The 144,179-nt window shown below is 38.4% G+C and overlaps 1 pseudogene; it reads left to right on the top strand.

Annotated features, from left to right (window-relative positions):
* Window positions 1-220: 220 nt before the first annotated feature.
* LOC129536041 (A-kinase-interacting protein 1-like) lies at window positions 221-65,621 on the top strand (annotated as a pseudogene).
* The last annotated feature ends 78,558 nt before the right edge of the window (window positions 65,622-144,179 follow it).

The raw sequence follows: 144,179 nt of genomic DNA on the forward strand, positions 1-144,179 counted from the left end.
GGGAGAAGCTGGTGGTTAAATCTGGGTCTCATTATATTCTGATGGGCAGGGTCCTGTCTAGGGGCATGTCCAGAGGCAGCTGTGGGCTCTTTAGTCTTCAGCAGCCAGTCTGTAGATGGGTCCTGAGTTCTTTGCCTTGAGGCATCCCAGAACTGTATCCTCTCCAGGGCGAGGTTAGGCCTTGTTGCCAAAATAGGGACCTCCAGGAGACCTCAAGCTGATGAATATTCCCCCAGGACCTCCACCACCATGTCCTCATCCCCACAGTGAGCCACAGCCACCTGCTGCTTCCCCAGGAGATCCTCCAAGACCAGCAGGTAGGTCTGGCCCAGGCTCCTGGGAAGTCACTGCTTTTGCCCTGAGACCTCGTGTGCAGGTTCCAAGAGTGGCATCTCTTCTTCCCTCAGCCCTGTGGAGCTTCTGCACTTAGGACCTGCTGGCCTTCAGAGCAAATGCTCTGGGGGTGGGGGTGGGAGGCTCCTCCTCCCACTGTCAGACCCCCATGCTGGGGAGACGGACCTGAGGCTCAGAACTCTCACTCGTGGAAGAACTTCTGCGATAAAATTGTTCTCCAATGTGTGGGTCAGTCGCCTGGCTGGTGAGGGATTGGAGTATATCACGAGTGCACCCCCTCCTGTCTCCTTGGGTTTGTTCCCTATACCTTTAGATATGGAATATCTTTTGGGTAGGTTCAAGTCTTTTGTTATTGATGGTTTTTCAGAATTTGGTTGTGATTTTGGTGAGTTCATGAGAGCAGGTGAGCTCAAGTTCCTTTTACTCGACTGCCTTATTGATAAAATCTGCAACCTTTATTCTTTCTCTTGATACTTTATCCTCTTTCACCATCATGCCTGAAATTTTAGGCTGATTCCAATTCAGCGACAACAGGGCAAACCCTCAGGAAATGGCTCCCTTGCATTTTCTGGAACATCTTATCCTCAGCATTTCTGCTGCTGCATGACATGATGTGTTAATCCTGCTTCCATATTACCTAGCTCTGGGGCTTTATCTTCTGCCTTTTGCAATCAGTCAAGCTAGCTCTTTCTTTCTCAGAGTTCATTGCTTTAAGGTTCTCAGAGATTCCCCATTTGAACTGAATAATCACCTAGAGGCTTCAGGACTCATGAAATCAAATGAGTTTATGTTTCAACTCTAGTGGTTCTGAGTATATCACCTACTTACTTCCTATAAGTTTTAGATTTAAATGGCTTACTGCTTCATTAAACAGCGAGTCCATTTAACATGAAAAACGTTTACTACTAGACTTGAACTAAAAATTAAAAAGAATAAAAGTTTATTTTTATTTAATAGAAACTGATCCTAATTCAAGACTTCATCGAGCTATACCTGCATGATTATACCCGCATAATGTTTGAAATGATTGCCCTATCTCTAGTGTTACTCCACCCTCAGCATTTTATCCTTTGCAAAGGCATCAGTTTCGTCTTTCGTCCTGTTAAAATCTTCCAATGAAAGTGAAGGATTAGAAATAGTTAGGGAGAAACCACCTGTGTGACATTTTAAATAGTATTCAGGTTCACTTAAGGCAATGCCCTTCTTCCCCACCCAATGTAATACTAAAGTTTTTCTTTTGGGAAGCCCTTTCAAGAAAAAATACAGACATTCAATGTCTGCAATTCCATTATAGCAACAATTTGTAGTGCATATAATATTTTCCCAGTCAGTCAGAAATAAATATAATAGGAGAGTGTTATTTGGAGATTAGGGAAATCATGTGTTCCTTTACCTTTTCATAGTCGAGAAAAGAAATTCAAGTACGCAGTACTATTTCCCTTATTGAGTCATAACATCCTTCATTAAGTGTTTCCACATAAGAACCCATAGAGGGCAATGTACAAAGTCTGTAATTCAGGGCTGGATGAAAGTAATTATCAGCTACTATTTCATAGAAAACATCTGGTTTTCTTGGTGCCATTCAGAACAATAAACAGCTCATAAGCCCATTCATTCTCAGTCCCAGTTGATTTAATTTGAACAATTATGCTTAATATTTGTTTTCATTTTCTAAATTACAAAATAATTAGCCTTAATCTTGAGTTTTGATTTATTATTTCTTTTACAGATGAAAATGCTGCAATATTCTGGGTAAATTTTCAAACAAAACTTGCCCTGTGTCTTTCCTATCTGATATAATCTTATGAACATAATTTTTATTCTCATAAGAATAAACTAAAATAGTTGCCAGCTGTTCTTGACAAGTTAAAGCTTGAATGTTGACTAATCAACATACCTGAAAGTAGAAATATTTGATTGCAATTATATTTTAAGACACTTCTCCTGTGACTTTAAATAGGGGAGGCATCTTCTGTGCTTTTTTTTTACCAGCCAGCTGCATATGTAATCTCAAAAACAGAATTCAATAAAAATCTGCTGAGGTTTTTATGTGCAACAAAAATGGAAACAATAGATATTTCATGGGTGCTCACTGTGTATCAAGAACTATGTTAAAATGTTTCTACGCATTATCTATCTAATCTTCATAAACAAAAGAAAGACGTTTTCTCAATTTTGCAAGTAAGGAAACTGAAAGATGTGAATCTTAGGACTGTGTTCAAGTCACACAGCAACTCAGTAATATCCACTCTACTCAAGTCTGTCTGATTCTAGGGTTTGTAATATTACCCAACACACTATGTAATACTGTGTTCCTTTTAGGCCATAGGTACAAAGATGAATGAAAAGTGGTCCTTACCTCAGAGAATTTAGTAGATAATCTAGTTAGAACATTTATATTAATAGCTATAACTCAAGGTAGAAAGAAACTGCCAGCATAGGAGTCCAGATTAAGCGGTATAGCAATTCAGACTAAAGTGGTTGGAGCAATTTTTTGTGGGTGAAAGAATCAAGAATGGCTTCTTATAGGAGAGAAAAGTAGCAGAGTTCAGTGTCCTATTTATAAGCATAAACACACTGGCTTCAAATCTAAACTCTGTTACTTATCAGCTGCATAATCTTGAGCATCTCAGAGGCTCGATTTCTTCATCTGCAATATATAGGTGATAACAATTGCTTTGTAGGGTCATTGTGAAAACTGGAAGAGCCAATATTTATAAAGCAAGGTAGAATCATGCCTGACAATTACCATTTGTCTATATGCTTAAAAAAAAAAAAAACTTTTGAATAGGACCTTTAAAAGCAGGAAGAAAATTGCCTTTTGACATGGAGAAAAGTAAAATGAGGTAAGAATTAGATATATTTGTGTGTGTGTGGACTTACAGCCTTCAAGTCACTACGAAAGTGATTTAAATTTTAAAGATTCTGTGACTCAGAAAGGTAATATTTGCAGCTAAATTCATAGCTCGCATATGACAAAGCCAGTTTAAATTCATAACATTTGGTTCCTTTTTATGACTAAGGAATATTCCATTGTCTATATATATCACATCTTCTTTATCCATTCCTCTGCCCATAGATATTTCGGTTGCTTCCATATACGTTCTGTTGTAAATAGTGCTACAATAAACACTGGGGTACATGCATCCTTTCGAATTATGGTTCTCTCTTGATATATGCCCGGGAGTGGGATTGCTGGATCATATGGTAGCCATAAAAATGAGTGAAATGTATTAATAAACATATATGGAATCTAGAAAGATGGTTCAGATTACCTATTTGCAGAGCAGCAATAGAGATGCAGACATTGCGAACCGACTTGTGTCCACAGGGGGGAAAGGAGAGGGAGGGAGGAATTGAAAGAGTAACACTGAAACATATACATTGTCACAGGTAAAACAAATAGCTAGTTGGAATTTGCTGTATGATGTAGGGAGTTCAAACCTGGTTCTCTGTTACAACGTGGAGGGTTGAGATGGGAGGTAGCAGGGGAGTTCAAGAAGGAGAAGACATATGCATACCTGTGGCTGATTTATGTTGATGTATGGCATAAACGGGCTTCCCACATAGCTCAGTTGGTAAAGCATCTGCCTGCAGTGCAGGAGACCTGGGTTCAATTCCTGGTTTGGGAAGTTCCCCTGGAAAAGAAAATGGCAATCCACTCCAGTATTCTTGCCTGGAGAATTCCATGGACAGAGGATCCTGGTGGGCTATGCTTCATGGAATCTCAATAGTCGGACATGACTTAGCACTCTATGGCATAAACTAACACAAGATTGTAAAGCAATTATCCTCCAATTAAAAATAAAAGAAAAAATAATTTTAAAAAAGGAATGAAATAATGCCATTTGTGGTGACACGGATGGACCTAGACATTGTCATGCAGAGTGAGGTAAGTCAGAAAGATAAATATTATAGAATATTTGTTATAGGTGGAATCTAGAAAACTGGTATAGATGAAGTTACTTGCAAAGCAGCAACAGAGTCGCAGATGTAGAGAACAAATTTGTGGTTACCAAAGGGGGAAGGCAAGGTGGGATGAATTGGGAGATTAGATTTGACATGTATACACTATTATATATAAAATAGATAACTAACAAGAACTTACCGTATAGCACAGGAAACTATTGTGCCATGTGGTGACCTAGGTGGAAAAGGGATCTTAAAATGAACAAATATATGTATACATATAACTTGATTCACTTTGCTGTACAGCAGAAACTTATACAACATAGTAAAGCTTACTCTATTCCAGTATCGATTAAATAATGTTTAACATTCAGATGATTCACAGAACTCACTCTGAAGTTCCCTATCCCTACCACTGCCTTTAGCTAAGACTATTTCTTTACTCTTATTCCTCTAGTCATTAGGACCTGGCATTTCTAACTCCATGATCTCTCCGGAATCTACCTTCTTTTCTCTTTTCCATCTGTCTTTGCTTTATTAAGGATAACCATTCTCTGCTTCCTTTGAATTATTCCCTTAATTCACTCTCACTCCACCCACATAATCCTCCTTCCCTGTTTATTTTTGTTTTAAAGAATAGATTTGAATCTTTCAATTTACAGGTCTTATATTCAAAAGCCTTGTGATACCAGTAGAATGCAATCCACATTTTTAAAAAACAAATGAAGATCTGTGTCTAATCCCTCATGAATGATCCTGGCTTTCTGAAGTGAATCATTCCATGGAATTAGAACTTTCTTGTCAGTCCAATATATCTATCGTGCTCTCTTTCTGCTATCTAGTCAACCTCTCCTCTTGACTGGTTTTATTAACATGATGTGATCCAATGTTCTAGTAGTATCAGAATTCTGGAAAAAAAATAACTAGATACATCTATGAAGAACTCACTGCAAAATGACAAAATGGACAGTGACATAGCCTAAAGGAAACACTACAAACTTAAATACAGGTTTGCTAATAGAAAAATTTGTAAATGTAGAGGACACTTGTTTTCCCTTTTCTGATCTTTTAATTGTACACTACAATAGTTTGGGGGAGTATTTTTGGGAGGGCTGGGCCCCATGGATTATCAAATATTTTGAATTGAATGTAAACATAGAAACAAAGAAACACATACTTACTTCCTGCCTGTAAATGTCTGGAACTGGAGCTGGTGAAGTAATTGAGACAACTTTCTGCCCGGAAGAGAAAGAAAGAGTGCTAATTTCTGAAGCTGTACATCCACCATTCAGTAAACCAGAGATACATAGGATTCCTCACAAGTCATCACAAGTCAATCAGGTGCCAGGGAATGCACTTGGGCTTGAGTCGTATCAAAGGGATCACACTTAAGAAACGCTTTGACATGCCTCCAGGAGATGGAAGCTGAAGAAATGTAGCAAGAAGTCTGCTTTGCATTTGCCCACATCAGAAAACAGTTCACACAGGGCCGGATTAAACAGCACTAATCAAATAAAATTTTTGTTTACTTTCCTCCCATCACTGCTCTGATCCTGGCAGTGCAAACAACAGAAAAGTAAGTGAAGGAAAACCAGATAAATTACATCTTTGTCAGACCAGGTCCCCAGGAAAAAAAGATAGGCCTAACTTGAAGGAAGAGAACAGATGATAACTTGACTGAGTTGGATGTTTAATGTAAGAGAGAATCAGACTTCTTACTTCGTGGGGGTGGTGGTTAAGTTGAGAGATCTTCCTGAGTGAGATGTCCTTAACAGGGAGAGTTAAATCTGACATGTTGTATTTTAAAAGAGAAATATGAAATAATGAATAGTTTGTCCCATCACATTTTGCTCATTCAATAAACCACTTGTTAATAGAACTTTTCCCAGCAGCATCTAAACTTGCCTTAAACTCTACCATTTAAAAGAACCAAAGGAAAATAAATACTCATTAGATCCTACTTTTCTCTGCACAGTGCTTAAACGTTTTTGCAATGCAAATCTTTGCAGAAGTTATTTGTCCCACCCCTGTTCACTCCCTCTAATTATTCCTTGATGATGGGTGCACTGCTTATCACTTCCCCTTTCCTTTTTTTTTTTTTTTCCACTTCCCCTTTCCTGAAGCAAATGTTGATAACCTTTGTTTTCTAACTCCAGTGGATATAATTCAGTCGTTTTGAGAACTCACTAGAATGTGACACCTGTAAACTCTCTCCTTGAAACTGTCTTCTACTGGCTTCCATTATATTGCCCTCTCTTGTTTTTCCTTCAGCTTTGTTGCCAGATATTTTCAGTCTTCTTGTAGGATCATCTTCTACAATTAGATGTTGGAGTTGCTCATAGCTTGGCCCTAGCCCATCTTTTCACGTTATATAGTATATACTCTTCTTCAGTAAACTTACTAATATCTGCAACTTTATTTATGCCAGTGATTTCCCAATTTATTTTAAGGCTATATATTCAACAATTGACCTGATATGTCCATGTAAATATTACAAATGCACTTCCAACTTCCCGTGTTCAGAACAAATCCTATACTTGTTAGCCTCTGTGTCTCTTTCAAGGTTCTGTATTTCTTCAAATGGTAATACTATACGTTCAGTTCTATAAACCACAAATAATTAAGTCTTCTCTGACATCTGCTCCTTGTTGAACCTCCATATTTACTCTTTAATCTACACACTTTCTCTGTCCTCAGTGGAATTTGCTCTGGTTCATATTTTTCCTACATCATGTCAACTCAAGACCCCTGGCTGATCTCCCCACTTCTACACTTACCCTCCTCAGGTCTACGCTCCATGTGTTGTTGATATTCAGTCACTAAGCTGTGTCTGGGCTTCCCTGGTGGCTCAGAGGTTAAAGCGTCTGCCTCCAATGCGGGAGATCTGGGTTCGATCCCTGGGTCGGGAAGATCCCCTGGAGAAGGAAACGGTAACCCACTCCAGTATTCTTGCCTGGAGAATCCCATGGACGGAGAAGCCTGGTAGGCTACAGTCCACGGGGTTGCAAAGAGTCAGACACGACTGAGCGACGGAACGGAATGGAAGCTGTGTCTGACTGTGCAACTCCATGATCTGCAGCTCACTGGGCTTCTCTGTTCTTCACTATCTCCAGAAGTTTGCTCAAACTCATGTCCATTGGGTTGGTGATGCCATCCAACCATCTTATCCTCTGCTGCCTCCTTTTGCCCTCAATCTTTCCCAGCATCAGGGTCTTTTCCAATAAGTTGACTCTTTGCATCAGGTGCCCAAAGTATTGGAGTTTCATCTTCAGCATCAGTTCTTCCAATGAATGTTTAGGATTGATCTCCTTGCTGTCCAAGGGTCTCTCAAGAGTCTTCTACAACACCACAGTTCAAAAGCATCGATTCTTCAGTGTGCAGCTTTCTTTATGGTCCAACTGAATCATCCATACATGGCTACTGAAGAAAACATAGCTTTGACTGTACAGACCGTTGTTGGCAAAGTGGAAACTGTTTCTACTTTTAAATACATTGTCTAAGTTTGTCATAGCTTTCCTTTTAAGGAGCAAGTGTCTTTAAATTTCATGGCTGCAGTCAGAGTCTGCAGTGATTTTGGAGCCCAAGAAAGTCTGCCACTGTTTCCACTTTTCCCCCATCTATTTGCCATTAAGTGATGGGACTGGATGCCAAGATCTTAGTTTTTTGTTTTTTGTTTAATTTTTCATTAGAAAACTGAAATTTACATTGTGTTTATATCACTCACTGAGTACATGGCATTTAAAAACAACACCGTTAAAGAAAGATAATAAAAATACAAAGTCTTAAAACCTACGGGATATGGAAAACATTATCCACTGAGGCCTTAAATGTAGTAAACTTTACATAAAAAGGAAAAGCAATGAGTATACAAGTATACAGCCAGTTTAAGAAGTTAGCAAGATGAGCAGAATAATCATAAAGAAAAGAAAGCACCTAATACATATCAGGTATTAATGCAATAAAAATAAAATTGAGAGGTTCAACAGAGTCAAAGCTGCCTTAAAAAGCTTCTCTAAAAAGGGAAACATCAGGTAACAATAATCAACAAGAAAAATCCTACAAATAAACAATATTCAAAATGGGAATTATTCATAGAAACATTAAGAATATAAATAATAGAAACAACTTTATGCCTATACAATCGAAGATTAATTGTCTCCTATACAGGGTTATTGTTACCGTCTTTCTAAATTCCATTTATATGTGTTAGTGTACTGTATTGGAGTTTTTCTTTCTGACTTATTTCACTCTGTATAATGGGCTCCAGTTTCATCCACCTCATTAGAACTAATTAAAATGTGTTCTTTTTAATTGCTGAGGAATACTCCATTGTGTATATGTACCACAGCTTTCTTATCCATTTGTCTGCTGATGGACATCTAGGTTGCTTCCATGTCCTGGCTATTATAAACAGTGCAGCGATGAACATTGGAGTACATGTGTCTCTTTCAATTCTAGTTTCCTCAGTGTGTACGCCCAGCAGTGGGATTGCTGGGTCATATGGCAGTTCTATTTCCAGTTTTTTAAGGAATCTCCACACTGTTCTTCATAGTAGCTGTACTAGTTTGCATTCCCACCAACAGTGTAAGAGGGTTCCCTTTTCTCCACACCCTCTCCAGCATTTATTGTTTGTAGACTTTTGGAAAGTAGCCATTCTGACTGGCGTGAAATGTTACCTCATTGTGGTTTTGATTTGCATTTCTCTGATTATGAGGGATGTTGAGCATCTTTTCATATGTTTGTTAGCCATCTTTATGTCTTCTTTGGAGAAATGTCTGTTTAGTTTTTTTCCCCATTTTTTGATTGGGTTGTTTATTTTTCTGGAATTGAGCTGCAGGAGTTGCTTGTATATTTTTGAGATTAATCCTTTGTCAGTTGCTTCATTTGCTATTATTTTCTCCCATTCTAAAGGCTGTCTTTTCACCTTGCTTATAGTTTCCTTTGCTGTGCAGAAGCTTTTGATTTCAATTAGGTCCCATTTGTTTATTTTTGCTTTTATTTCCAGTATTCTGGGAGGTGGGTCATGGAGGATCCTGCTGTGATTTATGTCGGAGAGTGTTTTGCCTATGTTCTCCTCTAGGAGTTTTATAGTTTCTGGTCTTACATTTAGATCTTTAATCCATTTTGAGTTTATTTTTGTGTATGGTGTTAAGGATTGTTCTAGTTTCATTCTTTTACAAATGACCAGTTTTCCCAGCAACACTTGTTAAAGAGATTGTCTTTTCTCCATTGAATATTCTTGCCTCCTTTGTCAAAGATAAGGTGTCCATAGGTGTGTGAATTTATCTCTGGGCTTTCTATTTTGTTCCATTGATCTATATTTCTGTCTTTATGCCAGAAATAGTTTTTTGAATGTTGAGTTTTAAGCCAGCATTTTCACTCTCCTCTTTCACCAGCTCCTTATTGCAAAACTCAGGCTTAAATTGAAGTAGGGAAAGCCAATAGGCCATTCAGGTATGACCTAAATCAAATCCCTTTTGATTTTACAGTTATGTTGTTCTTCAGTCACTTAGTTGTGGCCAACTCTCTGGGACCTCATGTACTGTAACACATGTCCTTCACTATCTCCCGGACTTTGCTCAAACTCATGTCCACTGGGTTGGTGATGCCATCCAACCATGTCATACTCTGCTACCCCCTTCTCCTTTTCTCTTCCATCTTTTGAAACATCAGGGACTTTTCCAATGAGTTGGTTCTTCATATCAGGTTCTAAGTATTGGAGTTCTTCCAATGAATATTCAGGACTTATTTCCTTTAGGATAGACTGGTTGGATCTCCTTGCTGTCCAAAGGACTCTCAAGAGTCTTCTCCAACACCACAGTTCAAAAGCATCAATTCTTTGGTACATATCCTTTATGGTCCAACTCTCACATCCATACATGACTATTGGAAAAACCATATCTTTGACTATAAGGACTTTTGTACCTTAATTAGAATTTATTTCATTGCTACAAAATGCTAACAATAATTTGAGTCTTCAGTGGGTCATAATCTTTCCTGGTGTGGTCTCACCTCAACATTGATGACTACTGATGATGGAACAACAGACTGGTTCCAAATAGGAAAAGGAGTATGTCAAGGCTGTATATTGTCACCCTGCTTATTTAACTTATATGCAGAGTACATCATGAGGAATGCTGGGCTGGAAGAAGCACAAGCTGGAATCAAGATTGCTGGGAGAAATATCGATAACCTCAGATATGCAGATGACACCACCCTTATGGCAGAAAGAGAAGAAGAATTAAAAAGCCTCTTGAAGAAAGTGAAAGAGGAGAGTGAAAAGGTTGGCTTGAAGCTCAACATTCAGAAAACAAAAATCATGGCATCTGGTCCCATCACTTCACAGGAAATAGATGGGGAAACAGTGGAAACAGTATTAGATTTTATTTTTCTGGGCTCCAAAATCACTGCAGATGCTGATTGCAGTCATGAAATTAAAAGATGCTTACTCCTTGGAAGGAAAGTTATGACCAACCTAGATAGCATGTTAAAAAGCAGAGACATTACTTTGCCAACCAAGGTCCATCTAGTCAAGGCTATGATTTTTCCCATGGTCATGTATGGATGTGAGAGTTGGACGGTGAAGAAAGCTGATCGCCGAAGAATTGATGCTTTTGAACTGTGGTGCTGGAGAAGACTCTTGAGAGTCCCTTGGACTGCAAGGAGATCCAATCAGCCCATTCTGAAGGAGATCAGTCCTGGGTGTTCATTGGAAGGACTGATGTTAAAGCTGAAACTCCAATACTTCGGCCACGTCATGCAATGAGTTGACTCACTGGAAAAGACTCTGATGCTGGGAGGGATTGGGGGTTAGAGGAGAAGGGTACGACAGAGAATGAGATGGCTGGATGGCATCACCGACTTGGTGGACATGAGTTTGAGTGAACTCCGGGAGTTGGTGATGGACAGGGAGGCCTGGCGTGCTATGATTCATGGGGTCGCAAAGAGTCAGACACGATTGAGCGACTGAACTGACTGTCTGACTGATGATCTGGGTGGTGATTGCTGAAGGATGGGATCAGTACAGTTCAGTTTAGTCACTCAGTCATATCCAACCTTTGCAACCCCATGGACTGCAGCATGCCAGGCTTCCCTGTTCAACACCAACTCCTGGAACCTGCTCAGTGAGACTGCTCATTGAGTCGGTGATGCCATCCAACCGTCTCATCTTCTATCATCCCCTTCTCCTCCTGCCATCAATCTTTCCCAGCATCAGGGTCTTTTCAAATGAGTCAGCTCTTCGCATCAGGTGGCCAAAGAATTGGAGTTTCCGCTTCAGCATAAGTCCTTCCAATGAACATCCAGGACTGATCTGCTTTAGGATGGACTGGTTGGATCTCCTTGCAGTCCAAGGGACTCTCAAGAGTCTTCTCCAACACCACAGTTCAAAAGCATCAATTCTTCAGTGATCAGCTTTCTTTATAGTCCAACTCTCACATCCATACAGGAGTAGTTTACGTCTTAAGAAACCACTTTCCTTTTTCATCCATAATAAGCAATTCCTCATCTGTTCATTTTATCATAAAATTGCAACAATTCAGTCCATCTTCAGGTTCCACTTCTAATCCTAGTTCTTTAGCTGTTTCCATTACATATGCAGTTACTTCCTCTGCTGAAGCCTTGAGCTGCTCAAAGACATCCATGAGAGTTGAAATCAACTTCTCCCAAACTCTTGTTAATGTTGATATTTTGACCTCTTCCCATGAATCATTAAGGTCTTTAATAGTGTCCAAAATGCTGCATCCTTTCCTGAAGGTTTTCAATTAATTTTGCCCAGATCTATCAAAAGAATTACTATCTATGTTTTTTATAGCCTTACAAAATGTATTTCTTGAATAATATTACTTGAAAGTTGAAATTATCCCTTGGCCCGTGCACTGCAGAACGAATGTTGTGCTAACAGCCGTGGAAACAATGCTTATCTCATTGTACATCTCCATCAGAGTTCTTGGATGACCAGGTGTGTTGTCAGTGAGCAGAAATATTTAGAAACTTTTTTTTTCTTCTGAGCAGTGTGTCTCAACAGTGGGCTTAAAATATTCAGCAAATCCTGTCATAAACAGATGGGCTCTTATCCAGGCTTTGTTGTTCCATTTATAGAACACAGAGTAGATTTAGCGTAATTCTCAAGGAACCAAGGACTTCCAGAATGGTAAGTGAGCATTGGCTTCAACTTCAAGTCACCAATTGCATTAGCCCCTAACAAAAGTGTCAATCTGTCCTTTGAAGCTTTAAAGCCAGGCACTTACTTCTCTATTGCTATGAAAATCATACATGGCATCTGTCTTCCAATGTAAGTCTCTTTTGTGTACATTGAAACTATGTTGGTTAGTGTGGCTGTTTTCATTACTTAGCTGAGCTAGATATCCTGGATAACTTGCAGCAGCTTCTACATGGTTATCTGCTGTTTCACCTTGCACTTTTATGTTATGAAACAGGTGTCTTTCCTCAAACCTCATGAACAAAGCTCTGTTAGCTTTATACTTTTTTTTTTTTGCAGCTTCCTTACTTTTCTCAACCTTCATAGAATGGAAGAGTTAAGGCCTTGCTCTGAGTAAGGTTTTGGTTTAATAAAATGGTTTGAAGTGTTTAATCTTCTATCCAGACCACTTAAACTTTCTCCATATAGCAATAAGGTTACTTTGCTTTCTTATCATTTGTATGTTCAGTGGGGGCATTTTAAATTTCCTTTAAGAACTTTTCCTTTGTATTCACAACTTGGCTATTTGGCACAAGAGGTCCAACTTTCAGCCTGTCTCAGCTTTCAACATGCCTTCCTCAATAAGCTTAATAGTTTCTAGCTTTAGAGTTAATGTGAGAGACATGAGGGTATTCATTTCCCATGAATACTTAGAGGCATTGTAAGGCTATTAATTGGCCTAATTTCAGTGTTACTGTGTCTCAGGGAACAGCGAGGACTGAAGAGAGTGAGAGAGATAAGGGAACAGCTGGTTTAAGGATCAGTGAGAGCACTCACATTTACTGATTTTTGCCATCTTATGTGGGCAGCTTGTGACCTCCTAAAACATTTGTAATAGCAAAGATCACTGATCACCATAACAAATATAATAATAATGAAAAAGTTTAAATATTGAAAGACCTGCCAAAATGTGACACAGAGACACAAAATAGCAAATACTGTTAGAAAAATGGTGTTGATACACTTGCTTAATTCAAGGTTTCCATAAAGCTTAAAATAGTCAAAACCTCAATATTTGCAAAGCACAGTAAAACATGATATTCCTGTATATATAATTATAACTAGGTTTTTGGCAACCAGTTTCTTTTCCGTATGGAATTGATCACAGTTCACTAACTTACAGATTATATCTATGTTTACTTGTTTTGTCTTATTTTGCTTTTCACTTTTTTTTCTTGGTCTTCACCTGTATTCTTCGTAAGTGCTTCAAAACTGTTTGTATTTTCATCTTGGTAAGCCACTATCTGTTGTAATACTTCTGTCTTTTGCATTTTCCAGCAGACTTAGCTATTCTAAGCAAATAGCTCAATGTCTAATTGTTTTCATTACACAGGAATTTTCATTCCTTACTTATATTCTTATATTTTAAGTTGTATATTTTAACATTCTTTTTATTCATGACTATTTGTCTCCTTGTTCAGCCTTTGATATTAATTCTGTTCCTCTCTGCTGTGCTGTTGGCCTTCACACAGTCTTTTGAGTTTTTTTTCTGTTTTGTTTGTTTTTTCTCAACTGATTTGCTGATTCACCTTTAGTGATTTCTAGTATATGAACTGCTTATCTAATAGAAGAATTAAAATAAATCCTTTAGTGGTGTGTTATATTCACTTTATTTTAAAACAAGGTTTCCTAACATTTTTGGTGTCATTAACCATTTGGGTATCTGTTGAAGCCCATGGAGCCCTGTTGTCTCAGGTTTATATTAAGTAAAATTAAATAAATGATTTAATTAATTAAATAAATAAAATTAAATGGGGTTATCAAGGAAAATGTTATAGAAAACATTCACCAAAATCTTTAAAATCAGTATACATTAATATATGCACATGTGTTTGTTAACATATTACAAAGGATGGTAAATCTTGGATCTAATAATTTTCAAATTCCAAAGTCATTATGGTCTTAAAGATATTTTAATATATCTACAATAATATAGCTGATATGAGTAAATCTCTGTTGAAGTTGTAGTTACTACTGTAGTTTGGTTTGGAGACAATGCTCACTTTCATCAGAGGTTAGTGAAAATTAAGTATATATTAAAAAAAATTGGTATATATCTTTTGATCCAAGTTTGATGACTCATAAATTATATTCCCGTATCCCATGGAGATCCAAGGACCTTTGGTTAATAATTCCTGCTTTTAAGCATGCTGAATTCATAGTGAGCAGCATTTATTCCATAAGTATTTATTGCATTCAATATTGATTACTCTAAAGATTGAAGCCTATGATTGGCTCTTGAAGAATTTGCAGTTTGATGGATATAAGCATGTAAACAAAGAATAAAATTAGATATAAAGCTAGATTTATATATGTTGTATTAAAAATTTTCTAAGTGTCAAGTGGAAGAATTATGGAGTAGTAGAGACTGTTAAGTGGGCAACTGAATTATGTATTCAGGCTTGCTTTTAATAAGCGAAATTTGGCAGCATTATAGAGACCAGAATTGTTTGGAGATGGATGACAATGGTGTCAATGATGGTGATAAAGATGATGATCTTTGGGTATGCACATGATGCTGCTGCTGCTGCTGCTAAGTCACCTCAGTCGTGTCCGACTCTGTGTGACCCCATAGACGGAAGCCCACCAGGCTCCCCCATCCCTGGGATTCTCCAGGCAAGAACACTGGAGTGGGTTGCCATTTCCTTCTCCAATGTGTGAAAGTGGAAAGTGAAAAGTGAAAGTGAAGTCGCTCAGTCGTGTCCCCGACCCTTAGCGACCCCACGGACTGCAGCCTACCAGGCTCCTCCATCCATGGGATTTTCCAGTCTATAGTACTGGAGTGGCTTGCCATTGCCTTCTCTGATGCACATGATGAGAAGGCTGAAAATGTTGCTAAAGGAAAATAAAGAGCTAAGGAAATTTTAAAAATTTCTAATTGGATTACTGCATGGATAGTCTTGCTATTTGTCAAAAGAAGGCATTAATTCTGACTTTTAAAAAAAAGTTATGCATTCCTTTTTGGAAATGGAAATTGAGGCATTGGGTGGGAATTTCCAGCAGAAAAGTAGTACAACAGAAAGAAATAAGGACTGTGTTTGGGAAATCAATGATATGTAAGTAATTTTAATCACTGGAAAGGATGAGGTTAACACAGAAGACAGAGAGAGACAAAAGAGGCTTGAGGATGGAAGCATGGGAAATAAGTGCATTTAAAGAGGAGCAGAAACCACTTAAATAAGGAATTCTTTCCTTAATTAGGAATAATGAAGGTAGGAAAAGATAGAGGCTGATTCCTTGGAAGATAAAATTTTCCTCTTTGACCCTGCTAAAAAAAAGTCAACTGAGTAAATTTTAGAGATTTTATTGGCTTTATTCGATGATTCATGAATTGGAGCACATTCCAGCAGACAAAGAGAAAGGAACTCTGAGGAGCTGTACAAAGTGAAAGACTTTTATATGCAGAAGGGAGCAGGAACAATGAAGTTACACTATGCAAAAAAGTGGGTTGCTTATTGCAAAGTTACCTTCTTTTGAAGGACGACTAGGAGACTATCAGGCAGATTAACTAACTTGTGCTGATCTGGTGGCTCCACAGTCTATTTTTTGGGAGTGTAGAAACTGTAATTAAGCCTCAGTTTGGTGAGGTGCGGCGTAGCATACTTAACTCCATTTTGAGTCCATTTTCTTATTAAGAGTCCTTTACTGCTCACTGTGGTCTTCCCTGGTGGCTCAGCTGTTAAAGAATCCACCTGCAATGCAAGAGACCCTGATTCCATTCCTGGGTTGGGAAGATCCTCTGGAGAAGGGATAGGCTACCCACTTCAGTATTCTTGGGCTTCCCTTGTGACAGCTGGTAAAGAATCCGCCCGCAATGCTGGAGACCTAGGTTTGATCCCTCAGTTATCTCCGGGAGAAAGGAAAGGCTGCCCACTCCAGTATTGGGGCCTGGAGAATTCCATGGGCTGTATAGTCCATGGGGTTGCAAAGAGTCAGACACGACTGAGCAGTGTTCACTTCACTGCTCACTTTATTATATTATTTCCTCTTGCAATTTCATTTAATGTTTACACTTTTTATTGTAAAAGGAAATTTAATGTTATATATATTTACAATTATTTTCTTCCTGAAGAAATGGATAGAAATTCCACATGTACTTTGTGTTAATTCCATATAACTAGCTCTTAAAAATATAATATGCAAATTTTCTTTGTTCTCTTACATCATTATCTCTGCCTATTTTATTAAATGTATTTTGCCTTCTCTGGTCAGTTTTAGATAGTGCATTAGTGGTCTAAGATTTTTCCTCCAGACACTACTTCATCACAAAATCATGATTCTTTAGTATCCTAATTTGCATTTACCATTAAAAGTAATATTAATGCCATAAACCCTTTATCTCCAGTTGTAGCTTCTTTATATTTCTCTCTTTCATTCTACTTCCCAGTAATCCTTTTTCACTGTGGAAGGCAATTAATTTTCTTGGATGCACACAGAGATTGCAGAGTCTTCTTTGTGTATATTTATTACTGGGAAGTTAAGAAGCATAAATTAGAAAGTTGAGATTTGAAAAACATGTCTTACAGTTTTCCTGTGACATCTTAAGGGTTTTTTAAATGTTTATTCAGACAAAGTATTAATTTACCTTTTTAGATCTATCAATCTCCTTTGAAATATATGTCATATAATTTCTTGATTTCCCTTATTTTATTATTCTTTACATAATTTCAGCTTCTTGTCTAAGCATTTCATTTCCAGAGTGCAGCTGTTTCTATTACAATGTTCATCTTTTTAAAAGGTGGTAGTTACCTACACAGAAAAGTACATAAAACATAAATGTACACAGTTTCAAATTATTAAAAAGTGACCAGCAATTAAACTACTCAGGTCAGGAAAACATGATGAGTTCCCAGAAGTTCCCCACTTGCTACTTTCAACTCTTCTCCTCCCTTTCTTGACTTTTATGTAAACACTTCCTTGTTTTGCTGTATAATTTCTACACCCCCAAAATGCATTCCCAAGCACTATAACTTAGTTTTTGCTATTTTTAAACGTTCAGTTCAGTTCAGTTCAGTTCAGTCGCTCAGTCGTGTCCGACTCTCCGCGACCCCATGAATCACAGCACGCCAGGCCTCCCTGTCCATCACCAACTCCCGGAGTACACTCAAACTCATGTCCACAGAGTCGGTGATGCCATCCAGCCATCTCATTCTCCGTCGTCCCCTTCTCCTCCCGCCCCCAACCTTTCCCAGCATCAGAGTCTTTTCCAGTGAGTCAACTCGTCTCATGAGGTGGCCAAAGTATTGGAGTTTCAGCTTTAGCATCAGTCCCTCCAATGAACATCCAGGATTGATCTCCTTTAGAATGGACTGGTTGGATCTCCTTGCAGTATAAGGGACTCTCAAGAGTCTTCTCCAACACCACAGTTCAAAAGCATCGATTAAATTATACAGTCTGTATTTCTTCTGTGTTTGACATCTCTTACTCAGCATTGTTATAGATTTACCAATAATGTTATAGTTCCATTCACTTTTTTCACTTTACTTGATTCCATTGAATGACTAAATCAAAACATATTTATTTATTTTGCTGTTAATGGACTTTTAGCTTATGCCTATAATGCTGCCACTGACTTTTTTGTTGCTGATTCGCTAATGTACCATATGCCCACAATTTCCATGGCTAAATATATAGGAACAGATTTGCTTGCCTTAGGCTTTGTGTATTTTCAACTTTAGTAGATAATTTTCGGAATTTAAGGTTTTTTCCCAAAGTAGTTGTTTACATTCCTGGAAACATTGCATGAAATCCTGTTGCTCCAGATTCTTTCCAGCTCTTTGTATCATCAGGCATTTTATGTTGTGTTCATTATGGTGTTTACATGATGATACTTCATTATAGGAGCTTCCCTTGTGGCTCAGCTGGTAAAGAATGTGCCTGCAATGCGGGAGACCTGAGTTTGATTCCTGGTTTGGGAAGATCCTGGTCTGAGAAGGGAAACGCTACCCACTCCAGTATTCTGGCCTGGAGAATTAGTCCTATATAGTCCATGGGGTTGCAAAGAGTCGGACTTGACTGAGATACTTTCACTTTCACTTCATTATAGATTTGAGTTACTCTGATTTGTAATGAAGTCGTATCATTTCATGTATATAATGGCCAATACACATTCTCTTGTGAAATTTCAGTAACTCATTTTCCCCATCTTTCCATTGGGTAGTCTTTTTCTTACTAATTTGTAGATATTCTTTATGTTCTGGATACAAGCCTTTGCCAATTACATATGTTTTTAACTGCATTCTCTTTAGTGATTTGTATTTTTATATCCCTAATGGTGCTGTTGATAAATAGACATTCTTAACTTTAATGTAATCCAATTTGTAGATCTTTTCTTGACAATTATTTTTGTGTTCTGTTTCAGAAATATTTCCCTGACTTAATATCATGTTGATACTCTCCTTTATTATGTCTATTGTTATCTTTTCTATTGTTTATTATATATTATTTCCTCTTCTGCATTTAATTCTATAAACATTCAGTTCAGTTCAGTTCAGTCACTCAGTCGTGTGCCATATGAAATAGGGTCCAATATTATTTTTCCAAGTGAATACTCAATTACTTGGGGACTATTTATTGGTGCATTGCTATGCAAAGCTATCTTTGTCATACAAAAATTATCTACACATTGATGAATCTGTTACTAGATCCTGTCATATTGATCTGTTTCTATATCCCTTTTAGACACTTTGAGACATTATTTTTATTGTATCTACAGTTAGCTTATAAATCAATGTTTTCTCACATGTTTACTAGTTTCTGTGCTCTTTGTTTTTTTTCTACATTACGTCTAGTCAAGGTTATGTTTTTTTCCGTGGTCATGTATGGATGTGAGAGTTGGACTGTGAAGAAAGCTGATCGCCAAAGAACTGATGATTTTGAACTGTGGTGTTGGAGAAGACTCTTGAGATTCCCTTGGACTGCAAGGAGATCCAACCAGCCCATTCTGAAGGAGATCAATCCTGGGTGTTCATTGGAAGGACTGATGCTAAAGCTAAAGCTCCAATACTTTGGCCACCTCATGTGAAGAGTTGACTCACTGGAAAAGACTCTGATGCTGGGAGGGATTGGGGACAGAAGGAGAAGGGGACAACAGAGAATGAGATGGCTGGATGGCATCGCCAACTTGATGGACATGGGTTTGGGTGAACTCCAGGGGTTGGTGATGGACAGGGAGGCCTGGCGTGCTGTGATTCATGGGGTCGCAAAGAGTCGGACACAACTGAGTGACTGAACTGAACTGAACTGAAACATATATAGTTATAACTCTTATTAACCCATATCTCATCAGGATTAAATTTTAAGAAATGTGAATATGAGAAATAGGATATTTAGACTATAGCTTTAAGAAAAGTTGTAATAAACGGTATGTTAAATTTGCCTTCTCTGAAAATTTCTATCATCTTTCTCATGCAACTTACACAAACTGACAACTTTATGAATATTTCTGCTGGAAGGTGTAGTTCAATTGGAATTTTTTAAATTATGGAAACTGAATTTTCAGAGTGATTCTTATATTGCATCAACTTTTCATGGAAAGTTATATTTTTATTATTCAAAATAAATAAATCTGAACTCCTGAGTGAGTGACACGTTTCACTTTATAAATGTCTAATCACTTCTACCATGACATTTTAAAGTGTCCTAAATGGATTTTTCCATTGCCTGTGTTCTGTTAATGTCTACTTATTTCCCAGTAATAATTCTCCAATAGTTCATGTGAAGACAGTAAGAGAGCCCTGCATTGGAAATCAATTGAATTGGATTCCTTCTGGAATAATAATCCTATTTCTCTAATCCTGGGACAATTTTAAGTCAGTAATATTTTATGTAATTATATTACAATCCATGCTGTCTGGGATGACCTGAATATATTCATTTTTCAAAATGCAATATAAAGTAATGATTACTCCTTCTTCAGCAAGGAGATCAAACTAGTCAATCCTAAAGGATATCAACCCTGAATATTCACTGAAGCACAGATGCTGAAGCTGAAGCTCCAATACCTGATGCAAAGAGCCAACTCATTGGAAAAGACCCTGATGCTAAGAAAGATCTAGGGCAAGAGTAGGAGGGAACAGTAGAGGACGAGAGTGTTGGATGACATCACCAACTCAATGGACATGAGTTTGAACAAACTCAGGGAGATACTAAAGGACAGGGAAGCCTGGCATGCTGCAGTTCATGGGGTCAGAGAGTCAGACATAACTTTGCAACTGAACAACAATGGTTCTTTGAGAAAACTTAGTACATAAAACACACTTTTATGATAGCATTTGTGAAATATTCTAGCATAGTTCTCTTCACAGAGAAATTACTATTTCACTTAACAAAAATATTAAAGCAAAGTATGCTAAAATAGAAGTACCAATTGCATATTTAAATAGTTTCATGTAATTTCCTGACAAGGTGTGGAGATAAAACCTTATATCAGTAACTAAAAATTACTGTCAAAGGAATATTAATTATAAATTAAAAGTCAATTTAAGTATATAACAATGAGAAAATAACTCAATATACAAACATTTAACTGCAACCATTTGCAGGAAATACTTCACAGTTGTTCATTTGCTAAGTCATGTCTGACTATTTGCGACCCCACGAACTACAGCACACCAGGCTTCCTTGTCCTTCACTATCTTGCTGAATTTGTTCAAACTCATGTCCATTGAGTTGGTGATGCCTCTGTTGTGCTCTTCTCCTCTTGCCTTCAGTCTTTCCCAGCAGGGTCTTTTACGATGAGTTGGCTCTTCACTTCAAGTGGCCAAAGTATTAGAGCTTCAGGTTCAACACCAGTCTTCTAATGAATATTTGGGGTTGATCTCCTTTAGGATTGACTGGTTTGATCTCCTTGCTGTCCAAGGGACTCTCAAGAGTCTTCTCCAACACCACAGTTCAAAAGCATCAATTCTTTGGCACTCAGCTTTTTAAATGGTCCAACTCTCACATCCATACATGACTACTGGAAAAATCATGTGTAGTGTAGTATTAGTTGCTTCCGTTCTGTTCTGTTCAGTCGCTCAGTCGTGTCTGACTCTTTGCGACTCCGTGGACTGTAGCCCTCTAGGCTACTCTGTCCATGGGATTTTCCAGGCAAGAATTCTGGAGTAGGTTGCCATTCCCTTCTCCAGGGGATCTTCCTGACCCAGGGATCAACCCCAGGCCTCCTGCATTACAGACAAACTCCTTACCATCTGAGTCTGTCAGGAAAGCACAGCTTTGACTATATGGACCTTTGTCAGTAAAGTAACGTCTCTGCTTTTAAATACACTGTCTAGGTTTACCATAGCTATTCTTCCAAGGAGCAAGCGTCTTTTAATTTTGTGGTTCTCTGCATTTGACCCAGGGATCGAACCCAAGTCTCTTGCATTGCAGGTGAATTCTTTACCATCTGGGCTACCAGGGAGGCCCTATGTACTCTGGACATATCTGTGTGCAGGACAAGAAGCAACAGTTAGAACTGGACATGGAAAAACAGACTGGTTCAAAATTGGGAAAGGAGTATGTTAAGGCTGTACTCTGCTTATTTAACAGACACATTCCATGTCCAGCTCTAACTGTTGCTTCTTGTCCTACATACAGATTTCTCAGGAGTCAGATAATATGGTCTGATATTCCCCTCTCATCAAGAATATTCCACAGTTTGTTGTGATCAAAGACTTTAGCATAGTCAATGAAGCAGAAGTAGATATTTTTTTGAAATTCCCTTGCTTTTTCTATGATGCAGCGTATGTTGGCAATTTGTCTCTGGTTCCTCTGCCTTTTCTAAATCCAGCTTGTACATCTGGCAGTTCTTGGCTCACATACTGTTGAAGCCTGGCTTGAAGGATTTTGAGCATCATCTTGCTGGCATGTGAAATGAGTGCAATTGTACAGTAATTTGAACATTCTTTGGTATGGCTTTTCTTTGGGATTGGAATGAAAATGGACTTTTTCCCAGTCCTGTGGCCACTGCTGAGTTTTCCAACTTGATGTTTCCATAAACATCAAAGTGTTTATGATAGCCCAATGTTACAATTATTATCCCTTTTTAAAATAAAATGTTATTAACACTGTAATAAGTTTTACTTAATGTTAAAATTTTGCTTTACCAATCCCATTGCATATTACCTACTTTTGATTTTTCTAGTCTTTCTAAACATGTTTTTCCAACATCTACTATTGACTGCTTTAAATTCAGGGCATCTAATGTTAAGCCTGATATACATCGTCTTGTCCTTGAAGATTACATTCCGACAGAGAAATACAAAAATTCACTAGTTAACACAAAAATAAATAACCGATAAGATGAAAAAAGGCAACATGATAGAAATTGCAAGGTTGAATATTAGATGTGGCAGAAGAGATAGTTTAGATTAAATGGCTAGAAAACATTTTCCAAGGAAGGGGTGGCTATGAAATGAACTTAAATAGCAAGGCAGAGTTATCTGAATGGTTTCACTATTCAAAAAGTGGAAGGAAAAGTAATCCAAAGAATGAAAGGAAAAAAATAGCTTGTGGAAAGGTCCTGAATCAGGACTATGCTTAGAATATTAAAAAAGCTGAGAGACTTCCCTGATGATCCAGTGGTTATGACTTTGCCTTCCAATTCAAGGGATGTAGTTTCTATCCCTAGTTAGGGAGCTTAGATTCCACATGCCTTGAGGCCAAATCCAAAACATAAAATAGAAGCAGTGTTGTAACAAATTCAATAAATGGTTCACATCAAAAAAAATAAAAGGTGAAAAATCCCAGGTTTAGTGTGAGCTAGACATATACTGTGGCTGGAATGTAGCTGGCAAAGGTAAAGCAAAGGGTAGGGATGAATGGTGGATCAAGATAACATCAGAGATGGAGGCAGAAACCAGACCATGTAGTGCCCAGGGAAACTATAAGATGTAATACGTCATTCATGTTAAGTTCAATGGGAATTCATTCAAGTATGCCAAGTGGCAGCCAGCTCACCATCATACCCCAATCTCTCTTCATGCAAATAAATAGGCAAATTGAGTAAAAGATGTCTTGCAATATCTTGCAATGTCAATGTTTCTAAAACATCTTTCCAAATTCCCTAGCCAACCTCCCTTTTTCAATTAGATTATTATTGCAAAGGGATGCCAGTATGGAAATCCTGGAACTGTGATTGATGGAAAGTCATATGGAGTTCTCTATAAGAAAAGCTTGCTCCTATTTGAATTAATATATAGAACTATAGGGATGAAAATTGGGAGTTCTAGACATGCTGCATTTGAAATACATGTTAAATATCCTGGAACTAGGAAGACACGTAAGGCCTCCAGGTAAATTTATAAATACAGTGATAGTTTTTAAATGGTGGAGCTAGATGAGATCATCAAGGGAGTGTATTAGTGATGATAAGAATTTTGGGCTCATTCCTGAATCCATTAGTGTTCCTGACTGGAGATTTTAGCTCATCAGCTCTCTTTGACTTAAGCATATAAGAATTAAATGTGATTTGGGGGACTTTCCTGGTGGTCCAGTGGTAAGACTTCACGTTCCAGTGCAGGGGTGCTGTTTTGATCCCTGGTCAGGGAGATAAGATCCCACATACCTTGCAATCCAAAAACCAAAACATCAAACAGAAGCAACATTGTAACAACTTTAACAAAAAACTTTAAAGATGGTCCACATTTAAAAAAAAAAAAAAAAGATCTGAAAATGTGAAAAACCTGGTTCTGAATCTCTCATCCTCCCACGCGTTTGGATTTTTCATGGGTCCAGATAACAGAACCCAGGTCCTAGGTCATGGATCTCAACACTGATATTTGGAGCTCCTTTATTCACAAGTGAATCCCGCCATTTTGTAGATCACCCAGTGCTGGCTTCTGGCTTCCAATGTTAGCAGCTGAATTGCAGCTCTCTTTGTATTTCACACTTTCCACTTTTAGTTTTCTGTTTTGTGAATCACCCAGCCATGACCTTTCAAGTGCCCTCTCCATTGACTGAAGCCCTGACCATCACCTTATATGCAATGACACTGCCTCCCCCAATGAAGTTTCATGTACCAACCATTGATAGGTGCTCCAGAACTGTACTCTACATAACTATAACAGAATCCCTTTACCTCTTCATAAAAACTGATGGATGGTCTACCTGAACTGAAGTTTTCACTTTGTGGTGACATGGTTGATTGTGGCCTCAGCACTGATATGATGGAAAGGACTTATAAACCTACTCTTCATTTTCAATGTTGTGGCAAGAGCCTTTGAGTAAAAAGTATGAAATTATATCTTCTGATGAAACAGACAATGTAAAGTAGACAAAGTAAATAGACAATTAGATTTGGGGTTTATTAAGTAAATTTCATTACGTGGAAACATATGTCTTTTGAACATGCTGAGAAGTTGTCATTCAGTTCAGTTCAGTTCAGTCGCTCAGTCGTGGCTGACTCTGCGACCCCATGCATCGCAGCACTCCAGGCCTCCCTGTCCATCACCAACTCCCGGAGTTTACCCAGACTCATGTCCATCCAATCGGTGATGCCATCCAGCCATCTCATCCTCTGTCGTCCCCTTCCCCTCCTGCCCCCAATCCCTCCCAGCATCAGGGTCTTCAAATGAGTCAACTCTTCGCATGAGGTGGCCAAAGTATTGGAGTTTCCACTTCAGCATCAGTCCTTCCAATGAACACCCAGGACTGATCTTTAGGATGGACTGGTTGGATCTCCTTGCAGTCCAAGGGACTCTCAAGAGTCTTCTCCAACACCACAGTTCAAAAGCATCAATTCTTCGGCGCTCAGCTTTCTGCACAGTCCAACTCTCACAACCATACATGACCACTAAAAAAACCATAGCCTTGACTAGATAGACCTTTGTTGACAAAGTAATATCTCTGCTTTTTAATATGCTATCTAGGTTGGTCATAACTTTCCCTCCAAGGAGTTATCATTAGACCTCTATTATTGTTATTAAGTTCTTTAATTGAATGCTATTATCTCTCTCATCCTGCAACTTTAACTGTCAGTTACCACTCTCAATGAGATAATAGCCTGTGAAAATACCTGCCATTGGTAATAGTTTAAATTTCTAATTTCTTTGGAAAATCATTGAATTGTTGAAAGATTATGTTTTTATCTTCATCATCAAATCTTGTATTTAAAGTGTTAATTATCTATTTGCATGGAGAGTTATGATATAATTTTCAAGCCTTTTACTGGAAACACACATTTATAAAGGTTTCTCTAAGATGTGGGCCCAGAGCCTAAGACTCTGCACCAAATATAATTTGCCCAGACAGACCTATAGCATCAGAGCACCATTTTTCCCTTGTCCTGGTCTCTATCCTTTCAATGCTGCCTCCCTCCCCATGTTTGTATAGGTATTTTGGGACAAGCACATAGCGTTGTAGACTTGAATTAAGTTAAAATCAATTATATTTGTTTTCCTTTCCATGAAATTCTACCTTTTTTGTTTTTTGGCTGTACCACACAGCATGCGGGATCAATTCCCCAGCCAGGAATTGAGTCCATGTGCCCTGTAGTGGAAGTGCAAAGAATAACCACTGGACCACCAGGGAAGTCCTGCTTGAACTGCTATTAAGTCTTATTTCTTCTATGTGATATTTCAGTTGCTTTTTCAGACCTAAGCTCACATGTATCCGTCAAGGTTCTTAGACATTAAAAAACAACAAGAGCAACAACAACAACAACAAAAAAAACAGAACCAATACATTTGTGATTTTGTAAGTAGAAAAAGAATCTATTAAAAGGATTTGGGGTAGCTCATAGTGTCTCTGGTAGGGCCAGAGAACTAGACTTGGAGGCCATGGAGTCAGTACAGTTTCTTGTTTTTGTGAAGTTTGATTGCAGTGCTAGGTACGGTTTTGAAAAGAATACTCAGCTTCTGTATTGAAAGGTAGTTTCTGCTTGTCAACAAAACTCACAAAATAGAGAATTTCCCAAATGGAAATGAAGCTCAGAAGATGAACGAACACAAAGGTTAAAAATATCCACTACTCCACTTTTAAAAAGTTTGAAATGTAGTCTAAAAGTGATATGGAGCCTTTTTTAAAAACGATAAACATATTGATACAATGTTCTTTATTATCTTCTTATGGTTTATTATATAAAATTACCAGTTAATATTAAATATAAAGAAAAATTTGGATCTGTAAATATTAACTTTTTAAATTAGTGAACACAATAAAATTATATCAAATTTAAAAAGGAAAATAATGCATGTTAGGAAATTGCTATTTTCAGACATACTATTTTACTATATTTGAGAATTTGTTAATGTTGAAATAGCATAATATTTTAAGATATTAGATACCCTAACATTAAGACAGGATTACTCAGAGTAGGGTCAATCAATCTTTGCATGATGCTTACCTAAGGTTTGTTAAAATATACATTCTTAAACTCCAGTTGAAACTTAATAATTTATAATCTGGGTTAAGCCACAAGATTATGGAATTTTTAGCAAAGCATATGGGATGTTTAATGCACAGTAAAATTTAAGAACTGCAGTACTGTATGCTAGTTATGTTTTACCTAACATTTTTGAGAATTTCTTTCCTAAATTACTGCTATAGTTAAACCCAGGCATCATAACTGCTGCACTCTTGGAAAGAATAAAATGGCAAATCAGTGCCAATTTTATATATTTTAATGTTTAATTTAATTTTTTGAGTAAGTAGTACATTTCATGGTTCAAAAAAATCAAAGTAATATAAAAAGATATACGGTTATTGTTCATCCTCCCATTCCTGTTTTCAACCTTTTCATCACTTTTACTAGTTTATTGTGTATGCTACTAAGATCTTTTCATGTTTGTGATGTATGTATTATGTGTGTGTTAGTTGCTCAGTCATTTCCAACTCTTTGAGGTCCCATGGACTGTAGCCAGCCAGGATCCTCTGTCCATGGAATTTTCCAGGCAAGAATGCTGCACTGGGTTGTTATTCCCTTCTCCAGGGGATCTTCCCAATCCAGGGATTGAATCCAGGTTTCCCGCGTTGCAGGAATATTTCTTTACCACCTGAGCCACCAGGGAAGCCCAACATATGCATTATCACTCTTCAAATATTCTTAACTCTATTTTCAGTCTAAAGGTTTTTCTCTGTGTTATTAAATTAAATTGCTGATATTTGATATTTCACAATATACTATAGCAATAATTAAAAAGACTATTAAGGAGTAGATGATCCAGTTAAGAAAGTTGAAGTTGCAGAAATTTGAAGTTAAGAAAGTTGAAGTTCCAAAGAAACTGGATGGGACTTCCCTGTGGTCCAGTAGTTAGGGATCTACCTTGCACCACAGGGGACCTGGGCTTAATCCCTGGTCAGGGAGCTAATATCCCCCATGCCACTGAGCAACTAAGCCCACATGCTCTAGAGCCCGCAGATTCCAAGTGCGACAGCTATGACATGACATAGCCAAATGAATTAATATTTTTTAAAAAGCTGGTTAGTTTTGTTTTTCAAAAAACTGAAGTCTTTCTTTTGTGAAGGAGGGAGTATTAAACTATAAGATAAACAAGTAAAAACAGACTTAGACAAGAAATTGAGAACATGTTGGAATATTTTCTATTTTTAATAATAAAATTTACAAATGGTAACGATTTATATTGTCTGTTATACAAAATTAAAATAACTGCTTTTATTTCAATATTCTGTTTGAAACAATGTATATATTAATTTTGATTTTATGATTATTATTAAAATCAATATTCTTTGAATTGTACTTCCTGGTACTATAAGTTTGAATATTTGAAACTATCCTTTTTGTAGATAAATGATTGAGTAATAGCAATTTTGAATGATTCAACCTAATAATATGTGTTGGGTGTGTTTAGTACCTCAGTCGTGTCCAACTCTTTGCAACCCTGTGGACTGTAGCCCACCAGGCTCCTCTGTTCATGGGGATTCTCCAGGCAAGAATACTGGAGTTGGTTGCCGTGCCCTCCTCCTGAGGATCTTCCCAACCAAAGGATTGAATCCAGGTCTCCCACATTGCAGGTGGATTCTTTACTATCTGAGTCACCAGGGTTTTTTTTATTTGGATCTGAGACAAAGTTTCAGTGATAGGGACTGTTAGGCAGAGAACTCCTTGAAAGGCATTTCAGTCACAACATAACCATAGCTCAGTTCAGTTCAGTCGCTCAGTCGTGTCCGACTCTCCGCGACCCCATGAATCACAGCATGCCAGGCCTCCCTGTCCATCACCAACTCCGGGAGTACACTTAAACTCATGTCCACAGAGTCAGTGATGCCATCCAGCCATCTCATTCTCTGTCGTCCCCTTCTCCTCCCGCCCCCAACCTTTCCCAGCATCAGAGTCTTTTCCAGTGAGTCAACTCGTCACATGAGGTGGCCAAAGTATTGCAGTTTCAGCTTTAGCATCAGTCCCTCCAATGAACACCCAGGATTGATCTCCTTTAGAATGGACTGGTTGGATCTCCTTGCAGTATAAGGGACTCTCAAGAGTCTTCTCCAACACCACAGTTCACAAGCATCAATTCTTTGGCGATCAGCTTTCTTCACAGTCCAGCTACTTGTGCTTCAATTAGAAAAACAAAACAAAAGAGAACAGACATAAAGGAACAGTAACAACCCACCCTATTTTTCAGTTCAATGTCTGTCAACTCCTGTCAGACTTCACCATTTTGGGTTTAGGTCAAATGTAGATGAAAGAAAGATAAATTATTGAGGATGGACTGTTTTCATAGATGTTTGTGCTCATGCTGAAGTATATGTGTCTGTGCATTTGAGGCTTTCAAAGTCTCAGGTTTTTTTGTTTGTTTGTTTGTTATACTCCCATTTATCTTTTCTTAAACACTCAGTTATGTCTTCTACTGTTACAGCTTGCAAATGCTCCCAAGTACTTTGCATATCACTTTCTCATTAATGATGCCATTTTTCAGGAGTTCATCAAACATTGCAGGTCTCATCTCAGGTCTCCCACATTGCAGGTGGATTCTTTACCAGCTGAGCCACCAATAGTTCATAACAAAGCTAGAATCAGTATGTGTGGTTCACAAAAACTATTTACAAACTAAATGAAATTGTGTTGATATCGATTTCTCATGTTTTCTAAATTTTCATACTCTTTTGATATTAGACTGACAATTCTCTTATAAAATGTTGCTATAATCCCATATATGTGAGTATATGGCAAAGTGCCCAATTTTGACATGCATGTTTGACTCAAACCACTGTTTCCACTAATTTCAGTTTGAGAGATTTGCGCGTGCTTAAAGATGTTTTCCAATTTTTTTCTCTCTACTTTCAAATGAAGTGCTGCATGAGGAAAACAACATGTTTCCTTTCTTTAGATATAAACTTCTACTTTCTCTAGACTTACACTATCTAATAGATAGCTATTTAAATTTAACTTAAATAAAAATTCACTTCCTCAGCTCCAATAGCCAAATCTCAAGCACCACTCTGGAGCATCATGTATATGTCATTACTTAAAACAGAATACTGTATTTAGTGAACTTCCAGATGTATTTCAGACACTTTCACTTAATTATCCCTTTTTAATGGCTCCATCTCAGAAGATCTTTACACACTATCTTTTCATTCTCAATAATAAAAGTACAAGTTGGCAAAGATGGCTCTTTTGTTAGTCTGGCTCCTAGGGCTTTCTTTCTTTTTGTCTTTTTGATAGTTTGGCTTTGCAATTTAAAGTTTGGCACATATTTACAAGAAAAAGGAGTTATGTTAAAATGGCATTCCATCCCTTCCGTCCCGTCGCTCAGTCGTGTCCGACTCTATGCGACCCCGTGGACTGTAGCCTACCAGGCTTCTCTGTCCATGGGATTCTCCAGGCAAGAATACTGGAGTGGGTTACCATTTCCTTCTCCAGGGGATCTTCCCGACCCAGGGATTGAACCCGGGTCTCCCGCATTGGAGGCAGAAGTTTTAACCTCTGAGCCACCAGGGAAAATTGAGGAAAAATTTTGAAAGTGGTAAACTACCTGTACCATGTCAGTACTGTATGTGCTGTGTGTGCTAAGTCTTTTCAGTTGTGTCTGACTCTTTGCAACCCTATGGACTATAGCCTGCCAGTCTCCTCTGCCCATGGGATTTTCCAGGCAATAATACTGGGGTGGGTTGTCATACCCTCCTCCAGGGATCTTCCCAACCCAGGAATTGAACCTACGTCTCTTACATGTCCTGCATTGGCAGGTGGATTCTTTATCATTAGAGCCATCTGGGAAGCCCAATTCAATTTTAATCCAGGTAAAAAAGACAATGGAAACAGATACAAACTCTTCTTCAAGTCTGGATATGTCTCTCTTTTTTTTTTTTTCCATACTTCTGTAGATAATTATAGACATTCTCACGTTCAATCTTGTGGCAAACATATTTCCTAAATATGATTGTGCTACTTAGAAATTACACAAGTATGTATATCTGAGATCATGAACTCCTTATTGGCAAATACACTTAAATTGAAGAAAGTAGGGGAAACCACTAGACCATTCAGGTATGACCTAAATCAAATCCATTATGATTATACAGTGGAACTGAGAAATAAATTTAAGGGACTATATCTGATAGACAGAGTGGCTGATGAACTATGAACAGGTTCGTGACATTGTACAGAAGACAGGGATCAAGATCATCCCCAAGAAAAAGAAATGCAAAAAAGCAAAATGGCTGTCTGAGAAGGCCTTACAAATAGCTGTGAAAAGAAGAGAAGTGAAAAGCAAAGGAAAAAAGGAAAGATATTCCCATTTGAATGCAGAGTTCCAAAGAATAGCAAGGAGAGATAAGAAAGCCTTCCTCAGTGATCAGTGCAAAAAAATAGAGGAAAACAATAGAATGGGAAAGACTAGAGATCTCTTCAACAAAATTAGAGATACCAAGGGGATATTTCATGCAAAAATAGGCTTAATAAAAGACAATAAATGGTTTGGACCTAACAGAAGAAGAAGATATTAAGAAGAGGTGGCAAGAATACACAGAAGAACTGTACAAAAACCATCTTCACAACCCAGATAATCACGATGCTGTGTTCACTCACCTAGAGCCAGACATTCTGGCTGGAATGTGAAGTCAAGTGGGCCTTAGGAAGCATCACTACAAACAAAGCTAGTGGAGGTGATGAAATTCCAGTTGAGCTATTTAAAATCCTGAAAGATGATGCTGTGAAAGTGCTGCACTCAATATGTCAGTCAATTTGGAAAACTCAGCAGTGGCCACAGGACTGAAAAAGGTCAGTTTTCATTCTAATCCCAAAGAAAGGCTATGCCAAAGAATGTTCAAACTACCACACAATTGCATTCATCTCATACGCTAGTAAAGTAATGCTCAAAATTCTCCAAGTCAGTCTTCAGTAATAGTGGTTTTCCCTACTTTCTTCAATTTAAGTCTGAATTTGGCAATAAGGAGTTCATGATCTGAGCCACAATCAGCTCCCAGTCTTGTTCTTACTGATTGTATAGAACTTCTCCATCTTTGGATGAAAAGAATATAATCAATCTGATTTCATACTACTAAATATTTCTTTGGGTGAAGAGTGCTTTTCCTAAATATGGGAAATGGTGTTTACTCGTGGCTATGAAACTGTGCTGTAATTAGCTTGGCCATCACACAGAAACTTGATTTTCTGTAATGAGAACCTACTATGTTCATACTATCAGTTCAGTTCAGTTCAGTCACTCAGTCATGTCCAAATCTTTGCAACCCCATGAATCACAGCATGCCAGGCCTCCCTGTCCGTCACCAACTCCTGGAACTCACTCAGACTCACCTCCATCGAGTCGGTGATGCCATCCAGCCATCTCATTCTCTGTCATCCCCTTCTCCTCCTGCCCCCAATCCCTCCCAGCATCAGAGTCTTTTCCAATGAGTCAACTCTTCACATGAGGTGGCCAAAGTACTGGAGCTTCAGCTTTAGCATCAGTCCTTTCAATGAACACCCAGGACTGATCTCCTTTAGAATGGACTGGTTGGATCTCCTGGCAGTCCAAGGGACTCTCAAGAGTCATCTCCAACACCACAGTTCAAAAGTATCAATTCTTCAGTGATCAGCTTTCTTCACAGTCCAACTCTCACATCAGTTGTCAGCAAATAAGATTAACTTCTACTGATGAACAGCAATGTCTCACAGGACTATCACTGTCTTATCAAAAGTCAAAGATTCATGCTGCTGCTGCTGCTAAATTGCTTCAGTCATGTCCAATTCTGTGTGACCCCCATAGACAGCAGCCCACCAGGCTCCCCCATCCCTGGGATTCTCCAGGCAAAAACAGTGGAGTGGGTTGCCATTTCCTTCTCCAATGCATGAAAGTGAAATGGAAGCTGCTCAGTCGTGTCCGACTCTTAGAGACCACATGGACTGCAGCCTACCAGGCTCCTCCGTCCATGGGATTTTTCAGGCAAGAGTACTGGAGTGGGGTGCCAGTACCTTCTCTGAAAGATTCATGAGTGAACCAATATAATATTAAATGCATTTGCTATGCAACTTGGTAAACTTGATAATCTTTGATAAAAGATCAGTATTTGGGGGTCTTCTCTGTTAATAAGCGTCATCAAATTTTGATTGAAAAGCATGTATAAGACTATTGAAAAAGTTTGCATTTGAATTGAAATGTGTGCATGCCAGCAGCTGGAACAATGGAAAAAAGTCGTTTCCTCTAGGGTTAAAAATAGAAAATTGCTTACCAGGAAGATATCAACATGGGCAAATGATAGTGAAAGATCTATCTTACTGATTATAAGCACTATTTTAGAAGACTCATTTCTGCACATTCCCTGTAGCATGATCAGTATTCACACTTTTTCATAAACTACACAAGTGTGGCTACAGGAAGGCAAAAGTAATTTGATGGCCTGCTGTTTCAGGTTTGATATGAATGGGGATATGGAAATTTTATAGCAGTAGAGACGATTTGTTGCTTCTATCATAGCTGTCTTGGTCAGTATGAATCTTGATATCAACACTTTCAGCTTCCTTTGTGATGTATAACAAGTTCATTGGAAGATATTCTCTAAAAGGTACAAATCATAAGTCACAGAGATGACAGTCTGACTCCACATTTCACTCTTTTTAAAGGACTATATGTCTCTATTTTAGTATCTCCATGCATAACACCTATATGTGTCTACCAGCTCCATTACCCTCCACCAACTTGAACAATAGGCTTGAATGCTTATAGAACCACCCAGTCAGCCTAACAGTAGGAAAAAATGCCTTATGGTCTTTGGATTTCATCTTAAAATATTCATTTTAAAATAAAAACAATGTTATAATATTCATTAGATGCATGATAATGCTACCACAGTAGCAATAAATAAATAAGGTAGACTTGATTTGTAACTTATGCTAGCATTCATAAGGTAGGGATTGTGGTGGTTGCAACATGATTTATTACATACAATGCAGAAAAAAAGTGACCATAACAACATTCTGACTTGCAACTGCTCTTCCACGTCTAGGGAATATTATGCTTCTGAGGTGCCATTTGTACCTTATGTTGGCACCAAGCACATGAATTATATGTTACAATTTCTGAGCAATAGGTGGGTAATCAGTTTCCAGCTTATTCAAATGAGTTGTCTAATTCTTTGTCTCTTTCTACTGATAAATCCATCTTCTAGTTTTGTGTTTGCATCTGTCTAAAAATGATTTGGAAGGACTGACGCAATATGCCAGAAAATTTGGAAAACTCTTCAGTGGCCACAGGACTGGAAAAGGTCAGTCTTCATTCCAATCCCAAAGAAAGGGAATGCCAAAGAATACTCAAACTACCGCACAATTGCATTCATCTCACACGCTAGTAAAGTCAAGCTCAAAATCTCCAAGCCAGGCTTCAACAATATGTGAACCGTGAACTTCCAGATGTTCAAACAGGTTTTAGAAAAGGCAGAGGCACCAGAGATCAAATTGCCAACATCCGCTGGATCATGGAAAAAGCAAGAGAGTTTCAGAAAAACATCTACATCTGCTTCATTGACTATGCCAAAGCCTTTGACTGTGTCGATCACAATAAGCTGTGGAAGATTCTGAAAGAGATGGGAATACCAGACCACCTGACCTGCCTCTTGAGAAACCTGTATGCATGTCAGGAAGCAACAGTTAGAACTGGACATGGAACAATAGACTGGTTCCAAATAGGAAAAGGAGTATGTCAAGGCTGTATATTGTCACTCTGCTTATTTAACTTATATGCAGAGTACATCATGAGGAACGCTGGGCTGGAAGAAGCACAAGCTGGAATCAAGATTGCCGGGAGAAATATCAATAACCTCAGATATGCAGATTCCACCACCCTTATGGCAGAAAGTGAAGAGGAACTCAAAGGCCTCTTGATGAAAGTGAAAGGGGAGAGTGAAAAGGTTGGCTTGAAGCTCAACATTCAGAAAACAAAGATCATGGCATCTGTTCCCATCACTTCATGGGAAATAGATGGGGAAACAGTGGAAGTAGTGTCAGACTTTATTTTTTTGGGCTCCAAAATCACTGCAGATGCTGATTGCAGCCATGAAATTAAAAGACACTTACTCCTTGGAAGGAAAGTTATGACCAACCTCAGTAGCATATTAAAAAGCAGAGACATTACTTTGCCAACCAAGGTCTGTCTAGTCAAGGCTATGGTTTTTCCTGTGGTCATGTACGGATGTGAGAGTTGGACTGTGAAGAAAGCTGATCGCCGAAGAATTGATGCTTTTGAACTGTGGTGTTGGAGAAGACTCTTGAGAGTCCCTTGGACTGCAAGGAGATCCAACCAGTCCATTCTAAAGGAGATCAATCCTGGGTGTTCATTGGAAGGACTGATGCTAAAGCTGAAACTCCAATACTTTGGCCACCTCATGTGAAGAGTTGACTCAGTGGAAAAGACTCTGATGTTAGGAAGGATTGGGGGTGGGAGGAGACAGGGACGACAGAGAATGAGATGGCTGGATGGCATCACTGACTTGATGGACATGGGTTTGAGTGAACTCCGGGAGTTGGTGATCGACAGGGAGGCCTGGCGTGCTGTGATTCATGAGGTCGCGAAGAGTTGGTCACAACTGAGCGACTGAACTTAACTGATCTGAAGAAGCACTTAGAAGTGCCTCAAGTCGGACATGATTGGATGGCTGAACATCAACACAACAAAGAAACAAAGGCAGGGTCACTGAAGTTGCATCTCCCAACCAGAGTAGGAATGCTCTATCCCTCTCTCTCTCTTTCCCCTTCTTAGAGGATTTCTCTTTGTCCTTCATTTTTTTTTTTACTTTGGGGTTACCCCCACCCTTCAGTCAGTTCAGTTCAGTTCAGTCGCTCAGTCGTGTCCGACTCTCTGCGACCCCATGAATCACAGCACGCCAGGCCTCCCTGTCCATCACCAACTCCCGGAGTTCACTTAAACCCACGTCCACAGAGTCGGTGATGCCATCCAGCCATCTCATTTTCCGTCGTCCCCTTCTCCTCCCACCCCCAACCTTTGCCAGCATCAGAGTCTTTTCCAGTGAGTCAACTCGTCGCATGAGGTGGCCAAAGTATTGCAGTTTCAGCTTTAGCATCAGTCCCTCCAATGAACATCCAGGATTGATCTCCTTTAGAATAGACTGGTTGGATCTCCTTGCAGTATAAGGGACTCTTAAGAGTCTTCTCCAACACCACAGTTCAACAGCATCAATTCTTCGGCGATCAGCTTTCTTCACAGTCCAACTCTCACATCCATACATGACCACGGGAAAAACCATAGCCTTGACTAGACGGACCTTGGTTGGCAAAGTAATGTCTCTGCTTTTTAATATAAAGGTTGGTCATAACTTTCCTTCCAAGGAGCAAGCGTCTTTTAATTTCATGGCTGCAATCAGCATCTGCAGTGATTTTGGAGCCCAAAAAAATAAAGTCTGACACCCTTACCTGCATAGAAAATGCCAACTTCTTGATTTTGCCACCACTCCTTCAAAGGAGGCTGATGTATTAATAACAGGATATGGACTGAGAAAGAAGTATTGTTTTAGTTAAGTGTCCAGAATACCTACTGGTACTTACTGAACACCTGATCAATAAATCGTCTCATTCAATAATGAGCACTGTGTTAGATCTGGAGATATTACAACTAGACTAAGAAAGCTCTACACGTATATCTGTTGATGCCTGGAAATCTGAAACTGATCCTTGGCCAAGAGAGGGATAAGATGTATTAATTAGTGATTCATAATGTGATGTTTAAAGTTCAAACTTCCCTGGAGATGCCTGGTGCAAGCTTGTCTATATTGGGTAGAAACATCTCTATTGACGCTTTGTACCTGCATTAACTAGTTATGCAGACTGGCTCTAATTTTACCTGAGTGGCAAATTACGAAAGACCCTGCTTCTAGCCTGAGTAAACTTTTACCTTAAATCAGGGTACTTGGTACATAACTTGGCAGTTTATAATCTGAAAACAAAGTGAGTTCTATGTCACTGAGAAATAACCTGGGGGCTGGAAGCCCTGGATGATTGCCTACTCTTTCTTCTGTTGTATCACATCCTGTACTTTAACAAAGGCTTATATAAGTATATCTGGAAGTGTTCTGTGTGTTTTTCAGTTATCTGATTCTATGTAATCAATGCAAGCACATTCTGTGGGATTCTTTTAAGAAAAGTCCACAGAACTTCTTTTCCAATCACTGACAGTTGAAATACAGTCCTACACTTGAGGTTATTACAGGTTTGGTTTCAGACCACTGCAACAAAGCAAGTCACACAAACTATTTGGTTTCTCAGTATGTATACATTTATGTTTACATTATGTTGTAGCCTACTGAGTAGTATTATGTCTAAAAAAAAAAAACTACATACTTTAATCCAAAACTACTTTATTACCAAGAAGTGCTAAGAATCATCTCAGCCTTCAGCAAGTCCTAATCTTTTTCCAATTGAAACGTGGAAGATCATTGATCACAGATCATCATAGCAAATATAATAGTAATGAAACAGTTTGAAATATTGCAAGAATTATCAAAATGTGATAGATGAAAGGTTGTTGCTGAACCACAAAAGATGCCAGGATTCTTGGCCTCCAGAGGAGAAGAATTCAATCTGGGGCCAGAGACGAGGCTTGATTGCTCAGAGCTTTTGTGTAATAAAGTTTTATTAAAGTATAAAAGAGATATAGAAAGCTTCTGACATGGACATCAAAAGAGGGCAGAAAGAGTGCTCCCTTGCTAGTGTTAGCAATGGAGTTATATACTTTTTAATTAGTTATTACAATGAATCAAAAGAATGTCTGGAGGTTGTAAAGGCCTTATTATACTGACTCCCATAATTTACATTTTAAGATTACAGGATTAGCCAGAAGGTTTTTTCTGGAAACTGTCCTCAAGCAGGATACATTATTGTTATATAATCCTAAGGAATGTAGAGGAAAACAAAGTTTGTCCTTTCCTCTTCCTTGAGAATTCTGGACCCTTCTCTCCTTGGGGATCCCTGGACTTCTTATCAACCTGCCTAGGAATTGACTCTCTTATTCCCCCCTTTTCTTTTAGGAGAATTATGTTGCCAAGGGAAAGGGGCATATCATTCCATAACTACTTCCTGCTGTTTAGGGGCGTGTTCCCTAAATTGTTGAGGCAACATATTCTCCTTACCCTCATATTGAGGGTCTCTGATCCAGGGGCACCAAGTAATAGTTGGAGTAGGCTGTTGGCACTTGTAGGAGCTTGGACAATCATTTGTAACTTAAAAGCTTTCAGACGGTTAGAAACAAACCCTGTTTTCACAGTTACAGTTGTAAGGCAAAACAGTTACTAAACCCAGTTAAAACCTAATCAAAATTAAAAGTTACATTATGTTCATAGTTCATCAGTCCATCTTAGGATTGTTAGTTGTCATCAGTTTAAGAAGAGGCATCATATATGATTGTTGTCAAAGGTATTTGCAGACTTGGCGAAAGTCTTTTCCTTGAAGTGGAGATGTCCACCACGGGAAGCCTTCCACTGATGAAGAGGGGAGCACTCCGCAGACCCAGCAGTTAGACCAATTGTGGAATGTGGCATAGGAATAAGCCCAGGACATGAAGGCATTATCTTGAGGATCAAATGGCAGACTCAGGACTTTTGGAGTCAGCAGAAGTAGGCTCACATAGATTATCAGGCCCATCTGGTAAGGGCCTTCCCAGAGGGGCTGAGGGATTGGCCCCCATATCTGAATGTTTTTATTAGGACCTCAGTTCCTGGCTCAAATAGGGACTTGCTTGACTCAGAAGTTGGGTCAGGAGTCACCTCCCGGAGTTCCATTAATGCCTGTTGAAAAGCTGTGAGCTGAGTAACATAATTATTTAATTCTAAGGCTTCAGGAAAACTTTTCCATTGAGCTTTTTCAGGAATTAGTAATCATCCATCCTCGGACTGTAACCATCCTTTATTGGAAATCTTTGCTCCTCTTTTCTCATATCTTTCTAATTCTTTCTCAGCATATTGTGGTTTTTCCTGTTCCACAGGACCTGTCCAGATCAAGGGCATCTGTAGTGAAGGGGTTTTGTAAAGTGCTGCTTTTCTGGCTTGACAGTCAGCTAGTTGATTACCTTTGGCTACTTTACTCCCATCCCTGCTATGCCCTTTGCAATGCATAAGAGCTACTTCTTCAGGACAATATATATCAGTTAAAAGTCTCTAGATCTCTCTGAAATTCTTAATTGGTTCTCCTGTTGCAATTTTAAACTGTTTTTCTTTCCATATTGAGGCATGAGCATGTAAAGTCAAATAAGCATACTTAGAATCAGTGTAGATCTTTACTCGCTCCCCTTTGCTTAACTCTAGAGCTCAGGTCAATGGAGAAGGTAATGGCAACCCACTCCAGTACTCTTGCCTGGAAAATCCCATGGACGGCTGAGCCTGATAGGCTGCCGTCTATGGGGTTGCACAGAGTTGGACACGACTGAAGTGACTTAGCAGCAGCAGCAGAGCTGGGGTCAGAGCCATAAGCTCTGCTAACTGAGCACTGATTCCCTGGGGGAGAGATTTTGCTTCTAAAACCTGTTCAGCCATCACCATGGCATAACCTGCTTTACACTTCCCATCTCGAACAAAAGAACTGCCACCCGTAAATATTTCCATGTCAGGATTGTCTAATGGGGTATCCATTAGATCTTCTCAAGCTAAATTGGAAGCAATCATGATCAGGTGTTTCATATTCCGGTTGGTCTACAAGTTACAGTTCTCGCCTCTGACATGAGAGGTCCCAGATTCAGATACCAGATGAGCCTCCAAGATGAAAGATTGTTACTGAACCACAAAAGATGCCAGGATTCTTGGCCTTCAGAGGAGAAGAATTCAATCTGGAGCCAGAGATGAGGCTTGATTGCTCAGAGCTTTTGTGTAATAGAGTTTTATTAAAGTATAAAAGAGATAGCTTCTGACATAGACCTCAGAAGGGGGCAGAAAGTGTGCCCCCTCGCTAGTGGTAGCAATGAACTTATGTACTTTTAAATTAGTTGTTACAATGAATCAAAAGAATGGAGATTGTAAAGACCTTACTAGACCCACTCCCATAATTTACATTTTAAGATTACAGGATTAGCCAGAAGGTTTTTCCCTGAAACTGTCCTCAAACAGGATATATTATTGTTATATAATCCTAAGGAATATAGAGGAGAAAAAGATTTGTCCTTTCCTCCTCCTTGAGAATTCCAGCCCCTCTCTCCTTGGGGATCCCCGGACTTCTTATCAATCTGCCTAGGAATGGACTCTCACTGAGACGCGAAATCAGAAAAAATGTTGCCTATAGACTTACTTGGAACAGGGTTGCCACAAACTTTAAATTTGTGAAAACAAAAAGAACACAAAATACAAAGCAAACAAAACCAATATCTGAGAGAGCAATAAAGTGAAGCCAAAGGATGATGCATTAGTCACTTGTGTATGAACATTGGCATCAGAAGATTTTTTCACTAAAGGTAATATTTTTTCTATATTTACCTCTCACTTTACTTTTTTACTATTTGCAATATGACAATTATATTAATAGCATGGTTTTTCAAATTAAACACAAATAAACAGATATGCATAACAGCATATATATTAAAATAGCATAGAAGGAAATGGCAACCCACTCCAGTGTTCTTGCCTGGAGAATCCCAGGGATGGGGGAGCCTGGTGGGCTTCCATCTATGGGGTCACACAGAGTAGGACACGACTGAAGTGACTTAGCAGCAGCAGCAGCAGCATATATGTATATGGCCAATGTGATATAGTAGTTTCTGGGTCAGAATCCTAGTTCTGACATTTATAGGTTGTGAGATCTTAGTCACCTCATGTTGTCTATCTGCCTCAGTTTCCTCATTTTTAAAATGTGGACAGTTAACAGTCTGTGATTAAGTTAGTGATTAAGTTAGTCCATGCATGTTTTACAATAAGTGCTCAGTTAGTGTTAAACATTATTTTTAGTGTTTTTAATATTATTGATTTTATTATATGTACCTAAAGTATAAAATGGACAAAAATATATTAAAAAGGAATTGGAACTATTCTCCATAAATTAGAGATTTTGCATTCCAGGAGTAACTTTCAGAGCCATATAACTCTCATGTTTTAACATTTGTATTCAACAATTTCAAGTCCATTATCACAATAAGCACAAAAGTAAGCATGTAAATATATTATTTCAATTGCAAATCTCCTTGTTTCTTGATCATGTAAAATTCTCTTTGATAGAGAATGCTGTGAACTATAGTCTCTTGTATAAAGGTTAGTGTTAGTATTAAGTTGTTTTTTGGTTTCAGATTAAAATCATGCTCTGTTAATAACTAGCTATCTTCTACAGCACATCATTTGAGTAAATATGAGTGAATGGTGCTAAAACTACTGCAATGTGATAATCACCAAGCCTGGACTAGTTCAACACCTTAGAGGTTTCGATTTCTTGATAAATCAATCTCTAAGGTTCAGTTCATTCACAGCGTGACACTACTTACCTGTTCAAAGTACATCACTTTTGTCCTCCAGTTTTCATATTGGCTTCCTGTCAGGGTTTGAATTGATTTTAAAGTTTTATTGTTGACATTTAAAGCACTTAATGGCCTGATACCTCCTTATATTAATGATTTGCTTATCCCCATGGGGCAAGAAAAAATTTTGAGATCTTCTTCGGGTAGCTGGATGTCAGTCTTAAATGTCACCTTGAGATTCAGAGTGCAAAGGCGTTTTTGTCCTTTGCTCATGTTCTTTTTGAGATCAGATAAGATGTTAGAAAGAAAATAACATATTTTTTCTAAAGATCAGTGGGGCATCATGGTAAAATATATTAAGAACTTGATTTCTCAAATTAGTGTATATTTTCAAATTCTCAAATAAGATTTGTAACAGATCAAATTCCCCAGAAATGTTACAATAAAAATTAAATATATGAAATGTGGAAATTATTGTAATAATAGTCTTATTTTTTAAGCTTGGGAAACCAATACTGTGTTCCTGAGTGAAATAATATTTTACTTGTTCTAATCTATTACAGTAAAAATTGTAATTTTATTTTTAAAGTTAATCTCTTAAGGTACAGTTTTTCAATATTCTAAGATATTTGTGATAAATTTCACGAATGGAAAACTTTAAAGTCTTTTATGAACCATTATAAATATCCTTTTTGTATTCAACGTTTAATTATGAAGACTAGGTTATGCTATGTGTTTGTGTTAGATAGCTTTAGTTAATTATTAATGCCAAGAACAATCTAGTTTGGGGGGCAGAAGATAACCCTTTTATGTAATTGTAAAGAGTTAGAAGGGAATGGCTCCCCACTCTAGTATTCTTGCCTTGAGAATCCCATGGACAGAGGAGCCTGACAGACTACAGTCCATGGGGTCGCAAAGAGTTGGACATGACTGAGTAACTAAACAACAACAAAAGTGTTAAAGCATGATATAGAAAGTTAACTGTGTATGACTGCAAGTAGTTGTGTAGTGTATAGAAACATATAGAATTAACTAATTCATGGAAGTAAGCAAGCCAACTTTTATGTCCCAGTACAGGCTCTCGAAGAAATCTTTTATCTATCACTAACCTAACTACTTATCTACCTATTAGTTTGTTTTGTATCTCAGTCCAATGCCTTGTCTGTCGCTTGCCACATTGATATTTGATACTTGATAAGTACTATCCATCTAACTCTCTGCACGTAAAGAACATTTTGAAAAGTGACCTGACTTGAAACAATGAAAGTGACCTGACTTCAGGAGGTCTCCTTCCTACTCTGCTCTCTCTCTCACATCCTGTCTTTCTTCTTGTAGCTACAAAATGAGATTCCTTCTTATAGACATGGCAAAAAAAAACAAAACAAAACGAAACCCATGGAAAACTTCAATACAGTGAAAATAAAACAGTATCTTTCCTAGGACGTTTTAGATGAGGTCCTTTGCTGCTAGCTTAAATTAAAACATGTAAGATAAAGACAAACTGTGCATTTAAGGTTAAAAGATGTTCTTAAACTGTCCCCAAATATCATATCAAAAGTCCCCAAATATCATATTTATTATTTGTAATTCAATTGCTGTTTTCTCATATTATGAATGACTTGATCAATAAACAATGAGTTAGCCATATTTTTTATACAGTTCATGGCACAATTTTCTTACTTAGTCTTACAAATAAGTTCTATGATATATGAGGAAAAGTATATCTGACATATTTAATATATCTCACACTTTGGAATCCATTATCACTGAGAAATTTGCTATCAATATCTTCAAGACATAATATGTAAAATACAAATGTTCCATGTTGATGCTAATTTAATGATGATATTGACAGTTTTGTAACTAAATCCCTAAGCTGAGGAAATACTGAAAATTTGATTTTTAAAAGGTTATTCCTTCTTAAAAATGCCACCCATGGGTTCAGCTATACAATTCAATTTTTATAAATATTGTTAACTATAAGATTTCAATAATCAAAAGTATATTATAAATTTAGTGCCATGTGCAACATATTTTGGCCTTTGGCTTTCTGTAATTATTCAATTTAGCTGCCTCAACACTTCCATCTTGTCTGTCCTCCTTGGAGAGCAATTTCTTTTTATATATTCTTAAATTATTTCTATTGTGTTTGCAATCATATTCATTAGATTAATATTTGGGGGCTAAAGCATATAAAATTTTAGCTACCTGATAGTTTTCGACCTATAGATATTTAAAAAAATAACTGTGTACCCAAAACACAGATTTTAAAAAGCCTTTAATCCTTGATGTATGACCAAACTTTAAATAAAAAACTTATTTTCCTATATTAAAATGATGTATATCATTTTATATGATCCATAATAAAGATAAATGTACTTAAAACTATCATATCAATTTATACCACATTATTTATAATTTACAATATAAAATTTATTCTCCATATATGTGCAGTACTCTTCTTCTAAGGTTCATATTTCATCCACTTTTTCCCAGAATCATACAACTTTGTATTTTTTAGAACACAGATAAGAAATTTAAATCTCAGACTTGAGATTTTCTATAGTTTGATTAGTATACTGTAAGATTCTGTCTTAGAAGCAGATTTCACTGTTTCCCATCTTAATTTCAGACCTACAAATAGAGCTTATGTGCTTTCTCTTAATGTAATAAATCCCATTAGTTCCCAAAACTCTTCATCGTAATTTTTTATGAAACTCAAGTTTCTTGGGAATTATCTTGATATGTGGCTTCTCCTCAGAAACTTCTCTGGGCTTCCATTACTATGCCTAGTCAATTTTCAGATCATCCATAACTATCAAGATTAGGAGCAATTGGCTTTTTCTTGGGGTGTCACTGTAGTCATTACATCGGGTCTTATACATCTAGGTGCTAAGAACCTTAAATCTACTTGGTTCTTAAATATACTCTCTAGACAAAAGTAAATAAGAGCTTTTTATAGAAATAAATGTAAAATTTGTTTTACTAAGGATTTGGGTTAAACTGCAGACTTATTTATTGTATACTTTCTAAAGTATACAACTCTATGACCAGTTTATCACTCAGAAACTGTAGGGTTAAGCCCTTAAGCGTAAGAGTTGGAGGGGCTCCTTCTGTTAACAAAAGATATGCTGAATATCAGTAGAATGACATCATTAAACCTGTTTGAAATCTTGCTGCTGCTGCTAAGTCACTTCAGTCATGTCCGACTCTGTGTGACCCCATAGACGGAAGTCCACCAGGCTCCCCCGTCCCTGGGATTCTCCAGGCAAGAACACTGGAGTGGGTTGCCATTTCCTTCTCCAATGTGTGAAAGTGGAAAGTGAAAAGTGAAAGTGAAGTCGCTCAGTCGTGTCCGACCCTTAGCGACCCCACGGACTGCAGCCTACCAGGCTCCTTTGGTGCCATAAAATTTTTTTTCCCTTTTAATTGTCTTTCCATTAGAGAATTCAGCATTTGGCATAGAAGAGCTAAACAAGGAAAAGTCACCAGTGGCTTATTAACAATGAAAGATCCAAAGTGCATTAGTAATCTAAGGAAAGAAAACCTATGTTTTAATTATATAAGAAATGCAAAATTTATATCCAACTCCCAAACAAAAGTAATTTGATGTTGGAATTCGTTGGAAAAAAATAAACACTGTTAATCTGTATGTAACCCATATAAATCTGGAATTATACTAGATTGATATGCCTTTGCAGTTTTGTGAGGGTTAATGAAAATTTTAATGGAAAAGCTTTCTATTTTTGTCAGTCAGTTTCCTCCTTCTGGCTTAAGACTAGGTTACAAACCTTAACAGGTGTGTTAGTTCCTTTAGGTCACTGAGGAACCATTAAATGAATTACTTCTGCTGTGCACTTACTGGCACTAGAGGCTTAAATCATAAAAGCACGTTCCTATGAGCCTGAAATATTCTCAGGGAATATTTCTTAAGTATTATGATTAAAAATCCTGCCATTATTTTTTTTCTCTTCTTTATAATTTAATGGAGGAACAACTTTAGGAAATAAGTAATCCTGTATTTTGTTGGCCATTTCTTTTGACCATAGTATTCTTTAGATTTTTGTGTGTAAATTTCAAATACTTCAGTGATGTTTTTCAGGAAGTCATTTAGATAACTATTTATTAAAAACTTATTGAGGCTCTAACTGACATGCAACACATACACATATTTAGAGTATATAGTTTGCATTTTGATGTATATTTATAATCATAAGACTAACTCCACAATCAATACAATGAAATATTAATTACACCCAAGAAGTTTCTTGGAACTCTTTGTAATTTCTTCCTCCTGACTTTATTTCTTTTCTCTAAGCAATCACTGATCTGTTTTCTGTTACTATTAGTTTATATTTTCTAAAATTTTATATAATAGGAATCACACAATATATACTCTTTGTCTGTTTTTTTCCCCCAGCATAATTATATTGAGATTTACCTATATTTTTGTGTGTGTCAATAATTCATTACTTTTTGTTGCTGAAAAAATTTCACTATATCGATATAGTGCAATTTATTTATCTATTTACCTGTTGTTGACATTTAGGTTGCTTCCATTTTGGGCTAGTAACAACCAAATAGCTATGGGCATTTGTGTACAATTCTTTGTAGAGAAATACATTTCCATTTCTCTTGGGTAAATACTTGGAGTGCAATGGCTGGGTCATATGGTAGATACATGCTTGAACTTTACATGAAGGCTTTTATATTTACTTAGTCTTTTTATGGCACAGAATATGGTCTTAGTTGGTACACTTCTCACAATTATTTATTCCACTCTTTCCTCGGTGGAACATTCAGTAAATATCAAATGAGTTAAAATGATTGAAATGTTGTTCAAATATCCTATATCTTAACCAATTTCTGTGAGTACTTTTTCTATCAATTATTGTGAGTAGAGTATGAAACTTTATACTGAAATTATAGATATGTTTATTTCGCATTATAGTTTTATAAGTTTTTCATATGTTTTATTAGGTACATTAATTATTTAGACTAATCATGTCCTCTGAATGAATTGACTCACACATCATTTTCAAATACATTACATCTAATATTAATATAGGTACTTGAAATTTCTGTTGATTAGTGGAGGAGCCTGGTGGGCTGCAGTCCGTGGGGTCACTAAGGGTCGGAAACGACTGAGCGACTTCACTTTCACTTTTCACTTTCACACTTTGGAGAAGGAAATGGCAACCCACTCCAGTGTTCTTGCCTAGAGAATCCCAGGGACGGGGGAGCCTGGTGGGCTTCCGTCTATGGGGTCACACAGAGTCGGACATGACTGAAGTGACTTAGCAGCAGCAGCAGCAGCAGTGTTAACATGTTTTCCCATTCCTCTATTTTCAGCCTAGTTGTGTCTTTATATTTAAAGCAGATCCCATGAAGGCTGTGTGGAATAGGGTCTTCAATTTTTTTACTCATTCTGACAATCTCTATGAATTGGTGTGTTTAGATTTACATTTAATGTGATTAGTGATAAGATTGAGTTTAAATATAATACATTGCTGTTTGTTTTCTATTTATTTTTAATTTTCTTAATTCCCATTTTTTTTCTTGTCTTATTTTGGATTGAGTATTGTTTGTAAAGTAACAATCTCCTTGGTTGGATTATTAGCTCTCTCACCGGTTGCTTCAGTGGTACTGTTCACATCTTTGCCATATTACAGCCTACACTCAAGTTGTATTTTTTCCCTTTAGTATGTGTTTTGTCACTCAGTCACATCTGACTCTTTGTGGCCCCTTGGACTATAATCCACCAGGCTCCTTTGTCCATGGAATTTTCCAGGCAAGAATACTGGAGGGCAGTGCCATTTCCTACTCTAGGGGATCTTCTTGACCTAGGGATCAAACCAACGTTTTTAAGTCTTCTGCATTGGCAGGTGGATTCTTTACCACTAGCATCACCTGGGAAGTCCTTCCCTTTTAGTATAACAACCTTAAAATTATACTCTCATTTTTTTACATTCTATATTTTGTGTTGATACATTATAAATTTCAATTCTACATATACTGTTTTGTCCTCCATTACATTTTTAAAATAGAAGTAACTAATGGTAAGAATTTTTTTACATTTACCCATGTAGTTACCATTTCTGGTGCTCATATTTGTATAGATAGAGATTTACAACTGTAGCCATTTTCCTTCTGCCTGAGGGATTTTCTACTTCATATTTTTGTACTAGAAGTCTTCTGGTGATGCAGTTGGAATCTGTTCACTTAAAATGTTAATATATGTATTCCAATTATCAGTTCAGTTCTGTCATTCAGTCATGTCCGATTCTTTGCAACCCCTGGACTGTAGCATGCCAGGCTTCCCTGTCAATCATCAATCCCAGAGCTTGCTCAAACTCATGTCCATCGAGTTGGTGATGCAATCAAACTATCTCATCCTCTGTTGTCCCGTTCTCCTCCTGCTTTCAATCTTTCCCAGGTTCAGGGTCTTTTCTAAGGAGTCAGTTCTTCACATCAGGTGGCCAAAGTACTGGAGTTTCAGCTTCAGCATCAGTACTTCCAAAGAATATTCAGGACTGATTTCCTTTAGCATGGACTGGTTGGATCTCCTTGCATTCCAAGGGACTCTCAAGAGTCTTTTCCAATATCACAGTTCAAAAGCATCAATTTTTTGGTACCCAGCTTTCTTTATGGTCCTATTCTCACATCCATACGTAACTAATGGAAAAACCATAGCTTTGACTAGGTGGACCTTTGTTGACAAAATAACGTCTCTGCTTTTTAGTATGCTATCTAGGTTGGTCATATCTTTTCTTCCAAGGAACAAGCGTCTTTTAATTTCATGGCTGCAGTCACCATCTGAAGTGATTTTGGAGCCAAGAAAATAGTCTTGGCTATTACACTAGTTTCCATTGTTTCACCATCTATTTGCCATAAAGTGATGGGACCAGATGCCATAATCTTTGTTTTTTGACTGTTGAGTTTTAAACCAGCTTTTTCATTCTCCTCTTTCACCTTCATCAAGAGGCTTTTTAGTTCCTCTTTGCTTTCTGCCATAAGTGTGGTGTCATCGGCATATCTGAGGTTATTGATATTCTCCTGGCAATCTTGTTTCCAACGTTTGCTTCATCCAGTCTGGCATTTTGCATGATATACTCTGCATATAAATTAAATAAGCATGGTGACAATATACAGCCTTGATATACTCCTTTTCCCAGTTTGCAACCAGTCTGTTGTTCCGTTAGGTTCTAACTGTTGCTTCTTCATCTGCATACAGATTTCTCAGGAGGTATGTAAGCTGGTCTGGTATTCCCACCTCTTTCATAGTTTTCCACAGTTTGTTGTGATCTATACAGTCAAAGGATTTAGTGTATTCAATAAAGCAAAATTAGATATCAATAGCTGATTTATTGTTCCTTTCCATTAATTCTGCTATCAGCAACATTTCTGGGTTGATTTTGACGGGCTGGTTTTTCTCCTCATATGCACCACATTTTCTTGCTTCTTTGCATGTCTGGTAATTTTTTACTAGAGATCAGACATTGTGAATTTTATCTTACTGTAAAGGAATTGCATAAAAATAAGTTGTAAACATTTTTCTGGGATTCAGCTACCAAGAGGAGTTTAATTATTAATTTCAAGTGTTGATTTTAAACTTTGTTAGGCAGGGAAAGAATGATATTTCATACAAGCCTTAATTTTTCCCACTATTGAAGCAAAACCCTACTGAGTATTCTCCCTAACACCCCCAAATCATGATATTTTCCACTATGACTCATGGGAACAGGAACTCTTCTTAGCCCTGTGAGATATCCAGAAATTGGTCTCTCGCATCTTTTCTAGTCATTCTTTTACCAGCTTCAGAAGAGCCTTCACACTCATGGAATGATGAATATTCAGCTAAAGCCTCAAAAGGGCCCTTTGAAGATGTCTGGAGTTCTCTCTGCCTTTGTTTCTCAAGAATCATTCCTGAGTATTTAAGAAATTTTAAGAGAATAGATTTTAAGACATAGAAGTATAATAAAATAGAAATATTCTGCTATAATGATAATCTATTTCTATACCTAAGACACAAAACAAAATCATTTATTAGTTTCCTTCAGACAGTATGTACACAAACTATTACTTGAAACTGTTCTAACTACTGTGTAGATGTATAAGACATGATATTTTAGCTCAGTTCAGTTCAGTCGCTCAGTTGTGTCCAACTCTTTGCGACCCCATGAACCACAGCATGCCAGACCTCGCTGTCTATCACCAACTCCCAGAGGCCACCCAAACCCATGTCCATTGAGTTGGTGATGCCATCCAACCATCTCATCCTCTGTTGTCCCCTTCTCCTCTGCCCTCAATCTTTCCCAGCATCAGGGTCTTTTCAAATGAGTCAACTGTTCGCATCAGGTGGCCAAAGTATTGGAATTTCAGCTTCAACATCAGTCCTTCCAATGAACACCCAGGACTTAATACAAACTATTACTTGATGCTGTTCTAATTACTGTGTAGATGTATAAGAGGTGATATTTTAGCTCAAATAGTCACAATATGGTTTAAGTGCACAAAAGCACTGGAAATGTTTCACTCTAGGAAATTATGGGAAATGGTATTATCTCAAAACATATACACACAGACACATGCTTTTAAATCAATCTTGTATTTCAGTTCAGTTCAGTCGCTCAGTTTGTCTGATTCTTTGCAACGCTATGGACAGCAGTACACCAGGCTTCCCTGTCCATCACCAGCTCCCGGAGCTTACTCAAACTCATGGCCATTGAGTCGGTGTTGCCATCCAATCATCTTATCCTTTGTTGTCCCCTTCTCCTCCTGCCTTCAGTCATTCCAATCATCTGGGTCTTTTCCAATGAGTCAGTTCGTCACATCAGGTGGCCAAAGTATTGGAGTTTCAGCTTCAACATCAGTCCTTCCAATGAATATTCAGGACTGATTTCCTTTAGGAAGGACTGGATGGATCTCCTTGCAGTCCAAGGGACTCTCAAGAGTCTTCTCCAACACCACAGTTCAAAAGCATCAATTCTTCAGCACTCAGCTTTCTTTATGATCCAATTCTCACATCCACACATGACTACTGGGAAAACCATAGCCTTGACTAGACGGACCTTTGCTGGAAAAGTAATGGCTCTGCTTTTTAACATGCTGTCTAGGTTAGTCATAGCTTTTCTTCCAAGGAGGAAGTGTCTTTTAATTTCATGGCTACAGTCACCATCTGAAGTGATTTTGGAGCCCCCAAAATAAAGTCTCTCACCATTTCCATTGTTTCCCCATCTATTTCCCATGAAGTGATGGGACCAGATGCCATGATCTTCATTTTCTGAATGTTGAGCTTCAAGCCAACCTTTTCACTCTCCTCTTTCACTTTCATCAAGAGGCTTTTTTGTTCCTCTTCACTTTCTGCCATAAGGGTAGTGTCATCTGCATATCTGAGGTTATTGATATTTCTCCCAGCAATCTTGATTCCAGCTTGTGCTTCTTCCAGCCCAGCGTTCCTCATGATGTACTCTGCATATAAGTTAAATAAGCAAGGTGACAATATACAGCCTTGACGTACTCCTTTTCCTATTTGGAACCAGTCTGTTCCATGTACAGTTCTGACTGTTGCTTCCTGACCTGCATACAGGTTTCTCAAGAGGCAGGTCAGGTGGTCTGGGATTCCCATCTCTTTCAGAATGTTCCACAGTTTATTGTGATCCACACAGTTAAAGGCTTTGGCATAGTCAATGAAGCAGAAATAGATTTAAAGCTCTATAAAACAAAAAACCTGGGTAAAGAACAGGAGTTAGGATATGTATATGGTAGGTGCATTTTTTTTAACACTTTTCAAAGAAATCTTGGAACAGCTGAGAGAGATCTAAAGTGGCCAAATTCAGAAGAGGTGTAAGAGCACAGAGCGCAGCCGAGAACAAAGGACTGAAAAACCGGAAGATCCTTTGTCTCCGTGGTAACTCTGAGTTGAAATGCATTCTGGGACCCCAAGGGACTCCATGATCCATTAGTACAGTATGTCACTGTAAGGCAGTGACAGAAATAATGTTAATTATTCATTATCCCATGGCAAATATTGTGTGAAGAGTACTTACAAATGTAATGCTGAGGACCAATGCCCTTTCTTTCATTTTTAGTTAATTTCTTGCAAAACCTGTAACTAGAGTTACTATAATGACCAAACTGTCTCTTGGTCTTAAAATTTTGGCATTGACTTATAGATATTAGTTCTTTTCACAAATTATGAAAAAATCATTTTTTTTTCTTCTAGAAAGAAATCTTTTTAACATACAAACAATACTACTAATACGGAAAATCAACATCCCAAAAGAAAGTTCATGTCTCTAAAATGTTTTCAAGTAAATTTTTATCAACAAGAGAAAAGGAATTTTATGGGATATTATCTTTTATGCTTTATATGAAAAATTATATAGTTTTCTGAGCAAGTTCTCCTACTCCTATTGAGCTGTATTAAATTATAATGGAAAGACACTTGTGGCAGTTACAGTGTGTTATTAGTTCTTTTCTCCATGCTCCAATTCTATGAAATCAGAAAAAGTCTCATGGTAAAACTGAAGTCTAATTTATGTGGAAATTTGGTATGTCAAATTCAATTCTATTTGCAGATATTTACCCTCAACCAACACAAAACAGAATCATTTCTTTCCTTTATTTTAATGTGTCATAGTAAAACAAACTACAAAAATCCCCAAAGAAAATGAAGAGCCTGTCATGATTCTCGATCTTGTCTATAGAACCAAGAATGTTAAATGTCCTCTAACTAGTAAGGGCAATAATTTCATTGAGTTTGTTTCATCTTGAACCATTCCTAAGATGTCCAACTGCCACAGATTTGGTGTAGTAGTAGTGTTAGCAGAACTGTTATCATGTGCCAGGCAATGTGCTAAATTTGTTCATTTAATCCTCATGGAATTTTCATCTATTTTGTAGGTGATGACATTCAGGTTTTCAGAGGTTATATTATTTTCCAAAATCACAAAACTTGTAAGTGGTGGAGCCAGGAGTTGAATCATACTTGTCCAACTGCAAGTTAAACACTTTCTCCCAAGTATAGACTCTAATTCATTGTAGGCATTCAATATCATTGCACTGAATAACTGACCCCTGTCTGCAAAGGTCTTTCTGCAATGTGATATTGATGAAAAGCATAAATTATAATTATCTGTTGATCTCCCCCTTTTCCTCACTGACCACTCCCTATGTTTCTTACAATCTATTTTGCACACAGAATTTAAGTGATAGCTAAATATATATCAGATAACATCACTCCCCTGCTATAAACCCTCCAACTCCTTGTTTCTTAGCATAACAATAACACTCTACACATAATGAAAAATAAAATAATCTCCAAAACTATATATCTTCAAATCTCAGTTACCCCTTCAAATACTATTTCAGTTCTGTACTTCCTCCTTTTCTCATCTCATTCTCACTATATTTCAGCCTCAGCAGCCTCCTTTTGGTAAGTCTGAAGACACTAAGTTCATTTTTTAAAAATCGGGGTTTAGTTGCTTTATCATGTTATACAACAAAGTGAATCAGCTATATGTATGCATATATCCTTCCCTCTTGAGCCACTCTCCCACTCCCATCCCACCCATCTAGGTCATCACAGAGAACTGAACTAAGCTCCCTGTGCTATACATAAAGTTCCCACTAGCTATCTGTTTTACATATGGCAGGGCACATATGTCAGTCTCCCAGTTTCTTTTCCCACCTTATGTCCACACATCTGTTCTTTATGTCTGTGTTTCTATTCCTGTCCTGCAAATAGGTTTGTCTGTATCATTGTTTTAGATTCCACATATGTATGTTAATATACAACATTTGTTCTCTTTCTGGCTTACCTCACTGTGTATAATAGAGTCTAGGCCCTTCCATATAACTACAAATGACCGAATTTCATTCCTTTTTATGGCTGAGTAATATTCTACTGCATATATGTACCACATCTTTTTTTATCTATTTATCTGTTGATGGACATCTAGGTTGCTTCCATGTCCTGGGTATTGTAAACAGTGCTGCAATGAACATTGGTTGTACAGGTGTCCTTCTGAACTGTGATCTTCTCAGGATATATGCCTGAGAATGGGATTGCTGGGTCATATGCTATTTCTATTTTTTTGTTTATAAGGAACCCCCATACTATTTTCCACAGTTGCTACATCAATTTACTAAGTTCATTTTTTAAGAGTCTTTTTTCATGCTCTCCTGGAACTTCCCAAGAGAGTTGGGGGATAGATGATAAGTAAAGTAAATAAATACATTTTGGGGAAAGAAAATAAAATATGAAAAGTTATTCATTAAAAAATAGACAAAATATCTTGGGTGAGTATCCTGGAAGGGCAAGAAGTTTTGTGAGATGAGGAGGTAGACTGGTATATATGAGCACTTTAGAAGGATGAAGCATGGGTTGGATGATGAAGGCTGTATTTTGTGGCTGTTTTTATATTTTAGAATAGTTTTAAAATGACTATGGAGTGTGGGATGCAGAATACACAATATGAGAGTCTAGGAGTTGTATAAGAGACAATGCATTACTTCAGGAGGTCAACAGAGAGGGTTGATACAAAGGTTACACAGTGAGAATGGTAAGTGGAGATTAGATAGATGAGATTTTTTTGAGATTTGTGGCTTAACAGGCAATTTGATGTGAACTGTGATACAGCGAGTGTGATTTAGAATATTTAGGGCTTTGCATTGGTATTTGTGTTTAAAAAAAATTGTGAAAGGTGCTAGAAAACTTCCACTTTTTCACTGAGTTGATCGCATAGGAGGGAGCCTTTATATTGGACCCTAAAGGATAGGTAGACTTCTAAAGTCAGATGTGGAAAGAAATAGGCACCTCAAGGACCACAATTCTTTTCAGCTGTACCTTTCAGTTCCTCTAAATTATGTAAGAGAAAATTTTTCTTAGTTTCAGCAGCAAGAATCTGAGATAGCCTCTAGAAGTTAAAATATTTTTTTTCTGACACTTCAAGAACCAAAGACAATGTGTCTTTGAGTCATTTTAGTTATAAATGTAAAACTCAGAACACTCTTTTCATCCATCTGGAGAAAAACATTCCTATACAGCAAGATGTGTGTGTGTGTGTGTGTTAGTCGCTTAGCTGTGCCCAACTCTTTGTGACCCCATGGACTGTAGCCCACCAGGCTCCTCTGTCCATGGAATTCTCCAGGCAAGAACACTTGAGTGGACTGCCATTTCCTTCTCCAAGATGGAAGGATATAAATTTCATCTTTCATGCCTTACAGACTAAATTTATGCTTATCAATGTATTATACATTTATGCATTTTAATCATCTTTTAAAAATATTTTATGGAGTAAGCAAAAATGAATCATATATTTATAAAAAAGTCAAAGAAGCTCTGGGATGTTTTTTGAATTCATAAGTTAACTGGTGTATATTTCTTATAGTCTTAATTGGTTTTTATGTCAGTAGTAACTTGATATTCAATTTTCATTTTCATTTTTGTTTTTAAAAAGAGACAACTAAATGACTTTTACATATGAGGTCTTTGGGATTTAAAATCTTTAATATCAATGACTTAAAAAAATGAGGTGATATGTTTGTCACTGATTTATAAGAGATATTTGTGATGTTTTTGAATTGTTTTAAATTACAAAAATGTTTATTTACATCACTCTTCCACTGCTTATTCTTAGTATTTTTATATCCCATAACTACTGTGTGGCAATCCTTATTCTAATGTGTGTCCTTTATAAAATATAAGCTTATATGTCAGGCTTATGAGAACTAATAGAAATTTTTTTTCAAATATGTATTATTTCTGAAACATATATAAATCTAAAAAACCATTCCTCTCATTTGTAGGTAGACTTCCTAGAGAGTAAGTGCAGGTATAGGGGTTAAGCTTCATTTACAATTTGAAAGTGAAAGTAAAGTCACTCAGTCGTATCTGATTCTTTGTGACACCTGTGGACTGTAGCCCACCAGGCTCCTCCATCCCTGAGATTCTCCAGGCAAGAATACTGGAGTGGGTTGCCATTTCCTTCTCCAGGGGATCTTCCCAACCCAGGGATTGAACCCAGGTCTCCCGCATTGCAGGCGGACGTGTTAACCTGCGGGTATAGGGGTTAAGATTCATTTACAATTTAGGAGACCTATTTATAATCTGATGAATGGTGCCTTTGGGAAAGGAATTGCTCTCTTTCTCCTAAGTTTAAAACTAAGTTCATTTCATAAAGAGGAATGAATAAAGTCTCAACTCTTAAAAAAATAAATATGCTCTTTGCAGAGCATCAGCTCATTTGTCACTTGTAGCAAACTCAAACATATAGAGGGTTGAAAATATTTCTAGGTCCCAGACTTCGTTGCATTATAAAACTGGTCTTCAGAATGAAGTTAATGGAACATGATTCACCCTGACCCACATGCAGATTCCTGGGTTTGCTCTAGGTTTTAAGATCAAATATCAGTGGGTAGAGTCACTGGAATCTGCATTTTGATTAAGCTCCAGGTGCTTCCTGTGGCCTCTGAAGATACGAGACTTGACACACTTCTCAGGTATATTTGCCATCTAAAAACAACACTTAAGCTTAATCATGTGAAAAACACATGGGGATTGGGATGAAAATGTTGGGAAATTACATTATATATGGTATCTTGGGAATGCAGAGGCTGGCATTTACATCTATGGAATGCCTATATACTTGATGCTTTGTACATATCATTGAATATAATCCTAACCACAGACTTTTGGAGAGAGGTATTATTCTATCAGTTTTTTTTGGATGAGAGAACAGGCTTCAGTTCAGTTCAGTTCAGTTCAGTTCAGTCACTCAGTCATGTCCGACTCTTTGTGACCCCATGAATCACAGCACGCCAGGCCTCCCTGTCCATCACCAACTCCCGGAGTTCACTCAAACTCATGTCCACAGAGTCGGTGATGCCATCCAGCCATCTCATTCTCTGCCGTCCCCATCTCCTCCTGCCCCCAACCCCTCCCAGCATCAGAGTCTTTTCCAGTGAGTCAACTCGTCGCATGAGGTGGCCAAAGTATTGGAGTTTCAGCTTTAGCATCAGTCCTTCCAATGAACACCGAGGATTGATCTCCCCCAGAATGGACTGGTTGGATCTCCTTGCAGTCCAAGGGACTCTCAAGAGTCTTCTCCAGAACCACAGTTCAAAAGCATCAATTCTTCAGCGATCAGCTTTCTTCACAGTCCAACTCTCACATCCATACATGACCACAGGAAAAACCATAGCCTTGACTAGACGGACCTTGGTTGGCAAAGTAATGTCTCTGCTTTTTAATATGCTATCTAGGTTGGTCATAACTTTCCTTCCAAGGAGTAAGTGTCTTTTAATTTCATGGCTGCAATCAGCATCTGCAGTGATTTTGGAGCCCAAAAAAATAAAGTCTGACACTGCTTCCACTGTTTCCCCATCTATTTCCCATGAAGTGATGGGACCAGATGCCATGATCTTCATTTTCTGAATGTTGAGCTTCAAGCCAACCTTTTCACTCTCCTCTTTCACTTTCATCAAGAGGCTTTTTAGTTCCTCTTCACTTTCTGCCATAACGGTGGTGTCATCTGCATATCTGAGGTTATTGATATTTCTCCCAGCAATCTTGATTCCAGCTTGTGCTTCTTCCAGCCCAGCGTTCCTCATGATGTACTCTGCATATAAGTTAAACAAGCAGGGTGACAATATACAGCCTTGATGTACTCCTTTCCCTATTTGGAACCAGTCTGTTGTTCCATGTCCAGTTCTAACTGTTGTTTCCTGACCTGCATACAGGTTTCTCAAGAGGCAGGTCAGGTGGTCTGGTATTCTCATCTCTTTCAGAATTTTCCACAGTTTATTGTGATCCATACAGTCAAAGGCTTCGGTGGTGCAGAACAGGCTTAAATAACTGTTAACTTAAATGTTAAATAACTTTACCAGAATTACACAGGTAAAAAGAGGAAAATAAAAAAATTAAATCTAATTATGTTAAACTTTGGGCTTCCCTGGTGGCTCAGTGGTAAAGAATTCACCTGCAATGCAGGAGACACAGGTTCACTCCCTGAGTAGAGAAGACCCCCTGGAGGAGGTCATGGCAACCCAATCCAGAGTCATCGCCTAGAGTATCCCATGAACAGAGGAGCCTGGCGGGCTATAGTCCATAGGGTTGCAAACAGTCAGACCCAACTGAAGCAACTGAACACACATGCACACATGTTAAACTTTTCACTATGAAGAACATTTCTACTCTGTTCAGCTGCTGGCTTGGATGGGACAGATGGTAGGGTGGAGGTAATGACATTTTTTTGAAATAAACTCATGCTATCTAGTAAGATTTGCTCTATAGGTTAATAGTCCATAGAGTCGCAAAGAGTTGGACATGACTGAAGTGACTTAGCACGAATGCATAGGTCAATAAAATAAGAAATTCTTACACCAGCTTCACAGATGAGACACAAAGAGGTCAGGAAACTTGCTTATAAACATACAGTTATTCATACATATATTTGTTTACATATTAAATAGTTACAAAATATTAGATATGAGGTTGAACAAAACATTCCTTGGGTCTGTCCCCATGGAGTTTAAGTGACTAGTTTAAGTGACAGATAAATTGACCTATACCATAATTTGTGTTAAATGATACAAGAGAAAAAAATAACAGGAGAAATGTAATTCAGACTTGGGACTCAAAGAAGGCTTATCCAGAGATGACATTTGAGTTAAAATGTAAAATATTAGCAAGATTAGCAAAGTCAAAGTGAGAGGAAAAGCATTCCAGGTGAAGGGAATACCATGCAAAAAGTCTATGAGGCAGATAATAATTGGTTTTTTAGGAATGGAAGAAAGGACAGTGTGGCTGGCCTAGAGGACAAGGCATATGTGTGTGTTAGTCACTCAGTCGTGTCCAGCTCTTTGTCATCCCATGGACTGTAGCCTGACGGACTCCTCTCTCCATGGATTTCTCCAGGCAAGAATACTGGAGTAGGTTGCCATTTCCTTCTCCAGGGTATCTTCCAACCCCGAGATCAAACCTGGGTCTCCTGCATTGCAGGCAGATTCCATACCATCTGAGCTACCAGGAAAGCCTTTGATGGTAAAATTAAAGATTTGGGGCAATTTTTCAATGTTAAAACAGAGGTGAAAAAAGTAAAATTTACATTTTAAAAGACAATTCTGGGTGTGATGTAGATAGTCCAGCTTGGTGATAGAGTAGTTCAAGTGAAAATGTTTGGATAAGACTAATTGAGAGTGGCAACAGAAATGCAGAAATGGAAAGTATTAATAATTCAGAAAGTAAATTTGGATTTAGAATCATCTGAACTTCATATTGGATGAAGGAGGACATCAGGACAAAGCTATGTTGAAATGATTTCTAATTCTTTAGCAACAGGATGAGGCGAGACTAAAGGGCCACATGATAGGAAAAGAACCACTATAGGGGAGCAGATAGTAATACAGAAGGAAGGACTTGGATGAGAAAGTGTATGCAGTAAGTCTCCTACATTCGAATAAGTTCTGGTCCCAGAATGTGTTCCTAAGTTCTCTATTTGTGAGTCCAACAAAGTAGCTTAGGTATTCAACTAAAACAATCAACTATAAAGTACTGTACTGGAATAGGTTTATAATAGTTTTCACATAAATATACATAATAAAAATAAGGATACACAAAAGTATTTTAATTTCAATCTTACAGTACATACAGTACCTTGAAAAGCACAGTAGTACAGGACAACAGCTGGCACATAGGGGCTGGCCTCAAGTGAACAGGCAAGAAAGTTGCCGACTGGAGGAGGAAGGGGAGGTGGGAGATGGTAGAGTTGAAGTCTTGTCAGCAATCAGAGATGGAGGGCAAGCTGCCATTTCACTCATGCCTGACGTTGATGGCACAGCTTCTGGTTCTTTGTTGGATTCAATTGTATGTACTTCTCTGGAAAAAAAAAAAGATCCAGTGGTATTTGGGAGTAGCTCTTTTTTTCTCATCATAGATGACATGGTAGCACTGGATTGCATTCTGAACGGCTCCTACAACCTTTGTATACTGTTCTACATTCAGGTCCTGTGCCTCTAAAGCTATCTGCTGTGCTGTGCTTAGTTGCTCAGTTGTATCTGACTCTTTGCAACCCCATGGACCCAGGCTCCTCTGTCCACGGGATTCTCTAAGCAAGAATACTGGAGTGGGTTGCCATGCCTTCCTCTAGGGGATCTTCCCAACCAGGGATCTAACCCAGGTCTCACTCATTGCAGACAGATTCTTTACTGTCTGAGCCATCAGAGACTATCAGTGTCTCCTCAAATAAAGAAAATCCTCTTGCCATTTCCTGCATTGTGAATCTCTTCAGCTCTTCAATTACCTCTTCTTCGTCTTGTCTCTCTTTGCCCTTTCTCTGGGCCTCCAATTTCTAGTGCTTCTTAACAGTACCAACTACATCACACCTGCTTTTACACTTGCTTCTGGACATCTTGGACTTGAAATAAAAATACTGCACTACTGTATTCTGTATAGTACTGTATTGTAAATTATACAGAAGCACAACCGATTGTAGAGGATGCATGCACATGACGATGTACACCAGACATGTGAACAACTTACAGGACTGGACATGTTAACACAAGTTTGCCTCTTTGAAAGTTCACAACCCGAAGGTTTGTACACAGAGGACTTACTGTATATGTGTTCTTTTTGAGCACAAAAATGGTATTTTAATCCATGGCAATCAAGAAGGTCTCTTAAAGAGACAGTGTAGAATAAGAAATAAAATTAAGCGGGAAAGGAGAGAGGAAGTAAGATTTATCTGGAGAAGCCAGAAAGATAGAAGGGAAGTCAGAAGTGTGATGATGTCATGGAAACCAGGAAGAGAAAGAATTTCCATGATGAGATGGGGTGTTTTGTCCAGGGTTTTAGACAAGATGGGGAGTGAAGTGTTCTCCATATGATCAAATCCAATATACAGTTTTCAGGTCTGTTCTATTGAAACGTTGCTGAAGCATGAAAGACTTCTGGATTCTTGGCCTCCAGAGGAGAAGAATTCAATCCGGGGCCAGAGATGAGGCTTGATTGCTCAGAGTTTTTGTGTAATAAAGTTTTATTAAAGTATAAAAGAGATAGAGAAAGCTTCTGACATAGACATCAGAAGGGGGCAGAAAGAGTGCCCCCTCACTGGTGTTAGCAATGGAGTTATGTACTTTTTAATTAGCTATTAAGAAAAAATGTTAATAAGTCACTCGCTCAGTCGTGTCCAACTATTTGCGACCCTGTAGACTGTAGCCCACCAGGCTCCTCCGTCCATGGGATTCTCCAGGAGAGAATACTGGAGTGGGTTGCCATTTCCTTCTCCAGGGGATCTTCCCAACCCAGGGACCAAACCCAGGTCCCCTGCATTGCAGGCAGACACTTTAACCTCTGAGCCACCAGGGAAGTTATTACAATGAATCAAAAGAATGTCTGGAGGTTGTAAAGACCTTACTAGACCCATTCCCATAATTTACATTTTAAGATTACAGGATTAGCCAGAAGGTTTTTTCCAGAAACTGTCCTCAAGCAGAATACATTATTGTTATATAATCCTAAGGAACGTAGAGGAAAAATAAGTTTGTCCTTTCCTCTTCCTTGAGAATTCCAGACCCCTATCTCCTCCTCGAGAACCCTGCCTAGGAATTGACTTTCTCACTATTCTGAAAATCTTGGCAGTAATGTAAAATAGATAGCCAATGGGAATTTGCTGCATGACTCAGGGAATTCAAACAGGGGCTCTGTAACAATCTAGAAGAGTGGGATGGTGAGAGAGATGGGAAGAAGGTTTGAGAGGGAGGGGACATGGGTATACCTGTGGCTGATTCTTGTTGATGACTGACAGAAAACAATAAAAATTCTATAAAGCAATTGTCTTTTCATTAAAAAAAAAAAAACAACTTAAAAAAAGTGTACAGGAAACGGTAAAACTTGGAGGTTTGGAATTGGGAAATGACACTTTTAGACAAAACATAGTATATACTATTCATATAATAATGTAAAGGGTAGCGCCACATGGGAAGCCCCTTTAGCAAAGGAAAGGACACTTTTTCTTTTTGGCAATGTTAAAAAATAATTTTATTGAAGTATAGTTAATTTACAGCGTTGTGTTAATTTCTGACATACAGCAAAGTGATCCTATTATACATATATATTCTTTTTCACACTCTTTTCATTATGCTTTATTATAGGATATTGAATATAGCCCCTTGTGCCATACAGTAGGACCTTGTTTATTCATCCTATATGTAACAATTTATAGCAGCTACTCCCAAACTCCAGATCCTTCCCACCGGCCCTCCCACTTTGCAACCACAAATCTGTCCTCTGTAAGTCTGCTTTTGTTTCATAGATATATGCATTTGTGTCATATTCAGATTCCATATATAAGTGATATTACATGGTATTTGTCTTTCTATTTCTGGCTTAGTATGATAATCTCTGGGTCCATCCATGTTGCTACAAATGGCATTATTTCAATTTTATAGCTAATATTCTTTTATGTCTATATATCATATCTTCTTTACCCATCTGTTGATGGACATTTATGTTGCTTCTATGTCTTGGTTATTGTAAATAGCACTGCTATGAATATAGGGGTGTGTGTATCTTTTTATAGTTTGTGTGGGTATATGCCCAGATATAGGACTGCCGTATCATATGACAATTCTATTTTTAATTTCTTTGAGAAATCTCCATAATGTTTTCTATAGTGTCTGCCCCAATTTATATTCCCACCAACAGTGTAGGAGGGTTCTTTTTTCTCTCCACCATCTCCATCATTTATTGTTTGAGCTTTTTTGATGATGGCCATTCTGACCAGTGTGAAGTGATACCTCATTTGCTTTTCTCTAGTAATCAGTGATGCTGAGCATCTTTTCATGTGCCTCTTGAAAGACAGCCCTTCTAGCTGGGAGGAAGATGAGTCCCTTCTTGTCTGATAACATCTTCCTACATGATGTACAAAGCAAAGTCAACAACTGAAGGATGCAGGGATGGTGGCGGTGAGGAGATAAAGGGAAATTATTTAATGTATGAAATAAAAGCACTAGTTGGGTAAACTTATAGGACCATGGTGAGATTTTCAGGTGGTGGTAAGTACTCATTTGAATTTGAGAGAATAAATTTACAGTAACACTAGTCTGCCTGATTTTGTGATTGAACCCCTTCTATAATATACTGAATGCATGCAGAAGAAAGGAAGTTGGATAGTTGGGTTCATTAGAGGTAAAGTGGTTTTGTTTTTATTTTTTTTGTCAAGGAAGTTGAGAATATTTGCAAAGGAATGGCAAAAAAGAGTGTACACCTAAATATCTACATTTTATTCACCTCTACTGCATTGCCACCAGGAGTTACTGGACTACTAGGACTTAAACAAGCAATTCATTTAACAGCAATAACAGCATCAAACTCTGATTCTATAAGATTAAAAGTGGAAGAAAGAAAACATTTAAAGGGAGGAAACAAAAATATCCTACACCAAGGGTCCCCAACTTCCAGGATCTAATGCCTGATAATCTGAAGTAGAGTTAATATAATAATAGTAGAAATAAAGTACACAATAAATATAATGTGCTTGAATCATCCTGAAACCATTCCCCAAACCCGTGTCTGTGGAAAAATTGTCTTCCAGGAAACCAGTCCCTGGTGCCAATGAAGTTAGGGACTGCTTTCCTACATAACTAGTTACTAATTATATCAATATGCTCTGTCTGGGAAAGTAAAGTTCTTCTAATTTGCAAAAGTATGTTCTGAACATACCTACATTTGGAAAATCTTCTAGGATTGCCAGTAATATTATTCCTTAGGCACATTACTGAGATGTCCTGTATTTTTCTGAAACACTTAACTTTTGAAACAAAAGTGCATTTTTCCTACATGTTTTGCTGTGTTTTTTCTTAAATTTTTTATTTTCTTAAAACTATTTCTCATATCTGCTTTATCCTCGTTAATGGACACTAGCAAAATTACAATTTCATGGAAATTAATGTTGATTAAAATAGATTTTCTATCATTTGAATAGGAAAGACATGATACATAATTGCTCGTAAGATTTAAGCAGCAATGGTGTGCAAATTGATTCCTTTAAGAGAAATGTGCTGTTTTAAAGTCACTATTTCATGCATGCATCATTCATTACCCATGGTGACACTATATTGCCTATTCAAAGTTATCTCAAAGCCAGAAACAAATAAAAAGCTAGGCCTAAGCTAGTGAGAAATGTGGTTTATTAGCATTTTTACAGATTCTTGCAAGTAAAGTTTCACTAAATGAATGCACATGGGAATGGTCTTGAATAGATAAGTTTCTCTGTAAATCTTTCATTGCAGGATCAAAGATTATGAGTTTTACCATAGACAGTTTGACATAGACAATTTTAAATTTATTTTATTCCAATCTCAGATATATATATTTCTAAGTTTCATGCAAAATCAGCTACCATATATAATGTAAATGTTGGCTCATGCCTATATTTTAATTATAAAGTGAAATCAGAAATCAATGTAAAATTTTGGAAAGAGCTGACCTAGTAAATACTAGAATTTACTCATATACCAAAATTTGTTGTGATGAAAACTAGTAATTTTTGTTGTTGATATTTACACTTGCCTCTCCAAAGCAATGGATATAAATTATAAATCTAAAATATGTTGTCAGTATTAAGTGTTAGGAAAATTAAGACCCTTTTCATGTCACTTGACTTTTGAGATGAGCAAAATCAAGAGATTTCACAGCAGAAACCCAAACAGGTCTGATAGGATAAAGTGGAAACCTCAGAATGAACCCTTTCAAGAATATTACCAGAAATCCGGCAAGTAAAGCAAACCAAAGGACTAAAAGTAAGGTGCCAGGAAATCAAAGTAGTTGTGATAATTCCTGTAGGGGATATAAATTAGTATTCAGTAATTAATTTACCCAATATATGGTACTTACCTATAAGTGCACCAGGTAATCTTTTGGAACCTTAGGGTAGAGAGTAATGGTAAAATCCATGGCCTTATTACCAGAAGGGAAACACTTTCCAGGGCCTGAGAGTAGGCTCTTGTCTGACACTGGAAAATGAATTGTCTGAGGAGACACACATACTGATAAAGCAAGAATTTGGGGGGAAGGGTAGCTGAGAGGAGAGCAGCAGGGTAAGGGAACCCAGGTAAGCTGCTCCGCAACATGACTCACGGTCTCAGGTTTTATGGTAATGGGGTTTGTTTCTGGGTTTTCTCTGGCCAACCATCTTGCCATATTTGGTCTGACTCAGGGTCCCTCCTGGCGGCATACACATCTCAGCCAAGATGGATTTTAGACTGAGGATTTCGGGAAGGTTGCCAGGACATATTATGGGCTGGTATCTCCTTTTGGATCCTCCCGAACTATCCTTAGTTTTGGTGGAAGCACTGTGTTCCTTATCAATACCCACTTTTATGAAACAACTCATGCAAGTGGTTATTAGCATGCCTGACAGGCTGGGCAGTTTCACTCAATGGTTTCCTAACCACCCATCGGACTTCATATTCTAGTGAAGGGGTGAAACAATAAATAATGAACATAATAAGTAACCATTGGAAAGTGATAAAAGTTATGGAAAAAACAAAACAGCTCCAGGCAAGAGGAATCAGAGTTGTGGAACAGATTACAAGATTCAGTAGGATGATTCGTTCTGTTCTAAAAGAGGTGGTATTCGAGGCCGCCTGGGGAGACATGGAAAACTGGTGGCCGCGGCGCTGAACCGGGTGGACTGACGTTCCCTGCAGCGTTCGGCTAGGCTGGGTCAGGAAGTGCTGGAGCGGGCCAAGAGGAGGGCGGTGGACTGGCCTTCGGTGGAGCTTCCCAAAGGCAGCGTGGGGATCGTTTCCCGGGTGCGGCACTATGGAGAAAGAGGGCCGGCAGCCAGCCCCCAGCGCCTTCTCCCAGGAAAGAGAGAAGACAGACACCCGACCCTCAGTGCTTCCTTCAGAACAATGGCTGAATACATGAACTATACTTCAAGTCAGTGTGGGAAATATTGCTCATCTGCACCAGAGGAAGGAGGGGCAACCCACGTCTACCGCTATCACAGAGGGACATCAGAGCTGCACCTGTGCTCTGGTGCGGGGAGTGGTCAGAGAAAAGACACAGGCCTTAGTGTTGGAGGCATGCATCAGGCGTCAGAGTGTGTGCTGAAGGCACCCCAGTCTGTGAGTACAGAACTTCTAGGACACCGGGCTTCCCCACCACTGCCATCCATGAATCAGCTGACCAGGCTGAGAACATCTCTGAGGACCTCTACATAGAAATATATCCAGGGCCCAATTCCGTCACTGTGGGTGCAGATGACTTGACCAAAAAGACTCACGTGGTAGCAGTTGATTCCGGACAAAGCGTGGACTTGGTCTTCCCCATATGATGTTGACCATCACAGGCATCATATCACCTTTTTCTAAGTATCAAGAAGAATAAAGCTACTGTATATTCTTAATATGTACACATTAATCCTGCCTTTAGTGCTGACTGTAGAAGGTCAGCCTTCCTAGGAACTGGAGTGTGTCTCTTTCAGTGCCTATTTTAACTTGAAAGTCCCTTCACCCTCTTCTGCCTGAAAGTAATAATGTAATGATGCTGTCTGAATAGTTTTTACAGCTTGCTTTCCGAGCAAGGTTAATTATGATAATAAAGGGAGAGATTTGGAAATGAAAAAATAAATAAATAAATAAAGGAGGTGGTATTGCCTCCTTCAAGAGGACGAAAGGAGAGCATTAGCCCTTTATATATTTGGAGGAAGAGAAGACTCTCAATGCAAAAGCTCTGAAGTGGGGCCACGCTTGACTTGCTCATAAGAAAGAATGTGTGTGGAGTAGAGAGTCTGAGAGAGGGTGCCTGGACATTGGGTTAGAGAGGTGATGGCAGGGCTGTCTTTCTGTGGCTTTCTTCTTTTCTTCACTGTTTATAGGTTTTTCTATGTTTTTCCTTCTCCTTAGTTCTACAAGGTAGGTGCTAGCATGATAGACTGCATCACACATAAGTGGTTTCTTGGAGCACCATTTCTAGGCTTAAAATGAGGTTCAAATGTCCTAACCATCCTCTACAGAGGGTAGGATGGAACTCATAGCCCATAGATAATTTTCTATGGACAAATCTAACCTACAGGGTTTTTGCTTCTATACTTTAAACTCTGAAGGAGTTAGGAGCCAAAAGTCAAGAACTGATGTTCTGCCGTCTCCTTTCTAAGTAGTGCACAAGCAGTCTTATTGCAAGAGGAAGTAGAAATTCTGACTTCAGAATTTAACCAAACTAAAACTAAAATAATTCCACTTCACATAGTGTTATACCATCTTTTCAAGAAACAAGTAGTGTGTTATAGAATTAAAGTTCTGAGATAAAACATCTCTCAACTATCCACGCCAAAAATATAAGCAGAAATAAAAAAAAAAATCTCAGCTCCTGGAAAGTCTGGGAGAGTGTCCAATAAGTAACCAAGTGGGAAAATTGCAATTGCATTATTCCTGTCATATGTATTTAATATTTGTTTCAAATACTGCTGCTGCTGCTAAGTCACTTCAGTCGGGTCCAACTCTATGCAACCCCATAGATGGCAGCCCACCAGGCTTCCCCGTCCCTGGGATTCTCCAGGCAAGAACACTGGAGTGGGTTGCCATTTCCTTCTCCAATGCATGAAAGTGAAAAGTGAAAGTGAAGTCACTCAGTCGTGTCTGACTCTTAGCGACCCCATGGACTGCAGCCTACCAGGCTCCTCCGTCCATGGGATTTTCCAGGCAAGAGTACTGGAGTGGGGTGCCATTGCCTTCTCCGGTTTCAAATATTAAAACCACATTTAACTCTCCCAATCAGCATTCTTTAGGCTTGTAAGAATAATATATGTATATTTAACATTCTGGTGATGTCATTATTTACTTGAAGCACTTATTTTATATGTTTCAGTGTTCGACTATTTGAAAATGAGTCCTTTTCCAATGACTTTCAATATTGTGAGGTTCAAATGAGTATTTTATCTCAAAATGATTTTCAAGATAAGCGAACTCTCCTTTATTGAGAAGATTTTATAAATTTATTTTTTGAATGACTGTCACTTGGATTCAAATCTAATGGAGAGCTGGTAATGATCAAATGATTTGTGATTATGGTGATTAAACTGGAAAATAATATTTGTGAGGAAAAATTTAAAGATATGACTTTAATGTGATTAAAGTAGTTTATAATATATACTGAAAGGTTTCTAAAAAGAGGCATTGCAAATGGAATAATACAGAAAATCATCATCACTGAAGAAGAAATGTTGGTTTTCAGGATGACTGTTAGGATACAGCATTAATTTAGGTAGAAATTTCTGGTAAGATTAATATAATTTTTTTCTGGTAAGATTAATATAATATAAAGATTAATATAATTAATATAATTTTTTAATATTAATATAATTAATATAAAAATTATATTAATATGCTCAGAAGTAATATGTGAAAAGCTGAAACAAAGGTTATTAGTGGTATTGAAGGCTTTATACTTACAGAATTCTCATTTTCTTCTTTTTTGTACTGTAGTATATTAACAATGTTGTGTTAGTTTCAGGTATACAGCAAAGTGATTCAGTTACACACATATATATATATTTTTTCATATTCTTTTCCCTTGTTCATTATTACAATACATTGAGAATAATTCTCTCTGTCATACAGTAGGTCCTTGTTGGTTAGTTATTTTACATATAGCAGTGTGTATATGTTAAACTCCAAATTTATCCCTCTCCCACCTTTCCCCTTCAGTAACCATACATTTGTTTTCTGTGCCTGTGGGTTTTTGTTTTCTATATAAGTTCACTTGCATCATTTTTTTTTTAAGTTCCACATATGAATGATATCATATGACATTTGTTCTTCTCTGTATGGCTTATTTCACTTAGTATGATAATCTCTAGGTCTATCCATGTTGCTGCAAATGGTAGAATGTCATTCCCTTATGGCTGAGTAGTTTTCCACTGTATGAATGTACCACATCTTCTTTATCCATTCATCTACAAGTGGACATTTAGGTTGCTTCCACGTCTTGGCTCTTGTATATAGTGCTGCAGTGAGCATTGGGGTGCATGTATCTTTTCGAATTACACTTTTCTTCAGATACATGTCCAGGAGTGGGATGACAGGATCATATGGTATCTCTATATTTTTAGTTTTTTAAGGATCCTCCATACTGTTCTCTATAGTGTTTGCACCATTTACATTACCACCAACAGTGTTGGATGGTTTCTTTTTCTCCACACCCTCTCCAGCATTTATTATTTGTGAGATATTTTGATGACAGCCATTCTGTCCACTGTGAAGTAATACCTCGTCCCAGTTTTAATTTGTATTTCTCTAATAATTAGCAACATTGAGCATCTTTTCTTGTGCCTTTGGCCATCTGTATATATTCTTTGGAGAAATGCCTGTTTAGATCTTCTACCTAGTTTTTGATTGAGTAGTTTTCTTTGATACTGAGCTACATGAGCTGTTTGTATATTTTGGAAATTAATCCCTTGTTGGTCACTTTGCAAAAGGCTCCCCATTCCTGTTGAAATTGCTGTCTTGCAAGCTGCCTACTTTGTGAATTTCAGGTTTAAAGTCCACCCTCATTGTGTAGGCCAATTCTTTAAAATAAACCCCTCTGTTATATAATATACAGACTATTGGCTCTGTTCTCCAGAGAATGCTGACTAATATACCTTTCATACAGAACTAGAGACAATTTGGAATAGCTATAGAAGCAGGATGGTTTGAGGATAAAGCATTAAAATCATGGAAGATAAGTCAAGGTAATGACTCAAAGGGAAACACAAGAACAGAGATGGAAAATAAGTCAGAGGAGATAAGATGAGTATTCTAATAACATCTAATAAAAGTCGGTAAAAGTCCAGAAAAAAAGAAGGGATGAAATTATCAATAGAATATATCAAGGAAGGTATATCATCTTAAGACTGAAAGGATGCCTTGATCATCCCAGGAAAATGAATGAAAAAGATGATCCCCAAGTCAAGATGAAAACCAGGTTAAAGAGAAGTCACTGCTGCTGCTGCTAAGTCACTTCAGTCGTGTCCGACTCTGTGTGACCCCATAGACGGCAGCCCACCAGGCTCCCCCATCTCTGGGATTCTCCAGGCAAGAACACTGGAGTGGGTTGCCATTTCCTTCTCCAATGTGTGAAAGTGAAAAATGAAAGTGAAGTCGCTCAGTCGTGTCCAGCCATTAGCGACCCCACGGACTGCAACCTACCAGGCTCCTCCATATATGGGATTTTCTAGGCAAGAGTACTGGAGTGGCTTGCCATTGCCTTCTCCGAAAGAGAAGTCACTACATCTTCCAAAGTGAAGGACAGATCAATTAGCAAAATATGGGATTCAGAATTTCATCATACTTTGAATCAACAACTCTAGATACTAGAAGCAAATGCCCTCAAACTCCTGGGGGTGGGATCACAGTAGTTTTTTTTAATGTAGTATTCTATACCTGCTGCTGCTGCTGCTAAGTCACTTCAGTCGTGTCCGACTCTGTGACCCCATAGACGGCAGCCCACCAGGTTCCCCCGTCCCTGGGATTCTCCAGGCAAGAACACTGGAGTGGGTTGCCAATTTCCTTCTCCAATGTGTGAAAGTGAAAAGTGAAAGTGAAGTCGCTCAGTCATGTCCAACCATTAGTGACCCCATGGACTACAACCTACCAGTCTCCTCCATATATGGGATTTTCTAGGCAAGAGTACTGGAGTGGCTTGCCATTGCCTTCTCCGATTCTATACCTAATCCCCCCCAAATCAAGTATAAGGGTAAAAATAAAAAGATTTTTAGACATTCAATAATAGTAATAACAACAACAACTCAAAAAAGAGGATGTTCTTCATTCAGTATAATGAGGGATGAAATAAGAAAGAAAGTAAGGCCAAGGGTACAGAAAAAAGGAATCCTAGAGAGAACATCAGCAAGATGTTCTGGAAAGGCTCTGTTCTCTAAGTCCAGGGAACAACCTCTGCACATCAGAACAGAAGGCTGCATTAGGAACGGAGAACGCTCCAGGAAGTACATACAAATGATAGATTATTCAATGTGTTTGAATATTAGGAGAAAATTATTGATAGATATTTGACAAATTCACAGCAACATGGAATAAATGTAAGGCTTACATAGAAAACTAAGCCAATGAAAAAATGAATAGCTATAGCAGAAACAAAAAAAGCTGAACAAGAAGGAAGATATATAGAGTGATATAGATTATACATTGTCTTGATAATGCAAATTGTCAGTATTGCTTTAATAAAAAAATTCCTAGTTGATACAACTATTTTTAGGGAATGGGAAAAGTGAGATTGGAAGAAATAGAATGTAAGATATCTTCCAACTACCATAAGGGGAAGGCAATAGATAATGAGAGAATGACTAAATTTAAAAGTAGTGTAAGATTTTCTATTTAGAAAAATGCATATAAATATCAGAAGAAACAGCTAAAGACTTGAAAGTGGTTGCCCCTGAGTAAGATCTGGTAAATAAGGAGGGACAGGCCAGGAAACAATTTTTTTAATATCAGGATTTTTCTTACTATTAGTATAATAAACACATTAATATTGTTTGATTTATGTACTTGGGTAGATATATTTTCATTTAAAATTAATTTTTAAGAAGTAATAATATTTACCTCATGCATAGGTAATGAGGACAATTATTTCAGTGTTTATCGAGGATGACAATTGTTTCAATATGATTTGCTCTTAAATGATTTTTATTCTTAGAATTATGTGCATGAGTCCTTAGTTGCATGCTTGTGTCTGACTCTTCGCAACCCAATGACTGTTGCCTGCCAGGATCCTCAGTCCATGTGATTCTCCAGACAAAAATACTGGAGTGGGTTGCCATTTTCTTCTCCAGGGGATCTTCCCAACCAAGAGATCAAAGCTGGGTTTCCTACATTGTAGGCAGGCTCTTGGAGAAGGCAATGGCAAGCCACTCCAGTACTCTTGCCTAGAAAATCCCATGGATGGAGGAGCCTGGTAGGCTGCAGTCCGTGGGGTCGCTAAGAGTTGGACACGACTGAGCGACTTCACTTTCACTTTTCACTTTCACACATTGGAGAAGGAAATGGCAACCCACTCCAGTGTTCTTGCCTGGAGAATCCCAGGGACGGGGGAGCCTGGTGGGCTTCCATCTATGGGGTCACACAGAGTCGGACACGACTGAAGTGACTTAGCAGCAGCAGCAGCAGCAGCAGCAGGCAGGCTCTTTACTGTCTGAGCTACCTACAAGTGTGTGTAAAATTGTGACTGAAAGAATGGGATGCTGAGAACTAGAAGTATACATTATGGGGGTCACTATACAAGTCATGGACATCTTTCATATAAGAAAAGAAAATAGTTGTTGTTTTTTGCTTAAACTGGAAATAAATTGTTTTTCTTTCTCCCAAGATTTAGAGTACTTACATTTTAAAAGCAATAGAAACAGAATATTGCAGTAATAAGAGTGTTTAGGATCATAGTAATAGAGTTTTGAGGCTTTGTATCTTACATTTTCTCCTAAATAAACCACAACTAACCTTCTGATAAAATATACTACAAACAAAAGCTAATTTTGAATGTAAGCTATTAGCGTGAGTTAAGAAACAATGGAATTATAGGGAGGTATCAATAAATGGAATCATAAAGAAATTGATGGAAATATGAGTTCTACTAGTCAGAAGCATTACTACTTGAGTTATAATTACTCACAAAGCAGGAAAATAAAACTAGCTATGTGCAGGAGTATATTTAACTAAAATTCATCAGAATCAGTTAACAAGTTTATTGAGAATACTGCTGCTGTCATTCTGTTGATATTGCTGGCCAAATAATAAATTTTTGTACTAGTAGGAAGCACAGGTGGAACTTGTAGTTTATTAATATCTCATCTTTAAAAAGTGGCTGTTTTATTAAAAGCTCTATTTGTGCTCATGTTTCAAATCCACTGCATTTCCTGGGTGATCTATATGGAGAAGGTGTATATAAAGTGGTTTTATGAAGAGCCGTGACTGGGGAGGATGTTATTTGTGCCTAGGTATTTTTTTAAAATGATAACTTTATTGAGATATAATTATGAAGTTCATCCTTTTAAAAGTACAGGATATATAAAATATACTCTGATATTTTAAAGTATATTCATAAAGTTGTGCAATCACCACTAATATCAAATTTTGAAGCATTTTTATCACCTTGGAAAAAAACCAAAAAAGACACCCATTAGCCATTTCATCACCTCAAAAAGATACCTGTTAGCAGGCACTCCCCTGACACCTGTCCCTGTTCCTAAGAACTAATGAACTATATTCTGTTAGTATGGATTGGCTCTTTGTGTCAGTTTTTTCACTTAGCATGCTTTTTTCCCCCAAGATTCATCCATGTACCTTATTGCTTTATATAGCTGAATCATATTATGTTGTATGGATATACCACATTTAATATGTCTATGTATCTCCTGAAGGGCCATTTGAGTTGTTGCCACATTTCGATTAATTTGAATAATTCTGCTATGACTGGGGAAAGAAATGGCAACCCACTCCAGTACTCTTGCCTGGAGAATCCCAGAGACAGAGGAGCTTGGTGGGCTGCCGTCTATGCGGTCGCACAGAGTCAGACACGACTGACGTGACTTAACAGCAGCAGCAGCTATGAATATCGGTGTTCATGCTTTTGTGTGGACATATGTTTTCAGCTTTCTTGGAGATATATGTAGAGTTTAAATTCTTCCATTCAAACCTATATTCTTTGATTCCTTTTCCTTGATTCATTGACTTGGTTAGAAGCACTTGTTTTCAGTCACTCAGTCGTGTCTGACTCTTGGTGATCCCAAAGAAGAAGCTCTAGAATAATGCTAACTAGAAGTGATGAGGATAGAAATCCTTGTCTTGTTCCTGATATTACAGGGAAAACATTCAGTTTCTCACCATTAAGTGCGATACGGCTGCTGCTGCTGCTGCAGCTAGGTTGCTCAGTCGTGTCTGACTCTTAGCAATCCCATGGACTGTAGCCTACCAGGCGCCTCCGTCCATGGGCTTTTCTAGGCGAGAGTACTGGAGTGGGTTGCCATTGCCTTCTCTGAGTGATACTAGTTGTGGCCTTTTTTTGTAGGTAATCTATATTACATTGCGAAAGTTTCATTCTATTCCATAGTGTTGTGTTTTCATTTTAAATAGGTGTTAGATTAAGTCTGTAGTTTTCTGTAATGCTTTGGTCTGCTTTGATATCAGAGTAATACCGGAGACAGAATGAGTTGAAATGTGTTTTGTGTGCTTTTATTTTGGAAGAGTTTGTGAAAAATTGGTGTTGCTTTCTTTAAATGTTTGGTAGAATTCATCAGAAAGCCATCAGGGCCTGGGCTTCTCTTTGTGGGAAAATTTAAATTACTGAGTCAATCTCTTTACTTATTATTGATCTATTCAGATTTTCTATTTCTTGATGAGTCACTTTTGGTAGTTTATGTTTTTCTAGAATTTTCTCAATATCATCTAATTTATATAATTGGTTTTTGCAGAGTGTGTTGCTTAATTTCCACATGAAAGTAAATTTCCTGCATTCGTTTCAAATACTGTAAGAATTTTATTTTGTATTTATCATTTGTTCTTCCCATTTTTTCATCTCCCTGTCTTCTTTTTTCTGCGTTCCTCTATTTTACTTGAATATCTTTCAGAATTCCATTTTGATCTGTCTGTCGTGTTTGAGTATATAGTTTTATATAGATTTTTAGCGATATCTTTTTGAATATATTAATTCAAGTGAGTTACAGAAAACTTACCTCCCCTTTATGTCTTTTTATCCTCCCATGTTAATAATATAGGTGTCTTAAATATTTCCTTATATAATAATATATAAATATTATTATACATATTTATAAGTATAATAATGCTATAATTTTTGCACAACTGCCAAACATAATTTTAAAAATTCAACAGGAAAGCCTATTTCCTTACCCATATTTTTCCTTGCCATGTTGCCTCTTCCTTCCTAGTCTCAAGTTTCTTCTTCTGTTTCCTTTCTATTTGAAGGACGTCCTTTGGCCATTCCTTTAAGGTAAGTTAGCCAGTGACAAATTCTATTAGTTTTCCTTCATCTGAGAATACTTTGATCCCTCTTTATTTCTGAAGGATATTTTTGCCAGCATAGGAGTCTAAGTTGATATTTTTGTTTGTTTGTTTTTCTTTCAGGATTAAAAGATGTTGTTCCACCTTTTCCTGGCCTTCAGGATTTCTGGTAAGTGTTCTGTTATCATTCTTATTGCTTTTTCCCTGTGAGTAAGGTGTCCTTTTTCACTGGCTGCTTTCAAAGTTTTTAATTTAAATTTTAGAAGTTTAATTAACATGTATCTTAGCATGCAGTTCTTTGGGCTTATCCTGTTTGGGGTTGTTCAGCTTCTTGAACCTGTGTGCTTGTTTTTTATTTATTTATTTATTTATTTTGCCAAAATTGAGACAGTATCAGCCTTTACTTTTTGAGTACTTTTTTTTAGCCCTGTCTTCTTTCTCCTCTACTTCCAGAACTCCAATTATATCAATATTAGATCTTTTGTTATAGTCTCAACATATCTCAGAGGCTCTGTTAACTGTTTTTGTTTGTTTGTTTGCTTGTTAGGTTAATTTATTTTCTTTCTGTTTTTCAGACTGAGTAATTTTTGTTGTTCATTCTCCAGTTCCTGATTTTTTCTCTGGTCTCCATTTGCCATTGATCATATCAACTATGTTTTAAAATTATGGTTATTGTATTTTTCTTTTGTGAAATATCCACTTGATTCTTTATAACTTTTATTTCTTTACTGGTACTTTGTATTCTTTTCTTGAGGCTTTCTAATTTTTAATTTGTTTCAAGAATGTTTGCAATTGTCTGTGGAGGTATTTATGTCATGGCTGCTTTAAAATTCTTGTAATACAGTTCTAACATCTCCTTTTTCTTGGGGTTGGCATCTAGTGATTATCTTTTTTCCATAAAGTTTGAGATTTTCGTATATTTTTTTCTTTTTAGTGGGTACTTCCCTTTTCTCTTCTTTTTTTAAATTTTATTTTTATTGTTTTTTTTAACACCAGAAACATTTTATATTGGGGATATTGCTGATTAACAATACTGTGATAGTTTCAGGTGAACAAGGAAGGTATTCGGCCATATATATACACTTGAATCCATTCTTCCCCAAACCCCTCTCCCATCCAGGCTGGCACATAACATTGAGCAGAGTTCCATGTTGCTATACAATAGGTTTTTGTTGGTTATCCATTTTAAATATAGCAATGTGTCCATGACCTTCCCAGAGTCCTTAACTGTCCCTTCCCGCTAAGAATCATGAGTTCATTTTCTAAGCCTGTGAGTCTCTTTCTGTTTTGTGAATAAGTTTATTTGTATTTCTTTTTAGATTTCAGATATAAGGGATATCATGTATTTCACCTTCACTGTATGACTTACTTCACTCATTATGACACTCTCTAGATCCATCCATGTTGCTGCAAATGACCTTATTTAATTCTTTTTAAAGGCTGAGTAATATTCCATTGAATATATGTACCATATCTTCTTTATCCATCCCTCTGTCAATGGTCATGAAGGTTGTTTCCATGTCTTGGTTATTGTAAACAGTGCTGCAATGAACATTGGGATGCATGTATCTTTTGGAGCCATGTTTTTGGGTAGCTTTCTGTGATTGCGGTATTAATTCTGGAGGCTAATGAGACTGTAGTTCTTATTTCTTCTGTCTGCCTTCTAGTGGGTGGGGATGAGAGGCTTGTGCAAGCTTTCTGATGCAAGGAACTGGCTCTGGGGGAAATTGGGTCTTGTTTGGGTGGGCAGGGCTGTGCTCAATAAAACTTCAATCCAATTTTCTGCTGATGGGGAGTGGGCTGCTGTGCTCCCTCCATATTAGTTGTTTGGTCTGAGACAACCCAGTACTGAAGTCTATAGGCTTCTATAGTAGGGCTATGGGAGGCCTCCAAGAGGACTTAGGCGGAGATAGATCTCCCAGAACTGCTACAGCCAGTGACCCTGTCCCCATGGGAGGCCACTGTGACTCATGCCTCTGCAGGAGACCCTCAAACACTCACAGGTAGTTCTGGCTCAATCTCCTGTGGGGTGACTACTCCTTTTCCCTGGGTCCTGAGGTGCACAAGATTTTGTTTGTCCCCTCCAAGAGTCTCTGTTTCCCCCAGTCCTATGGGAACTCTGTAATCAATTCTTCTGGCCTTCACAGTTATGTTCCCTGGGGATTCCCAGTCCCTTGGCCAGATATCCAGGCTGGAGAGCCTGATGTGGGGTCTATTACCTTCACAACAGTTTGAGAGCTTCTTTTGTCTTATTATTCTCCAGTTTTTGAGTTGCCCACCTGGCAGGTACAGGATTTGATTTTATAGTAATTGGTCCCCTCCTGCCATTTTGTTGTGGCTTCTCACTTGTCCTTGGGTGTGGGATATCTTTTTTTGGTGGGTTCCAGTGTCTTCCTGTTGATGGTTGTTCAACAGCTAGTTGTGATTTTGGTGCTCTGGCAGGCTAAGATGAGCACATACCCTTTTACTTTGCCATCTTATCCTTGTCTTGAAATTTTCATGGTTCCTGATCATTAACAAAGTTCTATTTAAACCAGAACATGTTCATAATATGTATGAAACTTTGGATATTATTTAAAACTTCTGTGTTAGCTGCCTTTCTGTGACACCTCTCATACAGTGGAAGAAGAAAGGCTGTTTCATTACTGCCAGGTAGAGACAAGAGCCCAGATTCTCTACTCAGCCTCCAGTGACCCTCAAGGAGAGTGAGATGTTATTGTTGGATCTCCCCATGTGATTGCCACTGACACTGTGGTGGGGGTGGCCTTATTACTACTGGGTCAAAGACATTATCCTCACAAGGCTTTCTTGACATGACTCCATTGTGGAGTAAGTAGGGGACTTTGAAGTCCGAGTAGATGTAAAAGTTCAATCTCCACTAACACCTCTGGTGATGGACTTCATTGTCCTTCAGTGGGAATGGAAGTCCTTACTCTTACTTGGCCTTCTTTGATACCATCTCAGCAGGGGTAGTAAGGCACCTTCTTACAGATGGAAGTGCCACACTCATCTTTTTCCTGATATAGATGGAAATGTGGTAATAGAATTTTCCACAGGATTTTTTTTTTTCTGTTTGACTGAAGTAAAGCAGATATTGTTGATAAGTTTCCTGTCTTGATAGGTTTCTCCTTTTTATGGCTAGAGAGAGCAGGCTGTTGTTACTGTTTTTTATAATGTGTCAGTACAGTTCAGTCACTCAGTCAAGTCCAATTCTTTGCGATTCCCTGACTGCAGCATTCCAGGCTTCCTTGTCCATCACCAGCTCCTGGAATGTGCTCAAACTCATGTCCATCAAGTTAGTGATGCCACCCAATCATCTTATTCTCTGTTGATCCCTACTCCTCCTGCTTTCAATCTTTCCCAACATCAGGGTCTTTTCTAAGGAGTCAGTTCTTCACATCACGTGGCCAAAGTATTGGAGCTTCAGCTTTAGCATGAGTCTTTCCAATGAATATTCAGTACTGATTTCATTTAAGGTTGACTTGTTTGATTTCCTTGCAGTCCAAGGGACTTTCAAGTGTCTTCTCCAATATCACAATTCAAAAGCATCAATTCTTCAGTGCACAGCTTTCTTTATGGTCCAACTTTTACATCCATACATGACTACCAGAAAAACCATAGCTTTGACTAGGTGGACATTTGTCAGCAAAGTAATGTCTCTGCTTTTTAATATGCTGTCTAGGCTTGTCATAACTTTACTTCTAAGGAGCAAGTGTCTTTTAATTTCATGGCTGCAGTCACCATAAGTAGTGATTTTGGAGCCCAAGAAGATAAAGTCTGTAACTGTTTCCATTGTTTCTCCATTTATTTGCCACGAAGTGAAGGGACCGGATGCTGTGATCTTAGTTTTTGAATGTTGAGTTTTAAGCCAGCTTTTTCACTCTCTTCTTTCACTTTCGTCAAGAAGCTCTTTAGTTCTTCTTTACTTTGGCCACCTGATGCGAAGAGCTCACTCATTTGAAAAGACCCTGATGCTGGGAAAGATTGAAGGCAGGAGGAGAAGGGGATGACAGAGGATGAGATGATTGAATGGCATCACCGACTCAATGGACATGAGTTTGAGTAGACTCCAGGAGTTGGCAGTGGACAGGGAGGCCTGGCGTGCTACAGTCCTTGGGGTCACAAAGAGTCAGACATGACTGAGTGACTGAACTGAACTGAACTACTCAATGAGATAAACTACCTTTAACTACTTTTATATTTCTCTTTTCTATAAAACAAATCTTTGAATAGAGATGGTACTAATAGAAGAAGGAAAAAAAAGACAATAATGAAACCAGGTGACATGCTAAGGATGTAAATCAGTGCCACATTGCCCAGACCCTTACAACCACTGCTTGTATACTGGGCTAAATTTAGAGACTAAGGATGTGGGGCTCCTGCATGCTAAAGTCAAAGGATGGTTACTGAATTCCTCAGTTTATCTGCTACAAGTCCTGAGAAATAAGCTGAATTTTCTCTCCTTAATGGAACAACATTAAAGGCATACAGTATAATATACTTTGAGATAAAAGTAATTGTTGATTTTTCTCATTTTTAAAGATAAGAGAAATGATATTGAGAGTGTGTAGGAGATTTTTCCCAGGCTGCCAAAATCTTAGTGGCAGAATTAAGTTTTTAAATCCAGGCTATTTTCTATTTGCTATGCTACTTCCATTACAGCATTCTATTATGTGAATAGATAGAACTTATTTTTTTATTTTGACTTAATAACAATGTAATTATTCTTTCATGACTTTTTTGCCCGTTCTGTGTATTATTGAATTCAAACTCAAGAATATCCATAAGAAATAATTCTATAGCTCTGTAGTAAATAAAATGGCATGGAGCTTCCAGTTACAATGGAGAAATGTATTTTGCAGGTGGGTGACCTTGGGGTGCCAAATCACTTGATATATGAGTATTAGGGTGGGTCCGCACGATTGCACTCATCTCACACGCTAGTAAAGTCATGCTCAAAGTTCTCCAAGCCAGGCTTCAGCAGTATGTAAACCGTAAACTCCCAGATGTTCAAGCAGGTTTTAGAAAAGGCAGAGGCACCAGAGATCAAATTGCCAACATCCGCTGGATCATGGAGAAAGCAAGAGAGTTCCAGAAAAACATCTATTTCTGCTTCATTGACTATGCCAAAGCCTTTGACTGTGTGGATCACAATAAACTGTGGAACATTCTGAAAGAGATGGGAATCCCAGACCACCTGACCTGCCTCTTGAGAAACCTGTATGCAGGTCAGGAAGCAACAGTTAGAACTGGACATGGAACAACAGACTGGTTCCAAATAGGAAAAGGTGTACGTCAAGGCTGTATATTGTCACCTTGCTTATTTAACTTCTATGCAGAGTACATCATGAGGAATGCTGGGCTGGAAGAAGCACAAGCTGGAATCAAGATTGCTGGGAGAAATATCAATAACCTCAGATATGCAGATGACACTACCCTTATGGCAGAAAGTGAAGAGGAACTCAAAAGCCTCTTGATGAAAGTGAAAGAGGAGAGTGAAAAGGTTGGCTTGAAGCTCAACATTCAGAAAACTTAGATCATGGCATCTGGTCCCATCACTTCTTGGGAAATATATGGAAAAACAGTGGAAACAGTGTCAGACTTTATTTTTTGGGGCTCCAAAATTACTGCAGATGCTGATTGCAGCCATGAAATTAAAAGACGCTTGCTCCTTGGAAGGAAAGTTATGACCAACCTTGATAGTATATTAAAAAGCAGAGACATTACTTTGCCAACCAAGGTCCGTCTAGTCAAGGCAATGGTTTTTCCCGTGGTCATGTTTGGATGTGAGAGTTGGACTGTGAAGAAAGCTGATCGCCGAAGAATCGATGCTTTTGAACTGTAGTGTTGGAGAAGACTCTTGAGAGTCCCTTATACTGCAAGGAGATCCAACCAGTCCATTCTAAAGGAGATCAATCCTGGATGTTCATTGGAGGGACTGATGCTAAAACTGAAACTGCAATACTTTGGCCACCTCATGCGACGAGTTGACTCACTGGAAAAGACTCTGATGCTGGGTAAGGTTGGGGGCGGGAGGAGAAGGGGACGACGGAGAATGAGATTGCTGGATGGCATCACCGACTCTGTGGACATGAGTTTGGGTGTACTCCGGGAGTTGGTGATGGACAGGGAGGCCTGGCGTACTGTAATTCATGGGGTCGCGGAGAGTCGGACACAACTGAGTGACTGAACTGAACTGAACTGAAAGTGAATTATCTTTGCTTTGTAATAATGGTATGCCATTCATCTAAATATAAGTTCCTTAAAACTAGTTTTTCTCTCCAATTTTTTCTTTTAAACATTGGTATTTTTCCAAAATTTCTAAGTGTATTAAAATTAACTTAATTGCCCCTAATAATCATAAATTCTATAAAGCCTTCTATGTTCATGTCTCTATCATATTCTTCTTTAAATGAGTAGATTATAAACAGACCTCCACACATCTGAAATATTAGTTTTAGTTTTATCTTGATATATGTCTTAAATAAATAAGTAAATAAATATAAAAAGGGATTATTATATACAGAAAAATAAATTCTGCCCAGGCAACATTAGTATTCACTGGAACATCCATTTATATTATCATTTTAGATGAAAAATTAGCCTTTGTATTCAGTTCAACTTTAACAATCAAGGGTGGATGCAGTGTATTGATTCAGAATTTTGGAACATCACTTCTGATCATACCATGTTGCAACAAAATATATTATGACATGATGAGCCTGGCTTGAATCTTTGCTATGAATAACTACAATGAAAAAAGAGATGAAGCAGGCTTGTTAAAAGGAAATCCAAAAAGGAAAGGATGTATTTAATGACATTTATAGAAATGGCAGCACCAAATAGACTCTGTTGTGGAAGAGTTGGGGTTTCTGCGTCCTAATGATGGAAGTAAAGGGTCTGAGGATAAGAAGCTTTAGTTCTGAAAGAATTACTCCCCCAGTGCTATGACCTCCCCACATCTAAGAGTCAAACGGTCTCAGAAATTGAGTGTTTATTTAGGGACAATAGAGTGATAATATCTCCCTGAGACAGGAGAGATCAAGGTTATATAGATATTTCCAAATGATCCAGACTCCTGTAACATCAGCTGACTGCCATTCCCAGGTTGTAAAGTGGAAGAAAGCTCTAAATGAAAATGTGTGGCTGTGAATTACCGCTCTGGTTAATGGGGTTTTTGTTAATAAAAGATCGAGAAGGCAGATTAAAAAGCCAGAAGTTTCCAACTTTTGAGGCCAGCTAATTCCAGCTACTTCTTTAACTGTGAGCCATTCATTAGTCTGTCGAGTAAAAAAATCACTCTGGTACTAGCATTGCCTTGATATATTCTGTGTTAGTCACTCAGTTGTGGCTGACTCTCTGTGACCCCATGGACTGTAGCCCACCAGGCTCTTCTGTCCGTGGAATTCTCCAGGCAAGAATACTGGAGTGGGTTTTGCTGAATAACACTATGAGGAAGGAGAGGAAGGCTAGGGGGATGAGGCAGAGGAAGACAGGAAAGAAGTAGGGAGGGAAAAAACCAGAACCGAACCCTAGTTAAAGGAATACTTATCCTCATCAGATTTTGGTTTGATACAAAATACTTAGCATTGAGGGGCTTCCCAGGTGGCTTGGTGGTAAAGAATCCACCTGCCAATGCAGGAGATGCAGGCTTGATCCCTGAATGGGGAAGATCCCCTGGAGAAGGAAATAGCAACCCACTCCAGTATTCTTGCCTGGGAAATCCCACGGACCGAGGAGCCTGGCGGGCTACAGTCCATGGGGCCGTAAAAGAGTCAGACACAGCTTTATGACTAAACAACAACAACAACACAAAAACTCAGTATTGAACTAATAGAGATCATGAGTTGTAGGCTGTAGACCATGATGTCTCTGCCTTGTTTTGTAACTTTGAAATACCACCAAGAAACTCTGGTCCTCATGGTTCTTTGCCAAAAAATCAGAAAGTTTAACTAGAATTTGCTTAAGGTTCTGTATCAATTACTATAATGATAGAATCAATTACATGCCTTTCACATGCCATCTCATTTGATGATCATACCAGTTAAGTTTTATGATCTCAGTTTTACAGCTGAATTTACGGAGACACTGCAGTTAAACAGTTTATCTCATTTGACCTTACAAAAGAAAGAGTAACAGATAGATTGGATCTTATGTCTGTCTGGCTCCAAAGACAAAGCTTTAATATTCCAAGCCATTGTACTTTGGAAAATAATAGATATTTAGTTAAATGTTGAAGTGAATACTATTTCTCCAATTTTACCTGAAAACATGAAGTTTTACTTTTAAGGTTATGGAGGTCTCTTGATAAGATAGCTTATGTTAGATTATCAACATTCTTTCTTGGCATAGCATCTGGTTCACAGTAAGCACTCAATATCCTGAATGAATAGGAAAAACTGGCTGTGCTGGCAACATAATAATATATACACCCTCTCCATTGTGTTCATGGGGTTCTCAAGACAAGAATACTGAAGTGGTTTGCCATTCCTTTCTCCAGTGAACCACATTTTGTAAGGCCCTGACTAGCAGGAACATGCCCTTCAGCAACCCCATGTAGCCAGACGATATGCCTGGTGCCTTAGTTGTCTCACTGCTGGTCCTCGTTGAGCATGTAAACCTTCACCTGGCACCAGGTGTCAGTCAAGTGCCTACCGGGGCCTGGGGCAAAGGCCCTGCTGGAGTCACAACAACAATCCCTCTCCGATCTATTGGATATAGTTGTATTTTACTTCTTCGTGAAAGATGATCTCAATTTCTTCACTCTCTCCTAATGTGACTATTAAAATAAAGATATAGACTATAGCTTGTTGCTATTCAGTCGCTAGGTCATGTCTGACTCTTTGCGACCCTTGGACAGCAGTGTGCCAGGCTTCTTTTTGTCCTTCACTATCTCCTGGAGTTTGATCAAATTTATGCCCATTGAGTCAGTGATGCTATCCAACCATCTCATTCTCTGTCATCCTCTTCTCCTCCTGCCTTCAATCTTTCCCAGCATCAGGGTCTTTTCCAATGTGTCAGTTCTTCACATCAGGTGACCAAAATATTGGAGCTTCAGGAGATGGCAGCCCACTCCAGTGTTCTTGCCTGGAGAATCCCAGGGACGGGGGAGCCTGGTGGGCTTCCGTCTATGGGGTCGCACAGAGTCGGACACGACTGAAGTGACTTGGCAGCAGCTTTAGTGGCTGATTTTTTTTTTAGAATTGACTGGTTTGATCTCCTTGAGAGTCCATGAGACTCTTAACAAATATAGCTTAACAAGCATAAAAAGAGAATGCATGTTCCTCTTCATAAAAAAATCCCAAATGATAGACATGAAGCTTGTTATCATAAAAAGATACTCATTAGCAGATCTTTCCAGGTGATGCAGAAGCAGAACTTATGAAAAACATACTTTAGTAATCACAAAGTATTCACTATACATTTTAGAGTAGAGTATATGCCTTACAGTCAGACAAAGCAGGCTTCTAGACCTAGGTAATATGACTCTAAGCGAATACATTAGCTTCCTGTTAAGAATGGGCAAAATTATTGCTATTTGTATGTTTGTGATGAGGATTAGAAATAATATAACTAAATTATTGGCAAATAAGTCCTTAGTAATTGGCATTTACTATGGTGGGAAATAAAAAGGATGTCCTCTTTGGCTTACTGAGTGAAGAAAGTGAGTTGCTTTTTTTTTTTTTTTAATAGCATAAATTTTAAGTTTTTCAAACAGTATCCATGGATAACTGTCTGGGGATACACATAAATGAGTTATATTTTCCAGTTTTATTAATGCTTTTTTTCTCTCTCGTATATCTTTCAGGGCATGTATTACTTTGAAAAACTAATAAGGATGATTTCTTGAATCTCTTTGCTATTGAACCAGCTCTAAACAAAGTTATCTATACAAATCAGCAGTTGCACAGAGTAGAACATAACTAATTATAATTGTAGGGTGACATTCTGGAACAGACAGGGAGATTCCTGGACTGACCTTAGACAAGTAGTACAGAATGAACTTATTATAAAAAGCCACACAACTTGAGTCTAACCAAACATATTACCTTTGCCTTTGATTGCTTTGGAATGCCACAAAGGCCCTGTTGTTGTAATACTTCTGTGGTCTCTACTTATTAACTTAGTGCTGTAACCTGACTGTTTCATAACTGGCAATAAAATTACAGAATCAAAACTCTGAGTGTGTACATGCAAATTATTCAGGTTAAAAAAAAATCGAGCTGGGAAATACAAAGACTCAAATCCCCTTACTAATTTTAACTTCATACAGTTCACAATTTTGAAATAATAGGAAGATCTCAAGAGTAATAATGATATACAGCAGCCAACAAGTTTAGAGTAATGGCAGAAGTCTCTTTGTTTTTCAGTTTAAACTAGTTTGTAAATACATAAGGAATTTTTCTTTTTTTAATTTCAGATTTTTCTTCTGTGTTTTAGTTCTTACAGTCTGGTTTAATCAATGAAACCAACCACTGGTGTCATTCTCCGGTGGGCTACAGTCCATGGGGTTGCAAGAGTCAGACATGACTTAGCGACTCAACCACCACCACCACCACTATATTGTCAAACCCAGGATTGTGGCTTCACAGTAGGTGACCATCCACCTTTCACCCATACCTTTAGCCATAGAAACTTAAGAGAAAATACTATCACCTGATCAATTTTGGTCATAGAGTGAAGGTATTCACTAAGTCTTTCATGGTTCTATTTCAAAAGTAGTATACAATAATTAATAAGAGCTTGAAAGGTAAAAGTGAAAGTCTTTAAATCATGCCCAGCTCTTCAACTTCATGGACTACAACCGGCCAGGCTCTTATGTCCATGGGATTTTCCAGGCAAGGATACTGGAGTGGGTTGCCATTACTTCTCCAGGGGATCTTCCTAACCCAGGGATCAAACCTGGGTCTCTCGTACTGCAGGCTGATTCTTTACCAACTGGGATACCAAGGAAGCCCAATTAAGAGCTTAGGCACCAGGATACCTACACTCAGATGCAGTTTTCTAATTTATATATTCATTTAGCAATTACTTGTGGATCAGACATCATTTTGGACACTGGGAATTATATAGTGAAAAAACACAGAGATGTCTCTGCCATCATATTTTTTAATATTCTAGTAGGAGGACACAGAAAAAGGAACCAGAAAATAAAGAACTATGAGGTAAGAGCAGACACAGTGACTGCTGTAATGTGGAGAAGGTGTTGTTTGTTAGCTTGTTAGATCAATTTAGTAGTTCTGATACCTTAGAAAATTATTCAACACCTCACACGAAACATAAACTAGATAATATTGCCAAATTCATAGGACTAAAGTGAAACAGTACACATAAAGTGCTGAACTCAGTTCAGTTCAGTTGCTCAGTCCTGTATGACTCTTTGCGACACCATGAATCACAGCACGCCAGGCCTCCCTGTCCATCACCAACTCCTGGAGTTCACTCAAACTCATGTCCATCGAGTCGGTGATGCAATCCAGCCATCTTATTCTCTGTCGTCCCCTTCTCCTCCTGCTCCCAGTCTCTCCCAGCATCAGAGTCTTCTCCAATGAGTCAACTCTTCGCATGAGTTGGTCAAAGTATTGGATTTTCAGCTTTAGCATCAGTCCTTCCAATGAACACCCAGGACTGATCTCCTTTAGAATGGACTGGTTGGATCTCCTTGCAGTCCAAGGGACTCTCAAGAGTCTTATCCAACACCACAGTTCAAAAGCATCAGTTCTTTGGCACTCAGCTTTCTTCATAGTCCAAATCTCACATCCATACATGACCACTGGAAAAACCATAGCCTTGACTAGACGGACCTTGGTTGGCAAAGTAATGTCTCTGCTTTTTAATATGCTATCTAGGTTGGTCATAACTTTCTTTCCAAAGAGTAAGCATCTTTTAATTTCATGGCGACAATCAGCATCTGCAGTGATTTTGGAGCCCAAAAAAATGAAGTCTGACACTGTTTCCACTGTTTCCCCATCTATTTGCCGTGAAGTGATGGGACCAGATGCCATGATCTAAGTTTTCTGAATGTTGAGCTTTAAGCCAACATTTTCACTCTCCTCTTTCACTTTCATCAAGAGGCTTTTGAGTTCCTCTTCACTTTCTGCCATAAGGGTGATGTCATCTGCATATCTGAGGTTATTAATATTTCTCTCAGCAATCTTGATTCCAGCTTGTGCCTCTTCCAGCCCAGCGTTCCTCATGATGTACTCTGCATATAAGTTAAATAAGCAGGGTGACAATATACAGCCTTGACGTACTCTTTTTCCTATTTGGAACCAGTCTGTTGTTCCATGTCCAGTTCTGACTGTTGCTTCCTGACCTGCATACAGGTTTCTCAAGAGGCAGGTCAGGTGGTCTGGGATTCCTATCTCCTTCAGAATTTTCCACAATTTATTGTGATCCACACAGTCAAAGGCTTTGGCATAGTCAAGAAAGCAGAAATAGATGTTTTTCTGGAACTCTTTTGCTTTCTCCATGATCCAGCGGATGTTGGCAATTTTATCTATGGTTCCTCTGCCTCTTCTAAAACCAGCTTGAACATCTGGAAGTTCATGGTTCACGTATTACTGAAGCCTGGCTTGGAGAATTTTGAGCATGATTTTATTAGCGTGTGAGATGAGTGCAATTGTGCAGTAGTGTGAGCATTCTTTGGCATTGCCTTTCTTTGGATTGGAATGAAAACTGAGCTTTTCCAGTCCTGTGACCACTGCTGAGTTTTCCAAATTTGCTGACATATTGAGTGCAGCACTTTCACAGCATCATCTTTCAGGATTTGAAATAGCTCCACTGGAATTCCATCACCTCCACTAGCTTTGTTCGTAGTGATGCTTTCTAAGGCCTACTTAACTTCACATTCCAAGATGTCTGGCTCTCGGTGAGTCATCACACCATCGTGATTATCTTGGTCGTGAAGATCTTTTTTGTACAGTTCTTCTGTGTATTCTTGCCACCTCTTCTTAATATCTTCTGCTTCTGTTAGGTCCATACCATTTCTGTCCTTTATCGAGCCCATCTTTGCATGAAATCTTCCCTTGGTATCTCTAATTCTCTTGAAGAGATCTCTAGTCTTTCCTATTCTATTGTTTTCCTCTATTTCTTTGCATTGATCGCTGAGGAAGGCTTTCTTATCTCACCTTGCTATTCTTTGGAACTCTGCATTCAGATGCTTATATCTTTCCTTTCCTCCTTTGCTTTTCACTTCCCTTCTTTTCACAGGTATTTGTAAGGCCTCCCCAGATAGCCATTTTGCTGTTTTGCATTTCTTTTCCATGGGGATGGTCTTGGTCCCTATCTCCTGTACAGTGTCACGAACCTCCATCCGTAGTTTCATCAGGCACTCTGTCTATCAGATCTAGACCCTTAAATCTATTTCTCACTTCCACTGTATAGTCATAAGGGATTTGGGTAATATATATTTAAGTGCTCTAATAAAGCTAAGCTGATAGAAGAAGACTTCTGCAACTTATAAAGATTATACACAATCTGAAGCTTACCAGGTGGTAGAGTGGTAAAGAATCTGCCTGCCAATGCAGGAGATGGAAGAGGTGTGGGTTCAATCCCTGGGTGAGGAAGATACCCTGGAGTAGAAAATGGCAACCTGCTCCAGTATTCTTGCCTGGAAAATTCCATGAACAGAGGAGCCTTATAGGCTATGGTCTATGTAGCCATAAAGAGTTGGACACGACTGAGAGACTAAGTGTAACACGCAAGAAACCTACAGCTGACACTAAACTTAACGGCAAGAACTCCAAGCTTTCCCACTGATATCAGGCAGAAGGCAAGGATGTTCCCTCTCTCCTCTCCTTTTCAAGGTTGAACTAAAAATCCTTGCTGATGCAATAAAGCATAGAAATAAAATAAAAGCCATACACATTGTCAAAGACAGAACTCCCTTGTTCCTTCCACTTTGTCAGTACTCAGGAAGAAGAGAGCCATCCATGAGCCAGGAAGTGATGTCATCACATACTGAATATGCTGGCCCCTTGATCTTGGACTTCCCAGCCTCCAAAACTGTGAAAAATAATTTTTTTGTTGTTGCTTATAATCCACCCAATCTATTTATGTTATAGCAGCCTGAATGGACTAAGATGGTCAAAGAATTTATTTCTATCAAATGTGTTGTCCTCTTTGGGGCCTTTTCCTCTTCACCTTGCTGAATCAACAGAGCAAAAGGGGGGAAAAACCCCTATTTCTTGTGAGATTAAATTCCCTAGAGAAGATTCCTACTTATTGTTCATTAAGAATAAAAGAAAAGATTAGGTAGCAAAGGATCTTGGTATTAGTCTCAGAATCCCTAACCTCTCTTAGATTTGTTTTACCCATCTCTAAAATAGGGACAATTCTTGCCTGGAGAATCCCAGGGATGGGGGAGCCTGGTGGGCTTCCGTCTCTGAGGTCGCACAGAGTCGGACACTACTGAAGCGACTTAGCAGCAGCAGCAGCATCAATACCTTTAGTTATATGTAGATATTTGCCAGCTTGTCATGAACTGTTATTTGAATACATAAATGTAAGAGGGTACTGTATTTCTTGAATTGATGATATATATTATTTTTCTCAAAGTGGCAACTGAGTTAACAGCATAGAAAGTACCTCCTTCCGGTATTTTATGGAGTCATTGTATAGGTGAAAAAAATCAAGTTTAGTTTTCTTAAGTGAGGCAATCTAGTGTGTTTTTGCTACATAGGTAAGGTTTCTCAGCATTAGCTAATATTGCCAAAGTAGTCAAACTTTCCATCTGTATGCCACTCGTCAAGATCAAGCCATGCTCCTTTCAAAAGACCATATTTCCCACCAGAGAATGTTACTTTTTCCAAACCAACCAAAGTATATTAGTCATGCAAGTAATGATAATAAAAATTGGTATGATACTAATAGGCCACAGTTATATAAAACTTTCTATATCAAGCACTGTTCGTAGCCTTATATATCATCTTACAGTATATCTGGGTCACTAGTCAAAAGTTCTGGTCTTCTACTAGATCGACATTACAATTGAATTGACAGTATTCATTCATGAAGTGAATATTTTTAGAGGGCCTCATATGAGACAGTCTTCTGTTTGAAAAGTTAAAACTGATAGTCCCACCATGCCTCACACCCCAGTCATTTTCAGTTCTGTGAAAGTATAAGCTGCCTTATCCCTCAGACTTTCACAAATCTTCATCTACAAATTAATTTGTTCTATTTCTCTGCTTCCCTTTATTCCTACTCTTTTCTCTGTATGTCTGGGACTTTTACATGGTAAATAAACTACTTTATATTCTCAAACTCTCCAGATATACTCTCATCTTTTCCAAGTTTAACTGAACTTGATTCACCTTCAGGTCTAATCTTTCACCCTACAACCACACAGGGTATAGATGTTCATGCAGGGATGGCCCACAAATCACAGGGCAGGTTCATGAGTGCTATATCACAGTTTTTCTTAGCATTCTATTACCTTTTTGCATCTTCATTTTTTAAATCCATCATCATTTGGAGATTGTATCAACTGGTTCAATGTAACACAAGCTGTAATTTAAAAACAAAACCAGAAAACTTAATAAACATAAATTGATATCAACTCATTTTATATTTACTTGTATTCAGATGTTGTTCAGTTGCCCAGTCATGTCTGACTCTTTGCAACCCCATGGACTGCAGCACACCAGGCCTCCCTGTCCCTCACCATCTCCCAAAGTTTGCACAAGTTCGTGTCCATTGCAATTGTAATATCCAGCCATCTCCTCCTCTGAGGTCCTTTTCTCCTGCCCTCAGTCTTTCTCAGCATTAGGGACTTTTCCAATGAGTGAGCTGTTTATATCAGATGACCAAAATACTGGAGTTTTAGCTTCAGCATCTGTCCTTCCAATGAGTATTCAAAGTTGATTTCCCTTAAGATTGACTAGTTTGATCTCTTTGCTGTCCAAAGGAGTCTCAGGAGTCTTCTCCAGCACCACAGTTCAAAGGCATCAATTCTTCCACACTCCACCTTCTGTATGGTCCAGCTCTCACAACTGTGTGTGACCACTAGGAAGACCATAACCTTGATTTTATGGACCTATGTCGGCAGAGTAATGTCTCTGCTTTTCAACACATTGTCTATGTTTGTCAAAGCTTTCAGGCCAAGAAGCAAATGTCTTCTGATTTCATGGCTGCATTCACCATCTGCAGTGATTTTAGAGCCTAAGAAGAGGAAATCTGTCACTACTTCCACCTTTCCCCTTCTATTTGCCATGAAGTAATGGAGCCAGATGCCATGATCTTAGTTTTTTTAATATTTAGTTTTAAGTCAGCTGTTTAACTCTCCTCCTTCACCTTCATCAAGAGGCCCTTAGTTCTTCTTAGCTTTCTGCCTTCAGAGTGGTATCATCTGCACATCAGGTTGTTGTTTTACCTGTCTATCTTGATTCCAGCTTGTAACTCATCTCATCCAGCACACCATTTCTCATGAGGTGCTCAGTATACAGATTAAACAAACAGGGTGAGACCAGACAGCCCTGTTGTACTCCTTTCTCAATCTTGAACCAATCAGTTGCTCCACACATGGTTCTAACTCTTGCTTCTTGACCTGCATACAGGTTTCTTAGAAGACAGATAAGATGGTCTGGTATTGCCATCTCTTTAAGAGCATTCAACAGTTTATTATGATCCACACAATCAAAGACTTTGGCGTGGTCAATGAAACAGAGGTAGGCATTTTTCAGTAATTCCCTAGCTTTTTTAATGATCCAGCGAATGTTGACAATTTGATCTCTGGTTCCTCTTTCTTTTCTAAACCCAGCTTGGACATCTGGAAGTTCTTGGTTTGCATAATGCTGAAGGCTAGCATGCAAGATTTTAAGCAAAAGATAGCCAATTAAATTATTTTAAATTTAAAAACATGTTCTAGAACTGAGTACAATGTCTAATAGCCCAAAGATCATATCAATAAATTCATTCCAAAGACAAAATAATTCCACACATATTCCACTGATAAAATCAGTATCCTGCATTTTTCATATTTGTGAATGTTATCTACATAACTAATATGAATTTATTATAAAATAAAATCAATAAATATTAAAGATATTAACAAACCCAAAGTCATATTAAGGATCATTGGAAGAAAAAATTATAGGTACTTGGACTCTTGCTGTCAGATACATGTGGCAACTAGCACAATAATGAGAATATTTTCTCTTAATAGTAAATTGTGTGTGTGTACTCAATCATAGCTGACTCTTTGCAAACCCATGGACTATAGCCCACCAGGCTCCTTTGTCCATGGAATTTTCCAGGCAAGAATACTGGAGTGAGTTTCCATTTTCTACTCCAGGGGGTCTTGCCAACCCAGGGATCAAACCCACACTTCTTGTGTCTCCTGCATTGGCAGGCAGATTCTTTAACACAAGTGCCACCTGGTGAGCCCTAAAAGTAAATTAGTAACTTCTAATCATGCTCTCTTCTGTTTGGTTTTCCCTCTGTGAGAACAGAATCAGCACGTGGTTCTCTACACTAATGAAGAACAACATTAACATCCCCAATAACAAGCAGATGACCATTCCATTGGGAGTCTTCTTGCAGTCATGGTAGCAGAAGGAAGGGAGGAAGAGGAAAAGGAAAGGAAAGGAAGGAATTAAACATTAGCAACTTTAATTTCTGAGCTGCAAGTGCCCTTTATGACCACTTGATTGCCTTGATTTAACACAATTTATTGAAAAATGTATTGTTTGCCACATAATAATAAGTGCCATGGAATATACTACTAGGGAAGAGGAGACAACAGAAAAGCTACAGGAATGGAATGATTATCCTTGAACTTTTAATTCTGTAAAATCATGGAGAATGTCTATTTTATTCACCAGCATACCTTACATTGAACTTAGTGCCTAGCACATTTGCAGTACCTAACAGAGATCTGGTGAGTGAATGAATAAATAAGAAACAAGGTCAGGAGGGACTGGGAATGTTTGGATAACTCAGACAGGGTCAAGCATTTAGTCACATGCTACTCACCAACCTGAAAGCTCTAAGAAATAAATAACAAAGAAAGTCATTACATATTTAAATAAGGCTCAAACACGCCCTTGCCAGTGAACTGAGGGCATTGAAGCTGGCAGTTGAAAATTAGTACATTTGTGGGTGAAAAGGACATTTACACTTACTTCTTCCTTCCAGTTGCTGGGAAAGGTCCTAAGTGATTCCAAGAGCCAGGCAACTGGATGCTTCATAGGTAGTCTCCTGAATGCGGTCAGGAAGAAAAACCCACATTCTTAAGCATGCACACCAGAAAATTGTTACCACCAACTTTGTCATGCCTGCAACCTTTTGGAGATTTTAATCCCAAAATAGTTTCATTAAACTCTACAAATTGGTTTCTAATTTGACAGTTTTCTCAGTGGTTATTTCTCCCACCCCTAGTGAACCCAGGAATAGCTTGAGAGGTTTAAGTTGTGGGGTTTCTGATACATGGCTCTAAGATTTTGTTATTTGCACAGTAGAAAGAATTTTAAATTGGTGGCCTCCATCAAACTTCCTACTTGTATTTCTTCTGGGTAAATTATGGATAATATTTTTATATCCTTACCTCCTCTGCTTTTTATTCTTATTTGCACTGCTGCAACTTAGAATGTCCATCTTTCACTCTAATTCTTCAGGGCTTTTCTGAAGCTGTCCTGTTTCCATGGTAAATGGGATGCTTCTAACATGTATGTTGTTTATGGTGGTACACATTTAATCGGCATATCTGTCTTTCAATCATTATTCTAAGAACTGCACCATGAAATATATGTTAATCTTACCTGGGATCAGAGTGTTTAGAGGAGAGTTACTGTGAAGTGAAATCCCATCAGCTCTTTATTATTAGTATTTTTATGGGGGTGTTCAGAGGAGTTGGAGTTTTGATTTCTTTTTTTAAAATATTTTTAGAAAGAACAAAATCACTTGAAGTATAAATACTAGTACTGTCCTGTTTACACAAGTTTTACTTATTTTGGAATGATACATAAAAAAAGGTATTTTGTAATACACTGAACATTACTGATTTAAATAACTTCATTATGATGATTCACTATGTAACTTTTATAGCTTTAGTTTAATATTTTTAAGCTAACGTTATTTATGATTGGGTGAAGTAGTCTATACACTGTTTACTTATTTCACACATATAATTTCAGAAGCTACATCTAATTTTATCCCTTTTTTGTACCTAAATACATATTTAAAAACAAACCATTCATATTCATGCATTTCATTTGCCCTCTTTCCCAATGCTGACCAGCTCAGTGTCAAAGGAGAAAACCTAAATGTGAATAGTGCACATAAGCTCAGGAAGTTCTCTGAGAGAAAAATCCACCTTAATTATAGAAGAAGAATTTCCTAAAAAAGAAAAAAAAAAAAGGTTTTAAGTAGCAGATATTTAGTAAGCACTTACAAGATACCACAACTAGTTTTAGTGTTTTATAAGGGAATTAAGAACTTGTTTATCAAAGGATATTACTTAAAGAGTAAAGGATATAAAATGAGTGTCCGCTATCTACAAAGAAGAAACAGAAATAGGAAGTTGGATGGTGGCTACCAATTTTAAATCCTTTCCACTGTGCAATGTACAAATAGGAAAAAAGTTATTTGCAACACATGTAATCAATATAATCTCATATTCAGAATATATTAAAAATTCTTAAAATGTAATAAGAAAAGGGCAAAAAAGGAAAAATGTGCAAAAATCTTAAGTACTTCAAAAATGCTCAATATTACTAATAATCAGAAAAATAAGTGCAAACTAAAATCATAATAAAAAGTGACTCATTGATAAACAGAATGGCAGAAATTCAATGGTGTGATAATAGCAAGTGTTGGCAATGATATAGATCAACAGAGATTTTCACAACTTGCTGGTGAAAGTGTAAACTCTTAAAATCATATTGGAAAATAATTGGCTATATTTAGTATAGCCATATAATATATTTAGTATAATATGACACAGCCTGTTTCATTTGCATCCATAGAAATACTCACATATGTTCACTAGAATAGGTGTACTAGAAGGTCCATAATTTATAATTCAAAACTACAATCAAAATGTCCAATAATTATAAAATAAATTATAGTATATTTGTATGATTAAATACTAAACAGCAATGAAAATAAACTATATATATTATATATATATATATAAAACATTTATGAATCTTAAAAACATAATATTCAGGGTAAGAAGTCAATACAGATAAGAAAAGTACTATATGTTTTCATTTATATAAAATTCAAAAACTACAAAATTAACATTTTTGCCATATATTTAGGTAGTAAAACTTTAAAGTAAGGAAGGGAAGTAAATACTATAAAGCTCAGGATAGCTATTAATTTAGGAAGCAAGGAATGGAGTATGATTAGGAAGGTCTCTGGAGGAAATTTGTGGGGACCTGTTGTTTCCATGTGTTGATCTGAGTGGGGCTTGCAGGGTGTTTGTTTTCTTTCAGTTTGTTATGCTGAGCATTTATTTTTTGTTATCTGTTTACATATTAGTAAGAAATAAGCTGTAATTATATTAAAACAGTTGGGTAAGCAGATACCACATTTTAGTGTTTCTAGTCAACTCTTTGAAGATAGGGTTGAAAGAGTCAGAAGGATGAGGGAGTGTGTCCCAATCCTGTTAACTTTTGAACATATTCACAAGTCAATGGTATCAAAAAATGTAAAACTGTGAGCAAGATAAAAAGAGATAGAGGATTGCAGCTTGGACATAGAGAAGGTAAAAGAAGCTTGGATCATTCAGGGTGCCTCCTGGATTCAGATGGTACATTTAAAAGGGTTTACTTGAAAGGGAGGAGCATCTCCAGAGACATGAACAGAATTAAAAGACCTAGTAGGATTGGTGACGGAGAAGGCAATGGCAAGTCACTCCAGTACTCTTGCCTAGAAAACCCCATGGATGGAGGAGCCTGGTAGGCTGCAGTCCGTGGGGTCGCTGGGGGTCAGACACGACTGAGCGACTTCACTTTCACTTTTCACTTTCACACATTGGAGAAGGAAATGGCAACCCACTCCAGTGTTCTTGCCTGGAGAATCCCAGGGACGGGGGAGGCTGGTGGGCTTCCGTCTATGGGGTCACACAGAGTCGGACACGACTGAAGTGACTTAGCAGCAGCAGCAGCAGGATTGGTGAAGTACCCAGGGACTTGTACTGCAGGAAATCCTTACAGCCTCTTGGCCTGAGTGGGTGTGGGGTGGAGGAGATGAATGATTTAGCCAAGTGCAAGTGACAGCTGAAGCAGAGGAATAAGGTTATCCATAGGAGTTAAGAAAAGACACAGGAGTGGGGGAATAAATTGTCTGGTACCTTCTTCTTCTCACTCTTTAATTTGCTTTCACTGCTTGCCATGGTCCAAACCCAGCTGAAAATCAGAGCATGTGAGTGACTGAGTGAGGTGGTCTGAAGAGGTTAGTCTTCTGTAACTCAGAACAGGGCAGAAGAAGATGCAGAGATTGGGAGGAGCAAAGGCAGAAATAGCACAGGACTGTTACTAACAGAGAAAACTTAGTTCAGAAAGGACACTTCCTAGGCAAGAGGAACTATAGAAACACCTGGGTGATAATTGAGACACAATTCTGGCACAAAGGAAAGATAGTTGCTGCTGCTAAGCTGCTTCAGTCGTGTCCGACTCCTAGTGACCCCATGGACTGCAGTCTACCAGGCTCCTCCACTCACGGGATTTTCCAGGCAAGAGTACTGGAGCTGGTTGCCATTGCCTTCTCCAAAGATAGTTGAGGAAACTCTTATCTGACGACCTCAATCTCGATAAAGTCAATGCAGGGGTTGTCTGCTTGTAGGAAAGAAAAAAGGATAGATCATACCATTTGAGAAGATTAGAGAGAATTTGAAATTACTTTAGTGGGAAATTTAGAAAGAAGTCAATTAGGTATGGATAAAGGAATACTGAGTGAATTCTTCACTTGATGACAGTTTTTGCATTTTAGTATTTAAGCAAATATTAATCAAAGCCACTTCTACAGAAATGAAAATGTTTTCTTTATTTAACTGCTTCTAAGGCCAAAAAAAGAAGAGTTCTGAGGGCAGGAATTGTGTCTTAGTCACAGCTCTTACACACGTTCCTTCCTCCCTCACCCAAATTATAGTAGACACTGAACATGTGCACACCTGGGCATGCATACATTCATGTAAACAATATACTTGAAATTTCCCAAATCAGGAAAGCTATTTCTTATCTAAACTTATTGAAATTAAAGAGTGTTGGTTGGTTAAATCCGGGTTTTCATTCTAGTTCTATTATGTAATTTTGGTAAGTGTACTTGTCTGAGTGTGTTTCCCTAAAATTCATGTATTGGAGTGCTAATGCCCTGTGTAATGGTGTTAGTAAGTGGGGCTTTGGGGAGACGAATAAGCCACGAGGATAGAGCCATCATGAATCAAGTTTGTGCCTTGTAAATGCAGCTCCAGAGAGACGCTTAGCTCTAGCTACTATATAAGGAAACAGACAGAAGGCATCAGCTATGAACCAGAAAGAGGGTCCTCTCCAGAAGACAACCATGTTGCTATCTTGATTTTAGACTTTTCATTCTCCAGAACTGTGAGCAGTACATTTCTGTTGCTTGTAAACTACTCAGCATGTGACATTTTGTTATAGCAGCCTGAGCCAGCCCAAGTCAAGCATACATTTTTTTTAAGCTTGAATTCAGTAAGTCTTTACTTTTATGGAGGCATTTTAGGGATGGCTACATGAAAGATGGCTTCTGCAGTTGATTATTTTTATGAAAACCAGAATATATATGCCAAAATAAGTCAAAGAGTTAAGGAATATTTGACTCACATGTTGTTCAGTTGCTCAGTCATGTCTAACTCTTTGTGACCCCATGGACTGCAGCATACCAGGCTTCTTTGTCCTTCACCATCTCCCTCAGTTTGCTCATACTCTTGCCCATTGACCTGATGATAGGATCCAACCATCTCATCCTCTGTGATCCCTCTTCTTCTCCTGCCCTCAATCTTTCCCAGCATCAGGGTCTTTTCCAATGAGTCAGCTCTTTGAATCAGGTGGCCATAGCATTGCACCTTCAGTTTAAGCATCAGTCCTTCCAATGAGTATTCGGGGCTGATTTCCTTTAGGATTGACTGATTTGATCTCCTTGCTGTCCTAGGGACTCTGAATGGCATTCTCCCCCACCACAGTTTGAAAGCATTGATTATTAGGCATTCATCCTTCTTTACAGTCCAACTCACATCTGTGCATGACTACTGGAAAAACCACAACTTTGACTATACAGACCTTTGTCAGCAAAATGATATCTCTGCTTTTTTAATACTGTCTCTAGGTTTGTCATAGCTTTTCTTCCAAGGAGCAAGCATCTTTTAGTTTCATGGTTGCAGTCATATCCACAGTGGTTCTGGAGCGCAAGAAAATAAAGTCTGTCACTATTTCCATTTTTTCTCCATCCATTTGCGTTGAAGTGATGGGACTGGATTCCATGATCTTAGTTTTTTGAACGCTGAGTTTTAAGCCATCTTTTTCACTCTCCTTTTTCACCTACATCAAGAGGCTCTTTAGTTCCTCTTCGGTTTCTGCCATTAGTTGGGTGTCATCTGCATATCTGAGGTTATTGATATTTCTCCCAGCAATCTTGATTCTAGCTTGTTAGTCATCCATCCTGGCATTTTGCATGATATACTCTGCATATAAGTTAAATAAACAGGGTGACCATATACAGTCTTGATGTACTCCTTTCCAAATTTTGAACCGGTCTGTTGTTCCACATCCAGTTCTAACTGTTGTTTCTTTACCTGCATGCAGATTTCTCAGGAGGCAGGTAAGGAGTTCAGGCATTCCCATCTCTTTAAGAATTTCTCAGTTTATTGTGATCTACACAGTCAAAGACTTTGGCATAGTCAATAAAGCAGAAGTAGATGTTTTCTCTGGAATTCCCTTGCATTTTCTATGATCCAACAGATGTGGGCAATTTGATCTCTGGTTCCTCTGCCTTTTCTAAATCCATCTAGTTTATTTGGAAGTTCTCAGCTCACATACTGTGGAAGCCTGCATTAAAGGATTTTGAGCATTAACTTACTAGCATGTGAAATGAGTGGAATTGTGTGGTAATTTGAATATTCTTTGGCATTGCCTTTCTTTGGGATTGGAATGAAAACTGACTTTTTCCAGTCCTGTGGCCACTGCTGAGTTTCCCAAATTTGCTGGCATATTGACTTCAGCACTTTCACAGCCTTATCTTTTAGGATTTGAAATAGCTCTGCGGGAATTCTGTTACCTCTATACCTTTATTTGTAGTAATGCTTCTTAAGGCCTACTTGACTTCATGTTACAGGATGTTTGGTTCTAGGTCAGTGATCACACCACTGTGGTTGTCTGGGTCATTAAGATGTTTTTTGTAGTTCTTCTGTGTATTCTTGCCACTTCTTCTTAATCTCTTCTACTTCTAATCCATACCACTCTGTCCTTTATTGTGCCCAATTTTGCCTGAAATGTTCTCTTGTATCTCAAATTTTCTTGAAGAGATCTCTAATCTTTCCCATTCTATTGTTTTCCTCTATTTCTTTGCATTATTCAATTAAGTCTTTCTTACCTTTCCTTGCTTCTTTGGAACTCTGCATTCAGATGGATATATTTTTCCTTTATCCTTTCCCACTTTTTGCTTTCCTTTTTTTCCTTTATCCTTTCCTCCTCTTTCTCAGCTATTTGTAAGGCCTTCTCAGACAACCATTTTGCCTTTTTGCACTTTTTTTCCTTGGGGAGGGTTTTGATCACTGCCTCCTGTGCAATGGTACGAACCTCCTTCTATACTTCTGTCAGTCTATCAAATCTAATCTCTTGAATCTGTCACTTCCACTGCATAATTGTAAGGGATTTGATTTAGGTCATACCTGAATTTAGGTCTAGTGGTTTTCCCTACTTTCTTTAAGTCTGAGTTTTACAATAGCTTGCTGGTGATCTGAACCAAAGTCAGTTTCTGGTCTTGTTTTTGCTGACTGTGTAGAACTTCTCCATATTTGGCTGCAAAGAATATAATCAATCTGATTTTGGTATTGACTATCTGCTGATGTCCATGTGTAGAGTTGTCTTTTGTATTGTTGGAAGTGGGTGCTTGCTGTGACCATTGCACACTCTTGGAAAAACTCTATTAGCCTTATTCCAAGGCCAAAACTGCCTGTTACTACAGGTATCTTTTGATTTCTACTTTGGCATTCCAGCCCCCTATGATGAAAAGGATATCTTTGTTTGGTGTTAGTTCTAGAAGGTCTTGTAGGTCATCATAGAACTATTCAATTTCAACTTTGGCATTTTTGGTTGAGGCATATACTTGTATTATTGTGATGCTGAATGGTTTGCCTTGGAAATGAACAGAGATCATTCTGTGATTTTTGAGATTGTACCCAAGTACTGCATTTTGGACTCTTTTATTGACTATGAGGGCTACTCCATTTCTTCTATTGAGTTCTTCCCCACAATAGTAGATATAATGGTCATCTGATTTAAATTCACCCATTCCTATCCATTTTAGTTCACTGATTCCTAAAATGTCAACATTCACTCTTGCCCTCTGCTATTTGACCATTTCCAACCTACCTATATTCATGGATCTAACATTCCAGTTTCCTATGCAGTATTGTTCTTTACAGCATCAGACTTTACTTTCACCACCAGATACATCCATAACTGGGCATCATTTCTGCTTTGGTCAGCTTCTTCATTCCTTCTGGAGCTATTTCCCCACTCTTGTTCAGCAGCATATTAGACACATATTGGGTTCATCTTTCAGTGTCATATCTATGCCTTTTCGTACTGTTGATGGAGTTCTCAAAATAATGCTGAAGTGGTTTGCCATTCTCTTCTCCAGTGACAGACATGTTCAGTTCAGTTCAGTTCAGTCACTCAGTCGTGTCCGACTCTTTGCAACCCCATGAATCACAGCACGCCAGGCCTCCCTGTCCATCACCGACTCCCGGAGTTCACTCAAACTCATGTCCATCGAGTCGGTGATGCCATCCAGCCATCTCATTCTCTGTCGTCCCTGTCTCCTCCCGTCCCCAATCCCTCCCAGCATCAGACTCTTTGCCAGTGAGTCAACCTGTCGCATGAGGTGGCCAAAGTATTGGAGTTTCAGCTTTAGCATCAGTCCTTCCAATGAATACCCAGGATTGATGTCTTTTAGAATGGACTGGTTGGATCTCCTCGCAGTCCAAGGGACTCTCAAGAGTCTTCTCCGACACCACAGTTCAAAAGTCCATATGCATTTTTCCTTATCTCTGTTCACCTTCCCCGCCCCCCTGCCAATTTTAAAAGTAAATGGTGTTAAATCAAGAAAATAATTATCTACTAATCATAAGGTATAGTTAAAATTTTGTAACCTAGTCTTGGGAAATATTTAGATTTTCCTTTAATGCCAAATGATTTAGAAAAGACATTCGTGAACATCACTTCTGAAATAATGGATGATCATTCATTACTCTAACCATCAATCTGTGCATACCTGAAGTGTACTTAGCCTAGCCTCTATTAGGAAAGAATGAAAACATCAAGTCAAATCAAGTCAACAGTATCAGTCAGAAGGTAAAGATGAGCAAGAATTTTTTTCAAAGTTCAAATACATTCAGGAATGATTGAAATGGACATTAGTGACACATTATTATTAAATCTCTGTCTATAGAATATCTTTCAAGATAGAATTGCCCACACTTCCGACTCTCTAAGTACTAGTTACACACTGGAAATTGGGATATAATTTTAAGATGAGAGATATGATTAGAAACTACATTTTCACAGAGGGGTTTTCTCTACCCAGAGTTGAAATGTCTATTATCAGAACCTTTACTGAGGGACAGCTGTGTGCCAGGTAAGCCAGGAGGCACGAAGGAGAGTGCCAGCAGGAAGGACAAGGATGGGGATTTAGGAACACCCATAGTCTATGACCTGTTTTATTCGGAGAAGATTCATTGTCTTTGGTAATGACAAGGACAGCATCCATAGTTCTCATTGAATCATCTAATTTTTAATATCTGCCAATCAGTGAGTAGATCCTAATCAGTGTTGGACTTTTCTATTGATGGCCTGGGTGTAGTAAAAACCAGGGCTGGTTGTCCTTGAGATGCTAGCTGAGAAGTTTCTCTATTAAGGCACGATAAAAAGCAAGAGTATTCTTCAAATAAACCAGCTCTGAGAAGAACACTGAGTTGATAGCGCTTAAACATGGGATGTAGTGGTGGGGTTACCAAGAGACAGAAGTGTGAACAGCATACTTTGATTATAAGGCTCTTTCTTATCCAATCTGCCACTAATTATCAATGCAAAACATAATATCTTGGCATGGGTATTTGGCATCAAAACGCAAAAATATTGGAATATATTTCCAAGTAATGCGTGTATAACAGACTTCTCCAATCAGCATTTTTATCTACAAATCTACTTGAATAAAGGGGTAGATGGGGATCAGGAATAGTCAGGCAGCTATCTGTTATGTGACAAATTTTTTGACAATAAAAAGTGCTCAGTGGCATCAGAATGTCACATACCCCATTCATTGATCGTAGGTAAGTTATTTGACCATTCTGGGTATGGGTTTTCTTATCTAAAAATTGAAATAGTTGAAATAAATTGAAATAATAAAATTGAAATAAATCATCTTTAGGTTCTCTTTAATTCTAACAGACTGTGGAAAAGTAACTGTTGAAAGTAAACAAAGCATGAGTGGATCAAATTCTGAAGGTAAACAAAGCACGAGTGGATCCTATGCATGATCTCTAAAGTCCACTTTTCTTGTGAGCAACTATATGGAATAAAACGTTCTTTCCACCAAAGCATACTTGGTCTCCTTTTTCTTACTTTCTTTCTCCTTTCTCCTTATCCTTTTACTCCTCCTCCTCCCCTTCCTTTTCTTCTCCTTCTTTGAAATATTATCAACAACTACAAAACTCTACTCCTTGGAAGAAAAGCTATGACAAACCTAGACAGCATATTAAAAAGCAGAGGTATTACCTTGCCAACAAAGGTCCATCTAGTCAAAGCTATGGTTGTCACAGTAGTCATGTATGGATGTGAGAGTTGGACTGTAAAGAAAGCTGAGCGCTGGAGAATTGATGCTTTTGAACTCTTAAGAGTGTTGGAGAAAACTCTTAAGAGTCCCTTGGATTGCAAGGAGATCCAACCAGTCCATTCTAAAGGAAATCAGTCCTGAATATTCATTGGAAGGACTGATGCTAAAGCTGAAACTACAATACTTTGGCCACCTGATGTGAAGAACTGACTCATTGGAAAAGACCCTGGTGCTGGGAAAGACTGAAGGAGGGAGGAGAAGGGGACAACAGAGTATGAGATAGTTGAATGACATCACCGACTCCATGGACATGAGTTTGAGCAAGTTCTGGGAGTTGGCGATGTACAGGGAAGCCTGGCATGCTGCAGTACATGGGGTCACAAAAAGCCAGACATGACTAAGTGACTGAAGTGATCTGAACAAAACTCTACTAGACATTGAACTCTTCACAATGCAGGTTTAATGAATTAGTTGATGTAAAATTAAGATTCAAAGCTATAGCATCATTGTGGTTTCACCAGCATACAGTGTTTTTCCAGTATTCCTTTGAATGATTCTTCATCTTTACACATTAGCATATCACAAAGAAACATGGCGAGTTCAAAACGGTGCCAATTGGTCAGGATTGAGAGCGCAGAACTTTTAACACATATTTTTTTCTTGTTACTTTTTACAATCATAGTAAAGTGGTTGACACCAAAATCAGATTAATTATATTCTTTGTAGCCAAAGATGGAGAAGTTCTATATAGTCAGCAAAAACAAGACTGGGAGCTGACTATGGCTCAGATCATGAACTCCTTATTGCCAAATTCAGACTGAAATTGAAGAAAGTAGGGAAAACCACTAGACCATTCAGGTATGACCTAAATCAAATCCCTTATGATTATACAGTGGAAGTGACAAATAAATTTAAGGGACTAGATCTGATAGAGTGCCTGATGAAGTATGGACGTAGGTTCGTGACATTGTACAGGAGACAGGAGTCAAGACCATCCCCAAGAAAAAGAAATGCAAAAAAGCAAAATGGCTGTCTGAGGAGGCCTTTCAAATAGCTGTGAATAGAAGAGAAGTGAAAAGCAAATGAGAAAAGGAAAGATATAAGCATCTGAATGCAGAGTTCCAAAGAATAGCAAGGAGAGATAAGAAAGCCTTCCTCGCTGACCAGTGCAAAGAAATAGAGGAAAACAATAGATTGGGAAAGACTAGGGATCTCTTCAAGAAAACTAGATACACCAAGGGAACATTTTATGCAAAGATGGGCTCAGTAAAGGACAGAAATGGTAGGGACCTAACAGAAGCAGAAGATATTAAGAAGAGGTGGCAAGAATACACAGAAGAACTATACAAAAAAGATCTTCATGACCCAAATAATCATGATGGTGTGATTACTCACCTAGAGCCAGACATCCTGGAATGTGAAATCAAGTGGGCCTTAGAAAGCATCACTACAAACAAAGCTAGTGGAGGTGATGGAATTCCAGTTGAGCTATTTCAAATTCCGAAAGATGATGCTGTGAAAGTGCTACACTCAATATGCCAGCAAATTTGGAAAACTCAGCAGTGGCCACAGGACTGAAAAAGGTCAGTTTTCATTCCAATCCCAAAGAAAGGCAATGCCAAAGAATGCTCAAACTACCACACAATTGCACTCATCTCACATACTAGTAAAGTAATACTTAAAATTCTCCAAGCCAGTCACAGCTGAATTCTACCAAAAATTTAGAGAAGAGCTAACACCTATTCTACTCAAACTCTTCCAGAAAATTGCTGAGGAAGGGAAACTTCCAAACTCATTCTATGAGGCCACCATCACCCTAATCCCAAAACAACCTGCTAAAGATCCCACAAAAAAAGAAAACTACAGGCCAATATCACTGATGAACATAGATGCAAAAATCCTTAACAAAATTCTAGCAACCAGAATCCAACAACACATTAAGAAAATCATACATCATGACCAAGTGGGCTTTATCCCAGGAATGCAAGGATTCTTCAATATCAGCACGTTAATCAATGTAATACACTACATTAACAAACTGAAAAATAAAAATCATATGATTATCTCAATAGATGCAGAGAAAGCCTTTGACAAAATTCAACATCCATTTATGATCAAAACCCTCCAGAAAGTGGGAATAGAAGGGACATACCTCAACATAAAAAAAGCTATATATGACAAACCCACAGCAAACATTATCCTCAATGGTGAAAAACTGAAAGCATTTCCCCTAAAGTCAGGAACAAGACAAGGGTGCCCACTCTCACCACTACTATTCAACATAGTTCTGGAAGTTTTGGCCACAGCAATCCGAGCAGAAAAAGACATAAAAGGAATCCAAATTGGAAAAGAAGAAATAAAACTTTCACTGTTCACTGATGACATGATCCTCTACACAGAAAACCCTAAAGAATCTATCAGAAAACTACTAGAGCTAATCAATGAATACAGTAAAGTTGCAGGATATAAAATCAACACACAGAAATCCCTTGCATTCCTATACACTAATAATAAGAAAATAGAAAGAGAAATTAAGGAAACTATTCCATTCACTGTTGCAACGAAAAGAATTAAATACTTAGGAATATATCTACCTAAAGAAACAAAAGACTTGTACATAGAATACTATAAAACATTGGTGAAAGTAATCAAAGAGGACACTAATAGATGGAGAAATATACCATGTTCATGGATTGGAAGAATAAATATTGTGAAAATGAGTATACTACCCAAAATAAATTATACATTCAATGCAATCCCTATCAAGCTACCAACAATATTTTTCACAGAGCTAGAACAAATAATCTCACAATTTGTATGGAAATACAAAAAACCTCGAATAGCCAAAGCAATCTTGAGGAAGAAGAATGGAACTGGGGGAATCAGCCTGCCAGACTTCAGGCTCTACTACAAAGACACAGTCATCAAGACAGTATGGTACTGGCATAAAGACAGAAATATAGATCAATGGAACAAAATAGAAAGCCCAGAGATAAATCCACGCACCTATGGGCACCTTATCTTTGACAAAGGAGGCAAGAATATAAAATGGAGAAAAGACAGTCTCTTTAACAAGTGGTGCTGGAAAACTGTTCAGCCACTTGTAAAAGAATGAAACTAGATCACTTCCTAACACCATACACAAAAATAAACTCAAAATGGATTACAGATCTAAATGTAAGACCAGAAACTATAAAACTCCTAGAGGAGAACATAGGCAAAACACTCTCCGACATAAATCACAGCAGGATCCTCCAAGACCCACCTGCCAGAATATTGGAAATAAAAGCAAAAATAAACAAATGGGACCTAATTAAAATCAAATGCTTCTGCACAGCAAACTATAAGCAAGGTGAAAAGACGGCCTTCAGAATGGGAGAAAATAATAGCAAATGAAGCAGCTGACAAAGAATTAATCTCCAAAATATACAAGCAGCTTCTGCAGCTCAATTCCAGAAAAATAAACGGCCCAATCAAAAAATGGGCCAAAGAGCTAAACAGACATTTCTCCAAAGAAGAGATACATGGCTAACAAACACATGAAAAAAATGTTCAACATCCCTCATAATCAGAGAAATGCACATCAAAACCACAAAGAGATACCATTTCACACCAGTCAGAATGGCTGCTATCCAAAAGTCTACAAGCAATAAATGCTGGAGAGGGTGTGGAGAAAAAGGAACCCTCTTACACTGTTGGTGGGAATGCAAACTAGTACAGCCATTATGGAGAACAGTGCGGCGACTTCCCAAAAAACTGGAAATAGAACTGCCATATGATCCAGCAATCACACTCCTGGGTATACACACTGAGGAAACCAGAATTGAAAGAGACACGTGTACTCCAATGTTCATTGCAGCACTGTTTATAATAGCGAGGACATGGAAGCAACCTAGATGCCCATCTGCAGACGAATGGATAAGAAAGCTTTGGTACATATACACAATGGAGTATTATTCAGCCATTAAAAAAATACAATTGAATCAGTTCTAATGAGGTGGATGAAATTGGAGCCTATTATACAGAGTGAAGTAAGCCAGAAAGAAAAACACCAATACAGTATACTAACGCATGTATATGGAATTTAGAAAGATGGTAACCTTAACCCTGTATCAGTTCAGTATAGTTCAGTTCAGTCGCTCAGTCGTGTCCAACTCTCCGCGACCCCATGAATCACAGCACGCCAGGCCTCCCTGTCCATCACCAACTCCCAGAGTTCACTCAAACTCATGTCCACAGAGTCGGTGATGCCATCCAGCCATCTCATTCTCTGTCGTCCCCTTCTCCTCCCGCCCCCAATCTTTCCTAGCATCAGAGTCTTTTCCAGTGAGTCAACTCATCACATGAGGTGGCCAAAGTATTGGAGTTTCAGCTTTAGCATCAGTCCCTCCAATGAACAGCCAGGATTGATCTCCCCCAGAATGGACTGGTTGGATTTCCTTGCAGTACAGGGGACTCTCACGAGTCTTCTCCAACACCACAGTTCAAAGGCATCAATTCTTCGGCGATCAGCTTTCTTCACAGTCCAACTCTCACATCCATACATGACCATGGGAAAAACCATAGCCTTGACTAGACGGACCTTTGTTGGCAAAGTAATGTCTCTGCTTTTTAATATACTATCAAGGTTAGTCATAACTTTCCTTCCAAGGAGTAAGCATCTTTTAATTTCATGGCTGCAATCAGCATCTGCAGTGATTTTGGAGCCCAGAAAAATAAAGTCTGACACTGTTTCCACTGTTTTTCCATCTATTTCCCATGAAGTGATGGGACCAGATGCCATGATCTTTGTTTTCTGAATGTTGAGCTTCAAGCCAACCTTTTCACTCTCCTCTTTCACTTTCATCAAGAGGCTCTTTAGTTCCTCTTCACTTTCTGCCATAAGGGTAGTGTCATCTGCATATCTGAGGTTATTGATATTTCTCCCAGCAATCTTGATTCCAGCTTGTGCTTCTTCCAGCCCAGCATTCCTCATGATGTACTCTGCATACAAGTTAAATAAGCAAGGTGAAAATATACAGCCTTGACGTACTCCTTTTCCTATTTGGATCCAGTCTGTTGTTCCATGTACTGTTCTGACTGTTGCTTCCTGACCTGCATACAGGTTTCTCAAGAGGCAGGTCAGGTGGTCTGGGATTCCCATCTCTTTCAGAATGTTCCACAGTTTATTGTGATCCACACAGTCAAAGGCTTTGCCATAGTCAGTGAAGCAGAAATAGATGTTTTTCTGTAACTCTCTTGCTTTCTTCATGATCCAGCGGATGTTGACAATTTGATCTCTGGTTCCTCTGCCTTTTCTAAAACCTGCTTGAACATGGGAGTTCACGGTTCACATATTGCTGAAGCCTGGCTTGGAGAATTTTGAGCATGACTTGACTAGCATGTGAGATGAGTGCAATTGTGCGGTAGTTTGAGCATTCTTTAGCATTCCCTTTCTTTGGGATTGGAATAAAGACTAACCTTTTCCAGTCCTGTGACCATTGCTGAGTTTTCCAAATTTGCTGGCATATTGAGTGTAGCACTTTCACGACATCATCTTTCAAGATTTGAAATAGCTCAACTGGAATTCCATCACCTCCACTAGCTTTGTTCGTAGTGATGCTTTCTAAGGCCCACTTGACTTCACATTCCAAGATGTCTGGCTCTAGGTCAGTGATCTCGTTATCGTGACTATCTTGGTCATGAAGATCTTTTTTGTACAGTTCTGTGTATTCTTGCCACCTCTTTTTAATATCTTCTGCTTCTGTTAGGTCCATACCATTTCTGTCCTTTATCGAGCCCATCTTTGCATGAAATGTTCCCTTGGAATCTCCAATTTTCTTGAAGAGATCTCTTGTCTTTACCATTCTGTTGTTTTCCTCTATTTCTTTGCATTGATCATTGGGGAAGGCTTTCTTATCTCTCCTTGCTATTCTTTGGAACTCTGCATTCAGATGCTTATATCTTTCCTTTTCTCCTTTGCTTTTCACTTCTCTTCTTTTCACAGCTATTTGTAAGGCCTCCTCAGACAGCCATTTTGCCTTTTTGCATTTCTTTTCCATGGGGATGGTCTTGGTCCCTGTCTCCTGTATAATGTCACAAACCTCTGTCCAGAGTTCATCAGGCACTCTGTCTATCAGATCTAGTCCCTTAAATCTATTTCTCACTTCCACTGTATAATCATAAGGGATTTGATTTAGGTCATATCTGAATGGTCTAGTGGTTTTCCCCACTTTCTTCAATTTCAGTCTGAATTTGGCAATAAGGAGTTCATGATCTGAGCCACAGTCAGCTCCTGGTCTTGTTTTTGCTAGCTGTATACAGCTTCTCCATCTTTGGCTGCAAAGAATATAATCAATATGATTTCGGTGTTGACCATCTGGTGATGTCCATGTGTAGAGTCTTCTCTTGTGTTGTTGGAAGAGGGTGTTTGCTATGACCAGTGCGTTCTCTTGACAAAACTCTATTAGCATTTGTCCTGCTTCATTCCGTGCTCCAAGGCCAAATTTGCCTGTTACTCCAGGGGTTTCTTGACTTCCTACTTTTGCATTCCAGTCCCCTAGAATGAAAAGGACATCTTTTTTGGGTGTTAGTTCTAAAAGGTCTTGTAGATCTTCATAGAACCATTCAACTTCAGCTTCTTTAGCGTTACTGGTTGGGGCATAGGCCTGGATTACTGTAATATTGAATGGCTTGCCTTGGAAACGAACAGAAATCATTCTGTCGTTTTTAAGATTGCATCCAAGTACTGCATTTCGGACTCTTTTGTTGACTATGATGGCTACTCCATTTCTTCTAAGGGATTCCTGCCCACAGTAGTAGATATAATGGTCATCTGAGTTAAATTCACCCATTCCAGTCCATTTTAGTTCACTGATTCCTAGAATGTCTATGTTCACTTTTGCCATCTCGTTTGACCACTTCCAGTTTGCCTTGATTAGAGACACAGGTGTATAGAACAGTCTTGGGACTCTGTGGGAGAGGGCGAGGGTGGGATGATGGAAGAATGGCATTGAAACATGTATATTATCATATGTGAAATGAATCGCCAGTCCAGGTTCGATGCATGAGATGATGCTCAGGGCTGCTGCACTGGGATGACCCAGGGGGATGGGATGGGGAGGGAGGTGAGAGGAGGGTTCAAGATGGGGAACACATGTACACCCGGGGCGGATTCATGCCAATGTATGGCAAAACCAACCAATATAATATTGTAAAGTAATTAGCCTCCCATAAAAATAAATAAATAAACTGAAACTGAAAAAACAAACAAACAAAAAAGAATTTTCCAGTTTGTTGTAATGCATACAGTCAAAGACTTTAGTGTAGTTAAAGAAGCAGAAGTAGATCTTTTTCTGAAATTCCCTTGCTTTTTCTATGATTCAACAGATGCTGGCAATTTGATCTCTGGTTCCTCCACCTTTTCTAAATCCAGTTTGTACATCTGAAAGTTCTCAGTTCACATATACTGAAGCCTGGTTTGTAGTATTTTGAGCATTACCTTGCTAGCATGTGAAATGAGTGTAATTGTGCTTTAGTTTGACATTCTTTGGCTTTGCCCTTCTTTGGAACTGGAATGAAAACTGACCTTTCCCAGTCCTATTGCCACTGCTGAGTTTTCCCAATTTGCTGGCATATTGAGTGCAGCACTTTAACAGCATCATCTTTTAGGATTTGAAATAGCTCAGCTGGAATTCTATCACCTTCACTAGCTTTGTTCATAGTAATACTTCCTAAGGTCCCCTTCACACTCCAGGATATCTGGTTCTACATGAGTGATCACACCATCATGGCATCTGGGTCATTAAGACCTTTTCTGTATAGTGGCTTCCCTGGTGGCTCAGCTGGTAAAGAATCCGCCTTCAATGTGGGAGACCTGGGTTCGATTCCTGGGTTGGGAAGATCCCCTGGAGAAGGGAAAGGCTACCCACTCCAGTATTCTGGCCTAGAGAATTCCATGGACTGTATAGTCTATGGGGTCACAAAGAGTCGGACACGACTGAGTGACTTTCACTTCACTTTTCACTTCTATATACTTTTGTCAGCTCTCCTTAATATTTTCTGCTTATGTTAGGTCCTTACCTTTTCTGTCCTTTTTTGTACCCATCTTTGCATGAAATGTTCTGTTGGTATCTTCAGTATTTTTTGAAAAGATCTCTCGTCTTTCCCATTCTATTGTTTTCATCTATTTCTTTGAATTTTTCACTAAAGAAGGCTTTCTACCTCTCCTTGCTATTCTTTGGAAATATGCATTCAGATGGGTATATTTTTCCCTTTCCCCTTTGCCTTTCACTGCTCTTCTTTTCTCAGCTGTTTGTAAAGCCTCCTCAGACAACCACTTAGCCTTCTTCCTTTTCTTTTTCTTGAGGATGGTTTTGGTCACCATTTCCTGTACAATGTTATGAACCTTCATCCATAGTTCTTCTGGCACTCTGTCTACCAGAGCTAATCTCTTGAATCTGTTCGTCATCTCCACTGTATAATCATATGGGATTTAATTTAGACCATATCTGAAAGGCTTAGCGATTTTCCCTGCTGCTGCTGCTGCTAAGTCACTTCAGTCGTGTCCAACTCTTTGTGACCCCATAGACGGAAGCCCACCAGGCTTCCCCGTCCCTGGGATTCTCCAGGCAAGAACACTGGAGTGGGTTGCCATTTCCTTCTCCAATGTGTGAAAGTGAAAAGTGAAAGTGAAGTCGCTCAGTCGTGTCTGACCCTTAGCGACCCCACGGACTGCAGCCTACCAGGCTCCTCCATCCATGGGATTTTCTAGGCAAGAGTACTGGAGTGGCTTGCCATTGACTTTCTTCAACTTAAGCCTGAGTTTTGCAGTAAGTTGCTGTTGATGTGAGCCACAGTCAGTTCTAGGTCTTTTTATAGAGCTTCTCCATCTTTGTCTGCAAAGAATATAATCAATCTAATTTCAGTATTTATCATCTGGTGATAACCATGTGTAGAGTCATTTCTTGTGCTGTTGGAAGTGGGTGATTTCTATGCTCAGTGCATTCTCTTGGAAAACCTCTATTAGCCTTTGCTCTCCTTCATTTCTAAGGTCAAACTTGCCTATTTACTCCAGGTATTTCTTGACTTCCTATTTTTGCATTCTGTCCCCTATGATGAAAAGGACATCCTTTTTTTTTTTTTTTTTTTGGTGTTAGTTCTAGAAGGTCTTGTAGGTCTTCACACAATCATTCAACTTCAGCTTCTTCAGCATAGTGGTTACCTATTATGGATATTTCCCCTATATGAAATCATGTAATATGTGACTTAGTTTCTTTCACCTAGCAAGTTTTCAAGGTTCCTCTATGTTATAGCAGGTATTAATACTTCAGTTCTTTTTATGCCTTAATAACACTCATTTGTATATATATATGTCATATTTCATTTACTTATTCGTTGGTTGATGGCTCTATGCCGTGTTTCCATTCTTTGGATTATTGTGAATAATGCTGTTATGAACACTTGTATACAAGCTTTTATATGAGCACCTATTTTCAATTATTTGGGGTAGATTCTTAAGAGTAGAATTTTTGAATCATATGTCTAAGTATGTTTAACTTACTGAGATATTGCAAAACTGTTAATCAATTGTAGTTGCGCCATTTGACATGCATTTTTTAACTTTTTATTTTGTATCAGGGTATAGCTGATTAACAAACAATGTGATAGTTTCAGATGATCAGTTAAGGGACTCAGCCATACATATACATGTATCCATTCTCCCCTAAATTCCCCTCCCATCCAGGCTGCCACATAACACTGAACAGAGTTCCATGGGCTCTGCAATAGGTCCTTGTTGGTTATCCATTTTAAACATAGCAGTGATTACATGCATTTTTAAATATAATTCTCAAAATATCCCTATGAGGTAGGTAAAATTATTATGCTAATAAGATGACTGAGGGCTTCAGAATGTAGATAACTTACTCACACAAGTTACTCCTTATAATTTGTTGGCTTTCTGACTAAATGTGGAGCTCATTAAACAATAGGTTTAAAACCACAGACAGGAAAACATCTCTGATTTATATGTTTTATCCTGGAATCTGAAGGTGACTTGTAGCTTTATTTGACATTTATTATGTTGTTGAAAACTGAATTAAAAATTGCCAATCAAATTTCCTATTTCCTCTTAGTTTGAGTCACTTCCTGTTACCAAATTTGACACAAGGTTATTTGGGTTGTACAGTGACTCTATTCATTCGTTCATTTATTTTTCATTCATATGCAACAAACATCTTACTTACAAACCTGTACTGTAATAGCTGAATATTCGCTGTTAAACTCTAAGACAATTCCATACTCTTTGCTCCAATATTTCAACCTAATTTGTAAAAGAAGAGCCTAATTGTGATCTTCCTTGTTTCTTTATTGGAAAGTTGAAGCTAGTGATTTTAGAAAGGGAAATATCATTGAGATTAAAATGCAGACATCAAGATGAATGTTGTCAATCTAGATCCCCGAGCCTCACAATCACTGTTGTATTAAAGATAAAAGTATCTGCAGGCCACAGTGCAGGACTCTATAGGAATTTCCCCTTATGGAATTCCAGAAGTCTCTTAGTATCACCTGTGGACACTTCCCTAATGTGTCCCCCACTTTATATAAGAACTTCAAACATCCTTAGGTACATTAAAGAATTGCCTTAGTTCAATTGCATATGTCCAGAACTCACAAAAATGCATCTAATCTTGTTGGGAAGAATTAAAATTTCTCCTACTCCTTGTATAATATATAAAGCTAGTGTGGCTATAAGAAGTTAGGGAATATGACCACATTTTAGCAAGGATTTCTAGGGCACTAAATACTCCTATGAGAGATAATATAGAGAGAATTTCTTAAAGCCAGATATTAAAGATGAATGGTTTTAGTAAACTGAAGGGAGGTGAACAGACACTACTGGTAAAAGTACACATTTGGTATTTTTCTGATAACATACTATTTCAGCTGTTTGTCCTATAACCTATTTTAATAGGTACTCTATAAATGACCAGGCACTTTGATGGGAGGGGAGTCTAGGGGAGAATTAACACATGGATACATATGGCTGAGCCCCTTTGGTGTTCACCTGAAACTATCACAACATTGTTAATCAGCTATTAACAATGTAGCATAGTATCAAAAGTTAAAATAAAAATAACCAGGCACTGTTTCTGGCCCTGCAGACACATTGCTTCCCTGGAGAATCCCAGGGACGGTGGAGCCTGATGGGCTGCCGTCTATGGGGTCGTACAGAGTCGGACACGACTGAAGCGACTTATCAGCAGCAGCAGCAGCAGACACATTGCTTATACATGAAATACATAATCATCATGAAATACATATATGAATATAAATATATGTATCCAATTACTTCATGTTGATGTCTCATATAAAAGAAACTATAGTATTAATAAAATATCAGCACATTGCTGCTGCTGCTGCTGCTAAGTCACTTCAGTCGTGTCCGACTCTGTGTGACCCCATAGATGGAAGCCCACCAGGCTCCCCCGTCCCTGGGATTCTCCAGGCAAGAACACTGGAGTGGGTTTCCATTTCCTTCTCCAATGTGTGAAAGTGAAAAGTGAAAGTGAAGTCGCTCAGTCGTGTCCGACCCTTAGCGACCCCACGGACTGCAGCCTACCAGGCTCCTCCATCCATGGGATTTTATAACAATAAATATTTTATTGTTTTGTGCATAAGCAAATAGATTGAAATGTGGTCTTTCTCCAACTATGTGTAAGTTTCACTTGGTGTTGCATTTTCATAAAGCAGTGACTTCTGTTTGTTTGAGATTAAAAGCAATAGCTTCTTCAATAGTTTTAAGACAGAGCTTTGAAAAGTGTGGGATGTAATCTGAAGATGGAATAGCCATAATGTTTGATGCTGCATCATGCTGATAACACTTTCCTGAAAATATCACCTGGCTTTAGGAGACACTTGATGTAACTGAACAAAAAAAGGCAAACAGAGCATAGACACTGGATCTCACTTAACAAAACAGATACAGTGCTACTTTGGCTTCCTACGTATGCAGCATTTCCATTGAACTCCACGTGGGATCTCTTTGTATCAAGTCTACATAGTTAAGCCCATTGTCAGCCAATTTTAGAGGGAAATTAGCCCCAACCTATAAATGGATTACTCTGTTCTTTGCGGTCTGTGCTGAAGTGCTATCATACATTTTCTCTTTTTCTCTGTGTGATTCGTTGAACGTTTTGTGTGTTTGTTTACTATAATGAAAAGCTTACTTGTGAAGTTGGCTTTAGAAAGATCCAGGTGAGGACCAGTAATGAAAGACTTAATTACATTTCTCAGTAATCCTCAACCCACCAGGATCACATAAGCAGGAAAATAGTACCAAAATGAAATCTCTATGGATATCATACATACTGAGTGAGCTTCCGACTTCCCCAGAAATCCTAGCAGGTGGTGGTAAAATATCTTTGAGTGACATACTGATAAGTTACAACATGGTTGAGAAAGAGAATTTGTTTCATATTGTTAGGGTGCTAAAATTTTGAACAGGAATGCAACAGCTAAATATTTGAGTTTCTTCGCCATGGACATTGCCTATGTTTTTAATTTAATGATATAAATTGTCATTTACTCTCAGAAATAATCATATTCAATGGAATGGAAAAGATAAAGAGTATGTTTTGAATACCTCCAGTGCCATCTATTGGCTGCTAAATTTGTTGTTTCAGTGTTAAGAGATATTCATTACTTTAAGGTGAGGAGGAAGACGCTTCAAACACTCAAGATAAAAACACTTCCAGTTGAATGTCTGAAGGGGTATAAGTATTACAGTGTACCTCTGAAATTTTATGTATTATTTCAAATAATATACTTGATATATAATAAACAACAGAAATAAAAATATTTTTAAATATTATAGACTCACGAGTATACAGTAAGATTATATTTAATATCAACCATAAAATATTTTACTTAAGTCAAATATAAAATACATAATATAAGTAATGACTCTTCTTTATATAATGACTAATTTTTAAAAAAGTCTTGTAGCTTTTATAAAGGCAATGTTAATCTTTCTGTCATAAAGGAAAATATTTTATGTCATAAAAATGGCTCAATTAATAGTATTTTCTCTTTGTGCAAGGATCAGAAATGAACAGAAAAGACTGTGAAGCACATTCTTAGAAACATTTTTTCTAAAGCTCCCTTTTTACATGCATATAATAATTATTGAATCAGATAATTTGAACATTCAAATTAAAGGACATGCAATTAATTAGTTTCAGGTAAAATTTGTTTTCTCATTCAATTTTGCAAGCACAGATAATTAAATAATGAGGAGTTAAATCTGGGAAAAAGTAAAGCCACCCTTTTAAAATTTGACTCTCTCTTCCTTTTCTCATGAGTACTCTCAAACATTCATGATCTATAAATGTTCTCATGGGGTTGGGGAGGGAGAGGAAGAAAGAAAGAGAAGAAGAGATGGGGAAAGAGAGAGAAAAATACTAGGAAGGTTGGTAGTCATGATTACCCACAAATTATATAATTTTCTTATGCTGATTGCAGCCATGAAATTAAAAGACGCTTGCTCCTTGGAAGGAAAGTTATGACCAACCTTGATAGTATATTAAAAAGCAGAGACATTACTTTGCCAACCAAGGTCCGTCTAGTCAAGGCAATGGTTTTTCCCGTGGTCATGTATGGATGTGAGAGCTGGACTGTGAAGAAAGCTGATCGCCGAAGAATCGATGCTTTTGAACTGTGGTGTTGGAGAAGACTCTTGAGAGTCCCTTATACTGCAAGGAGATCCAACCAGTGCATTCTAAAGGAGATCAATCCTGGATGTTCATTGGAGGGACTGATGCTAAAGCTGAAACTGCAATACTTTGGCCACCTCATGCGACGAGCTGACTCACTGGAAAAGACTCTGATGCTGGGAAAGGTTGGGGGCGGGAGGAGAAGGGGACGACCGAGAATGAGATGGCTGGATAGCATCACCGACTCTGTGGACATGAGTTTGAGTGTACTCCGGGAGTTGGTGATGGACAGGGAGGCCTGGCGTGCTGTGATTCATGGGGTCGCGGAGAGTCGGACACGACTGAGCGACTGAACTGAACTGAACTGATAGTGAATTATTAAAATTTCTACTTTTTGATCTCCAATCCACATAAATGTGTATGTGGTTTCTAACATTATATTCTTATACAAAAATTTCACTACAATGAACATTTTCACAGATTTTTGCCTTATTAATTAATTGTTGGATACCTATTACAAAACTTTATGAGGATTTACAATGAGGTGAAATACACATTTGAAGTCAGATTTAAAAAAAATAATGTTTACCATGTAAGCTTTTTGCCAGTTTTCTCAATTTTTCGCTCATATTTTTATGGTGACTCCAGTTTTACCAAAGAAATAAAGTCCTCACAGCATCTGAAGGGCTAACTTCTGTAAACTCAAGTCTATTGTAAAATAGAGCCCCATTTCCCAGTGTCTCTTCTATTACAGATTTCTGTCACATATATAAGGTAAAAGATAAAAGAGAATTTTGCATTGTCGGTACCACTGATTCCCTCAGCAGGTTAGCAAGGTAGTGCAAGATATAAACATGACTGTAAAAGATGTATAGGTACTTGACTCTTGTCTATAATTTAGAAATGTTGAGACCAATTCCCATTTTGTTTTCCTCTTGAAGGAAATTTCTTATGTGACCAGAGGTCTTTTTGATCTTACAGTCTACTCAATATTCAAATAACATATGAATAAAATTGTGCTACTTCCTGCTTGAAAATAAACAGAACCCTTAAAAATCAAAGCCCAAAACAAGCACACAAAAGCAAAGTACTTTTCTCTCCTAAAATAACTCTTGCCTTTTCTATAATGACTTCATTAGTCATGGTTACATTGGCCCTCCACGGTGGTCATTCTTCAGAGACTTGGTTTACTGTCTGGTAAGATCATGACATCCTTGAAGATGAATCTCAGGATGTAAGATGATTCAGCACTGTTCAGGAACCTGTCTGCATTTGGTCCATTAAAAATTAATACAGCTCAGAATGTAATGGAAGTTCTCATCAATGGATTGCTATTTAAGTGCTATTTGTATACACATCCTGACAAAAACTAAGTACGTATTCTGAGATCAATTTACCAGTAGATAAGAAAACTAAGGGAGGAGGGCATGGCACCCCACTCCAGTATTCTTGCCTGGAGAATCCCATGGACAGAGGAGCCTGGCGGGCTGCAGTCCATAGGGTCTCAAAGGGTCAGACAAGACTGAAGCTACTTAGCACACACACATGCAAGAAAACTAAGAGAGATTAAAAGAATCTAGTTGAAGTAATGTTTTATAGTAATAAGAAAGATACAGGCACAAATATTTGTGCATTTAAAAGTTTATGTCATAGAGCTATTCAGTATTTTACATCAATATCTCTACATTTTCTAACAAAAAAGGAAACCTATTGAAGATTCAACTCTGTGTCTCCTGCAGGGAACCAAATCTCTGCAGCCACACAAACTCTGTCCGCTCTATCAACCTATAATGATTAAGAATCTAAGCTTTGGAACCAGAAGGCTTGGTTTTAAATCAGTCCTCCAACACTTATCTCCTGTATAAATTTGGGCAAATTACATAAGTCTTCTGAGTGTCAGTTTCTTTATGTATAAAATAAAAATAATACCTCTTAGAACTGTGGAAAAATAACATATGATAGTACCTTTGAAGTGCTTGTTATAGGACTTCCACTGGTTGTCCAGTGGTTAAGAATCTACCCGCCAATGTAGGGGACGTGGGTTCAATCCCAGGCCTGGGAACTGAGGTCCTACATGTTGTGAGGCAACTAAGCTGACGCACCACAGCTACTGAAGCCCGGAAGCCTACACCTGTGTTTTACAGCAAGAGAAACCACTACAATGAGAAGCCCACACACCATAATGAAGATCCAGCATAGCCAATAAATAAATAAATAAACATTTTTTTAAATGAAAAATTTTTAAAAAATAAAGTGTTCATTATAGAGCCTGGCCACCTCATGAGATGAGTTGACTCACTGGAAAAGACTCTGATGCTGGGAAAGGTTGGGGGCGGGAGGAGAAGGGGACGACGGAGAATGAGATGGCTGGATGGCATCACCGACTCTGTGGACATGAGTTTGAGTGTACTCCGGGAGTTGGTGATGGACAGGGAGGCCTGGCGTGCTGTGATTCATGGGGTCGCGGAGAGTCGGACACGACTGAGCGACTGAACTGAACTGAACTGATAGAGCCTGGTACACAGAGTATGTATTTAACAAATTTTAGCCAATACTATATAAGATTCAAACTATTTGTTTAAAAAAAGGAACTTATTATTTTTCCTTTTCTTTTTCCATGATATTTCTTAAGAAGAAAAAAAAAAGTGGGACACAATAAAACAGTTGGAGCCCAACCTGCCTAAAGCTTTCAATTCAGCTTTGCAATGCTCAATTGAGAAAGACACAAACTCATTTGTATTTTGGCTCCTGGTCACGGCATTTTGAGTAGATCAGTAATGAAAATAGTTGGCATTGGACTTGTTTACCGCCCCGTATAGTCAGGATAAAAGTGTTTACTGAATGCACAGGTGCCCTGTGTTATAGGGCAGCCCTGGTGGCTTCACCGTGACCCTTTTACTCACAACATAGGAGGGGCTCCCTCTCTAGGGGACCCTATGTCAACATACATATTCAAGATCAACCCTGCCAGTGACAATCAGATTCTGTGGATCAAGAATTTAACTTTATTTTTTAAAGTCTTTGAATAGCAAAAATGGAAATGCTCGAACTGAAAGAGATTGAGAGAAGAAGAGAACAGATAGATGGAAATTCAGAGTCAGACAGTAAGAGAGTAAGAGAGAAAAATTAAATGATCATAGCCACAAGATTGTCAGAGCAGAAGAGGAGAAGAAAGGAAAGAGGAAAAAGAAGAGGAGGAGGGATGAGAGATGGAGTGAAGGAGCTGAGAAGAAGCTTATACTAAAACACAAATGAAGTCATATAGAGACAATACTTTTTTTTCTGCCTGGCAACACTTCCAACTACAGCTTACCTTCGCTTTTGTTTCTGGCAGACTTTGAAGTATTATAACTTATGTATTCTTTATAGAAGCTGTATGAGGATGTTTAGTTCAGTTCAGTCGCTCAGTCGTGTCCGACTCTTCGCGACCCCATGAATCACAGCACGCCAGGACTCCCTGTCCATCACCAACTCCCGGAGTTCACTCAAACTCATGTCCACAGAGTCGGTGATGCCATCCAGCCATCTCATTCTCTGTCGTCCCCTTCTCCTCCCGCCCCCAACCTTTCCCAGCATCACAGTCCTTTCCAGTGAGTCAACTCGTCGCATGAGGTGGCCAAAGTATTGCAGTTTCAGCTTTAGCATCAGTCCTTCCAATGAACACCCAGGATTGATCTCCTTTAGAATGGACTGGTTGGATCTCCTTGCAGTACAAGGGACTCTCAAGAGTCTTCTCCAACACCACAGTTTAAAAGCATCAATTCTTCGGTGATCAGCTTTCTTCACAGTCACACTCTCACATCCATACATGACCACGGGAAAAACCATAGCCTTGACTAGACGGACCTTTGTTGGCAAAGTGATGTCACTGCTTTTTAATATACTATCAAGGTTGGTCATAACTTTCCTTCCAAGGAGTAAGCGTCTTTTGATTTCATGGCTGCAATCAGCATCTGCAGTAATTTTGGAGTCCAAAAAATTAAAGTCTGACACTGTTTCCACTGTTTTTCCATCTATTTCCCATGAAGTGATGGGACCAGATGCCATGATCTTCGTTTTCTGAATGTTGAGCTTCAAGCCAACCTTTTCACTCTCCTCTTTCACTTTCATCAAGAGGCTTTTGAGTTCCTCTTCACTTTCTGCCATAAGGGTAGTGTCATCTGCATATCTGAGGTTATTGATATTTCTCCCAGCAATCTTGATTCCAGCTTGTGCTTCTTCCAGCCCAGCGTTCCTCATGATGTACTCTGCATATAAGTTAAAAAAGCAAGGTGACAATATACAGCCTTGACATACTCCTTTTCCTATTTGGAACCAGTCTGTTGTTCCATGTACAGTTCTGACTGTTGCTTCCTGATCTGCATACAGGTTTCTCAAGAGGCAGGTCAGGTGGTCTGGTATTCTCATCTCTTTCAGAATCTTCCACAGTTTATTGTGATCCACACAGTCAAAAGATTTGGCATAGTCAATGAAGCAGAAATAGATATTTTTCTGGAACTCTCTTGCTTTCTCCATGATCCAGCGGATGTTGGCAATTTGATCTCTGGTTCCTCTGCCTTTTCTAAAACCTGCTTGAACATCTGGGAGTTCACGGTTCACATATTGCTGAAGCCTGGCTTGGAGAATTTTGAGCATGACTTTAATAGCATGTGAGATGAGTGCAATTGTGCGGTAGTTTGAACATTCTTTGGCATTGCCTTTCTTTGGGATTGGAATGAAGACTGACCTTTTCCAGTCCTGTGGCCACTGCTGAGTTTTCCAAATTTGCTGGCATATTGAGTGTAGCACTTTCACGGCGTCATCTTTCAAGATTTGAAATAGCTCCACTGGAATTCCATCACCTCCGCTAACTTTGTTTGTAGTGATGCTTTCTAAGGCCCACTTGACTTCACATTCCAAGATGTCTGGCTCTAGGTCAGTGATCACATTATCGTGACTATCCTGGGCGTGAAGATCTTTTTTGTACAGTTTTTCTGTGTATTCTTGCCACCTCTTCTTAATATCTTCTGCTTCTGTTAGGTCCATACCATTTCTGTCCTTTATCGAGCCCATCTTTGCATGAAATGTTCCCTTGGAATCTCTAATTTTCTTGAAGAGATCTCTTGTTTGTCCTATTCTGTTGTTTTTCTCATTTCTTTGCATTGATCACGGCGAGAGACGCCGGCCCCGGCGGCGCAGACGGCCGCAACCGACCATGCAAAGAGGCACGGCCGTGAGGAGCTACCACACGCCTGAGGCCAGGGCCGGTGGCCGAGAGGAGCTACCCCACGTCCAATAGGTGGTGGCTGCGTGAGCGCAGGAGGGCCGAGAGGAGCTACTACATGTTCAAGGTCAGGAGGGGCGGCCTTGAGGAGATACCCCTCATCCAAGGTAAGGTGCAGCGGCTATGCTTTCTTGGAGCAGCTGTGAAAAGATATCCCATGCCCAAGGTAAGAGAAACCCAAATAAGACGGTAGGTATTGCGAAGGGGCATCAGAGGCTAGACACACTGAAATCATAATCACAGGAAACTAGTCGATCTGATCACATGGACCACAGCCGAATGTGGTCCACTGGAGAAGGGAATGGCAAACCACTTCAGTACACTTGCCTTGAGAACCCCATGAACAGTAAGAAAGGGCAAAATGATAGGATATTGAATGAGGAATTCCCCAGGTCAGTAAGTGCCCAGTATGCTACTGGAGATCAGTGGAGAAATAACTCTAGAAGGAATGAAGGGATGGAGCAAAAGCAAAACCAATGCCCAGTTGTGGATGTGACCGGTGATAGAAGCAAGGTCCGATGCTGTAAAGAGCAATATTGCATAGGAACCTGGAATGTTAGGTCCATGAATCAAGGCAAATTGGAAGTGGTCAAACAGGAGATGGCAAGAGTGAACATAGACATTCTAGGAATCAGTGAATTAAAATGGACTGGAATGGGTGAATTTAACTCAGATGACCATTATATCTACTACTGTGGGCAGGAATCCCTTAGAAGAAATGGATGGTCAACAAAAGAGTCTGAAATGCAGTACTTGGATGCAATCTTAAAAACGACAGAATGATTTCTGTTCGTTTCCAAGGCAAACCATTCAATTTTACAGTAATCCAGGCCTATGCCCCAACCAGTAACGCTGAAGAAGCTGAAGTTGAACGGTTCTATGAAGACCTACAAGACCTTTTAGAAACAACACCCAAAAAAGATGTCCTTTTCATTCTAGGGGACTGGAATGCAAAAGTAGGAAGTCAAGAAACACCTGGAGTAACAGGCAAATTTGGCCTTGGAGCACGGAATGAAGCAGGGCAAAGGCTAATAGAGTTTTGCCAAGAGAACACACTGGTCATAGCAAACACCCTCTTCCAACAACACAAGAGAAGACTCTACACATGGACATCACCAGATGGTCAACACCGAAATCAGATTGATTATATTCTTTGCAGCCAAAGATGGAGAAGCTCCATACAGTTAGCAAAAAGAAGACCAGGAGCTGACTGTGGCTCAGATCATGAACTCCTTATTGCCAAATTCAGACTGAAATTGAAGAAAGTGGGGAAAACCACTAGGCCATTCAGATATGACCTAAATCAAATCCCTTATGATTATACAGTCAAAGTGAGAAATAGATTTAAGGGACTAGATCTGATAGATAGAGTGCCTGATGAACTCTGGACGGAGGTTCGTGACATTGTACAGGAGACAGGGACCAAGACCATCCCCATGGAAAAGAAATGCGAGAAAGCAAAATGGCTGTCTGAGGAGGCCTTACAAATAGCTGTGAAAAGAAGAGAAGCGAAAGCAAAGGAGAAAAGGAAAGATATAAGCATCTGAATGCAGAGTTCCAAAGAATAGCAAGGAGAGATAAGAAAGCCTTCCTCAGTATGAAGAAGGTAGATACTATTATGATTACCATTTTTATAGATGGCAGCACAGGTGCAGAAATAATAAGCAACTGGATGGAACATACACTGGTGTTTCTCTTTCCCTTACAGGTAATAAGTAATCACATTTGATCACCTCAAAAGATTTTATCCTGTGAAGGACCCAATGCTCTCACCAATGAATACTCAATGTAACTACACTACCAGTGTCTTTGTCCCTGTAGTGAGCTACAGCTGGCCCCCTCCCAGCGCCAACCTCCACAGGAGATCTCCTGATACCAGCAGGTAGTTCTGGCCCAGTCTCCGGTGAGTTCAGTGCTTTTTTCTGTGGTCCTGGTGTGCATAAGACCCTGTGTGTGCCTTCAACAAGTGGTGTTTCTCCCGGTCCTATGGATTTCCTGCTGGCCTTCAAAGCCAGATTTTTGGATCTCCTCCTCCTGTTGCCAGGCCTCTAGACTGGGGCGTCTGATGTGGGGTTTAGAACTTTGACTCCTGCGTGAGAACTTCTGTAGTATAATTTTTAATATTTCCAGTCTGTGGTTCACCTACATAGCATGTATGAGATTTTATTTTAATTGTGATTTAGCCCTTCTTGCTGCCTCCTCAAGGCTTCTTTTTGTCATTGGATGTGGAGTGTCTCTTTTGGTAGGTTCTAGCAGTTTTTGGTTGATGGTTGTTCAGTGATTAGTTGTGATTTTGGTATTTCCTTAAAAACAGGTCAGCACACGTCCTTCTATTCTGCCATTTTCTTAAAAGATTTTTAATATACTGTTTTTCTAAGGAATATTTAAAAACTTAATCTTTTTCTTATTTTAGGCCAACCTCATTTTCTCCTCATCCTTCCAGTAGCCACTATATGTCACTAAATTAAGCATTCAGTATACCTACCATTAGCAGTAAATATTCAGCTGAAAAACAGTGCCAAAAAATGTTCCAAATTTGAAAACTAGAGTATTTTGGAACACAACATTTGAGAAGAATATTTTAAATGCTTTTCTATTGTGTAACATTTCAATAGTATCTAGAATATGAAATGAGTTTTGCAATTTTTAAAAATTTCCACAATAATGTGAAGAAAGTAGGTGGTATCCATTGGGTGATTGCAGTCAGTGACCAACTGAATATTTTAAACCACATTTTATGTATAATAATTTCAAATTGGTTATTATTAAATGGTAAATTACAGTTTATGTGCTAAGCTCTCAACTAAGAGTATATGGCCAACTTGAGATTATATTGTTATGACTGGTATGTAGGTGTTTAGGATAAACAATCTCACCGTAGGAAAATAGAATAAGCTGGAATCTTGAGCTTTAGCACAGCACAGATGTCTTTGAGTGTAGCTTTAGGTCTGTGATATTGAAATAAGCTTACAAAGTTTATTTGTAAAGTATATATTATATATATTTGACCTGGTAAAGCTATGACTAGTTAACAGTGAAAGGGGAAGTAGAGCAAGAAGGAAGACGAAAAGGAGAAAAAAGGAGAAGACTCATTTTTAGGTTACAGAGCATTTTTAAGATATGGCCACATAAGAATCCTGTGAAATGGATTATTATTATTATTTTATAGATATGGAAACTGAGGCCCAATTTTTAAGTGAGTTACCTCATATCTTACATGTGTAATTGGAATCACATGAAATTGGTATTACAGCACAAATATTATTTTCAATATCTCTTAAGATACTGTGCACTTAAGACACTTAAGATACTTAAGTGTCTGTGCATGTGCATATTTGCTGAATCACTTCACAGCAATGAATAATCATTTTTCCATATGCTCCCAAGTAAAATAAAAATAATGTGTACTTCCAAGAGCTCACGCTTTATAACTATTTGATAAATTTAGGAAGTTTAACTGGAAACCTTTTCTCTTGGCTGTATTTGAATGATTTATGATGATATCCTTAGCAAAAAGACGCATCAGTATTGTGATTAATCTCATCTGGTGACAGCACCATTGCAAAACCAAATCATCATGCTAGAAAGAAACAAAATCAGTGACTCCTGTTAGGAGATTTGGTGATGCCAAGTTATTGCAAAATTCACATTAAATTACCTCCATATGGCATTAAACACTGTTCATTGCCTGCTGGAGACTTCAGTCTAAAAAAGTCAGTGATTTTTTTCATTTCTATTGCATGCATGTGTTTAGACCTGTCATCAACTTGAGATAAAATTGATATTTGAGGGGAAACAATTGCTGTTAAAGCTGTTTTTAGAATCATTCTTTGCCTATGATTTTCAGGTGTGCAAGTCTTGTCCTCTTTGGAAAACATATTTTTTCAGTAAACATAGTCTCATAATATTCTCCATAACTCCTGATCCTAGATGAGATAGTGTTGGCAAGTTTTGAGTTTCCTATTTCCATTCCTAATCTATTCAGTTCAGTTCAGTTCAGTTGCTCAGTTGTGTCCGACTCTTTGCGACTCCATGAATCACAGCACGCCAGGCCTCCCTGTCCATCACCAACTCCCAGAGTTCACTCAAACTCATGTCCATTGAGTTGATGATGCCATCCAGCCATCTCATTCTCTGTCGTCCCCGTCTCCTCCCACCCCCAATCCCTCCCAGCATCAGTCTCTTTTCCAGTGAGTCAACTTGTCGCAAAAGTATTGGACAAAGTATTGGAGTTCAGCTTTAGCATCAGTCCTTCCAATGAACACCCAGGATTGATCTCCTTTAGAATGGACTGGTTGGATCTCCTTGCAGTCCAAGGGATTCTCAAGAGTCTTCTCCAGCACCACAGTTCAAAAGCATTAATTCTTCGGCGATCAGCTTTCTTCACAGTCCAACTCTCACATCCACATACCAATAAACTTGGTTTTATAGCATCATTTAATTTACTCTGATTTAAAACTGAAGTTGGAGTTCCACGAAACATTTAATGCTTCTGTTTCAAGAGGACCAAAAACTATCTAGTTTCAAATAAGCAATTTTAATGTCCCCATCTTTATCTGTTCTGCCCCATGGGTATTATTCCTTCTTCTCTATAACATGATCCCCACATCATTGTTATCTACTTAACGTGAAGTATAGCTGTTTGTATGCTCACCATCCTCATTGGAAGTTAGCTCATTGATACTGGGAACTTGTCTTATGTATCATTGACATCTCACAACCTGGCTAGACATTTCTACTCAGTAAATAACTATCAAATGAACAGTAATATTTATAATGGTTCATGGCTAAAGTGTATATGCTTACTTTGCTATGCACTTTACTTATATTACCTTAGTTAATTCTTGTAGAAAGTCATGAAATAAATACTGTCATTATCTTCATTTCAGAAATGAGGAAATGGGGCCTTCCCTGGTGGCTCAGTGGCAAAGAATCCACCTGCCAATGCAGGAGATGTGGATTTGATCCCTGATCTGGCATGATGCCTTGGGGCAACTAAGCCTGTGTGCCGTAAGTATTGAGCCTGTGCTCTAGAGCTTGGGAAACTCAACCTCTGAAGCTCATACACCCTAGCGCCTGTGCTCTGTAACGAGAGAAACCACTGCAATGAGAAACCTATACACTGCAACTAGAGAGTAGCCCCTACGCACCGCAACTAGAGAAAACCCAAGCAGTAATGAAGACCCATAGCACTCAAAAATAGCTAAATAAATAAATAGAAATGAGGAAACTGAAACAGCTAAGAAAGATTAAGTCACACAATCTTTTACAGAATCGTTATAGTGGTAAAGTAGGAATTCAATCTGAAGCATCCTAACTCCAGAGTCAATGCCTTCAAGCACTGTTCCACAACCCTGCTTTGCTTAACAGGTCTTTGGCATCAAAGAATTGATGATTCTTAATTACCAAGACTGTTTTATGACTTTTATCAATTACATCAGATATAGAATTACATTGCCATTTAATATATTATACTTCTCATGGGTAATGGTTAATTTTATGTGTCATTTTGACTGGGCCAAGTGATGCCCATATAACTGGTAAGACATTATTTCTGGGTGTGTCTGTGAGGATGATTCTAGAAGAGATTAGCATTGTATTGTGCTGTGCTGTGCTTAGTCACTCAGTCATATCCGACTCTTTGCAATCCTATGGACTGTAGCCTGCCAGGCTCCTCTGTCCATGGAATTCTCCAGGCAACAATACTAGAGTGGGTTGCCATGCCCTCCTCCAGGGGATTTTCCCAACCCAGGGACTGAACCCAGGTCTCCTGCATTTCAGGCATATTCTTTACCATCTGAACCACCAGGGAAGCCCTGTATTAGTGGACTAAATAAAGATGATCCACCCTCACTAATGTGAGCAGGCATCCTCAACACTGTTGAGGGCTTGAATAGAACAGAGAGGCAAAGAAATGGTGAATTTTCCCTCTCTTTTTGACTTGGGACCACCTTCTCCAGCTCTTCGACTTCAGAGTTCCTGGTTCTCAAACTTTCATACTCAGTGACTTGCACCAGCAGCCCCGTGGTTCTCAGGACTTCAACCTCAGACTGGGAATTACATTTTCAGTTCTCCCAGTTGTTGGGCCTTTGGACACAGACTGAATTATACCACAGGCTGTCCTAGCTCTCCAGCTTACCTGTGGCATTTTGTGGGACTTCTTGGACTCCATAAACTGCATAAGTCCATTCCCATAATAAATCTTTTATGCATGTGTGTGTGCTAAGTTGCTTCAGTTGTGTCCAACTCTTTGCAGCCCTCTGGACTGAGCCTGCTAGGCTCCTCTGTCCCTGGGATTTCCTAGGCAAGATTAGAGTTGGTTGGCATGTCCCCCTCCAGGGGATCTTCCTGACCCAGGGACCAAACCCATATTTCTCATGTCTCCTAAATTGGCAGGCAGGTTCTTTATCACTAGTGTCACCTGGGAAGCCCAAATCTTCTCTTGTACATATCTATGTATATCCTATTTGTTCCATTTCTCTGGAGAACTCTGAAGAATATATCATGGCTTCTGTGTTTGTTTTCACTTCAGTCAATAAGAACCCTTCATTATTCTGTTTTAGAGATGAGTTGACTGATTAAGATATTCCAAAACTGCAGATAATCCAAAATGCTTTTATATCTGACATGTTGGGGTTTTTTTTGTTGTTGTTGTTATTCAGAATTGATTTTCTGAAAACATTCTTTAGACTTTGTTTTATGTATACAGGGACTGGATCTTTCTTACCAGTGAATCCTTGGCAACTAGCACAGTACTTAAACTCTAAGTGCTCAGAAAATTTTAAGTTTCACGACTATTACTTTTGATATTATATTGTTTTTCTCTAACAATAAGGCAAAATAAGTAGTTGGAAGATACACTGAGATCATAAAAGATTTGTAACAAATAAAAAGAGTCAAGTTGGACTAGTGTGTGATCACCAAAAGAGATAAAACAATAGTTCTTTTTTCTAGCCTTTCTTACTTCAGATTTGAGATGGTCAAGTACTTTATGCTGGATCATAAATAGAGACTATAAAATTACAAGTCGAAGATACAATGAACTCTGCCTTGTAGAGGGTAAATGTGGTCTTAGGAGAAGGTGAAAGCTTATTATCCAAAACCCTATTTAGCCCAAAGCTTTGAGAAGTACCTTGCTAATTAACTCAACTCTTCAAAATATGTGTCAATAAATGCTTATCAGATCAACATGTACTAACACCCAAATAGAATGAGAAGTATTTTGGAAATGGCACTGCACTTTCTTAGATCTTGAGGCCCTTTCCCATATGGACAGCTGGGCTATAAAGCTTCCACTGATCCAAGGGGTAGTTGTCACATTGGAACCAGGGGGGAACAGGCATTAAATTCATGCTGAGATATAAGACTCAATGTTTTGGAAGACTGCCTGGTCTAATTTTTATCAACTCCAGAGTAGTTTTAAAAATAATAGGAAACTCTCTCAGTGCAAAAGAAAGAGTAAAAATAAGAGAATTTTGGAGTTAAATAATGCCAATGGTCTCTGAGTTGACTTAGGCTTAGCTCCCTAATTCAAAATAATGGTCACAGAAACCTCAGAGGAATTAGAGATCAGAGAGTGGAGATCACATGCATATTTCTGAACCAATTACCAGTTTAGCATCTGGTCAGAAGTAAGAGTTTAGCAGATGGAAAGAAGGAAGTACACCTTAATATGAGGAAAACGGTGTACACAAAAGCAGGGAGATCTCTTCACTATCACCCATTAGGTACCATATCCTCATGAATCACTTCATGATAATCAATCAATATTTTCCCTATCACCATTAGGTACCATATCCTCATGAATTGCTTCATGATAAAAAGTTAAGACTAGCCTCCTCAGATAACAGATAAGAGCAAGTTTTGCCATAATATCAGAGTATAGTTTCCTCATTCTTATACCCTTTTCAGAATCTTCCTAAAACTGTATATCAATTATCAAATTAGTTGAAACAAGGTTTGATCAGGCTAATAGATGGAATATCAATTCAAAACACAGTCTCATTAATTTCATTGCCATGGAATTAAACTAGCCTGATCCTACTTTCATCTCTGAAGGACAATATTTGATCAGTTTCACTGGAAAATTTTGTACAGTTGGAAAATATGTTCCAATTTGCAAAAAAAAGTGCTAATATTTATTCTTGTGATAAAGATAGAAGAAAACATCCCAGTTGAAATATATAAAAATGAATTTCCAAGGAAATTTCAGGAAGATTAAAAATAAAGTTAATTTTGGAATAAATGGAAAAAAATAGCAGAAATGTTTTCTGAGTAAGTCAAGTCATATGGATTTATAAAAGAAGATATGCTACAGGGTAAATTTACACAGTGTGAAAATGTCATTTTATATTGCATGAAACTCCTTTGCTTTCACATGAAGTTGTTCCCTAAATGCTCAAATACTCTACTGCCAGCTGGCCTTTTAAAGAGGGCCCATTATTTTCTTGTTGAAGAGGCAGGTTGTTCTTTTGATGAGTATATATCTTGAGGCCATTTTGCTGACATTCTATTTGATGGACTGTCCACTGTCTTCTAAGGAAAAATAGAAAACTGGGGACTGGATTTAGTTTAAAAAATACTAAGACATCCTTATTTCAAATGACAGTCGAGTAATGGAAAATGATAACTTGAAACCTGTTAGCAATAGTTCTATCTTCATTTAGTATCATTATGGCCTTCTACAACCTGTTTAAATTTCACATTTATTTACCAGAAAAATGGACAAGTCTAGTATCATGAGCAAGTTTCAAGGCATATAGCTTTCCTTCCTACATGCTACATAATCTTGGGCATATTCCTCCATAACCTCATCTATAAAATGGGAATAATAGAGGTACCAACTTCATAAAGTTGTTTTCAAGACTAAAGGAAATTATTGAGCATTTAACAGAAACTTGGCATATCTTGACTTTTGATGAAAAGAAATAGAGGAAAACAATAGAATGGGCAAGACTAGAGATCTCTTTAGAGAAAATTAGAGATATCAAGGGAACATTTCATGCAAATATGGGCGCAGTAAAGGACAGAAATGGTATGGACCTAACAGAAGCAGAAGATATTAAGAAGAGGTGGCAAGAATACACAAAAGAACTGTACAAAAAAGAACTTCATGACCCAGATAACCACGAAGGTTGAGCACTCACCTCTGAGCCAGACATCCTGGAATGTGAAATCAAGTGGTCCTTAGGAAGCATCACCACAAATAAAGCTAGTGGAGGTGATGGAATTCCAGTTGAGCTATTTCAAATCCTGAAAGATGATGCTGTGAAAGTGCTGCACTCAATATGTCAGCAAACCTGAAAAACGCAGCAGTGGCCACAGGACTGGAAAAGGTCAGTTTTTATTTCAATCCCAAAGAAAGGCAATGCCAAAGAATGCTCAAAGTACCACACAATTGCACTCATCTCACACACTATCAAAATAATGCTCAAAATTTTCCAAGTCAGGCTTCAACAGTATGTGAACTGTGAAATTCCAGATGTTTAAGCTGGATTTAGAAAAGGCAGAGGAACCAGAGATCAAATTGCCAACATCTGCTGGATCATCAAAACTCAAGAGAGTTCCAGAAAAACATCTACTTCTGCTTTATTGACTACACCAAAGCCTTTGACTGTATGGATCACAAAAAAAACCTGGAAAATTCTTCAAGAGATGGGAATACCAGACCACCTGGTCTGCCTCCTGAGAAATCTGTATGCAGGTCAAGAATCAACAGTTAGAACTGGACATGGAGCAGACTGGTTCCAAACCAGGAAAGGAGTACATCAAGGCTGTATACTGTCACCCTGCTTATTTAACTTGTATGCAGAACACATCAGGAAAATTTCCAGGTTGGATGAAGCACAAGCTGGAATCAAGATTGCTGGAAGAAATATTAAGAACCTCAGATATGCAGATGATACCACCCTTATGGCAGCAAGTGGAGAACTAAAGAGCCTCTTGATGAAAGTGAAAGAGGAGAGGGATAGAATTGGCTTAAAACTCAAAATTCAGAAAACTAAGATCGTGGCAACTGGCCCCATCACTTCGTGGCAAATAGCTAGGGAAACAATGGAAACGATGAGAGACTTTATTTTTGGGGGTTCCAAAATCACTGCAAATGGTGACTGTAGCCATGAAATTAAAAGATACTTGCTCCTTGGAAGAAAAGTTATGACGAACCTGGGCTGAAACTCCAATACTTTGGCCACCTCATGCGACGAGTTGACTCACTGGAAAAGAATCTGATGCTAGGAGGGATTGTGGGTGGGAGGAGATGGGGACGACAGAGAATGAGATGGCTGGATGGCATCACCAACTCGATGGACATGAGTTTGAGTGAACTCCGGGAGTTGGTGATGGACAGGGAGGCCTGGCGTGCTGTGCTTCATGGGGTCACAGAGTTGGACACAACTGAACGACTGAACTGAACTGAACTGAAACAGCATATTAAAAAGCAAAGACATTAGTTGGCTAGCAAAGGTCCATCTAGTCAAAGCTTTGCCTTTTCCAGTAGTCATGTATGGATATGAGTTGGACTATAAAGAAAGCTGAGCACCAAAGAACTGATGCTTTTGAACTATGGTGTTGGAGAAGACTCTTGAGAGTCCCTTGGACAGCAAAGAGATCCAACCGGTCCATCCTAAAGGAAATCAATCCTGAATATTCACTGGATGCTGAAGCTGAAACTCCAATACTTTGGCCACCTGATGCAGAGAACTGACTCCTAAGAAAAGACGGTGATGCTGGGAAAGATTGAAGGTGGGAGGAGAAGGGGAAGACAGAGGATGAAATGGTTGGATGGCATCACTGACGTGGTGGGCATGAGTTTGAGTAAGGTCTGGGAGTTGGTGATGGACAGGGAAGCCTGGCATGTTGCCATCCATGGGGTCACAAAGAGTTAGACACGACTGAGCTACTGAACTGAACTGACTGGCACATCTTGATCACTTAATAGATATTTCACACTATACTATAATAATATTGTACTTTTCTTTATGAATAACTTACTGTCAAAATTGTAAGATATTTGGAAAATATTTGGCATTTAAACTATATATTTTTTGTTTTTCAAATTTATGTGTTGTAAAGAAAATTGCATTATTTCACAAATTGTTTCCTATACATGTATTATAAAAGATAAATATTGATCTTAAACATCTAATAAGTTTGCTAAGTGAATAAGACACAATGATAACAAGAAAGAACAAAATGGGTTGGAAATGAGTATTACTGAACCCAAATTGAAAGAAGGATTTATTAGTGAATTTTATGTTTAGGCCGTGTCAGTCATAAAATATTTTAAAGAGAAAAAGTGTAGCAAAGCCCATGTGAGAAAGTTGAATGATGGAGAACAAAGAAAATAGGTACTATTTTGAGAATGGAGATGAGGTCAAGACAGTAGCTAGAAGTCCAGGAAATGAAATGTTGTTTGACTTTGAAGAATCAAGTTTTGTCTAAAAGTACTAGAAATACGGGGGCAATATTCCTAAGAACCCAAAAACAACAACAACAAAAAACTTAAAATTTTCATGTTTCTGACAATGTCTCTGAAAGAAATAGAAGTTTAGGTGCTGTTATACCTAGAAGTAAAGATGAAACTTGAAGATAAAAGAGCAAACTTGCAAATTAGTAAAATCAGAGAATAACTCTTTAGTTGACTCATTCTTATATAGATGAATGCATATATTTTACAATGGTCTTATGAATGAGATGGGTTTTTCTGGTGCCTCAGGCGGTAAAGTATCTGCCTGCAATGCGGGACACCTGGGTTCAATCTTTGGGTCAGGAAAATCCCATCTAGAAGGGAATGACTACACACTCCAGTATTCTTGCCTGGAGAATTCCATGGACAGAGGAGTCTGATGGGCTACAGTCCAAGGGATTGCAAAGAGTCAGAGACGACTGTGTGGCTAACAGTTTCACTATGAATGAAATGCAAGTTTTAGAATTGAAAAGAAACATGTAATCTAATTGAACATATAATGCTTGAGTCCTACTCTAAAAGAGGCACGTTAAATAAGGACAAGCTGAAACACATTGAAATTGGTGACTTAAAAATGTGCAGATTCTCTGAACATAAACAAAACATCCTGTCTTGTCCAGTAGGTGGCAGTGACCTATCTGAAAACCAGAATCTTCCAGTGATCTCAGTAGTGCCGGTCTCCGCTTAATAAACTTTTCGTCAAGAGAGTCTTCCTATTCAATGAGGTTGAAGATTCCCATAATATACTTTCCTCTTTTGTTTCTCTGTATTTCAGCACCGTAAAATTCAGGTAAGATTGTAGTGAGAGACGATAATCTTGCATGAAAGAAAGTGAAAAGTGAAGTCGCTCGCTCAGTCATGTCCGACTCTTTGCGACCCCATGAACACCAGGCTCCTCCGTCCATGGGATTTTCTAGGCAAGAGTACTGGAGTAGGTTTGCCATTTCTTCTCCAGGGAATCTTCCTGACCCAGGGATCGAACCCAGATCTCCCACAGACGCTGGGTAGACAGACGCTTTACCATCTGAGCCACCAGGAAAGTCCTACCTTCCCTTATTCACAGGCCACTTAGTGGCCATTCATTTAAAAAATATTGTATTGGCCATTTTCCAAATGCAAGATAGTTCGTTTGGTGCTGGGATAGAAAGATGGACCAACAAAGCTATAACACCTAAGGAACTGGAAGGAAATTTTAGTCTAACTTAATATCCAATGATTGAATGATGTTTTAAAAGAGATTTTAAATAAAAGCAGTTCAGTTCAGTTCAGTCGCTCAGTCGTGTCCGACTCTCCGCGACCCCATGAATCACAGCACGCCAGGCCTCCCTGTCCATCACCAACTTCCGGAGTTCACTCAAACTCATGTCCACAGAGTCAGTGATGCCATCCAGCCATCTCATTCTCTGTCGTCCCCTTCTCCTCCCGCCCTCAACCTTTCCTAGCATCAGAGTCTTTTCCAGTGAGTCAACTCGTCGCATGAGGTGGCCAAAGTATTGCAGTTTCAGCTTTAGCATCAGTCCTTCCAATGAACACCCAGGATTGATCTCCTTTAGAATGGACTGGTTGGATCTCCTTGCAGTACAAGGGACTCTCAAGAGTCTTCTCCAACACCACAGTTTAAAAGCATCAATTCTTCGGCGATCAGCTTTCTTCACAGTCCAGCTCTCACATCCATCCATGACCACGGGAAAAACCATAGCCTTGACTAGATGGACCTTTGTTGGAAAAGTAATGTCTCTGCTTTTAAATATATTATCAAGATTGGTCATAACTTTCCTTCCAAGGAGTAAGCGTCTTTTAATTTCATGGCTGCAATCAGCATCTGCAGTGATTTTGGATCCCAAAAAAATAAAGTCTGACACTGTTTCCACTGTTTTTCCATCTATTTCCCATGAAGTGATGGGACCAGATGCCATGATCTTTGTTTTCTGAATGTTGAGCTTCAAGCCAACCTTTTCACTCTCCTCTTTCACTTTCATCAAGAGGCTTTTGAGTTCCTCTTCACTTTCTGCCATAAGGGTAGTGTCATCTGCATATCTGAGATTATTGATATTTCTCCCAGCAATCTTGATTCCAGCTTGTGCTTCTTCCAGCCCAGCGTTCCTCATGATGTACTCTGCATAGAAGTTAAATAAGCAAGGTGACAATATACAGCCTTGACACACTCCTTTTCCTATTTGACCATAAATAGTTTGTTGGGGGAAAAATGACTCAATGATTTTAATAATTGTAAAGAGTCATATAATTGAAATGTGAACAAAGGATTATGCTAGGATTATGCTAGGACAAAACAAGGGAAGAATCTAAATCAACCTCAGAAGGTAGGGGAAGGTTTTCCACAAGAGATAATGCTAAATCACTTCAGTCATGTCCAATTCTTTGTGACCCCAAAGACTGCAGATCCCCAGACTCCTCTATGCGTGGGATTTTCCAGGCAAGAATACTGGAGTGGGTTGCCATTTTCTACTCCAGGAGATCTTCCCCATCCAGGGATTGAACCTGTGTCTCTTATGTCTCCTTCAATGGCAGGTGGGTTCTTTAACCTGGAAGGTGGGTTCTTTACCTGGGAAGTCCACAAGAGATAATATTTGAGATAAATATGAATTGCTGAACACTGAGTTCTGGAATGAATTCGTTGAAGGAAAAGAGAAAAATCTTCCAAGAAGCAAGTAAAGTAATTGTAAAGATACAGCACCAGTGAGAACTTGATGCTGCCTGTTACAGTGTTACAGAGATCCACTCAGCTAAGAGCTATCTACCAGGTGACTGGAAAGAGGTCTGGACTTTGGGAGGGATTAAAACTTAAGTTCTGGGAAAGCCCAGGCTATCATAGAGTGATAAGGAGCTCAGCAAGTGCTGAGGATGAAACCATAGTAAACACTAGTTTTTAAGAGGTATAATTCTGACCAAGCCAAAAAAAAAAAGAGAAACATTTGAGAAGCTAGAAGAATTATAAGACAAATATGTTTCTATAGGCAAAGGAGAAAAAAGCTTTAAGAAGGAAATGGTAGCTAAAGGAGATAAGATCTGCAAAACAGTCACAAGAGTAAAGCAGAAATATATCTGTTTTGTTTTAAAAACCACAAAAATGATTTGGATAATGAAAATCCAAACCATATTATAGTTGGTTGAGAAAAAAAATCTAAAGTGAAGAAGCAAGCATGAATTATTCTGTTTTTATTAATATTTATTTGGCTGCCCTGGGTCTTAGTTGAAGGATGCAGGCTCAGTTGCTACATATGGACTCCTAGTTGCGGCATATGGGAGCTAGTTCCCTGACCAGGAATCAAACCTGGGCCCCCTGCACCGGGAGCATAGATTATTAACCACTGGACCACCAGGGAAGTGTTAGTAGCTCAGTGGTGTCCGGCTCTGCAACCCCATGAACTGTAGCCTGCAAGGCTCCTCTGTTAATGGAATTCTCCAGGCAATAATACTGGAGTGGGTTGCCATTTCCTCCTCTAGGAGATCTTCCTGACCCAGGGATAGATCCTGGGTCTCCTGCATTGGCAGGTCTACACTTTACCAGCTGAGTCACCAAGGAAGTCCTGAATTATTCCTGTAAGAAGTGACAAAGACTCTCTCTAAACTCTTGCATAGCTTCCAGAAGTTTAGAGGCATACCTAACATGACACTATCCCTTTCAAAATGCCTGCCTGGGAAAGCTCAAAGCTGCCAAATGAATGTTCTATTTGTTACAATCAGCCCCTGAAGATAGGGGTCCTGTCCCCCAGTCTCTGTGGGAGGGTGGAAGCCTAACTTTGATAAGTGTTAGTGGAGATTCTATCCAGCACAGTAAGACAATGAAAATAAACAAGTCTATAGTGATCAAAAAGGAAGAAGCCAAACTATTTTTTAAAGATATCTGAAAAAGTATACTTTTCTTTAAAAAAATCCAAAACTGTATATTAATAAGGTAATTTGCAATGTTACTAGATATAAGGCCAATATAAAAACTCAAATGTATTTTAGATACTAGACAGAAATCATTTGAAAATTCAACTTAAAAACAATATTTATAAGACATCAAAACATCAAATGTCCAGGAACGACTTTAATAAAACATGTGTATGACCTCAACTAGAAAACTGCATGTTATTGCTAAGGGAAACAAAAGAAGACATAAATAAATGGGGAAAGTATCATATTCATATATGAAGAGACTCAATGGCTTTAAAATCCCAGCTTTTTCCAGCTTGATATATATTCATTGCAATAGTGTGAGACTGAAATACAGATTCTAAAATTTATACATAAATCAAAGGACCTAGAATACCAAGGAAATCTTGAAGAACAGCAATGTTGGAAGATTTCCATTACTAGATATCACAAATTATTAGAAAGCTAAAGAAGTAAAGGCAGGGTGGTATTGATTCAAACATAAACAAATGCACTAATAGAACAAGAATAGTTTCTAGAACCAGACCAAGTTTACATGTTCACTCAATAAAAAACTGGGACAGTAAGGTAACTCAGGAGCATAAAGCTCATTTTCCAATAAATGGTCTTTTGATACTTATTTATTGGGTCAATTGGATATCTACATTCAAAACAAAATCATGATCTCTACTTCATAATACATAATATACATATTAAAAGATACAGACTTAGATGAGAAGGGTAAAATAATATAGCTTCTAGATACATCTTTACGATCAGAAGTAGATGAAAATTGATTAAATGGGACATAAAAGCACTATCTATACAAGTTTTGTAAGCTGAACTTCATTTAAAATAAGAACCTTCTATTTCTAAAAAGACAAAATTAAAAACATAATAATGCAGGCTACATACTGAGAGAAGATATTCCCAATATATATATATCTGACTCAAACTTAATTTCAAATAACATTATAAACTATTACAAGAATCACACTGATAATTCATATTTTTTTTTAATGAGCAAAAAACTTGAACAGGCACTTCATTAAAAATGATGCAGATAGCCAAAAAGTATATAATAAGAAATTCAACATAAATATTCATCAAGAAAATGCAAATTAAAACCACAATGAAATACCATTATATTTCATCTGAATGGGTAAAATGAATTGTAAAAAACAAGAGATGACAAGCATGTGGAATGGTAAAACAATTAGAAGTTCCATATAGTGCTGGTAGGAGTAAAAATGTCAAAAACACTAAAAAATTGTTTAGTCATTTTCACCAAAGACACACACACACAACATATCTGTATCTATATGCCTATATCTATACCTTTGAACGTTTGATTCTATTCTGAGTAGATCTACAAAAGAATGAATTAATATATTCACCCGAAGACTGTATTAGAATGTTCATGACAACATTACTTGTAAGTCTCATGCTGAAACCTCATACTTAAAACAACAGTAGTCTTCATGAATAGTAAGCTAGATAAATAAATCACAAAGTACCCATTCAATGCAGTTATGTAAAGCAATGAAAAAGAATGGGCTACTCCTACACAACCTAAACATGATAGATTTACACAGATATAAGCTAAGCAAAAGAAGGCAGGTATAAGAGTATATATTATTATGTTGAAATTAAATTGTGAAATTAAGGAGAACGCAAAAACAAACTATGATGATAGAAATCAGAATAGCAGTTACCTTTGGGCTATTATATATGCTGACTAGGGCAAGAGAAAGCCTGCTGGAGTGCTGGAAATGTTGATTATGTGGATATGTATATGTGTATCTGTTATAGGTACACAGTATGCCTATATGTTTTATATATGTAATATGTTGAGTACATGGATATAAATATCAAATTGTACACATGATCAAGTTGATGCTTTACTGTATTTCCTACCCCAATAAAAAGACAAATGAAAAGAAAGTAGAAGAGATGGGGAATGATTAGAACAAAGGCCCTGGATATGGCTGAAGGGATGGGATTAAAACACAGGTGAAAGATTTTCTTTATAAAGGAGGAATCAATGCTACCACTTCTTCTGAGATTTGAGGGAAGGAGATAAGCATAAATATGAACATTAATTTAGGAAGAATTTTGTTTTAAATGAAAAGGGAATGGAGATATAAGGAATTCAAACTACTGATCAGAGAAATTTCACGGCACAGGGTGTCAGTGGCGTAGAGTCAGAAGCCTCTGCTCTAGACTGGTCCTCATTATCATCAAAGCACAGAGGTCATGCTATGCCACAGCCCTCCCATCAGGTACTGTAAATTTCCATTTCATTTCATTTGTTCCTGACAACTGTTCCTCACTTCATTTCTACCTTCACCTTTATGTCTCTAAGATTCAAGATTAGCCTAGAAAATGATACCCACTTAGAACATCTCAAAAAATGGCTTCCCAGCATCAAAGCAACACCTCACCTTATCACTTTGAAATCTGATGTTTATCCTGCGACTTGTTCTAGCGTATTTCCCTCAGTATTATCAAGGGCTTCCCTTGTGGCTCAGCTGGTAAAGAACCCACCTGCAGTGCGGGAGACCTGGGTTTGATCCTGGTTGGGAAGATTCCCTGGAGAAGGAAAAGACTACCCACTCCAGTATTCTGGCCTGAAGAACTCCATGAACTGTATATATATAGTTCATGGGGTCACAAAGTGTCAGAGACGACTGAGTGACTTTCACTTTCATTATCAAGATAAGGTTAGGTTATTATCAAGATAAGGCGATATTGTCAAATAGCCATTTACTGCATCCACTGCAAAAGAAACGCATCAGTTTATTTCCTCTTCAAATGATGGGGCTTTCCAGGTGACTCAGATGGTAAAGCATCTGCCTGCAGTGCAGGAGACCTGGGTTCGATCCCCAGGTCTCCTGCATTAGATCCCTATGTCAAACGATGGACATTAAGGAAGCCAAGAATTTCCGAAACAATAATTGCTTTTCTCAGATTTAGATGATGTGATAGCAGGCCACCCAACTAGTCATACTGCAAATCCACCTGAACTGGCTCCATGAAAGGTCAGGAGCCATCTCTGAGAGGAATACCATTGAGGAACACTGCCTTAGCTTTTCAGAGAAGATAAATAGCCCCTTTTCCCGGAGAATGCTTTAGAGAAAGCATTTAAAGATAAATCAGCCTTAACTGCTCCTAGATGTTTTTGATCTCTAATCCATGATGCCTTGCCAAAATCTAGAAACAGGAGATATAATTATTCACATCACCTAAATCTATCCCAGATATGAAAATTTTCTTTCTTATATTTAGGAACACAGAGTTAATGTCTGACTTACATCTCCTCACCTAGGAGCAGGGTCATTTTCTGGATCTGAAGTAACAGATGCAGACAGGAGAGAAACCTCTCTCTGCATCTAAGGGGTTTAGGGTCAACATTACATAATGACCTGCTTATACAGGTTGCAGGGGTATTCCTTCTATCTTAAAATTAGTCCAGTTTCTAGTCAGTAAGTTTGATTGCTTCTGGCGGTGATGATAATATATTCCTTGATCACCCTCCCCACCTGAACAGTGCAGCAGAGGTTCGTGTTCCCTCTAACTTTTTCTGTTCTATTTGATCTTCTAGTTCCATCTGAAGCTATTAAGGAAATTATATCTGAAAGCCCTAGAGTAAGCAATGAGAAGTCTTCCTGGAAACCATGATTCAGAGGCCTGGAGACAGTTGGGTGGTACCAAAACCCTTCAAAAGCCTTGATCAGATTGAAGCAACAATGGTTGTCTGCCCTACCAGCTGCCAGGAAATACATCTGTAGGAAATATTGTTACTGGAGAATAACTGAGTTTTACTCATCTGTATAGAATTAGAAACTCAACCTCTCACAATTCAGAAAAATAGAGCTTAACACTAAAACTGCCTCAGTATGCTTTGTGCTAAAAACTCCACAAGGCAGTACAAGGCAAAAGGAGTAAGGCTACAGATTATGCTCAGAGGGGATGACCTATAGGTTAAATAAAATAACCAGGAGTAGTGACTGCACAAAGTCTGCAATAGCATCAGACAACAAAGAAGCCTATTGAAGGATGCCCTGGGCTTTTATTTTTACAATAGCTCCCTACATCGATATAGCTCTCTACAGATTATAGAACCCTTCAAACACATTATAACCACCACCTCACCTCCATCCTCCAAAATCCCACAGCAGGAAAACCAAGGAGAAGAGTAAAAAGGAAACATAACTGTGGCTGCACATATCTTATTTCTGGAAAGGCATTCTGCAATTTCTGTCCGTCTCATTTTGTTGCTAAAAGGTGAGGAGAGTTGCTCAAAGTTTCTTGAAATGTCATAAGTTCTTGGTTATGATTGCCTTGGTTCCTTGATTAACTATATTTATGAACACCTAATTCACTCAGCTTTAGCACTAGAGACACTGGGATGGACATAATTCTTTTCTGTGAAGGGTGTCCTGCGCATTGTAGGATATTCGGCAGCACCTCTGTTCTCTGCCAGTTTTTGTTGTTTAGTCACTAAGTCATATCTGACTCCTGCATCTCCATGGACTGCAGTCCGCCAGCTCCTCTGTCCAGGGGATTTCCCAGGCCAGAATACTGGAGTGGGTTGTCATATCCTTCTCTAGGGGATTTTCCCAACGCAGGGATCGAACCCACATCTCCCGCATTGCAGGCAGATTCTTTACCACTGAGCCACCTGGGAAGACTGTTCTCTACCAGTAGCTGCTTTGATTCAAGTGAATTCCTAGACAAAATAATTCACATTATGTATGAAAAACTTGAAAGAACCGTTACTTAACAAATCTGCTTACCACGTATTAAACAATAATTTTGACTCTTTGGGGCATCAACTAAACAGATAAGTTGCAACGTTTGTTGCTGCAATGATTCTCTTGTTAAATTTTGGAGAATGTATTGTAACATTTACATTAGTATTTCTCTATATTTTAGAGTTCATCCTGATACAAGATCTTTCTAAAAGGTCAGATTTAGGTCCCTCATTCTTTCAATCCTCTCTTTCCTGTAGCTGACTCAGAAGACATCACATCTGGCTCTAGTTACATTATACAGAACTTTTGCTGAATCTTTTGATTCACTTGTTTTCTTTTCCTTTTTGTGAAAACAGAACCTGCATTTGCATTACAAACTAATGATAAAAAACAGGTGTTCTTTCCCCAAATCAATATATTTCAAGAGATAACCTTAAGAAATTTAAATAATCTCAACTGGAAAAAGAAACTCAAAGATAAGTAAGAGTAAAAGTTTCCAGAATTTTTTAAAAATTGTTTTAATTAAAAAAATTTTTTTTGGCCATGCCACATGACATGCAGGTTCTTAGTTCCCCCACTGGTGATCAAATCCCCACCCCCTACCACTGTAGGGAGCACACAGCCTTAACCAGTGGATTGCCACAGAAATCTGAATTAAAATATTTGAGAATTTAAAAAGGAATCAAAGAGAATTAGGTGTACATAAATGTTAATTAAATTAATTTTAAATAGGGAGAGCTATTTTCTATTTTAGGGCACTATCTGAACTTGGAAGAAAAATAAGATGTCAACTTGAGCCTAACGGGAACTTGGTGAAATAGATGAAATCATCTGGATCTCATAAGGTTCCAACAATTCAGGAATAATCAGAGATTCCAAACTGAGAGAAACTGAAATCCAGTCAAGAATTAGGCTAATTGGGAATAAAATGGGAAATTGAAAAGTGTTTTAGATGTTCCTATCTGATAAAACCTAAGAGGCATGGGAGTCAAATGAACACTGAAAGTAACTTTCTTGAATAAAGAAGATGTCTGATGTATTAAAGAGCAGAATTCATCTTTCAGCTTGAAACCACATATCTTATTCATTTACAGGGGATTTACAGTCCTGTTGCCTTGGTTTTCAGGTGCACTTGAGGAAAACACCCTATGAAGTGTCCAGTTTGTTGTCTGCAAATTTTATCTTCCTTTAACTGCAAAGTCCTTGTAGTCTTTAAGCCAATTTATATTAATTAGAGATTTATACTCTGCAAACAATAATTTCATTGCTCTTCAGTCAGTGCCAAGTTTGGGACTTTCTAGAAGCAGCTGACCAGGATTCCGGTTTGGAAAATGATATATCCTAAGCAGAAAATGATTTTTCCTTAATCATTTAGGACTTCCCTGGTGGCTCAGACAGTAAAGCATCTGCCTATAATGCGGGAGATCCAGGTTCAATCCCTGGGTCAGGAAGATCTCCTGGAGCAGGAAATGGCAACCCACTCCAGTATTCTTGCCTGGAAAATCCCATAGACGGAGGAGCCTGGTAGGCTACAGTCCATGGACACGACTGAATGACTTCACTTCACTTCAAGCAGAAAATGATTTTGCCTTAATGCTGCTGCTAAGTTGCTTCAGTCGTGTCCAACTCTGTGCGACCCCATAGACGGCAGCCCACCATAATGAGGGCTTAATAACTCTGTTGCAAAACAGAAATCAAAAACACCTGTAGGAGCCAGGCTGGGTTAATGTACTATTTTATTTTTTCAATTTGCTTACAAGATAACTATAACAATTAGCCTGTATCCACCACTGTTGGGGGCACTTTACCAGTGTTAACTTATTTTTGTTTTGAAACAAGCTTATAATGTTCAAACTATTATAGTCAACATTTTCTGGGAATAAAGTTACTGACCCAGGACCCTCTGTTGACTAAATATGAAGACAGTTTTCAAACCCAAACATTCTGGCTCCCTCTATGTCCTTACATACTATACCCTGCTGTCTGAATCATAAATAAACACTTAATTGAAGCGGCTTCAAATCTGGTACCAGGAGCCAGTGGATGAGGACATCTGAAATGCTCAGACAACATGAGGGATCAAAATCTAGGAAATCAATTTTACTGTGACAGCCAAGAGTGTGTGACCAGAACCTAAAAGGAGAGGAGAAGGGCAAGAATCAGTCAGGACTGAAAAATGAAATAGCAGTGAAGTAATGGGAGCCCAGTGGAATGACCAAGAAAGGATTTGCAAAATCTATACACTGTGTAAAGAATCCTTTTCACTGTGTCATGGGTAAATTGGGCTAATTTAAATTAACAAAGCAGGTCTTGAGGACCATCCCCCCCTGTGAATTTATTACATTCTCTTTCCTCAGTCTTCTAAGGCACATTGAGGGCTTAGGACAAGAGGAAAAACAGACGGAATGGACCAACTTAACTCATTTCCTCTAACATTTTAAAAATTACTATTCTTTACATACTCTTCTCATTAGTGATTGCTTCCTTTTTAATTTTTTCTAGGAGAGTTCATTTGATAAAGGTAACTCTTGGCTCTGGGATACCAATATGTTCAGGATCAAAGTGAAATTGTCAGTCACTCAGTCATGCCAGACTCTTTGCAACCCCATAGACTGTAGCCAGCAAGGCTCCTCTGTCCATGGGATTTCCCAGGCAAGAATACTGGAGCGGGTATCCACTCCCTTCTCCTGGGGATCTTCCTGACACAGGGACCAAACCTGGGTCTCCTGCTTTGCGGGCAGATTCTTTACCATCCAAGTCAAATGAAAAACAAATCCAGACCCAGGTAACATGTTATTCTTAACACA

This window comes from Moschus berezovskii, chromosome 6, assembly GCF_049115385.1.
Source record: "Moschus berezovskii isolate FMDL1 chromosome 6, NW_MosBer_1.0, whole genome shotgun sequence".
Lineage (NCBI taxonomy): Eukaryota > Metazoa > Chordata > Mammalia > Artiodactyla > Moschidae > Moschus > Moschus berezovskii.